The sequence below is a fragment of the Triticum aestivum genome, chromosome 3A, assembly GCF_018294505.1.
Source record: "Triticum aestivum cultivar Chinese Spring chromosome 3A, IWGSC CS RefSeq v2.1, whole genome shotgun sequence".
NCBI classification, from domain to species: domain Eukaryota; kingdom Viridiplantae; phylum Streptophyta; class Magnoliopsida; order Poales; family Poaceae; genus Triticum; species Triticum aestivum.
In genome coordinates this window covers 655,061,808-655,205,986 of record NC_057800.1, presented here as the reverse complement: position 1 = coordinate 655,205,986, position 144,179 = coordinate 655,061,808, and positions in this window count along the sequence as shown.

The window sequence follows — 144,179 nt, the reverse complement described above, 5'->3', positions numbered from 1 at the left end:
TTGATATTCCTTTTCTGCGAAACACTAAAATAGGCAAAAAACTGCAATTTGGGCTGGGCCTCTGGTTAATAGGTTTGTCCCAAAAATGATATAAAAGTGTAAAATAAAGCCCATTAACATCCAAAACAGATAATATAATAGCATGGAGCAAAAAAAAATTATAGATACGTTGGAGACGTATCAGTAATCAACACTACTAGTCACCCACAAGCACCAATCTATAGTTTCGATAACAGGATTGAATACAAGAGATGAACTAGGGTTTGAGAGGAGATGGTGTTGTTGAAGATTGCCCCCCCCCAAGATGGGAGAGTTGGTGGTGATGATGATGACGATGATTTCCCCCTCCGGGAGGGAAGTTCCCCCGGCAGAATTACTCCGCCGGAGGAAAAGAATGCTCCTGCCAAAGTTCCGCCTCGAGGTGGCAGCGCTCCATCCCGAAAGTCCTATCCTTATTTTTTTTCTAGGTCAAAATGACTTATATACCAGAAGATGGGCACCGGAGGTGGGCCTGGGTGAGCACAACCCACCAGGGTGCGTCTGGGCTACTTGGCACGCCCAAATGGGTTGTGCCCACCTGGTGGGCCCCTCTGGTACTTATTGGCTCCAATATTCCTCATATATTCCATAAAAATTCTCCGGGAAGTTTCAGCTCATTTGGAGTTGTGCAGAATAGGTGGCCTGACGTAGCTTTTTCAGGTCCAGATTTCCAGGTGCCGGAATTCTCCCTCTTTGTGTGTACCTTGCATATTATGAGAGAAAAGGCATTAGAATTACTCCAAAAAACATTATTATGGATAAAAACATCTTAAATAATAGTAAGAAAACATGATGCAAAATGGACGTATCAACTCCCCCAAGCTATTAGACCTCGCTTGTCCTCCAGCAAAAACCGAAATCGAAAAACATGTCCACATGCTTTGAGAGAGAGAGCGGTATCGATAAAAACAAAATACAGGCATAGAAGCATCATGTTGATTATTATAACAGCAACAAAATTAAACATAAGACCTTTATCATATACTTCTCATGAATAAGTAACAATTTATCACACAATCGAAGTATAAAGCAAAAACTCTATTAGAAACCAACAAACTATGTTCTCAGTCTACTTTGCAACTACATTTCATCATCTTTTCAGGAAGGGTCACGTATCGGAGCCTTTAGGCAAGTCCACTGTAACACCCACGATGCGGCTATATCTCCCACGTGTCGGAGCACGACTTAGAGGCATAACCGCATAGTAGGCATGTCGCAAGAGGGGTAATCTTTACACATCCCATGTACTGAATAAGAAAGGGATAAAGAGATGGCTTACAATCTCCACTTCACACAATACATAAATATAGCATTACATCATCCAGATACAATCAAACAAAAATAAAAGAAGATCACCCCTAATGCTACAGATCCCCGATCGCCCCGACTGGGCTCCACTACTGATCAACTAGAAATGAAACAACACAATGAACACAATCTTCATCGAGCTCCTCCTTGAGTTCGGTTGCGTCACCTGCACGGTATCATCGGCACATGCAACTGGTTTTGGAAGTAATCTGTGAGTCACGGGGACTCAGCAATCTCACACCCTCGCGATCAAGACTATTTAAGCTTATGGGTAGGGAAAAGGTATGAGGTGGAGCTGCAGCAAGCACTAGCATATATGGTGGCTAACATACGCAAATGAGAGCGAGGAGAGAAGGCAAAGCACGGTCGTAAACTAGAAGTGATCAAAAAGTGATCCTGAAACTACTTACGTTCAAGCATAACTCCAACATCGTGTTCACTTCCCAGACCCCGCCGACAAGAGACCATCATGGCTACACACTCGGTTGATGCATTTTAATTAAGTTAAGTGTCAAGTTCTCTACAACAGGACATTAACAAATTCCTATCTGCCCATAACCGTGGGCACGGCTTTCGAAAGTTAAAAATCCTGCAGGGGTGTCCCAACTTAGCCCATCACAAGATCTCATGATCAACGAAGGATATTCCTTCTCCCAGGAAGACCCAATCAGACTTGGAATCCCGGTTACAAGACATTTCGACAATGGTAAAACAAGACCAGCAAAGCCGCCCGATGTGTCGACATCCTGATAGGAGCTGCACATATCTCGTTCTCAGGGCAACACTGGATTGTCCAAACTTCCGGTAGGCCAGCCCAGAGTTGCCCCTAGTGGCCACCGGCGGCTGACAGGTTTGGACCAACACTTAGACAAGCACTGGCCTGGGGGGGGGGGTTAAAATAAAGATGACCCTTGAGTCTGCAGAACCCAAGGGAAGGTGATATGTTGTTAGTGCAAATGGTAAAACCAAGGTTGGGCCTTGCTGGAGGAGTTTATTCAAGGCGAACTGTCAAGGGGTTCCCATTATAACCCAACCGCATAAGGAACGCAAAATCAAGGAACATAACATCGGTATGATGGAAACTAGGGCGGCAAGAGTGGAACAAAACACCAGGCATAAGGCCGAGCCTTCCACCCTTTACCAAGAATATAGATGCATTAAGTAAATAAGATATATTCTGATATCCCAACAAAAATCCATGTTCCAACAAGGAACAAACTCCAATCTTCACCTGCAACTAGGAACACTATAAGAGGGGCTGAGCAAAGCGGTAACATAGCCAAACAACGGTGGGCTAGAGGCTTGGCTTAGCAATATGGGAGGCATGATATAGCAAGTGGTAGGTATCGCAACATAGGCATAGCAAAAGAGCGAGCAACTAGCAAGCAAAGATAGAAGTGATTTCGAGGGTATGGTCATCTTGCCTGCAAAGTTCTCCGAGTTGAAGCTTGATCCTCATAAGCGTACTCAACGGGTTCCTCGATCACGTACTCATCTCCCGGCTCTACCCAAAGCAAGAACACAAGCAAAGGGAGACACAATCAATCACGGTGCAATGCGCAAGCAACATGATGCCAAACATGGCATGATCTACGGGATGTGATATGCAATGCATATGCGTGCTCCGGAAGGAAAAGATTGAATCATGCCTCAACTTGGAAAACCAAGAGTGCTGCTGGAAAGATGAGTTGATTTTGGTTGAAATCAATATAAAGATCACCGGAACGGATGCACGGTTTGCAAATGGCAAGCAAAACAATGATGGCACAAAGCTGAGATTAACAGCACGAGGCCATCTAAATGCATCAAGAAAAATAAGCTACTGCACTCTAACATAGCAACAAAACACATGGCAGTGATCCACTCAAGATGCTTGACAAAAGATGAACACTAAGCTACGGCTAAATCACACAATAGCAGGTTCAAACAAGCATGGCAAAAGTGCAAAAGATATCAGGTTCACAGACTTAGTGAAAATAACATGTCAGGATTTAACATCAGGAAGCAATGTTTAGAGCAAGATAACAACATGCTACAGGAACATATCATGGCAAAGAAAGGCATGGCATGAAACTACTCAAAGCATACAACAAAAGTCCCTTACTGACCATAAGCCAAAAGGGATCAGAAAATACAATGGCAACCATGTGAACATAGAAAGTTTCGTTAACAGATTCAGACTTAGCAGAAAACTGGAACAAGGCAAAACAGAGTTATGTAGGCATGTTTGCGAGCTCGATGCACTCACCACAAGGCATTGCATGACAAAATAAGCATACACCCAGCAAGAAGACATGTTCAAGCAGCTAACCATGGCAAAAACAAACTCACAACATGCAAGGATCAACTACAACAACCTCGGCAAAATTGCTTAACACGTAAACAATCTGCCAGGAACATTTTATAGCAAAAGTCACTACAATAAATATGTCAACTTGTGACCACCACTATTGGTCACTGAATGGTCACAAATTTCCATTTATGACCTTTTTGTGACCAAAAACATAACGTCAAAAGCTGGCCGTCATAAACTAACTATAGCGACCTTACTTCTGGAATGGTCGAAGACGTTTATGACCAAAATACGTCTACTGTGGCGTTTTGGTCACTAGCAACCTCCCCAGGCCACGTAGGCATCCAGTGTGGCAATCTGACGTGGCACAAGAATCAGCTCGGTCCAATTCGGTGTTTTACATGGGCCTAGCCCAACAATTCGGCCTTTTTAATATATTTTTTCTTGTTAATTTTCGCTAGCTACATGGGCTTGGGCCATTAATTCAGCCTTTTTTTTCTAATATGCAGCCTTTTATAGTCTACTGGTTCTTTATTTTCGTCCTTTTTTTTGCCACTGGTCCCACCAATCAGATTGGTCCCACTTGTCATGCCTATCACAAAATTGATCCCACTCATCAAAAATTTCAAAATCTGTCAAACAACCATTATAACTTGTCAGGTTTCCATTTGACGGGTATTCAAATCACATACACAATCATTATTTCAAACAATCCAAATAGCAAATGAAATTCGTCCAAAACAACATGGCATTAGTCTATTACAAATGTTACGGTATACTACAGCCCGGATAAGCCTACTACTGCCTACATTTACAACACATAATATGCTAGTCTTTGTTGATATGCTTCACAGCTTCGAACTTGGATTCACACTTCACCTGTGCAAAAAACAAGAATGAACATATAAGAATAAGAATGTGTACAGAACATCAAACAGTAGCCAATGAGGGATCCAATAACTTATAAGCAAGAATTGACAGCAAATGAGATGTACATAAATAGTATGACTAACACTAACTAGTATGCGTTCATGGAGTGCCTAAAATGTTCTCACTAGCTAGGATTTTTTTAGTATACAATATACTGACATGTGCAACTCTCTAAATTGATCATAGAAATGAAAACTGTAGGTGCACTGCAGGCCAGATCATCATATTTGAGCATTAATATTTCTGTATTACTACACAACAACTACAACACTAGGAGTACATAGTAACTAGTAGCAGAACTAGAAGAAATAACCAAATTGAGTCTACACCAATATCATCAGGAACATGAGTATAACAAGCATCTTGCCTTCCTGGGATACAGTGACACAACAAAATTACGAGGATACCATAACACATACACATTGTTGATTTAACACGTTCAGAAACAATCTAGTGTGTATATTGTATTCTACAAGGCTTGATTTAACACAATGAGGAACATTATTGATTTAAAACATGTCCCAAGAATGTACTACTCATATCAGAAGAGCATAAGCACACACTACATCTACTCCCCATACAATCACTTGCCAAACTCACAAGAGCATAAGCAAAAGACCAATGCATATTACCCAAGTTTCTTCAGTACTCGAGCATCACAAGGAAAAAGAGCAGTGCATCACTAGTGACTAAGTACAAACTAGTCAGATCTAGATGATATCAAACTGAATCAAATCAGCCACATCAAAGAAAGGAGAAAGTGATACAGCTAAAGAAAAAGATGGATGGAGGCAAGATAGAGAAGCAGCAGCCAACCTCATACTGCTCCGTCCACAGGCTGGTCCCGGTGGCCTGTTGGTAGTGGTTGAAGATCCCCTTGATGCTGCAAGTAGCACATGAAGAAGAAGAACAAAATGAAGCCGCCTTATAGAGGTAATCAAGCAAGCAAACAGAAGCAACAGTGTAGTACAGAATGTATCACTATAGAAGGGGCATAATTTTTGTACTAGTTAAAATTGAACATCATTTGTACTTCTCACATAAATCTTTACTCTTGTAAATTCAAAGCTATGTTTGATCCCAGATGACATGAGCTGATGATTATAATGTATGACACCCTACTGAAGCAACAAACAACTCCTGACTTATTACTACAAAGAAAATAGTTCTTCCCAAGCCTCCATTTTAACAATGTATGAGTCCTGACATACGCGACCACATTTAGTACATAATGTGTGTGTTTTTTGGCTCGAGCATCTACCAAGTAAAATTACTACCCACAAGCAGCCTTCAAGTTCAATCTTAGACAAGCCAAAGATTACAATATAAGTGTCAGATCCAATTGTAGCGAGCCATACCGCGTAATACGCCTTCTTGATCTCACCCTGGCCGGCGTCCTTCTTCACGCCGAGCATGTCGTAGTAGTCCCTCACCACCATGGGCCTGGTCCCTGCACGCAGCCACAGACCTCAGGGCAAGCTCACCAAACCGGGAACAAATGAGAACCACAAGGATTAAGGTACACATGGCATTTTCCCAGTCTGCAGTCACTAAATAAATGAAAGGAATATGACGGAAATACAGTAAAATAGTCCAGTTAACTTGTCGATTAAGAGAGTAATGAAACCGGTCACTCTAAGCATACTAGAGCTTCAAACCTCAAGCTAAACAGAGTAATACTAGTGCATACAAAACCTCAAGCTAAACAAAATGTGCAGTACCTAGGAAGTAATCATCATATTTTCACAAAAACAACATGCAATGCAGACATATATACTCATACAAGAAGATCACTGCCTGCAGTTTTATTTAGATGACATACACTGCAAAAATCTTAAGAGAAAATAACTGCACCGAGCAATTTACTTCATGATTAAGCAAGCAAGTCAACATGGCATCAAATCGAACGCAAGCATAAAAGATCTATCAATCTGCATCACCAGTAGAGCTACACTACAGCAGGGCATTTCAGCATTATTTAACCCTTCAAATATTTTGTCAGAGTACATGCCACGAGTCTACACTCTATAGTAAACACAGCTATAGCACAAATCTGGGGTACCAACCGTTCAAAAGGACAACAAAACCGCATCTAAACAGCAGGGTTCCAGAAATCACAATACAAAATTGTGCATCTCACAGCTGACTCACACATATTTAATCTCAATAAAATTGGACTAACTACCCAATAATCAACCTCTTTAGCTCCAGTATTTTCAACCTGACCAATTTAGCTCCAATAACTAACAAGAGGTACAATCTTGGCTCAATTTAGCTCCATATTTTCTCCAGTGGGACAGGCACAATTTGCAGAGTGTGCTCAAACAAGAGGTAGTTATTCATCTCATCAGCTACAATCTTGGCCACCTGATATACCAAGAACTAACGGTTGGTACCGCAACTCTCTCGGACGAGTACTAACTAGAAAGAGCACCATGGGGACGGGGAGGGTTGGATGGAAATCTCACCAGGATGAGGTCGAAGATGAACCAGGAGGTGCCGAAGAGGAACATGGACAGGGACAGCCGGAACGGCATGAACTCTAGCCCTCTTCGACCAACCTCTGCACAAGCACAACCACATGCATGGCTCATGACTCAGTAGTCAGCGCGTACACCAAACTGTTGACTGTGGATTTTAGACATGTGTGTGTGCGTACCGTGAAGACGGCGATCTGTGAAGCTGATCGAGACGTCAACACAGGGCACGGCGATGGCGCCAAGCCGCGATGCCGCCGCCGAGGACGACGAGGGAGAGGACCAGGACCCCCACTCGCAGTCGGTGGTGGCGACCATGTCCACGACGGCCTCCGTCTCGGGCCGCGGGATGAGCATGCCGTCCCGGACAGTGACCACCAGGTCCTTCCAGTGCTTGTTCCCGAGCGGCGCGCTAGACGGGGAAGGGGCGGAGGCGTCAGCGAGGACCCAACGGAGATGGCGGTGGAGGTGCGACGCCGAGGGTGGGATGAGCACGGCGGCCCTGCGGCGGAGGGCGCCGACTGAGGCCTCCGGGACAGGCAGAGGAAGAGCGGAGGACGTCCTCCGGGAGGCGACGAGGAGCGGGTGGTGGCGCGCGGGCGCGGGTGGCAGGGTCGGATCTGAATCAGGAGGGATGGGATCAGCGGGGTGGCGGCGGTGATGTGGGAGACGAGGGGAGGTATGGGGGAGAGGGAGCGCTAGGGTTCGTGGGGTGAGAGGGTGAGGGAGTTTTCTCTTTTCTTTTTTTGAGATAAAGATGGGGAGGGGGTGAGGGAGAAAGGGCTCTCGTCGGATCCGAGAGCATCCGACGGTGTTTGAGCACGATCCGCGTGACATGTCCATGGACCAATCAGAACCCAGTAGACGTTATGACCTTCTAAATTGGTCGTAATCGACTAAAAATAAGGTGTTGAGCCATATTTTTTCAAAAAAAAGTGTCGAATCATATAAACAATTTTATGATATGAGAAATTCAAAAAGAAACATTTTCATTGTGTCACCAAATGTGACATAGTTTTTATGAAAACTAACAAACTTGGAATTGGAATAAGACAAATATCTTTTAAAAATTGTTATGAGAAATGAGTTATTAGGGGTGGAATCATTTTCTATTTTCGGAGTGCAAAAAAAGTTTACAGCACCACTCCATTTTCCAAAACTATAAGACAACATTTTATGTACAGTTGACCAAATCTTTAGATGTAAAATGCTTTCGATCCACCTCTCATCAAAAAGACAAATTGTGTTTCAAAAAAGCATGTACCTCGACATTCTTTTGTTTTTCTTCTACTTTTTCACATGAAAAATTCAAAGAAATGATCTTATATTGAGCACAATGGTGCATCTTGGAATGGCAAACAATGTTACCTAAGAATGTTATCATTTTCTTTGCACGGAAAATTTATTTTTCATTTTTCGAGTGCCCGAAAAGAGGCTTTTTTGTGAAGGACCTGCCAAATATTTGTTGCAAAATTGGACCAAATCAATTTTCTAAAATACTAGGACATATTTAATGCACAATTGACCAAATGGGTGGGTGTAAAAAGTTTTGATCCACCTCTCGTGAAAAAGACAAATTCCCGCCGATTCAGCTGTAAGCGGGTCAAATTTGAACTGTAGCGGGTCAAATTTGTAAAAAAGGACCAAATAAATTTTATAAAATACTAGGACATGTTTAATGCACAATTGACACAATGGTTGGGTGTAAAAAGCCTTGATTTACCTCTGGTGAAAAAGACAAATTTCCGCCGATTCAGCTGGAAGTGGGTCAAATTTGAACTGTAACTGCCTCGTAGTTTGCTCTTTATTTTTTCCGAAAATCATTTCTAGGTACATAAGTATCTATTTAATCATATAAACACCAAAAAAATTCCAAGATTCAACCACTAGCTAGGAACGGTCAAGCCCGCAGTTTTGACCGCATTTTGAAAAGGGCATAAAAAATTCAAAAAAAACAAAAAATTGGAAAACCTTCGCATTGCGTCATTATATGTGACCAATTTACCAGGAAAAATAATAAACTTGTAATACGGCAATTATTTTAAAAAAGTGTTCTCGGAAACAAGCTATCTAGTGTGAAGATTCATGGCTTTCAAGCCAAATGATCAATCTTATGGCCATATTCATGGCATAGTTTGTTCAAATGATCTCATATTGTGCACAATGGTGCATCTTGGAATTCTAAACAATGTTGCCTAAGGGAGTTTTCATTTTACATTTTCCATTTTCCGATTGCCCGAAATGAGTTTTTTTTGTGAAGGACTACCATATATTTGTTGCAAAATTGGACCAAATCGATTTTCTAAAATACTAGGAAATATTTAATGCACAATTGAAAAAATGGTTGGGTGTAAAAAGTTTTGATCCTCCTCTCGTGAAAAAGACAAATTTCCGTCGATTCAGTAGGAAGCGGGTCAAATTTGAACTGCAGCTGCCTCATAGTTTGCTATTTATTTTTTCCAAGAATCATTTCTAGTTACATAAGTACCTATTTAATCAAAGAAACACCAAAAAAATCCCAAGATTCAACCACTAGCTAGGAACGGTCATTCTCGCCGTTTTGACCGCATTTTGAAACGGGCATAAAAAATTCAAAAAAAATCAAAAAATTGGGAAACCTTCGCATTGTGTCATTATTTGTGGCCAAGTTCCCAGGAAAAATGACAAACTTGTAATATGGCAATTATTTTTAAAAAGTGTTCTCAGAAACGAGCTATCACGTGTGGAGATCAATGGCTTTCAAGCCAAATGATCAATCTTATGGCCACATTCATGGCATAGTTTGTTCAAATGATCTCATATTGTGCACAAGGGTGCATATTGGAATGGCAACAATGTTACCTAAGGAAGTTTTCATTTTCGTTGGACGAAAAAACCATTTTCCATTTTTCGAGTGCCCGAAAGGAGGTTTTTTTGTGAAGGAACTACCAAATAATTGTTGCAAAATTGGACCAAATAATTTTTATAAAATACTAGGCTATATTTAATGCACAATTGACAAAATGGTTGGGTGTAAATTTTTTTGACCCACCTCTCGTGAAAAAGACAAAATTCCGCCGATTCAGTTGGAAGCGGGTCAAATTTGAACTGCAGCTGCCTTATAGTTTGCTATTTATTTTTTCCAAAAATCATTTCTAATTACATAAGGACCTATTTAATCATAAATACATGGTTTGGTGGCGATACGTCGAGGTTTGGGCGGTGGCCGAGGGCCCCAACTCTAGAGCGCGTAAACTCGCATGCCCGTCACGTGGTCACCGCCTAACCGTAATGTTGCCATGTGTTCTGGGCGGCCTAGGCATGTCTAGTGGGTTGGGCACTCTCCAGGTTGGTGCTAGGAAGAAAATTACAACATAAGATTCTCACGAGGAGACCGATCGATGCTCAAACATGAATTAGCAGCCAAGTGTTTGATTAGCGGTACGGGAAATGCACATGGCCAAAGGGCGTGAGTTTTGGCTGAGGATGATCATCTACTAAGGAGAATGTCTTCACCAATTTTTAGCTCAAAAAGAGGATCCTAGGTGGTACTTGCTTTGTAAAGTACCACGCTGGACAAAAATATGAATGTTGAAGCTGGGCTCAAAATAATGAATGGAGTGAGCTGAAATTTTGTGGAGGATGGTTATTTGGGCATAGGAAAGCATTGTAGAAAATTTATACCATTTGGACCTGCCAAAGTAGTACTTCCTTCACAATTCTCTTCTATGGACAAAAACTTGGGAAAACTAGTGAGAGAGATTGGATGAATGAAATGAGCTCAAAATTGGTGCTCTGGGAGATGCATCGCCGGTGCTCCGGGACTGAACGGCGGCGGCGCTGGTCGCCGGAAGGAGGCCGGGACAGCGGAAATGGATGGATCCGGCGAGGGGGGTCCAGATCCAGCCGACGGCTTGCTGCAAGGGAGAGGGAGGGACGGTGAAGAGAGGAAGGAGAAAGGAAGAGAGAGGAAGGAGAAAACGAGGAGGAGGAGCACGGGGCAGACCTGAGGTCGCTGGTGGCGTCTCCTGTCAATGGACAGGCGCGTCGAAGGGCACTGCGATGGGCGGCGGGATGGAGGAATAAGGTGAGGCAGCGGCGGATCCGGGGCGGCGACGTGGTGGCGGGGCGCTCCGGCGACGTGGACGTCGAAGTCCGGCCAGCGGGCGCGGCGGCAGGGTGTAGTGGCACGGCGGCGGAGCGAGGCGAGCGCTCGGGGCGGCGGCGCGGGTGCTCGGGCCTGGGTGGGCCTGCCGTGGGCTCGCGGGCCCGCGCGGTTGCGGCGTCAGGGGGAACGGGCAGCAGGACAGGTGGCGCTGCTGGAATGGCTGCGGAGGCGGTTGTGGCTGACGTGGCACCACGGGATTGGCTGGAGCGACGTGGAGGGCGGACATGTCCGGCAGCGGAGGAAGAAACGTCCGGCGGCGCAAGGGGAGTGGTGCTAGGGTTTGTACTGCACAAAAAATTCGGAGCGAGACACATATATATAGGTAGAGGGAGCTAGGAGAGTCCAAATGAGGTGCGGTTTTCGGCTATGCGATCGTGATTGAACAACCGAGAGGATGTAGGGGGTTTGGATGGGTTTTGGGCCACTTTGGAGGGGTGTTGGGCTGCAACACACACGAGGCCTTTACGGTTCCTCGGTTAACCGCTGGAGTATCAAACGAAGTCCAAATGGCACGAAACTTGACAGGCGGTCTACCGGTAGTGAACCGAGGCCGCTTGGCAAATCTCGGTCCTATCCAAGAATGTTTAACACCTGCACACGAAAAGAGGCAAAAGGAGGGTGCCAGAGAACATAGGAGTACCGGAATGCAAAACGGACAACGGGGAAAATGCTCGGATGCATGAGACGAACATGTATGCAAATGCGATGCACATGATGACATGATATGAAATGCATGACACGCAAACACATGACAAGGCAACAACAGCGAATAACTCGAAGACACCTGGCGCAATGGTCTCAGGGCGTCACATCCACATACTCAACCATCATATAGTCTTCTATGATTGCTAACACTCATCACATACACATGAGCAAAACGTTTCAACTGGACACATAGGAATATATGGGCTTATAGTTTCGCCTCCCAACGTACTCACCTCAAGGATGATGTCAACAAAAATAACTCATGCTATCTATATTCAACTGGACATATGTGCCTAGATCTTTCCGCACCACATGATGCTTGCCAAAGGAGAAAAATAAAAAGGAATAGAAGGAAAACTTTGACTCTTTGTATAAAAGTAAATACATAAAGTAAAAGATAGGCCCTTCGCAGAGGGAAGCAGAGGTTGCGATGCACTTATTTGTTTGTATGCTCAACCCCCTAGTGCAAAATAACGTCACATTACATTGCCCCTTGTGATAGCGACCTTTATTATCTAGTATGTCACTTTTATTCTTCACCATCACAATTTCATGCAACGCTCAATTTTCTCCTACACTAAATGATCTCACACATTTAGAAGCAATTTTTATTGCCTTTTTGCACCGATGACAACTTACTTGAGGGATCCTGCTCAATCCCTAGGTAGGTATGGTGGACACTTGAAGGAAATATTTGGGTTTAAGGATTTTTGGATGCACAAGTAGTATCTCTACTTAGTGCAGAATTTTTGGCTAGAAAAGATAGTGGAAAGCACCACATGTTGAAGGATCTATGACAATATGACTTCTATGTGAATATAAACAAACAGAAACCATTAAGTTGTCTTCCTTGTCCAACGTCAATAATTTTGGCATATAATATTTTGATGAGGGCTCACAATCACAACAGATTTCTAGGATAGTATATTTATACGTGAATCTTCTCTTCCCCTATTAATTATTTCATGAGTTGCATCATTGACTAATGCTATGTTTGTCAATCTCTAATAAAATTTTCACCTTATACTTTTCCTTATGTAGTGTCATCATCTACCATTGGATTAGTACATGATCTTTTCATTATTTCTTTCCTTTCTTTTATTTATTTCCTTTCTTTATTTGCAACATGAAAGTAAAGAAAGAAAAAACTCAAACTAAACTTTATTATATAACTTGCACATGATTACAAGGATAGATCACTAAGCAATCTCTCAAGGTAGAAAAGATCGAACTAAATTTTATTCATCTAAGCAAAATATCAAACTAAAATAAGTAAAAGCAAAAAGATAGTGGGATGATACGATACCGGGGCACCTCACCCAAGCTTGGCGGAAGCCAAGGGGAGTGCCCATACCCGATACTCAATTCTCCTTTGGTGGTGAAGATGATGGTGGTGGTGATGAAGCGATTCTATCCTTAAGGATCAAGAGATTCTCCAATCGACGGATGATGCTCCAGAGGTGGGTGGTGTGCTCTTGATGAAAAATATTCTCACGAGTGAGATACTTATTTTGTATGCGGACTATTTCAATGATGTGAAAGGCTTCAATCTCAGCAGGAGTAAGATGAGTATGGTAAGGTTTAAGGATATCTTCCTCCTCCTCAGCTGGCAGTGCTTGTTCGAAGACCAGAGGCTGATCTACGGTAACCTCCTTGCTCTCAGCTCCTCCGGCGGCTTCCGTGGGCTCTTCTCTCTTCAGCTCGATCTTCATCAACCAAGCATCATCTTCCACGTTGTTGGAGGAAGAAGAAGACATGCTCAACAAATCTGACATAAAACAGCAAAAAAAGAGAATAGGAGATTTCTCCGCGATACGGTGATCAACATGTTCGGGAAGTATATATAGATTTTTTATCTTGGAGGAGAAGCATATGGTAGAAAAACGGAATACAGAAGGTGTCCCAGGTGGGCACAACCCATCTAGGCACGCCAGGCGCCCTGGTGTCTTGTGCTCACCAGGGTACGCTTCCTGGAAGTTTCTTTATTTCCTAAATGTTTAAATATTCCAAAACTAATAAAAAATATTTTTGCGGATTTTCCAGAGTCCGTTTACTTATCGTATCACGTACCTCCATATTTTCATGATTCTGGAGTGTTCCAGAAGGACTCTTTTATGTGTTCTTCCCGTGCCAAAGTCTGGATAATATTACTTTCAACATTAATGGGCGTACCTAGATATAATGTTGTATTCGTTGCCCATTCAGAACCTTCGGGTTAGTACCTTCGGAATTATTTATTTTGATGGCTCCAGACCGATAAACCTCCTCGATGACATATGGGCCTTCCCATTTTAAGAGGAGTTTTCCTGCAAAGAATCTGAAACGAGAGTTGTACAAAAGAACATATTCTCTGACTTTAAACTCACGCTTTTGGATTCTTTTATCATGCCATCTTTTAACTTTTTCTTTGAATAATTTTGCATTTTCATAAGCTTGGGTTCTCCATTCATCTAATGAGCTAACATCAATTAACCTCTTTTCACGGGCAATTTTGAAATCATAATTGAGTTCTTTGATTGCCCAATATGCTTTATGTTCTAACTCAAGAGGAAAATGACAAGATTTTCCATAAACCATTTTATAAGGAGACATACCCATAGGATTTTTATATGCTGTTCTATAAGCCCAAAGTGCATCATCTAATTTCTTAGACCAATTCTTCCTGGACCTATTGACAGTCTTTTGCAAAATTAATTTTATTTCTCTATTGCCAAGTTCAGCTTGACCACTAGGCTGAGGATGATAAGGTGATGCAATTCTATGGTTAACATCATACTTGGCAAGCATTTTACAGAAAGCACCATGAATAAAGTGTGAACCACCATCAGTCTTTAAATATCTAGGGACTCCAAACCTTAGGAAAATAACTTCCTTAAGCATTTTAATAGACGTGTTGTGATCAGCACTACTGGTTGGAATAGCTTCTACCCATTTAGTAACATAATCAATAGCAACCAAAATATGTGTATACCCATTAGAGGAAGGAAAAGGTCCCATGTAATCCAATCCCCAAACATCAAATGGTTCAACAGCAAGTGAATAATTTATAGGCATTTCTTGATGCTTATCAATATTACCTATTCTTTGACATTCATCACAAGATAAGACGAACTTACGGGCATCCTTGAAGAGAGTAGGCCAATAAAATCCATATTGCAATACCTTGTACGAAGTTCTATCTCCAGCATGATGCCCTCCATAAGCTTCAGAGTGACATTGATACGTCTCTGTTGTATCTATAATTTTTGATTGTTCCACGCCAATATTATACAACTTTAATATACTTTTGGCAACTTTTTATACTATTTTTGGGACTAACATATTGATCTAGTGCCCAGTGCCAGTTCTTGTTTGTTGCATGTTTTTTGTTTCACAGAAAATCCATATCAAACAGAGTCCAAACAGGATAAAAACTTACGGAGATTTTTTTGGAATATATGTGATTTTTGGGAAGAAGAATCAAAGCGAGACGATGCCCGAGGGGGCCATGAAGCAGGGGGCGCGCCCCTAACCCTCGTGTCCACCTCGTTAGGTGGTTGGTGCCCTTCTTTCGCCGCAAGAAAGCCAATATCCAGATACAAATTGTGTTAAAATTTCATCCCAATCGGAGTTACGGATCTCCGGGAATATAAGAAATGGTGAAAGGCCAGAATTTGGAACGCAGAAATAGAGAGAGACAGAGAGACAGATCCAATCTCGGAGGGGCTCTCGCCCCTCCGCCACCATGGAGGCCATGGACCAGAGGGGAAACCCTTCTCCCAACTAGGGAGAAGGTCAAGGAAGAAGAAGAAGGGGGGCTCTCTCCCCTTCTCTCCCGGTGGCGCCGGAACACCGTCGGGGCCATCATCGTGTGACGGCGATCTACACTAACACCTGCATCATCTTCACCAACATCTTCGTTACATTCCCCCATCTATCTACAGCGGTCCACTCTCCCGCAACCCGTTATACCCTCTACTTGAACATGGTGCTTTATGCTTCATATTATTATCCAATTATGTGTTGACATCCTATGATGTCTGAGTAGATTTTTGTTGTCCTACCGGCAATTGGTGAGTTGCTATGATTGGTTTAATTTGCTTGTGATTATGTTATTGTCCTTTGGTGCCCATCATATGAGCGCCTGTGGATCACACTATAGGGTTACTTATATGTTGATAGGACTATGTATTGGAGCGCAAGAGTGACAGAAGCTTCAACCTAGCATAGAAATTGATGCATACGGGATTGAAGGGGGACCAATATATCGTAATGCTATGGTTGGGTTTTACCTTAATGAACATTAGTAGTTGCGGATGCTTGCTAATAGTTCCAATCATAGGTGCATAGAATTCCAAGTCAGGGATGACATGCTAGCAGTGGCCTCTCCCACATAAAACTTGCTATCGGTCTAGTAACGTACACTACAAAAAATACACTTTGGTGATGATACGTGTTTGTCACAGTAGGTCACATTTTCTGTCATGCATGTACATCCATGACAAATTTATGACAGAATCAAGATAGTCATACCTGTGCTGCCATAGAAGTGTTCCATGACATTACCAAAATTATCATCACGGAAGTGTCCACTTCCATGATGATAAATTGCGCGTCACAGAAGTGCTTTCGTCAATGGTGACCGACACATGGCATCCATCGTAACGGAACGCCGTTAAGCTATCGGGTCAGGTTTTGGATCTGATAACCCGTTAATAGCCCAGACCAATGGGGATTTTCCATGTGTAAAATCATCATCGGCCGGAGGAAACACGTGTCAGCTCTGCGTTGGCACAAGTGTCACTCATCCAATGGGCGAGATGCACCTATGATATGTTAACACGTGGACCGGCCCATAAAGTTTAAATGGGCCGGCCCAACTAAAGGCCCATAAGATTTAGCCGACCATAATGGGCCGACCCAGCTAAAGGCCCACAAGATTTTGCGATCCATAATGGGTCGGCCCAGTTAAAGGCCCATTAGATTTTTACGGACCATAATGGGCCGGCCCAGCTAAAGGCCCACGAGATTTCACCGACATTAATGGGTCAGCCCGGCTATAGGCCCACAAGATTTTGAGGACCCTAGTAGGCCGGCCCATTAACTAGCTGCCACGTTCCGGGCCTAATAACGGCCCATATGAGATCCGACCCGTTAAAAGACTACCACGTTCTGGGCCAAATTACGGCCCAGATCAGGTCCGGCCCTTTAAGAGGCTTTGGGCTAAATTATGGCCCATATCAGATTCGGTCCGTCAACTGGACGCTATGCTTTTGGACCCACTTTCTAAAGGCCCATTTAGTAATTTAGTCTGGTATTAGTTTTGGCCTGTTAAGGGCCCGTTTAACATTTCGGTCCTATATTAATTTCAGCCTGTTAAAAGCCCGTCATATAGTTGGGCCTAACTATGGCCCAGTTTGCAACCGGCCTGCTCGCAGCCGATAATCTGATTGGGCCAAACAAGGACCGAGACAATTTTGGCCTGTTATAAGCCCATGATTTGATTGGCACATTCATGGGCCGAGGTCTATTTCGGCCTGCTGCCGGCTTGTGAGCTGTTCGGCACGTTTCAGGCCCGACCTACTTTTCAGCCTCCTAAAGGCCCATTGAGTTTTCTTGGGAAAATAGGTCCGGCGGTTTACTCAGCCTATTAAAGGCCCGAATCTACTAGTGGGCCAGTTTACATTTAGGCCCGTTAACGGACGAAGATGACGGGGCCCATGATGCGGATCATACTGATGATTTGCATGACGGTCGTTTGGCCGGTTTACTGCGAAGGCAGGATATATATACAGTAAAATAACTGCAGCATCGTGAATAATAAAAAAACCTAGACTATACAATAAAGAAATTACGACATATTACATCCACTGGGCATCAAAGTTCGCTGCTATGATAATAAAGCACAAGCAGACAGCAGATTACATACACTGGGCATCAAAGTTCGCTGCTATGATAATAAAGCACAAGCAGACAGCAGATTACATACACTGGGCATCAAAGATCACCACCAGTGCAACTAAACACGCCGACAAAATAATATACAAAACCTACAGCACTTCAATAGAGTTCAAGAAAGGTTAGCCATGCTCGGGAGCTGCAGCGCAAGCAGCTGAGCAAGCTGGTGAGACTGCACTTGTTTGACACTTATATCCTCCTCGCTTTGAAAGATAAACAAGCAGACATGTGATAGGTTTTGCACATATAAGTATCAGTGCTGACAATTCATCACATTTCTTACTGACGAATAAAGTGACACAGTTTAAAATAGCATTAACACAATATGGTATTGTTCAGGTCAAGACAAGTCAGGAAATGACATTGTGAAGGAGTTGGCAGCTTCACGACACCACTGTATTATAGATCAAGAACTCATAAGTATCAATGGTTAGTGTGCTGTCAATTTATCCCATTTTAGATTGGCAAAATAAGATCACTTGCTCTGTATAGTTTAATTTACATGGTATGAAGAAGGAACTTGGTTGTACAACTGAAAATTTAAATTGAGAAGGACAAACTTTTGTTTATGAACTGGAGTACATAATAAACTTTAAACATGCAATTTGATGCAAACACCAAAAATAAACAGTTGTTGCTATCATGCCTAACCAAATATACACAACAAAGTTTGAAGGCTTGAGAAGGACAAACTTACATTATTGGTGAAGGCAGGCTCTATAAAGCCCTTGGCCATGCTGATGGGGGGGGGGGGGCAATTCAAGAAGTTTACCACAGAATCTTCTTCATAAGCATTGCCTTTATTCTACATTTTTTTAAGAGTAAATATAGATGTGACAATATAAGAAAAAATGGAGAATATTTAAGATAAGATGAAGAGTGATGCTACATAACCAAGTAGCTATAAATGTAAGTACAACGATACAGGCAAAAGGTGCGGCCAAGAGCAATGCAGAGCTAAACTTCTTCAGTACCATCGGTGTTATCCAACCTTATGGTACGAGTAAATATAGATCTTATGTGTAGAAAATGGAGGCCAAAGGAAAATAAGCTGCAAAGTGATGGTACATGAACAACTACCTGTCAATATAAGTACACTGATAAAGGACAGCAGGTACTTACAAGAACAATGCAGAGCTAAAAAATTTCATTGGCATTGGATATATATTCTACACTAATGTAACCATTCATACAGATCAGATAATTTGGAGTGAACAATTTATAAGCAAGCTATCATGCATACTGCTTTCACATAATGAACCAGGTATGTATGCAAGTATAGTGATACAGGACAACAGGTACTAACAAGAGCAAAGCAGCGGGCAACATATTTGCGATATCCTATCATTCTTTTCAAACCGGAATTCTTTTTCGAGCAGATTTCCTGCAAAAAAGATCCGTAAGGCACATGCGGAAAAGTAGAAGTTCAAATTGTCATGCGATATCGTAGACAGTACCTCATCCTCGGAATGAGACCAGTGCATAACAAGGTTTTTCCATTCAATGTCTTCTAAATTTAGCACAGGGGACTTCACCAGAAATTCATTTATAGACTTGCCATAAAAGTGTGATTTCCTCAGGTAACACCAATACTGCTGCAATGCTTCCCTGAAAAGCACAAGCAAGCTTTGCTCGTCATGACTATCAGATTGACCCTAGCCTACTTACAACAATGTAATGTAAATCATTGATGTGTTCAATGAGTAGAAAACAGGAAAATAATCACCATGAATAATAGCACTTACACGTAACTGGGACATGAAGATGTGAAAATGGTGTTTGTCTTCACTATAATCTTCCAATGATGGGAATATATGCACGTAGTCCCTAACAACATTGAAATCATTGTCTTTTCAACTAGGAATAACTGGAATGGGGTTCCAATCTGTAGGAATTGGCCGTCTCTGTAGTTGGGATATGTATTCGGCCGGTGGACTTGCTGTACTTTTTGCTGGAGTGGAATTTTTGTATGGTACGGCTGGTGCTATGGCAACTGAAATCGGCATACCTTTTGCTGGAGTGCAGGTCCTGTGTGGTGGGGCTAGTGGTGTGGCCAGTGAAGTATGAGTACAGTCTACTGGAGTCGGTCCTACGTTTTGTGTCACTGGTTGTACAGCAAATATAAGTGGGGTGATGTCTGATTTGTTTGGCACAACCACGTTTTTCAATGACTTTGCTGGCGCTACTTCAGGTTCGTCAATCACCCTCTTCCTTTTTGATGTCTGATGCACAAGAATAGCATTTGACTAGAAAAACATGGTATGATGACAGATGGAATATGTATTGATAATGGATGGGCATGGCATCTTGACATATATGATGAGTAAACTAAGTAGATGGCGGTGCAACAAAGTAGAAGAAATGCAAGACAACATATGCAAGATACGCGTAACCAATAAAACCTTGCCAAATTAGAGCAGGCACCTTGATGGGTGAACATGACAGGCCATCTGCCTTTGACTCCTCGAGGTTAAAAATAGTCATTAGGATCATATTCTGAACAAGAATCTACAGGTGGGGAGCATATGAGTTTCATTGCATCCAGAATGGCACTCAATGCCTTGGTTCCAATTTTGTAAGTCATTGCAGTGTTCCATAATATTCTTCTGATGCGCGGATTCAGATATTCACCGTAATCACATATAATATCTGAGAACCATGAAAACATAAATAGTTGTGAGATTATCTTTGTAATGCAGAGGATATTTTAATATAGGGGCACCCCTGTAAACACTTGTGTGCTATCACTAGATTCTGATGAGAGAGCTCATGTGTGCTGTAATATGGTGGGTGCATTTATATAATCTGGCACAAGTACACAAAAAATAGGCTCCAGAAGTAAGGACAATTGGTAGATGATAGGTTCAAAATATACTGTATAGAGAGTTTATTGCCAAACCATGATAACAAGATCACACAGCAACTAGGTAGATCATAGTGTACATAAAAGGGGTACACCATAACCATGATATATAAATCGGTAAAGTGGAACTGGCTTGAAAATACGGTGTTGTATTGCCGCTAGTAATTGAAAGCCTATCAATCAAGCATCAGAGTAAAATCAGCAAAGTGGAACTTGCTGGAATACATGTGCTAGTATTGCTGGTACGGCTAGAAAGGCTTCAGATACCATCTCTCTTCAACTGAAGGTGCGGTACTGTTAATATCAGTGTAACTCTCATAAGCGACACAGCTCCCCGCATTTCCTTTCTATTCTTATAGGATTCAAGTGGGCATGCCACTACAAATCCTATTCCCATGTTTACAAAATCCTACGAATCAAAGAGGCCCGAAGAGTTCAAAGTGTCCATACCAACCGACTTTATAGACCTCTACACTGCAAAGGTCCCTGCTCATCTTCACTACAAGGAACATACTGTACTACTATCATACTCCCTCCGTTCCAAAATATAAGTCTTGGTATATATTTCCACTATGGATCACATACAGATGTATCCAGATACATTTTAGAGTGTAGATTCACTCATTTTGCTCCATCTGTAGTCCACGGTGGAATCTATACAAAGACTTGTATTTAGGAACAGAGAGAGTATTTATTAAAGAAGAACGAAAGAGGAACATGCTAAAGAAGAGCAAGCAGATTTTGGATAATAAAATGTTCGTTGCGCAGTGCCCACACATGATGAACCAGAGCGCATTAAGAAAGCAACTCCATGTTGTCTCTCTATATGTGGTGCACGTGCTTTTTCGAAAGTAAAGTAGGAACATTAGTTGACCAATTAAATGTTATCTATTTTAGTAATATCAGCATCATATCAGATTCGTACTTGAGCAACAAGTTTGGAATTATGAGTGGCACGTTGTTTAGCATGATGGATTCAGGAGCAGTGCTAAGCAGGTACGATGATGGTACTGAATATAAAGGCATGTCTGCATTTGGGTCAGTCGACCATTTCAAGCGGTTGGATGAAGATCCTATGTCTCCTAACCCTTCTTCTTCCTTGTCTCCGATTCTTCCCATACAGAACACCACACGGGCCGCCGGCCGGACCATCGGCCCCCACTGCCCGTGTTCCTCCGCCACCCCCAGCCCCCACCCCTGCCCCCACCCGCGTCGAGTTTTCTTCGTTCGGCGAGGCCCCACCACTGCCCCCCAACAACCAAAGTCCCCACCCGAGCCCTTCGTTTGCACCGGCAAACTCCGACGAGCTTTGAAAAATCGACTGACCCAATTTTGAAATTTAGTCTACTGTGATTTAACTAGTGTGGAATATAAAAGGCGAAAACCATAAGCATTGGGAGTATAGTGTTGAGCGTGCCATGGCGGATCTAAAGGTGAAAACCGGACAAAGGCAACTTCGCAACCAATGTTTGCTCTCAACTAGCAAGTAAGTGATGGACAAGAAATCAGAGTAAAGCAGTGGCGATCTATTTTCTTGCTGCGATAAATAAGTTGAGCAGATATGAAAGAGTACCGCCTCTGGTGCGGCGCCGTGTATGCATCTGCTGAGAATTTGACGGTGCTGCGGTAGCGATGGCTGTCGGTGACGTGGAAGCAGATCTAGGAGGGTAGACGGTGGCGGCGGGGCGCGGTGGACGAGACGGTCATAGGAGCGGTGCCAACAAGGTGGACGACGGCGGGGATGAAGCGAGAGGACGGGATGCAAGGATCCCGGTCCGAAGCCGTGGATGAGAGATGTCGATCTCTTGTAATGGATGGAGGCGTCGGGGTATCATCTCCGGCATGGTGGAGGAGGACGATGATGGATGGGGTGGTGGACGAAGGAGGCTGGAGTGGAGAGGGTGTTTTGGCGCCCACGGAGTATGAATGGGGAAATGGAGGTGGAGAGGAAGGGGGAACCATGTCTTCAGGGCGCGCTTGTCTCAAATGCGAGGAAATTTACAAACTTAGCCCCCGTTTCAAATTTCCTACATCACAGCAATATTAGTCGGTTAGGGATAGGACGGTAATCTCGCATACACCAAATATTTGCTGACAAGAGTTTGTTTTTGGCGCCCACTGTGTATGAATTAGGGAGGGAGTCGATTTCGGCCGAGGACACACTGTGTTTTGGCGCCCACCTTGTATGAATCTGGGTGAGAGGCGGTTATGTCACGTTTTAGTGAAATTACAAACCTACCCCTATCGAAACCTATAGAAATCAAGCAGATAGGCTTTGCGTGGCAGGGATAGGTAGTTGTAATTTCCATCTCGCGGATTTTGGTTTCAGGCAGTTACTGCGACTTTCCCCGCTTCGTTCAAATTTTGCAGAGTGCACGTTTAACGTGCCAACTCAATTCCAATCCCGTTTGTATTCTATTTTTTCGGGCAGGATCCATTTTCGATTGGAATAAAATTCTATATACATCATTTTTATATACTTTCAAAAGCATAACAAAGAATTCTGCTCCTTTATATGTATAATATGCTTTACAAATACAATGAACTCAAAATCATAAGGTTGAATTCAAAAAATTAAACCAAATTATGTTTAACTAAAATGTATGGATCAATAATATCTACATATTAAATAACATAGATGCGCGTGAATTCATATGAGTATGTATGTTTGATAGATCAATTTTGGTTCGAGTATGGATTACATGTATCATCATCTCGAATTCAAATATTTGAATCCCTTTTATGTTCACTCCTTTCATGCCCATCTCTCTCGCATGCATGCTCCTTCATGTAGCTATCACTCTCTTTTCTCCAGCTCACCCGCACGCTCACTTCATGTTTCTCCTATCTTCGCAAACATGGTCTCACGACGTCTCCTTTGAGAAGTGTCACACTCTCCCTATCATTATACATTACATGGTTTTCATTATCTCTCACGTCTCTACCGTTCTCTCGTATCACTAGGTACCTAAGCTTTCTTTTTCACCGCCACACACACAGTCTCCACTCATCTTTCACTTTCTCTTTCTCTCTATGGGATCCTCTCACACACCCTATATGTCTCTAGATATAAATCATACCACTAAAATTACTCTCTCTCTCTCTCTCCTGTAGACATAACATTTGTTGCGGTCTCCTTTTCGTCTCCATCCGAGACTGACATTATTCATTTGTTTACCGATCAGACAAACTCCCCCCCTCTCTCTCACACACAACTCCTGCTTCCACTCCCCTTCCCGACTGTCGTCTCTCTCTCTCTCACACACAAAACTCTCGCTTTCGCACCCCGACTCGTATTTCTCTCACAAACATTTATCGACTAGCCGCTAGATAGGTTTATACACCCGCACACTCGTGCTTCCACTATCGCATACATGTCTCTCTCCCGCTCCTTGTATCTATGTAGATTTTTCTTCCCTTCTTGAGACACGCCCTCTCGATCGTGCACACACACACTATCACCTCATTTTAAGCTGTACCTCTCGCACACACACTCTTTGTGTCTTTGTCACACATGCACTCCGTCCTCCTCCTCTCTCCCTCTCTCTCACACACACATGGGCTTTTTGCAACAACTAGCAAGATGCCCATGTGTTGCACAGAACATGAAGATGCATTTGTATGAGTAGTTTATCTTGTGGGAGAAAAGGATGAATAAGGGAAGGCCTTATTTGCAAGTGTGGAGAGGGGTGTGGGTATCTTTTTGCAAAATTGCCATAGTTTCCTTCCTATCCGTTAGATATAGATCGGACGGCCTATATTGCAGGATGGCGGGCACACCATCATCACCAACTCGGGTTTTTATAAGAGTAGAGGCACACCATCATCACCAACTCGGGTTTTTATAAGAGTTCTACTCTTATAAAAACCCGAGTTGGTGATGATGGTGTGCCCGCCATCCTGCAATATAGACCGTTCGACCTATATCTGACGGATAGATAGCAAAGTATGACAATTTTGCAAAAAGATACCCCACCTCTCTCCATATTTGCAGATAAGGTCTTCCCTCGTTCATCCTTATCTCTCACAACCTCATTGTTGAGAAATTAAAAAATAAGCCACTAGAACAATCTGGCATGGTGGCCGGCTGGCCGCTACCGGTGTCGTCCATCCCCATGCCTACGCTTAGTCCGACCACCAATCGCCACCACGCCCAACTCCTACTCACCTCATTTCTCCTCTTTCTCGAGATATTGTTAGTTTTTACATATGGGATTACTCCTGCATGGATCAATTACAACATATATCTTGTAAAACAAATGCATCTTGGTGTTCCGTGCAATGCACGGGCATCTTGCTAGTAGGGATAAAAAACAGAGTTGGTGATGATGGTGGGCCTGCCATCCTGTAATATAGGCCATCCGATTTATATTTGACGGATAGGAACGAAACTATGGAAAATTACCCGCATGCCTCTCCACATTTGCAGATAAGGCCTTCCCTCGTTCATCCTTTTCTCCCACAAGATCTTGATATTCCGTGCAACGCACGGGCATGTTGCTAGTAAGAGTAGAAATTAGACATACGCCACTTATCGAATCTTGAAACCAACAACATTCCTCCCTTATCTCATCAAAACTGCCAAAGGAATATATTTTGAGTGAAAGATAACAATTTTTTAGTGATATACGTATTTCGAAAATAGACTTTTTTTTCTATCAAATCGGTGAATATGTATTAATCTACTCAGATCGTGTGGCAATGCATTGGCACATTGCTAGTAGTTATTATAATTTTTTGGACACCAGAAAAATGGTGGAGTACATATACGAAGAGAAGAGGCGCACGCACGCAGTCGGTCTCTCGTTGTATCGCAGACACGAGTGCTACATAAAGGCAACATTAACAAATAAACCCAAAAACCCTAGGTGCAGTATTGTTGCATTTGCGGGTACCAGCCGGGTACGTGGCGGAGCGCACCTTTGTAGGAATAGCCAGCTCGCGTGATAATTTGATCCGTAGGAGTTGATGGCCAGGACCACAAGTGAACGACTTGGAGGCGGTGGCTCACCAGTTGCCACAGATTGAGTAGCCACGTTTAAAATAGTATCATTTGTTAGCGGGGTTAAGAGTTCCGATTTTCAATGGCGCGTTATAAGTACTAAGTAGTTTTTAGAACGATTGGTATGGAGCGAAAATGGAATTCATAGTACTACCTACTACGTACCTCCTTGGCGTATGGTTGTATTGGTTTATGTTGCGAGATGTTGAACCTGGTAGTTCTAGGGCAAATACTATGTTTAGATTTAGATGTTGGTTTTCAGTAATGAAAATCGAAAGGACCATAGGTAAATGACTTGGAGATGTTGACAATGTTGAACATGCATAGGAAGCGAGCAAGGCATGCTTTCACCATCGTGTATCCACGGGTGTAGATGGCGTCGAACTCATCATCGGTGATGGTTCTAACGTTGTACTCACAACCAATCATGGAGATTTGGGACGCCATGGATTTGGGAGGTGGGTTAGGATTAGTGGAACTATCGTGATGTGAAAGGACGGGACGACTGGGAGCGAACTGTTGTAAGGTACTGTACTATACATAGTAGAAGAAGGGGACGAGTAGGGCGTGTGAACAGCATGGGTTTGCTGGCTTCCCGGTGGATAAACGGCTGCAAGCCCCCAAAGAGTTCTCGAGAACTATGTGGGACCCACTAGATGTCATGTCTACTAGACCCATATCATAGGCCTGATGGTATAGCTTCTGCCTGTTCGCACACCATGCCGGCGTGTGGGTAACTTCACTTAATTCCGTCAACCGTCGCGCCTCCCATGACCTTCGCCTCCCTCGCGCGGTCGCGCCCTTTGAGACTTCGACCGGCTATGAATGAGCAATTTTTTGCCTACTCCGCATGCATGATACTCCCTCTGGTCTTTTTCTACTTCCGTCAACCGTTTGCAAAGTGTTTGACCAAATTTATAAGTACTAAAGGTATCAATATCTACAATATCGTTTCTTGTTTTGTGACATATCAACCAATAAGAGATGTGGGCGGTGCATGCTTTCAATGACTTGAGACTGCCAAACATGACATCCAATGGTTAGTTCATTGCATGCAATGCTATTAATTAGCAAAAAGACATTAATTTTTCTCGTTTTCCTCTCCGCCTTGGTGGCGGTGCACAACGTAAGATGACTTACACACCTAGACGGAGGGAGTAACCCAAATAAGCACCTCTTGGGTGGGTTGGATTTTTTTGGGTTAGTTTAGTTCAAACTAACCCAAACTAACTCTAACACATGGATCCAAACAGGGCCAAGGTTAGATATTAGAGTACTACTACCTCCCTTCTAGTTTAAAGGGCTCGATTCAAAATTTTGACCTACTCTTAGCAAGATAGAGGCGGTGGAATAGTTTTTGTAGTTCCTCACAAAAAAATGTGTTTCCCAGTGCTTACTCTAACCTCCCTCTCTTCTTTAATTCTTTGCCACATCAGCATGTTTGCTATTCCCGTGTGCATGATACCAGCTAAGATACCACCATTATGGCCAGCCTTAATCATCGCATGCAATAATTTAGTGCACCTTGAAATATGAACATGTGTGGGGCATGTATATTTTTAATGACTTGAGATTATACCTAGCCCGGCATGCAAGATGAGACTTATTATGCACCGTTCCCCATACCTGCAGGAAGCCCATTCGTTGGGCACCAATCCATTGTGACCAGCAATATTTCCACCCCTTCCCTCCCCCGTAATTTACTCCAACAAATATGCCCACGTAGTTGTTACTTAACTGCAGGTGCATTGGGGCACTGACATATGCACTACAAGAAATATGTCAACTTATGACCCTCACTATTGGCCGCTGAAAGGTCATAGTTTTTCATTTGCGACCTTTTTGTGAACAAAAATAGAAGGTCAAAAGCTGGCGGTCGTAAACTGAAATTAACAACCTTTAATAGAAGGTTGTTGAACCCATCACATTTTGTTTTGGTCACTGGCTGTCTACCCAGGCCACGTCGGATCCGACGTGGCAATCTGACGTGGCAAAATTGCGACCAATTGAAAAGGTCACTGACAAGATTCAGCCCGGTCCGATTCGGTGTTTTACATGGGCCGAGCCCATTAATTCAGCCTATTTGTGTTTCTTTTCATCAATTTTTTGTTGGATTCATGGGCCTGGCCCATTTTATTTTCTAGGATGTAGCCTTCTATAATTCATTTCCTTTTTTAGCATCGGCCCTTTTACAATCCAGTCTATTTTGGGCCTCCATAACATGCATTTAGAAGCTTGACATCACAAGGGCAGATGGCTATTCCAGCTTACATCTCAGCATGTACGTATGTATCCAAATCAGAGTATCTCATTTGTCGGAAAGGCATGCAAATTCCCAAACCGCTTCCTACACCCTGTATCGAATTTTTTGCCTAACAAGTTGTGTCGTGCAATTGGAATTCCAACTTGAGTACTACTACTAGTAGGAGTACCAGGGGCCAGTTCTTTTAGGCTTCTAGATTAGTAATCCCATAACTACTACCTCCGTCCTGGTTTATTGGTCCCCATTGTAATCTGTGTCAAATTTTGATCATAAATTTAACTAATGAAATGTTAGTGCATGTCACATGCACTAACATTTTATCAGTTAAATCTTTGGTCAAAATTTAGCACAAATTACAATGGTGAGGAATAAACCAGGACGGAGGTACTACTAGTAGTAGTTTAGAAGCCCAAATAAATGACATGCACTAACATTTTATCAGTTAAATCTTTGGTCAAAATTTAGCACAAATTACAATGGTGAGGAATAAACCAGGACAGAGGTACTACTAGAACTAGTAGCTTAGAAGCCCAAATAAATGAGTGAGGCGCCTTAATGTTAGTCTCCACTATGACTAGTCTTATAGGAAAAGCTGGGGAAGCCGCCAAAAGAACTGGCGCTAGGAGTAGTAGCTAGGGATACTAGGAGTAGTAGCTAGGGACTGAGTGTGCGAGAAGAACCGGAGAAAGTAAATGCAGAGAGATCAAATGCAAAAAAGATGGAGGGATGTGATGGTTGCTTGTCCGTTTATTTTACCAGGCCACTTATTACTGGGAGTGGTTGGGTTTTGTGATATGATGGCTTTACTGCCGCGCCATGAGCGGGGTGAGACTCCCGTGCAGCGCTGCCCTCTACACTAGTATGACTACATCGGTCATGGTTTATCCCCCATTGAATTTGACTGAAGATTTAACTGACAAAATGTTAGTGCATGTCAACAAAAACAATATCATTCGATTCGTATTTGAACATAGTTTTCAATGATACTCCTATAATTTTAGGTGACATGCATCATCATTTATTGTAATATATATAATGTTAGTTCAATTTTTGGTCGTACTAATCTATAGTAAGGTGCCCGTGCGTTGCACGGAGGAGTGAAATGCATTGATCGGGGAGTTGTTTATTTTGACAAATGATGTGGGGGTCATCTCATGTGTAATGGGTATCGATAGGTTTGTTCGGATATTATTTCATCACTAGACCTCACAAACATCCAGGTGAAATAGATAAAAAGTATCTTTTGCAAACAAAACTGTTCAACTGTTCAACCTGCATCCAAAACTTGTGAAGAAATAACTCTTATTGTGCTTTGCATGAAATGATCTTCAAGAATTAGTTTTTGAGTATCCATTGTTATACATGTTGGCTACAGATGACATGGCACTTTCTTATAGAGTCACGTCCAATCCATTTGAGTTAATTGCATGTACGATTCTCCCTCTATAAAAAGTTAATTGCATCCTTAATCTTGTATTCTAAGTATTCTGTGGGTTCCACTGTCAATACAGTGTACATGACTTGCAGGCTGGCTACAGATTCGTACAGAAAGTTAAAAAGAAACAAATCCATGACTTGCAGGATTGGAGTTAGCACCGATGGTGGTTCGTAGTTGTTCGACACTTGGGCATTGAAGTTTGTAACTATTTTAGATTAGAACATACTACTCCTCCGATGCTAGTAGTAGAGCAGAGTCCTACTCCAGTACTACTCTACTCAAGCAAGTTAGGGCATAGTAGCAGGTACTATAGGGAGTACTAGTACTGTGATCACTCAAGAAAGTTGTCTGACTTCGATATGACCCTACGCTGCTGGTATGTGTCTCGTAACTCAAGCGGCGTGATGTAGTCATCATCACCTGTCCACTTCCCGCAACACATATTCGCTTCTCCATCTTTGTCCGCTCTTCCATCCCCGCTAAGGCGCCTACCCCTCCTCCAATCTTCCATCCCCGCTAAGGCGCCTCCCCCCTGGTCCGAAACCCAAGCACAATGGCAGAACCGAGCAGCATCGGCCGACAGAGTGGCTAGAATTCTCTCCCCACACAGGTAATCAAGCTCATTGTTTCACGTGTGGACAATCTCAGTACCATGCTGCTCGCCACGTGCTCCTCGGGGCTGTACCATTTACTCAAAGCCCTCGGGCCGGAGCTTTTTAAGCCAGTTCAAGGTTGTAATCTGCCAAGTGCCCACAAGATCTGCGAATTATAAAGACTTCAGGCTAATTGCATTCTTCAACCGTGGTCTCGCCTATATGACAGGTCACTGCGGTAAGTGGATAAATCTGCATGTCCATCGCAGGATCATACATCCTCCATGGTTCTCTAATGCCATTGAACACAAGGGCTTCATTTACGCTGTCGACTCCTTCTATGGCTGGACGTATTGCTGGCCTACTCTAGTCATCGCTACAAACGGCTGTTACAGCAGTATGTTACTTTCCTATTATATCATGATGGCTTGCTTATATTACTGTCAATATTTTTTGAAAAAATATTCATGCTCATAACATGCTATTCTTAAGATTGACTACATCAAGAGCCCTTTTTTATTTGACTCCAACTTTTTTTGTGTTACTTTCCTATGATATCATGATGGCTTACTTATATTACAGACAACATTTACTGAAAAAATATTCATGTTCATAACATGCTGTTCTTAAGATTGACTACATCAAGAGCCCTTTTTTATTTGACTCAAACTTTTTTATGGGTTATTTGACTCCAACTTGATATGATGTTGTAGGCCGCCTTGTGTCCCTACCCTTCCTAATCCCAGAACCTTCCAAAGAAAAGCGGCATGGCAGTTGTAGGTGGTTCCTGTCTCGATCAGACGATGGCGAACGATTGATGATCGTTTGCACGTACCGGATGTGTTGTTTCGTGGAATACAATCACAGTCACTACAAGGTCTTTGAGCAGGATCCCAACTTCTCTGGGCCTTCAGGAATTTTTGACTGGAGGTTGGTAAGTAGCCTTGGTACACGCTCTCTGTTTGTCGGACTGAATTATTCGATTAACCAGGAGATAACCGACGGCAAGGATCATGATGGCAGCGCGGTTTCGTTCATCAGGCAACACTATGTGTACACAGCATACCATGCGTCTCTGCATGCACCATACCCTGATATGTGCCGCCACGCTCTGCAGCCCAAAGTAGGAGAGAGGGTCGCATGTATCATACTTCAACCTGCTGGCTGGAGTTTCCCCCGTCAGGCACCCATCTGGTTCAAGCCGTCAGCCAATCTCCACAGCTTAATAAATAGTAACGTCTAACTGAGCCAATTAGTTAGATGCGTACACTTGGTGTACCAGGATCTTTATTTAGTTTGATGCATACACTTGTTCTTTTTTGGTAGCACTTTTGTAATGATGGCTGATGTTTGGTTTGGAAGTGAGAGAGCTGCGTCCTCACTCTTCTGACCTGCTTACTGCTTCTGTTGCACCCCCAACCCTGGTTGTTGCTGTTGCTATTTTCAATGTACAATCAGTAGTATATTTCGTCTGTTGGTTGAATAAATGTGTTGTTAGAATGACAAACACAATGTTTTGGAAGTCATTGCACGGTTCGATCCTTTAGTGCCCCATACCGTTCGTAGCGCATACTATTTTTCATACGGAACACATTTTCCACTTGTTGATAACATGCAACCCACTGATGAAGGCCCAATAGAGAAGCCCATAATTAACTGGAAGGTAAGCTCTCACATGAATCTGGCCCAGGTACATGCTCATGGTCCCTAAACATAAATAAGTAAATAAATAAATAAAGCTAAATGCTCATGCACCAGTTCTTTAAATTCACGATTTAACAGGAGGATATTATTTCCTATGATAGTGTCGTTACATTCAGTAGATATTATTCTTCGGCAAAGATTGCGACCAGTCTTCTTTCTCCCAGCATTTTCTTCCTGCAACTAGCGGACCCATGCAAATCGTAGTCAACGTCGTAAATAGATCCGGTCCATTTTTATTTTTCAATAAGAATGTCCAACCCAGCCCAGCACATTGCCGACAGCACTTTATCCTCCGCCTTGGTGCGCTCGCCGCGGTGCCGCCGTCCGGCCATATCAACATAGTTTTTTTTCGAAACGGTCCCTGTCAACATAGTGAATCGGGCTATAAACTGGGTTGTGCGGTCTCTGTGGCCCGTCTAACAACATGACCAGCCCAGCAGTTTTTTCTTTGGGAAAATTGGTCGCGCAGTATTTCTTTTTGAAGAATACCCAAGCTAGGCCTATTTGTTTTCTCCGACTTACTGGGCTACAAATCTTTCAAGACGAGGAGGGATGCATTTCGGCCTGGCCAAAGAGTATGGTGAGTGTCTGTTAAATGTAATATAAAAAGGGGTTGAAAATTCCAAAAAAATTATAGCAAATGCGATATTAGTTTCTTTTTTTGTTTTTGTTCTTCACTGATATATTATACTTCCTCCGTCCCAAAATTCTTGTCTTAGATTAGTCTAGATACGGATGTATCTAATACCAAAACATGACTTGATACATCCGTATTTAGACAAATCTAAGACAAGAATTTTGGGACGGAGGGAGTATTTCATTGGATTTAACATGACATAGTACTAATTTATTTTTAAATTTGTTTTAGTATGGCTACTAAATTTTTGGATTAAGAATATTTTTTCCCCAGCAAAAAATTGTGAATTTTCAAAATTTCCCATATATTTAGTTAATTTTTTAACCCTGGTACTAACCAGAAAATGGGCAGCAATTCTAAAAATGCAAAACGGGCTGCAATAAATTCCATATGAATTAGAAAATGAGTAAAAATTATAAAAATAATAGAAAATGGTTTGTACATGCCACAGATTTCGAGGCTGACTTGTTTACGCAAGGCTTTGTCAGTCAACACACGATTCTAGCAGCAGTGACTGTTGGATTTCCATCCAACGGCCGACGTGCTTCTTCAATCTCTGATCTTCCTACTCCACCCGCCTAAACTAGCGCCGCGGGACTGCCTACTCCCTCCTCTTGTGGCCCGCTGTGATGCCGCGCAGGCTTCCCCGGCCCACCCTACTCCCTCCGCTGGGCTGGCCGCACGCAATCAATTGCCTCCTTATTACACGAAAAAATGATTACTCCCACTAGCATCTGGGGCGCACCGGTTGGGAGGCTGACCTATGGGCCAACTAAGTTGACACGTACGCAGGGCTTGTAAACTTAGTCAACAAACGATTCTAGCAGCAGTAACCGTTGGATTTGAATCGAACGGTCATGCTGCTTCTTCAATCCCTGCTCTTCTTGCACCAGCTGCACAAACCAGCACCGGTGAGACAGCCTGCTCCTGCCTCCAGTGGCCGGCTGTGCTGCCGTTGAGGCCTCACCGCCCCCTACTACTCCCACCGCTAGCCTGGCCCTGCAGCAATGACAGCCTCACACCGCAGCCGAACCAGTGACCCTCGTAGTCCTCTCCGCATGGGCATCCACTACCGCGTCTTCCCCGATCCACGTCATCCCCTTCCTAGGCCTCTCCGTCGTCCACCGCCTTGGTGCTCTCGACGTGGCATGGTCAATGTGATCAACGACCGACTTCCATCGGAAGAGTACTGTACGTGGAGAGGCTGACAGCTGGGTCCATGGCCGCCGCTGGGTCCACGGCCACAACCCAGTTTTTTTTGTGATTTGCCAAGTAAGTCGCTTTGTCAGGCCTGTTGGGCAGCAAATCTTTCAAGACGATGAGAGCTTCATTCGGTTGGCCAAGAAAATGGCCTATCAGTAATGAGAAATGGGTTGCACATTTTTAAAACACATCAAACCGGCAATTAGTTTCCAATTTCCTTTTTTCATTTCAAGATTTTAAATTGCATTGATTTTTATGCATGGACAATTTGTTGGATTTTATAATGATATTTATTTATTTTTAAAATCAGTTTGAACGTGACTCAAAAGTTTGGGATTAAAAAGATTTCGGACCGCACCGAAATATGCAAAATTTCATATAATTTTTTAACCGTGACCACAATATGGGCTGTAATGATAACAAAAAGAATATGGGCTCCAAAAAAACCTTAAGAATTAGCAAATGGGCTGTAAATTATTTGAAATAATGGCAGATGAGTTGTATGTTGTTTTCCATGGATTTGAGGCTTTCCTAAAAGAAGGTTGACGCACGAGAAGTGACTGTTGGATGTCCATCCAACGGCCGTTGTGCATCTTCAATCTCTGCTCTTCCTGCTCCAGCTGCTCAAACAAGTGCCGGCGGGACTGCCTGCTCCCTCCTCCCTGCGGCCGGCTGTGCTTCCGCGCAGGCCTCACCGCCCCACCGTACTCCCATCGCTGGCCTAGCCATCCCTCTACTCACCCACACCTGTTGTTATTCTCTGGCGATGGCAGACGAACCAGTAAACCCTCGTACAGTCGTACTCCCCTCCGTGTGGGAAACAACTGTCGAGTCTTCCTTGGCTCCGTGTTGTTCCCTTCCTCGGCCTCGCCGTCGTCCACCGCCCTGGTGCTCTCGGCGCGGCCTGGTCAACATGGTCAACGACCGACATGCATCTGAAGTGGAATGTGCGTGGAGAGGCTGACAGCTGGGTCCACGGCCGAACGCAAGGAAATGCCTCCTTATTACGCGCAAAATAATGATTCCTCCACCTGACATCTGGGACCCACCGAAAGGGCCTTTGTATTTCTTGAAAAAAACGTTACCGACGCTGACAGCTTGGACCCACCAGCCATATCTTCGCACTCAAGGAAGAGCCTCCTTATTACGCACAAAAAAATGAATACTCCCCCTGCTAGCTGGGACCCAGTATAGTGGTAGGATGACTTGTGGGCCTACTAAGTTGACGTGGATGGAGGGCTTTGTCAACTTAGTCAATATGCACGATTCTAGCTCCAGTGACCGTAGATGTCCAACCAACGGCGGTAGTGCTTCTTCAACCTCTACTCTTCTTACTCCAGCCGCCCAAACAAGCGCCGGTCGTGCCTCGTGCTCCTACCTCCCGTGGCTGGCTGTGATGCGACGGAGGCCTCACTGCCCCCTACTACTCCCACCGCTGGCCAGGCCATCCGTCTACTCACCCACACCCCATGTTATTCTGCAGCGACGACAGCCTCACACTGCAGCGAACCAGTGAACCCTCATACTCCTCTACACGTGGGCATCCACTGTCGCGTCTTCCCTGGCTCCGCATCATCCCCTTCCTAGGCCTCGCCGTCGTCCACCGCCCTGGTGCTCTAGGCTCAGCGTGGTCAACGTGGTCAAGAAACGGCTTCCATCGGACGCGGACTGTATGTGGAGAGGCTGACAGCTGGGTCCACGGCCACAGCAAGGAAGTGCCTCCTTATTACGCGCAAAATAAGTATTCCTCTACCTGAGAACGGGGACCCACCGGACAGGCCACCGTATTTCACGAAAAAAACATTTCCCCCTGACTGCTGGGACCCACCAACTACATCTTCGCATGCAAGGAAGTGCGTCCGGGCAAAAAAATGATTCGCCCCCTGACTGCTGGGACCCACCAGCTACATCTTCGCACGCAAGGAAGTGCCTGACAGTTGGGACCCACCTGGTCGAAGCATACGTAGCGTTGTCATTCTGGTCGCGAACATGTATGTACATACTGGTCGATGTAGAGGCGCGCACGTGTCATAGTAGAGGCGCGCACGTAGCATGTACAGGTACGTACAGTGGCCTGCTCGCCCATACATATGGCCAGGGCTCGTGTGCATGGCTGGGTCAGAATGGAGAAACAACGTCGTCGTGTCCATGGGGAGCCAACCGGCTGGGTCGGAACGAAATGTGTCGTCGTGTTCATCGGGAGGGCTTGGACGGAACAGCCGATGGAAAGAAGGCGTGGCGTACCACAAAACAGAGGAAACGGCCTTGTGTTCGACCGACCACGTTCGAAATGGGGGTCCTATTGATCGGGAGGGGTGTGGCGTACCGCAAAACGGAGGAAACGGACTTGTGTTGGAGCGCTATGGTCGAAACGGGGGTCCTGTTCATCGGGAGGGGTGTGGCGTACCACAAAACAGGACTCCACGGGATACTGTTCATCTCCACCGTCAGCCCCCTCCAGCCTCCACGGTCTATTGTTCATCGACCATCGACCTCCTCCAGCCTCCACCTGTGACTGTTCATCCACGGGCTCCTGTTCATCCAGCCTCCATCGCGCGCTACTCCACCGGCTACTGTTCAACCAGCCCTCTCCACGGGCTCCTGTTCAACCACCCCTCCACGGGCTACTGTCACTACAAAAAAAAGACACATCCATGACATTTTGGGCTGAACGAATTTTTTTTGTCATACATATGACACTTCTATGACGATAACTGTGACAAAACCCGGTATCATCATAGATGTGGTGGGCTCCTACTTCTACGACAAAAAATCATGACAGAAAATGGGCTTTTCGTCCTAGGCGGGCCGGAGACGCAGCTGCATGAAATTCTTTGGGCCGTCCATGACGGAAAAAACCGTGGTAGAAGCGAGGGGGAGGAAAATTTCAGGGAGTTCCCGGTTACGGTGGGTGGTCGGGGGCCGAGCGATGCGCGTTTCTCTCGTACACGTACGCGCGTGTGTGCGAGGCATTGGCTCTAACTGAACCCGAGCGAGGCGTTGGGCTCTAACTGAACCCGAGCGATTGCACTGCAGGCTACGCGTTACTGAACCCGAGCGATCGATCGATGGCTGTTAACTGAACCCGATCGAGCGATTCCTTGGCTACTGCTGCTAACTGAAGCCGATCGATGGGATGAACAGTGAGCGTTGCGGGGGGGGGGGGTTGGATGAACAGTGAGCGGTGGCGTTGCCTCTGGATGAACAGGACCCCGTGGTGTGGTGGAGGGCTGGATGAACAGTAGAAGATGGAGGGGTGCCCATTGAGGGGTGGATGAACAGGACCCCGTGGTGTGGTGGGCGGGATGAACAGTAGAGGGTGGAGGGGTGCCCGTGGAGGGGTGGTTGAACAGGACCCCGTGGTGTGGAGGGCTGGATGAACAGTAGACAGTGGAGGGGTGGTTGAACAGTAGCCGGTGGAGTAGCGCGCGGTGGAGGCTGGATGAACAGGAGCCCGTGGAGGCTGGAGGAGGTCGACGGTGGATGAACAGTAGCTCGTGGAGGCTGGAGGGGGTTGACGGTGGAGATGAACAGTATCCCGTGGAGTCCCGTTTTGCGGTACAACACACCCCTCCCGATGAATAGGACCCCCGTTTCGACTGTAGTGCTCCAACACAAGTCCGTTTCCTCCGTTTTGCGGTACGCCACACCCCTCCCGATCAACAGGACCCCCATTTCGACCGTAGGAGGTCCGTTTCCTCTGTTTTGTGGTATGCCACACCCCTCCCGATCAACAGGACCCCCGTTTCGACCGTAGGAGGTCCGTTTCCTCCGTTTTGCGGTACGCCACACCCCTCCCGATCAACAGGACCCCCGTTTCGACCGTAGGAGGTCTGTTTCCTCCGTTGTGCGGTACGCTAGGCCTCGTTTCCATCGCATCTTCCGTCCAAGCCCTCCCGATGAACATGAGCACACATTCCGTTCCGACCCATGAACACGACGACGACGCTGTGTCTCCGTTCCGACCAAGCCATGTACACGAGCCCTCGCCGTACGTATGCGCGAGTAGGCATTCGAGACCCCGCCCGTATGTACACATATGTTGTCATATTTTATTTCTTGCACCCTGGCCGCTGTACGTACGTGTACATGCTACGTGTGCGCCTCTACTACGACACGTGCGCGCCTCTACATCCAATAGTATATATGTATGTACACGTTCGTGACCAGAATGACAATGCTACGTACGCTTCGACCAGGTGGTTCCTGACTGTCAGGCACTTCCTTGCGTGCGAAGGTGTAGCTGGTGGGTCCCAGCAGTCAGGGGGGAAACATTTTTTTCGCGAAATACGGTGGCCTGTCCGGTGGGTCCCTGCTGTCAGGTGGAGGAAACATTATTTTTCGCGTAATAAGGAGGCACTTCCTTGCTGCGGCCGTGGACCTAGCTGTCAGCCTCTCCACATACAGTCCACGTCCGATGGAAGTCGTTCCTTGACCACGTTAACCACGCTGCGCCGAGAGCACCAGGGCAGTGGACGATGGCGAGGCCTAGGAAGGGGACGACGCGGAGCCGGGGAAGACGCAACAGTGGAAGCCCGCGCGGAGAGGAGTACGAGGGTTCACTAGTTCGGCTGCAGTGTGAGGCTGTCGTCGCCACAGAATAACAGGGGGTGTGGGTGAGTAGAGGGATGGCCTGGCCAGTGGTGGGAGTAGTACGGGGCGGTGAGGCCCCCGCGGCATCACAGCCGGCCACGGGAGGCAAGAGCATGCGGCACGACCGGTGCTGCTTTGGGTGGCTGGAGCAAGAAAACCAGAGGTTGAAGAAGCACTACGGCCGTTGGATGCACATCGTACGGTCACTGGAGCTAGAATCGTTCATATTGACTAAAGTTGACAAAGGCCCCCATCGCAGTCAACTTAGTAGGCCCACAAGTCAGCCTCCCACCATGGTGGGTCCCAGCTAGCAGGGGGAGTATTCATTTTTTTGTGCGTAATAAGGAGGCACTTCTGGTGGGTCCGAGCTGACAGTGGGGGGAACGTTTTTTTCGCGAAATACGCTGGCCCGTCCGATGGGTCCGAGCAGTCAGGGGGGCAACGTTTTTTTCGCGAAATAAGGTGGCCCCGTCTGGTGGGTCCCTGCTGTAAGGTGGAGGAATAAGTATTTCGCGCATAATAAGGAGGCACTTCCTTGCGGCCGCTTGGACTCAACTGTCAGCCTCTCCATGTACAGTACTCTTCCAATGGAAGTCGATCTTTACCCACGTTGACCACGCCACGCCGAGAGCACCAGGGCGGTGGTCTGGACGACGGCGAGGCCTAGGAAGGGGACGACGCGGAGCGGGGGAAGACACAGCAGTGGAAGCCCGCGCGGAGAGGAGTACGAGGGTTCACTGGTTCGGCTGCGGTGTGAGGCTGCCATCGCCACAGAATAACAGGGGGTGTGGGTGAGTGGAGGGATGACCTGGACAGCGGTGGGAGTAGTATGGGGGCGGTGAGGCCTCCGCGGCAGCACAACCGGCCACGGGAGGCAGGAGCAGGTGGCACGACTGGCGCTGCTTTGGGCGGCTGGACCAAGAAGACCAGAGGTTGAGGAAGCACTACGACCGTGGATGGACATCGTACGGTCACTGAAGCTAGAAACATTTATTATTGACTAAGTTGACAAAGCCCTTGGTACGCTCCAACTTAGTAGGCCCATAGGTCAGCCTCCGAAACGGTGCGCCCCAGATGTCAGGGGGAGGAATCATTTTTGGGCGGCCGAAGCTAAGAATATCCGAAATTGAAGAAGAAGCACGACATCCGTTGGATAGACATCCAACGGCCACTGCTGCTAGAACCGTGTGTTGACTATAATAAGTTGGCAAAGCCTTGCATACGCGTCAACTTATTTTTTTAGGGGACGCGTCACTTAGTAGGCCCACAAGTGTGTGGCAGAGAACTTATAGCCCATTTACGTTTTGTAAGAATGTACAACCCATTTTGGAATTCTAATGGAATTTACAACAGCCCATTTACAGTTTGTTAAAAGTACAACCCATTTTCTAGCTAGGACAATGATTAATAATTTCAACCAACCGTTGAAGACAGAATTCAATAAAATTTCCCACATTTTGATGGGCTCCGAAATATTTTTATCCCGAAATTTCTAGTCAGATTAAATATAAATTTGTATTACGTAAAAATCTAACGAAACATTGCGCGCGCAACAATGAAAATTTAAGATTTTCAAAATCCATAAATAATATTTTATAAACTAATTTCGTGTTTGGTGCATTTTTTATAGTTACTGCCCAGTTTTTATAATTACATCCCATTTATTATTTTTTAAAGCCCATTTTCCTGTTAAGCCTAATGCATCCCTCCTAGGAAAGATTTGCAGCCCAGCGGGTATTCCTCAAAAAGACGTATAGCTGGGTATTCCTCCTAGGAAAAAATTAGTATCTGGGCTGGATATCTGGCCTGGGGTAGACGGGCCACAGCCCGCCCAGTTAATACCCTGCTCGAGCTGCTTGGTCCCAGCTGTCGGCCGCACCTTGTGCAATTCTCTCGTTTATATTGACTACATAGGTTGACAATGGTGTGGGACCGTGATGTCAGGAAACCAGGAGAAAGCAAAAAAATATAGTTGTACATAATAAGGAGGCACTTGCGTACGTACGGCTATGGCCCTAGTGGGTCCCTAGTGTCATCCAGTCAAAATAAAGTCATCTCCTGAATCCTCATGTTCGTTGACGATGTTAACAATGCTCGGCGCCACGGCGAGCGCAACAACTCGAAGGACAACGGAGAGGGCCTCGCGGGCCCTACGGATGGTCTGATACAGCGCCCGCTACTCATTCAGGAAGCCAGGATCATCGGACACCTATGAGCACCTTCGAGAAACTGAGACGGCATGAAACGGTAAGGCCGCGCTTGGGAGCTCTGGTTTATTTCAAACCTGTATTAACATACAAGTGTAATTTACTCGTCATCGAAAACAACGCGTAAAATACAGGCGTAATGAAACCGAGGGCCCGAGGTCTGTAAGTAAAACCGGCGGGTTACGCGTGTAATTTGAGAGACCAGTGTATATTTTACGAGCACTGCTATATGGACGACATTACCAGACGATACATGCACGACGTGCGTATCATGCCATCCATGGGCAAGGCTGAAACAGCAGCTAACGGCTGGATTAGCAATCGTCCGAGTGTCGTTCAGCGTTTTTATCGTGTGTCAAGTACTTCCGATATTTTACTAGTCGAAATCGACCAACCAAGCGCCTTCGCCCGAGACCATCTGCTTTAATTTACAAGCGTCAGTTTTACAAGCGGTTTTGGTTGGAAAACGACGATCCAATCACGGCCTAATATCATGAGTTGGTCGGAAGATCATATGGTTTCACGTCTAACCAACCCGACTTGTCGCATAGGCTATGAATGAAACATCAGACGATGAACTTCTTAAGCACGGAAACAACAGAAGAGGATGATCTTCTTAACAAGCAAATCACTGGCATTAGATCGACATGCAAAACAATACGAAGCATTATTCTCAGGAGGCACGGTGAACAGCTCGTGATGCCGCATGCCACAACATTCCAAGCTCAACTTTGCAATCAAACACAAGGCCTGGCATTACATAGACAATATTCAGAACAAACTCTTAACACAGGAATATCTCAGCAGAGTAACTATCTACTTCTAAACTGAACACAGGAATAGGAAAAAACACTCGACGCTTCTGGCTAACATCAATGAGCAAATTTTGACAAGGTTTTCCAATTCCAATATATTAAACTAACGTCTTCTTGCTAACATCAATGATTAAACTTTGACAAGCTTTTCCCATTCAAAATATGTAATGCCTATGATCGTGGAGTCCTGTCGCTTCTTGCTAACATCAATGATTAAACTTTGACAAGCTTTTCCCATTCAAAATATGTAATGCCTATGATCGTGGAGTCCTGTCGCTTCTTGCTAACATCAATGATTAAACTTTGACAAGCTTTTCCCATTCAAAATATGTAATGCCTATGATCGTGGAGGCACTCCACGTGTTGTTAAATTGCCAATGGTCTCTGCAGACTAGTCATGTCACCGGTGTCTAATAATACTCTGTAAAGCTTCTCGGTCATTCCTTCTGTAATGTAGCGCAAACAGTGACTGCTTCTTTCTGCAAAGTGGAACGACCAACTGGACCCAGTAATGCAGCAGTTTGCCTTGGACACATTGGCTCCTTTTGTGCAGTTGAACTAAAATCGAAGTCGGAATAAAACCGAGCTTTAATTTTGATATCCCTGTAAGCAACAAAAGGTATAAGGAAACAATTACTAAGAAATAACGGTTGATGACTTGTACTCCAGAGAAAAACATCTACTGATCTACCTTATCTTAATGGGAAACAAAGCAGGAGAGTAGCAATTCTCAATCAGTGTGATTCATTCATATTAACTGAGACATTATCTTAACAATGCCTTGTTTCAAGATGATAAGAACAAAAAAGCCGAAAAGTATCATTCCTAAAAACAATGCGACTGGCTCATTTAACAGATACATTATCTTAACAATACCTTGGTTAAAACATGTAGAAAGAAACTACAAAGCAGGATAGTACCATTTGTAAAACACTATAATTCTGAGAGTGGCATCAATTACTGGCTTTGAAAGGGGGTGATGCTGAATTTGTTGTAACAAAGCAACAAGCATCATGTCTGGGTTGGTCCCATTTTTGTTCACTACTTAATGGGAAAAGACAGCAATACAATAGCTTCAATTCAACATTTATTTAAAACAGTACCAATACAAGTAGCACAACATCTCAAAGCACACTGCACAATCATGTGGATGAAGGCCTGTACTGACCTTTCATGAGACCAACAACGATAAAATATGAATCTGCCAACACGAATAGGAAATCCAATCTCGTTTTGTGCAGTTGCACTGAAATCAAGCAAAGTGTTTCGCGTAGCGAAGCAAAATGTCGCAATAGCAACAAGTTGAATAGATATCCCTGTTTAAACAGAGGCAAAAAAGGAATCAATTACTGGCTAATAAAGGAGGATGAAACATGCGGCCACAAAAATGGTAATCCCGCCAATCCCTAACAAGTGTTGCAGTTTTGAAATAAGATTCAGTAGTTAATTCTGAGAGTGGCATCAATTACTTGCTTATAAAGGGGGTGATGCTGAATTTGTTGTAACAAAGCAACAAGCATCATGTCTGGGTTGGTCCCATTTTTGTTCACTACTTAATGGGAAAAGACAGCAATACAATAGCTTCAATTCATCATTTATTTAAAACAGTACCAATACAAGTAGCACAACATCTCAAAGCACACTGCACAATCATGTGGATGAAGGCCTGTACTGACCTTTCATGAGACGACCAAGATAAAATACGAATCTACCAACATGAATAGGAAATCCAATCAAGTTTTGTGCAGTTGCACTGAAATCAAGCAAAGTTGCCGGTGTGACATTTAAGTTTTCTATAGCAACAAGTTGAATAGATATCCCTGTTTTAAGAGGCAAAAAAGAAAACAATTACTGGCCAATAAAGGAGGATGAAACATGCGGCCACAAAAAGAAGCATCTACCTTATCTTGATGGAAAACAAAGTATAGGACAGTAGCATTTCTAAAACGGTTGCATTGATTCATATTAACAGAGAAATTCTCTTAAAACAGATCAGTAGTTAATTCTGAGAGTGGCATCAATTACTGGCTTATAAAGGGGGTGATGCTGAATTTGTTGTAACAAAGCAACAAGCATCATGTCTGGGTTGGTCCCATTTTTGTTCACTACTTAATGGGAAAAGACAGCAATACAATAGCTTCAATTCATCATTTATTTAAAACGGTTGCATTGATTCATATTAACAGAGACATTCTCTTGAAACAACATTCGTTAAAAAATGTAATTTACTTTTAACAGTGGCATTGCTTCAATTTTCCGGCGGCATTCTTAGATTAACAACAGCAAAATAGCTGCATGGGACATGCCAGCACCATGTGCGTCCACACGTATAAATGGGTGATGCAGAGTATGTAGCCAAGCAGCATATATGCGCTGGTCCCATATTTGTTCTCTTTGAACCTTCTTCCTATGTGAGGGCAGCAAATCTAGTCGTGCACAAACTACCCGACCCCCCAGTTTCTTTCCCTTTTCAACAAAGAGATCGGTTCCTTACAGATGTGTGTACTGGGTTACCCCCTTTTTCCCTTTTCGACCTACAAAGCGGCTGGATAGCCAGTCTATACTACTTTCCGCCCCTCCTTTCCTCATTGAACCACGTCCTAGATTCTTGCTCCAGCCCACCGCACCCTTCTTTCCTCTTTGAACCAAGACCTAGATTCGACTACAGATCGAAAAAGATCCACATGCAGCTAGAGCAACGACGGTTTCAAAGAAACTTAAACCTTAGGGTCATCGGGATGTGGCAAGGCATGCGGCGGGAGGCCGGATCTGCCCACACTACGTACGGCAGCGAGGAAGAAGGGGTCGGTGGCCCTCCCGCACAGGCGCTGGGTGAAAGAGAACAGCGCAGCCGGCAGTGGATTGCCTCCCTCGCCGAAGGCGATAGAGTGAACGCTGCACCTCCTCCCCTTCCCGGTGCGACGGGATACGGACGCCACCTCTGCCAGCTGTGAGGGGGGGGGAGAGAGACAAGAGGCCAACGCAGTCTTGTTTAGATCTGGTGAAGAGAGGGTGAGAGACTGTGAATATAGCAAACCCTAGCAAATGAACGATGAGCCTCCAGCGTGTAACATATATGTAGTGCGGCGAGCGTGTGGAGAGTGCAAACCCTAGCGAACAAGCGCTGAGGCTCCCGCTTATATATCTCCATCTCCAATCATATTTGTCCAACTGGCACATTATTTACGTTGCAACAATATTAACGTACAACATCTCTTGTTTGCGCACGTCCGGACTGCTGCCACGGTCGGTCCTGACCAACCCGAACCCTCTTCATCACCCGCGTGCTTCCCGCCCGAAACGGTCAGTGCCGCATTCATGCCCGGCTAGAGCGGACGCGACCTCTCACTGGCGCCGGCCGAGAGAGCGTCGCCCGCGCCGCTTCCGGGTGCACGCGGCTGCTCCGCGTTCAAAGGTCGCAATAGCCGGCTACAACATGCATGTAAAAAGTTCTTGGGAGTCCGTGCTACAGCTAGCTGTCCTCCCCCAACTTGTCAATCTCTTCCAGTAGTGCTAGTACTCCATGGCGCGATCCATCGATAAGCAGGCGGGAAAGTTATGGTATACTACTCGGTTTGCGGTGAGTGGCATGCCGAGCGACCGTGTGAGACACGAACACGACAGACGTGATTTAAACGTTGGTTTTGCTCGATGGCGCGATCCAACGAAACGAAACGTTGGTTTCTCTCCGTTTCCATTTTTTCTCCGGAAAAACGGAAACTTTTCCACTCCATTTTCATTCCTATTCCAAGGTTGCCCCGTTACAACATTCCATCAAATACAAAGGAAAACTAACACGCATGCTGATGCATCTCAATGATTCACAGATCATAGCCAATATTTACTTCACAACTAAAGAAAAAAGTTGTGAGAGCGTGTACGAAAGAAAAACTACTGATGGGGTCACTACGACTTAAACCCTAAACCCTAAACATGATTTAATTTCCTGGCCAGGTAGAACCTGTCGAAGGAAAGACGGCTGGCACCCTCGGATCATACGATGCTTTTGTGCAGTTCCACTAAAATCGACCTGAGCATCCCTGATGGCAAAGATATTGAAGAAGTGTGATTAGAATAATAGTACTGGCACTAGTTCATGAGACATAAACTCATCACAAGTAGAAGCCGGTAGAAGTAGAGAAAGATCGACATGGAGATGGAGCTACGGCAGTGGAGCAAGCCGGCTCCAAAAGGAAGATGGACTACCTGGGACGTCGGGCTGTAGCTAGAAGGGCGGTTGGGACGCGGCATCGGCCCATACCGCGGTGACCCCCGATTGGGACGCACCGACTGTGGGTTTTCTCCCTCGCCGATGTCGACCGCGTCTACGCAGAACATTGTTCCCTTCCCCCAGCTGCGGGATCAGGCCCGTCGTTCTATGCTTGTGAAGAGAGCAACCTAAGCAAGCAGGCTTGTAGCTTAGGCTCCTGCTAGTGTATATATAGTGGTTTTCTTTTTCTCTCCATATCAACCATTTTATATTGCGTACGTGTCATTCAAGAGTGAAATGATGGTTGCTTCTTCCGACTAACTTACTGTGTGATTTGACTGCTCCTTAGTGGCCCCTACACGTACTCCCCCTACGTGTATGCAACAGTCACACGTACACATGGACGCAAAAACGCGCGCGACGCCCTAATGCATGCATGTCCGAGCACACGACGGAACACACACGGTGACGCTCAAGTGCTCAACCTACACGTGCATGCACACACATACTCAGTCAGGGTGAGCTAGTGACCGTATGAACACCGGAAAATATATATATTGAGCGCAATGAGCATATTATGAAGTCACTGACAGACAGTGTATTTATCTCGTTTGAAATTAATCCATGTTAACCGGAGAGGAGGCAGCATGGACTAGCATTACTTTGCTGTGTCCCGTCAACTTGCCGAACGAGGAGAAGGTTGCAGGACGGGAGAAGCTTGTGCGCGGTGGCTCACAGGACAAGGAGAAACTTTTGACCAATGCAAGCTCTCCCTCTCTCAGGCGATGGACGTGCAACAGGTAATTCAGTGTCAGATTGCCAGAAGCATACTACACTATAGTACTAGGAACTGGATGGAGGAGCGTCTGCACTCTTATTATAATTTTAAAATGTGATAAAGCAATCTTCAACACATTTGGTTCTCTTCGAGGGTTCTCGCATGTGATAATGGAAGTTAATTGCATGGAACACTCACCAGAATTCTCGCTTAATTCTGGCTCATATCCTGTTACAAATAGTAGCGCTCAGTAATATTTCCTATTTTTTGTTATTCAGCATGTAAACAGGTCAGCAAACCTTGCGGCGCATCTTCGTGGGAACCGTGCTTGCTGCACTTTGAATGTGGCCGAGAGCTAGCTTGATGAAACACCTCGCTTCCTACTTCTTTTTTTGGCTTCCTAGTGACCAGTGTCTTGGGTGATCGTCCTAAGAATGCTTATATATGAATAAAGCTCTCTCATTTACCCGCAAAAAAGATTAAGCCATATTAACCAGAAAGGAGGGAGTATGGACTAGCACTACTTTTTGGTGTGTCCCGTCAACTCGCAGAACAAGGAGAAGCTTGCAGCACAAGGTGAAGCTCGCTTACGCCTGTTGACTAATGCAACCTACCCTCGGTGGACATGCATCAGTCCATTCAGTGTCAGATAGGCATACACTGTAGTACCCAACATGCGGAGTACCATCATTGTTCGACTTCACGAAGGGGCGAAGAGCCAAGCGCAGTACTAGTACGCGTACTTGGTTTTGCACCTTCATACTACTCCACCCTCCGTCACAGTTTACAGGGCGCGCTTCATTATGATGCATTTCTCTCAATGCATTTCCACCACCAGAGAGACTTTAGACGCGTTTGGTTTAATGCTCAATTAATTAGGGCGTGGTAACCGCAATCAAGTCCACAATTTTCTCTCCATGTACTGTACTACTACGGAGTGCATGCATGTGTGTACCCGGGGTGGAAGCACTGCATGCATGTGTGTACGCATTATTCCCTCTAGTAATAGACGCCGTGCTATAACTACCAATGCTATTTTTCAGGCCGATCGCTAGTCGCCTTGGTCCCACAGATTTTTTTTCTTTTTTCTGAAGCGCGCTGTATAAACAGTGACGGATGGAGTAGTATGAGCGGATTCAAAGAAGAGCGTATTGATGGTTGCTTCTTCAGAGCAACTTACAGTGGGAAAGGTGGGGCTTATGATTTGACTGCTCATTACTCACTATTAATGCGGCGCAACGACCGGGCTGAGTCTCCCATGCGGTTGTGCACTACCCCCTCGGTTCTTAAATATACTCCGGAGTATTTGTCTTTCTAAAATATGTTGAAATCTCTGTTAAGACGAATAGAATATTTAGGAACGGAGGGAGTACACATACGAAGCAAAATGAGTGAATCTACACTCTAAAATATGCCCGTTTGAAATTTGTAAAAAGACAAATATTTAGGAACGAAGGAGTATAATTTCGTGCATGGCACATGGACCCGGATGATGAAGAGGCTTCTGGCAATGCTATCAAGCTTCCATCATTTGTTTACATAATTGACGTACTATACAAATAATTTTCCAGCGACATGAAATTGTACAATGGTGTGAGCTTTCAGCTTTTGTTTCGCGTGTCTTGCCATCGATGCTCTTTCGGAAACAATAAAAAACTAACTTCCTTGCTAATGCATGTCAATTATTAGCAGATCAGAGCTAATAATTACATCACAACTGAAGACAAAGTTGTGAGAAGGTGTTAAATTAAAATTGATCCATGCTTTCATTGGCAGCAACGTCCCCCCAGCTCTGTCTAAATCAACAAGGCATGTTGGGAAAAAAAGTAGCTGTCTGGAGCATGCAACATTCCGATCATTTTGTGCAGTTCCACTAAAATAGAGCTGAGCGTCCCTGTTCCAAAGATATCAAGTGTGATTACGATAATAGAGGACTGCTGATGAAACAATAAACACACAAATAGAAGCCGGTCACCTTTGCGGTCTCTCTTAAGACTAACTAGTTGGAGAAGATTAGGCTCGGAGTTGGATGAGGAGGATAGAGCAAAACCAATCTCCCTTTGTGCAGTCGCACTGAAATGTAGAGACGTTGCCCGTGTGACATTTTAGTACAACTGCACAAAACACTCTTAAGAAAAAAGTGATTTGTGCAGTTCACCAAAAGGTTGCAATAGCAACGAGGTGAAATGGATAGCCCTGTTTGCAAAAAAGAGGTAGAAAGTAAACAATTATTGGCCAATAACAATTGATGACACATGCGACGACAAAAAAGAAGTATATTCCTTTTCCTAAGGGAAGATAACAACACGGTTGTGTTTGTCTAAAACGGTGTGAGAACGAGAATGCAATATGGAAAGTACGCCAGACGAGCTACGTTTTGGGCAAAGAACTATGGAAGATCCACATGCAGTGACGTGGGAAAACAGGCAGTGGAGCAAGGCCGGAGGGGATACCTGGAGGTCATCGGGATGTAACTAGGTGAGCGGCGGCGGGCGGAATCTGCGAGCAGGTGGTGTAGGCCCTGCCGCGCCGGAGCTTGGTTAGAGAGAACGGCGTGTACCGCAGATCAGGACGTGCTACCTCGGCGACGTCGAACGGAGAAACGATGCACTTCCTTCCTTTCCCCCGGCGGATGGGATGCGGCCGAATCAGTGACCAACGGTGAGAGAGAGAGAGAGGCCACCGCACTCCCTTTCCCCCGGCGGACGGGATGCCGCCGGATCAGTGACCAACGGTGAGAGAGAGAGGCCACCGCACTCCCTTTCCCCCGGCGGACGGGATGCGGCCGGATCAGTGACCAACGGTGAGAGAGAGAGAGAGAGAGGCCACCGGAGCCTTGTGTGAGATACTCTGAAGAGCGGACTACCTTTTCCTCCATAAAAATCGTTTTATATTCTGTGTACGTGCCATTGAGCGCTATAACTTTATTTAAAAATAACGCGGCAACGCATCAAGTCGAACTTTGTTTCGTGCACGCGTGGTACACGACCTCCCTAGGTAAACAACCGCTACAGGCGTTCAAATTAGCACGTGGGCTGCCATTTCGTAAAGAAATGAGCTCCACCGTGTACCCGCGCGGGTGTGGCTGGGCACGAAGCGTGAGTACGTGCACGGTGCACCTATTCTCTTCTTGTATACGTACACCACCTACGTGGGGTTGTGTGAGAGAGATACAAACCTAGAGACATATAGTGTGTGGGTTCTTGAGAGTTTTTTTGGGGGGGGGGTTAATCAAAAAATTTAACATATGCAATGTGTGTGAAATAGAGTCCTGGATATAACATATATATAGAGGGGGCGATCCACGAGAAGAGAGTGGAGGTATCATCGGCTTGAGGTGTCTATAGAATCGAAGAGAGGGATGATGTGTGTGTGTGTGCGCGCGCGATCGATAAAGAGTGCCATCGAATTTGTGTGTGCCCACGTCAAAGATATAGAGTGGCTGGCCTACTGGAATGTGAGATGGGACATGTGCAGTTTGTCTCTGTGGCATGGATACCTACCTGCAGCGCTCGACTATCGGTGTGTGGTGGGGGAAGAGGGAGGCCCAATTAACTATAGAGGTACAATGGCTGGTATATGTGTGGAGGAGGAGAGAGGCCTACCTCATGTATTAAGGAGATCGATCTGCCTCATGTATTAAGGGAGATCGATCGGCATCCATGCATATGTGCAGGAGATGAATAAGGTTGGGAGAGAGACAGAGCTAGAGTGTTGGAGGGGGTGGTAGTGGAGTTGCTTCTAACAAATGGTGGGATAGGCTTGCTAGACAAACGGAGGGCACGCCCGCAATATCAATAAGAGAGGAGATGGCTGCTTGTTGTCTGTGCACGTGCGTGTGAGAGACGGGTCAGGAGGCATGCACGAATGATGAGGGGGACGATGTGGCTGTGGTAAGCAGACGTAACTACATAGGAAGATCAATCGCCCTTTGTAAGAGAAAGGAGAGACATAACTTGTGAGGTACGTCGATCGATGGGGGGGTAGTTAAAGTCGATCTAGGTATATGTTGGGAGATCGATCGGTATACATGCATGTGTGTGTTAGAAGCAAATGCGGCACGAGGAGAAGGATAGAGAGAGAGGGGTGCATGTAGGAGGTGGTACAAGAGGCGTACTATATCGAGGGGGAGGAGTGTGCGAGTACGAGAACGATGAAAAGAGTGGTGGGAGTGAGGCATGGACGGTGACAAGAGAAGAGGGGAAGCTTGTGTTTGTGCTAGGCACACCTGGCTAGAGAGGCATATCGATCGATGTGTGCCGTAAAGAAGGAGCTGGGGGCCTACACACACCGTGGGTGAACGACCTAAAGTGAAAACACGAATTTGCGCGATGGAGCTAGAGAATGCTGAGGGAGGGTGCATGCACAAGAGAAATTTAGTGCTAGCTACAAAGATAAGAGGGTTGTGTGGGTGTAAAAGATGAATAGAGATCATATATACTTCATTATAAAAAGCGAATTCGGATATTTGAAGAATTTATCATAGTGTTTAAAACCGACGGATGTGGTTATGAACATGGTATACTACATTTAATATATTTTATCTCTACTCTTATAAAAACAGAGTTGTTGATGATGGTGTGCCTGCCATCCTGCATTATAGGTCGTCTGATTTATATCTGGAGGATAGCAAGGAAACTTTGATGGTTGAAGTTGGCAACAATCATGATTGTAGATTCTTATTGAAATAGAGAAACTAATTCAAATTTAGTTCGAATTGCAGCGGAAGTATAGACATTTGGAATGCACTAAAATGTTGGTATGAGTAGGTTACATGCATTATACAGCAAGCGAAAAAATTTAATCGGACATAACATGGATTCATACTCCCTCCTTCCATCTACATAGGGCTTAATTAGATTTTTAAGACCGCCTTTGACTATTGACAAGATTAATAGTACATGACATGCACAGTGTGAAAATTATATCATTGAAAGAACCTTTCACAGACGAATTTAACGGTGTGCTTTGTGTAAGTTGCATGTCATATATCATTGCTCTAATATTTGGTCAAAGTTAGCATCGAAAAACGCATTAGGCCCTATATAGATGGAAGGAGGGAGTAGCTTTGAATAGCATTTGTATAGTAAAACGGGGCAAGACTCTCTCTTTGTGTGGTGTGAATAGTTTTATTTTTTTCGTTTTCTTTTTGGTTGAGGGAAGTGCGAATTGATTTGGTACGTACAAGTACAATATTACGACACGTTAGGCTTGTCCCTGAAATTCAACCCGCGTCTTGTTATATCCCAAAAATTCAGATATCGTGCTCCCAAAACTGGCGCCTTCACAACCCGCGCCTTGCTATCCCGAAATTACAACGCGCGCAAAACTCCCTCCAGCTGCCAAATCCCGACACGCGAAATCCCCCTTCTAACCCTGAGCCGAAAGCGCCGCTAGTTCAAATCGGTGGGGGGTACTTTTGTAACACACCCTACATTTTGGACAAGCGCGTTCCTAAGTCATGCTTCACCCCTCCCATCACCCCCTTTTCGCCATTCGAAATCCCAGGCCGCCATAACCTCTCCGCTCCAGCCGCGAAACCCCACCCTCCTCCGTCCGCCACGTCACCGCTGCCCAGCCGGAGCCTCTTCCCCGACGACGTCGTCCACCGCAATAGCTCGACGTCCCTCGTCCACCTCCCCGGATGAGGATCCGTCGTCCATCTCGCCGTCCCGCCGGTTCAGCTGCCCCGTCCTCCACCTCCAAGGAGCTGCTCTGATGATCGCCTCGTCTATCGCGGCTGCTCCATCCCCACAGTGCCGCCTTAACCTGCTCCACCGGAACCGCAGCATCCTCACCGACTCCTCGAACGAAGCCAAGGCCTACTCGGCGCCACCAAAGAGGTTGTACACTCATCGCATCACACCTTCTCCTTAACTCGACCTCCCAGCGCCGATGGTGCTCCATCCCGCACCCCCATGGAGAGGCTACATTGAAGCCGGCGCCGCAGGCGACATCTCCACGGCGGCTCTCCCCCAGTGCAAGGCCCCTTCGGCGGCAGCGTCCATACCAGCCGGATCTGTTGCTGCTGCTCCGGCTCTCGCTCGATCGCTCGCTCGCCCAGCTGTTGCTGCTCTCCCCCTCGCTCGTGCTGCTGCTCTTCTCCGATTAAGCCACACTTCAGTCGACTGAATCGACTTTTGGGTCAGTCGATTTTCAGGGGTTGGGGGGGCTCGCCGGAGTTAAGGAAGAACCACCCGCAGCGGGGACGGGGGCTCGCCGGAGAGGTACCCCACTATCTATCTTAGGGTTCAGGGTGGGGGCGGGGGGCCTAGAGGGCTGGCCGGGGCGGCGGTGGCGAGTTGTTTCGGGGCGGCGAGGCGGCGCTGGGGCCGGCGGTTCGGCCGGTGGTGGCTGGCGGCTCAGGGGGGTGCAGGTTGAAGATGAACTGCAGGCCCTCCCTAAACTACATGTCAAGTGCCTCTCTGCTACCATTGCGTTCAGTTTCGACAGTAGCATTCAGATTCCACAGTAAATTTCAGTTTCGACAGTTAAGTTCAGAGTCAATAGTTTTTACCTCATCTGTTGTAGTCAGGTGGTTTTTGGTGATGTTAATTTTACATCCATTTTACATCATCTATTGGAAATGCTATTAGAATCCCACTTGAGATTGACGATGTCTGTCTTGTGCTGCTTCGGCCTTGACGTCTTACGGCTCACCGGAGCTGCTCCAACGACAGAACGATCCATCACAACAGAGCAGTGCCCTGGACGCCGTCTACAGATTCCTCAGATCTTCCTCCACACCTCCGACAGCCACCTCTGCCTCAACTGCTTCAGCGACCAACCCAATGATGCTGAGGTCGACACGGCTACGGCAAAGAGGTTGTACACTTGTTGCATCACTTATTACTATACATTCACGTCGATCCATTAGGGCTATTTTGGTTCAACGGAAAAACATCGATCCACTGGTTGTTACCATCACTCTAAATTTCTGCATGCTCTCCTTACATAATCTCACCATATTTTTTTCGTATGCATGTCAGATATTGTACACAGTCATGCTGAACATGTAGAGAAAAAGAGAAGAGTTTTGCGCGGCAATACAATGTCATGCAGACATCGCTCCATGGTGGGTTCAATGGCAAACCCTCCCCACCCCTCTCCAGATTGTAATCCAGAGGAAGATATCTGTTCTGAGGCGGATTCGGACGCCGCTGACCACTCCTATTTACCCCCCAAGGTGTTTGCTCTACCTTGGCATGATGATGTTAGTCATATCATGCATATGTTGCCTTGCAGTGCCTACTTTTGACATCATATATGTCATCTGCTTAGTTTAGACATGTTCTGTAATGCCACCTGTTTAGTTTCTATATCATATATGGGAATTATGCAGTCTCATGTCTTTTAGCCAGCCATAATATATGTGAAATGTGCAATGCCATCCTGTTTAACCAGGCATCATATATTTGAATGATATCTTGCCCTTCCTTTTCTTCATTACATTTCCATTTGTCGACAATGTTTGTACATTAAACTACTCTTCCTGTGAATCAGCCATTTGGGTGGGAGATGGAAAAATCTGGAGTGAAAACAAGGCCTTCAGAGCAGACAGTGCTACCTGTCGAAGCAGATCTCTTGTTGGGTCCCGATAGCTCCTCAGAGATGGATTCAGAGACAGATGACCAGTCCTATTCCCCCACTGAGGTGTATGCTCTAACTTGGCACGGTTATACTGTTCATATCATGCATACAGTGTCTTGCATTGCATAGTTTAGACATCATATACACAATATTCAACACCATGTTCTTAGTTCAGACATCATATCGAATGCCCTCTGTTTAGCATATAAATCACATATGTGAATTAAATGATGCGATCCTGATTACTTAGATAACATGTAGGTGAATTATGTCATGCGATCCTGTTTAGTTATTCATCATATCTTTGAATTATGTTATGCTATGCTATCCAGTTTAGATAGACATCATATATGTGAAATTATGTCATGCTATCCGTTTTAGTTAAACAATATACATGTCAACTATTTCATGCCCTCTTTTTTCCACACTATCTATTGCATCTGTCTCTCATACAATGTCTGTACATTCAACTATGTTTCCTGTTTATCAGCCATTTGAATTGGAGCGGGTGATGCTAGTATCTAGCGGACTAAAAACACGGTCTTCAAATAAAACAGTGCTACCTCTTGGTGGAGATAGCACCCCGGTTGTACATGCACAAGAACCAGCCCTACCACACATAACCCAAACTCTCGCAGATTGTACCCCTACTACGATGGACAGAGAACCAGCTTCACCCAATCTAACCCCAACCCCAGCCGATAGTAACCCAGTTCCTGTTGACACAGCACCATCTCCACCACAGAGCTCCCAAACAAGAGCAGTTAGTAAGGCAGCTCCAGTGCCCAAAGGGCCAGTACTATCACGGCGAACCCCAACTCCACCAGTTAGTACGCCTATTCCTGTGGAGGAAGCACAACCAGCTAGTCATAGTTTAGCATCTATCGCATTTGATGTTGTTAAATCGTATGTGCGTATCTTCCCATCTTGGAAATATTATACTGAAGATGAAGGAAAATGCCAGTTGCAGGTGTTTGTCCAGGAGTTATGTGTAAGTAATGTTATTCATGGCAATTACTTTGCTTCGTCCCATACATCCTACCTCCATGATGGTTATAATACAACAAATTTTCCCATTTTTCTCTATAGAGAAGGACCGATTTGGAAACTCAGGATGAGGTAACCTGTGCTAATACCTCTGCTATCTTCAAGAATGCTTGGTGGCAGTATCGGAATTACCTGAAGAAAACGTACTTCACCGGCAAAGAAACTCATCAAATTCCCTTACGTTCTCCTGAGACACATTTACTGGACGATGACTGGGAACGCCTTGTTCTGTACTGGTCCCGAACCAAGAATGTGGTAAGGTCTATGAGCTCATTTTCTATTTTTAAGTATTATATTCTTGCGTTTTACTGTACTCTGTTCATGTAGAACAAGTGCCTAAACCTGAAGAACAACTGTTCTAATTTAAGATTCCATTGCTACCATAGGACATAGATATATGTTTGTTTGATGCTTTTATTATGTACTAGTACTTGGCAATAGAAGACTTGGTAGTTTAATCCTGTCCACCTTACTAATGAACTGGTTCACCGAAATGAGTTTCATATAGTAGTACATGCTAAACTTGTTATGTGTCTGCTTGTTTCTTCTTTTAGAATGCTGACAGAATATTGGGGAAGAGTGCCTTATTAAGCAACGGTAAAGGAAGTAATGCAGATAAGGTTCAGGATAGTGACACACCCTGTCTTGGTTTATTGTTGGAGTTACTGGCCACTACCGCTTGCACAAGCTATTCAAACTCACTGTCTAAATCAGTTCGGTTTCTTGAGTCTCAACTACAAGCTGAAAGACATCGATCAGCTATGCTGCGACAAGAAGCGGAAGGACTGCGGAAGTCCCTGGAGCATTCAGATGCATACTTTCTGGTGCAACATCAAGCGTTGGAGGATTTTAGCGCCAAACAGGACAAAGCTAATCAGCTTGCTAAGCTTATTGCTAGCACGGTGGATACCCAGGATAACGTTTCTTGAGCTGTTCTGAAGTTGTTTCAGTTATGCTCTTGTTTTGCTGCCGTGTTTATTTGCACTGGTGGCCAATTTTGACGGCCAGTGTATATGATATGCTGCTTTGTTCCCTATATTTGCACTGGTGGCAAACTTTGATGCCGAGTGGATGTAATATGTGTAATAGCCGTGATAGCCTAGCGTTAGTTGCTTGCTTATTTATTTCCTTGTTGTCTTGTTTATTTGTTTGATTGTAGTCATTGCAGTTCTTTTTCCGCGGTTAACTAGTGGCTGCAAGAACCTTTTTTTTTTAAATAGGCCACAATAAACCATGGGGTAATATTTACTGTAGTGACACTGGGACAGTGGGCCTTTTACGGGCTGTAGAAACAGTAGGCCTTCTACGGGGCGTATCATCAATGGGCCTTATATGGGCCGTATGATCGATTGGCCAAACATGGGCTAATAATAGGCCGCATTATGACCGTAAACGGTCTAGAGTTGGAATCGTCCGTTCATGGGCCGACCGTAACGGGCCATCATTAATAGGACCGTATTTGATGACGCTATGAAAACGGCCCAATGTATTAACGGACCACAAACGGGCCGACTGTAACCACGGGCTGAATTTGGCCCACAAGCAGAAAATGACAGTAACGGGCCGTAAGTAAACGAATGCTGGAAATGAGCCCAAGAATAAATGGGCTCTGAGAAGACCGAAAGATAACATGGGCTGGAAACGGCCCAACGGAATAACGGGCCGTTAATGGGTATAAAGTGATACATTGTTCATTATGGGCCAGTTTCATCACGGGTCGTTAATGGGTGTAAAGTGATACACTGTTCATTACGGGCCAGTTTCACCACGGGCCGTTAATAGGCCAAGAGTTACATAGGGCCTCATATGGGCCGAAAGACGTCATGGGCCATACATGGGCCAGAAGTGAAAATGGGCTGGAATCATATTGGATGGCCCAGATGACGCTACTGGGCGTAATTCAGATTAGTCATAACAGGCCTTGGGTTAGCGGGCTGTAAATGGGCTATGTGCGAACAGGCCATTAACAGGCTTTCCATGGGCCGGCCCGCCAGCTTTTGACCAAGTCAAACGAGCCTGCCTTTTCATAGGAATGGGCCTCTGTTGGGCCGTGCCATGTGTCGACGTATCATAGGCGCCTATCTGACCCACTGACGAGCTGACACGTGTTTCGTCCGGCCAATAAGAATTTTACACATGGAAATTTCCCATTGGTCGGGGCTGTTAACGGGTTATCGGATCCAAAACCCGACCCGATAGCTTAACGGCGTTCCGTTACGGTGGATGCCACGTGTCGTTCACCCTTTACGAAAGCACTTCTGTGACGCGTGATTTATCGTCATGGAAGTGGACACTTCTGCGATGATAATTTTGGTAATGTCATGGAACACTTCTACAATAGCATAGGTATGACTATCTTGATTCTGTCATAAATTTGTCATGGATGTACATGCATGACAAAAAAAGCGACCTACTGTGACATACACATATCATCACGGAAGTGTATTTTTTTGTAGTGTGTTCATCCTACCCTCCACCGTCTATTGTTCATCCTGCCCTCCACGGGGTGGTCCTGTTCATCCTGGCCTCCACGGGATCCTGTTCATCTAGCCCCAACCGACTCGATCGATTGGGGTCCTGTTCATCCAGAGGCAACACCACGGGGTCCTGTTCATCCACCCCCACCGGGAACTGTTCATCCAAACCCCCCAGCAACGCTCACTGTTCATCCAGAGGCAGCATCGATCGGCTTCAGTTAGCAGCAGTAGCGAAGGAATCGCTCGATCGGGTTCAGTTAACAGCCATCGATCGGTCGCTCGGGTTCAGTAACGCGTAGCCTGCAGCGCAATCGCTCGGGTTCAGTTAGAGCCCAACACCTCGCACCCACGCGCGTGCGTGTACAAGAGAAACGCACATCGCTCGGCCCCGACCACCCACCGTAACCGGGAACACCCTGATATTTTCCTCCCCCTCGCTTCTACCATGGTTTTTTCCGTCATGGACGACCCAAAGAATGTCATGCAGCTGCGTCTCCGGCCCGCCCAGGACGAAAAGACCATTTTTTGTCATGATTTTTTGTCATAGCAGTAGGACCCCACCACATCTATGATGATACCAGGTTTTGTCACAATTATCGTCATAGAAGTGTCATAGGTATGGCAGAAAAAAATCCATTCGGCCCAAAATGTCACGGATGTGTCTTTTTTTGTAGTGGTAGTCAATTGCTTAGGGACAATTTCGCAACTCCTACCACCATTTTTCACACTCTCTATACTAAATTTATTGCTTATTTACCTAAAACAGCCCCTAGTTTTCATTTACGTGCTCTTTCTATTCTTGCAAACCTATCCCGTTACACCTACAAAGTACTTCTACTTTCATACTTGCTCTAGCTAAAGCGAACGTTAAGCATGCATAGAGTTGTATCAGTGGTCGATAGAACTTGAGGGAATATTTGTTCTACCTTTAGCTCCTCGTTGGGTTCGACACTCTTACTTATGGAAAGAGGCAACAATTGATCCCCTATACTTGTGGGTTATCAAGACCTTTTCTGGCGCCATTGTCGGGGAGTTATAGCGTGGGGTGAATATTCTCGTGTGTGCTTGTTTGCTTTATCAGTAAGTAGTTTTTATTTTGTGCTCTTGTTTTCTATCTTTAGTTATGGGTAGGAAACACAAAATACCAAAAAAATAGTTGTACGTACTACACCAATGGTTGAAGAATGATACGTCTCCAACGTATCTATAATTTTTTATTGTTCCATGCTATTATATTATCTGTTTTGGATATTTAATGGGCTTTACTATGCACTTCTATATTATTTTTCAGACTAACCTATTAACCGAACGCCCAGTGTAAATTGTTGTTGTTTTGCCTATTTCAGTGTTTCGCAGAAAAGGAATATCAGACGGAATAAAACCTTCGCGAGGATCGTTTTTGGAACAAACGCAATCCAACAGACTTGTAGTGTATGTCAAGGAAGCAGTGAGGAGGCCACGAGGTAGGAGGGCGCGCCCCCACCCTCGTGTGCCCCTCGCAGCTCCGCCGACCTACTTCTTTGACCTATATATACTCTCATACCTTGAAAACTTCGGGGAGAGACACGAAACACCTTTTCCACCACCGCAACCTTCTGTACCCATGAGATCCCATCTTGGGGCCTTTTTCGGCGCTCCGCCGGAGGGGGATTTGATCATGGAGGGCTTCTACATCAACATCATAGCCTCTCTGATGATGTGTGGGTAGTTTACCACAGACCTTCGGGTCCATAGTTATTAGCTAGGTGGCTTCTTCTCTCTCTTTGGATCTCAATACAAAGTTCTCCTCGATCTTCTTGGAGATATATTCGATGTAACTCTTTTTGCGGTGTGTTTGCCGAGATCTGATGAATTGTGGGTTTATGAACTTGATTATCTATGAATATTATTTGATTCTTCTCTGAATTCTTATATGCAGGATTTGATATCTTTGCAAGTCTCTTCGAATTATTAGCTTAGTTTGGCCTACTAGATTGATCTTTCTTGCAATAGGAGAAGTGCTTAGCTTTGGGTTCAATCTTGCGGTGTCCTTTCCCAGTGACATCAGGGGAAGCAAGGCACGTATTGTATTGTTTCCATCGAGGATAAAAAGATGGGGTTTATATCATATTGCTTGAGTTTATCCCTCTACATCATGTCATCTTGCCTAAAGCGTTACTCCGTTCTTACGAACTTAATACTCTAGATGCATGCTGGATAACGGTCAATGTGTGGAGTAATAGTAGTAGATGCAGAATCGTTTCGGTATACTTGTCACGGATGTGATGCCTATATTCATGATCATTGCCTTAGATATCATCATAACTAGACGCTTTTCTATCAATTGGTCGGCAGTAATTTGTTGACCCACCATGCTATCTTGAGAGAAGCCACTAGTGAAACCTATGGCCCCCGGGTCTACTTTATATCATATAAGTTTCCAATCTACAATTCTAGTTTACTATTTATTTTGCAATCTTTATTTTCCAATCTATATATCAAAAATACCAAAAATATTTATCTTATTATCTTTATCAGATCTCACTTTCGTAAGTGACCGTGAAGGGATTGACAACCCCTTTATCATGTTGGTTGCGAGGTTCTTGTTTGTTTGTGCAGGTACTAGGCCACTTGCGTGTAGTCTCCTACTGGATTGATACCTTGGTTCTAAAAAACCGAGGGAAATACTTACGCTACTTTGCTGCTTCACCCTTTCCTCTTCAAGGGAAAACCAACGCATGCTCAAGAGGTAGCAAGAAGGATTTATGGCGCCGTTGCCGGGGAGATCTATGCCAAGTCAAGGCACACCAAGTACCCATGACAAACCATTATCCCTCGCATTACATTATTTTCCATTTGCCTCTCGTTTTCCTCTCCCCCACTTCACCTTTGCCGTCTCATTCGCCCTTTTTCGTTCGCCTCTTTTTGCTTGCTTCTTGTGTGCTCACTCTGTGTGTTATTTGTTGCCATCATGTATGAAACTAGGGATGTTATCGTCTAAAAGGATAATAGTAATAATGGGGGAAACTTTGATGCTTTTGATGAACCTCATAAAGAACCTACTACTTTACACACAAAAAAGTTTCGGATTGGTAGTGGTAATATTATTGGAAAAGGAGTTATTCAAGATTTCTTTACTTGTGTCGATGCCCTGCCCACTATGGGATGGCCTATTCTCCATAGAACTAGTAGTCTTGCGGATGCTATATGAGGGAGTCCTGGATTAGGGGGTGTCCGGATGGCCGGACTATACCTTCAGCCGGACACCTGGACTATGAAGATACAAGATTGAAGACTTCGTCCCGTGTTCGGAAGGGACTTTCCTTGGCGTGGAAGGCAAGCTTGACGATACGGATATGTAGATCTCCTACCATTGTAACTGACTTTGTGTAACCCTAACCCTCTTCGGTGTCTATATAAACCGAAGGGTTTTAGTCCGTAGGACAACATACAGAACAACAATCATACCATAGGCTAGCTTCTAGGGTTTAGGTTCTTCGATCTCGTCGTAGATCTACTCTTGTACTACCCATATCATCAATATTAATCAAGCAGGACATAGGGTTTTACCTCCATCAAGAGGGCCCGAACCTGGGTAAAACTTCGTGTCCCTTGCCTCCTGTTACCATCCGGCCTAGACGCACAGTTTGGGACCCCCTACCCGAGATCCGCCGGTTTTGACACCGACATTGGTGCTTTCATTGAGAGTTCCTCTGTGTCATTGCCATCAGGAAGGATGCCTCACCCCGTCTTTAAAGACGGCACCGTTGCTAAGGGAGCTTTGGCTGTCGGCCAAACCCTCCGGCTAGGTGCGGCTAGGTGGTTTTCTTATGACTGCTTGTTCGGCTTCTGCACCGACGATGACCTCTCGAGCCATCGAAAACAATTTTCATGTTAGCTCGGAACTTGCCGAGTAGTTAGATCCAATGGAGCTCTCCTCCATAAACGAGCTCTTGGATCGCATCGCCGCCCTGGGAGTTGCTACGGATTACAACCACATTGGGCCTAAACCCGATCTGAGAGAGATTAACTCTCCCCAAGTCACCCATCATGTTGCCGTGGTAGAGGGACAGTGCGACGACCTTTCATCTATCTTAAGGACTAGCTACGTCTGGATTCCCGATCCCTCCAAGCCGGATACCCGCGAAGGGGAGGATATCACTCAAGACCTGAACTTAGAGTCAGGCGACGGGCTGGATTCATTGGACAACATCTAGGAATCCAAATTTTTTAAGTTCAGAAATTCCTCGGCCTCTGAGCCTCAGATTGGGTGAGGCTGCGGATTTAATTCCACCCACCCAAACATAAGCGACCTATCCCATTTCAGGCAAGAGCCCGAAGAAATAGTACATCATTACTGGGCCAGATTCCTCCTGGTCAGGAACAGGATAAGGGACTGCCGCGAGGAAGACGCAATCTCAATCTTCTGCAATAATTGCACGGACAAGGGAATCCTCAATGCCATAAGTCGCCGTGATATTACACGCTTCGCTAACTTGGCGTCCATTGTACGAAAATACTGTGCGATGGAAAGCGCCTGGAAAACCAAAATAAAATTTTGGGACGATCTGGCCCTGAATACAAACCCATTCCGAAATAAAAGGGTGCATCATCGCCAGACACCCGGGTCAAACACCAAAAAGCAAAAACCCTCTACAGGACATGGAACCATACAGGAAGGATGGCTTAATGGACCCTGTAAAATTCACAGTATAAAGGACGCCACACCAACTCACAGCCTTAGAGCATGTTGGATACTCCGGCAGGTGGCCAAAATTAGCGAAGATCTCCTAATTCCGGAGGCCACAGAAAGCAACCCAGAGACACCAATACGGTATTAACAGTCTTCGAGACTTTCACATCAAATAATATGCGAAAAGGGACACTCCGCAGCCTTGCCGAAGTCTACCAAGTAGCAACAATAAACCCATGGAATGACACGACTATTACCTTTAACGCCAGCGATGAACCTAAATTCCGAACAGCCCGAGCACCAGCCGCATTGGTCCTCAGTCCAATAGTGGACGGCCTTCGTCTTACCAAGGTACTCATTTATGAGGAAACCCTGCAAAAAATGGAAATAGACTGGAACCGCATTGAGCGGAGCAGCACAACCTTTAGAGGAATAATCCCCAGTCCGGAAGCGCGTTGTATAGGAAAAATCACACTAGATGTGGTGTTCGGCATGCCGGATAACTACAGGTCCGAAGAGGTCACGTTCCATGTGGCTCCGTTCAGCAGCGGTTATCACGCTCTGCTAGGGCGGGAAGCATTTACAATCTTCCAAGCAATACCCCATTACGGGTACGTGAAGCTCAAGATGCTCGGGCCTAACGGGATCATCACTCTCGCTAGTGATTCGGACATAGCACTCCGCGCCGAAAACAAGATAGCCGCACTAGCCCTCGAGGCACTATCCGAAGCCCTAGCGGCTGAGGAACTGACTGCGCTGTGCTCCATGGTGAATAGGGATGATGTGGTACTCGACAAAAGATCCAAGTCCACCTCCTTTAAACCTGCCGACGAAATAGTCAAATTCCAGGTCCATCCAACGGACCCCAATAAAACAGCTTCCATCGGGGCACAGTTAAACCCTGATGTAGACACCGCACTGCGAGAGTTCCTATGAGAGAACTGGGACATTTTCGCCTGGCACCCTTCAGACATGCCAGGAATCGCACGCAGGCTGGCCGAGCACAGCTTAAATATCCTAAAAGGATTCAAACCTGTCAAACAAGCTCTTCGGCGTTTTTTCAAACCTAAGAGACAGGCCATGGGAGAGGAGCTAGCAAAGCTATTGGAGGCCGGATTCATCAAAGATATAAAACATCCGGACTGGCTAGCAAACCTGGTGATGGTACCAAAGAAGGACAAATCCTGGCGCCTGTGCGTTGATTTTAAAGACCTTAACAAGGCTTGCCCAAAGGATCCCTTCCCCCTCCCCTGCATCGATCAGATTATCGACACTACCGCAGGACACGATTCGTTGTGTTTCCTCGACGCATATTCCGGCTACCATCAAATCAAGATGGCAGAATCAGACCAAGCCGCAACGGCATTTATCACACCAGACGGCCATTATGCTTCAACACAATGTCCTTTGGGCTTAAAAACGCCAGCGCAACATATCAGCGCATGATTCAGACATGTCTGGCAAACCAGATCGGCAAAACAGTGGAGGCATATGTAGATGATGTGGTCGTCAAAACAATACATGTCGAATCTCTAGTAGACGACTTGAGGCTCACATTTGATAACCTCCGAACATACGACATCAAGCTCAACCCGGAAAAATGCATTTTCGGCGTTCCAGCCGGAAAGCTCTTGGGCTTCATTGTATCCGGTAGAGGAATCGAAGCAAATCCAGCCAAGATCCGAGATCTGTCACAATTGGATATTCCAAAGGACCTCAAACAAATACAAAAGTTAACCGGATGTGTGGCGGCTCTAAGCCGCTTTATCTCCCGCTTGGGAGAAAAGGCCCTACCCCTCTACCGCCTCCTTCGGCGCACCGAACACTTTGAATGGACGGATGCAGCCACGGCCGGACTCGACGAAATAAAAGCCATATTGGCAACAAACCCAGTCCTGGCCGCGCCAAACATTGGCGAACCAATGCTATTGTACATTGCAGCAACACATCAGATTGTAAGCGCAGTGCTCATCGTCGAACGAGAAACAGACGGACACAAATTCCCCCTTCAAAAGCCGGTCTATTATGTGTCCACCGTCCTCACTCCGTGCAAATCATGGTACCCACATTATCAAAAGATTGCATACGCGGTATTCATGGCATCCCGGAAGCTACGACACTACTTTCAAGAGTGTTCAATAACAGTAGCCTCGAAAGTACCACTTAACGATATTATAAACAACCGTGATGCAACGGGCCAAATTGCAAAATGGGCCATTGAGCTCCTCCCGTTCGACATAACTTACAAGCCACGGTGAGCCATCAAGTCTCAAGTTTTGGCCGACTTCGTCGCAGAATGGACGGAGGCCGAACTCCCTAAAGAGTACGGCACATATTCAAATTGGATCATGCATTTCGACGGCTCCAAGATGTTGGCCAGACTAGGGGCTGGCGTCGTTTTGACGTCCCCCACAGGAGACACAATTCAATACGTACTCCAGATTATGTACACAGACTCCAACAATGTAGCCAAATATGAGGCCCTTTTACATGGTCTCCGGATGGCAGTATCCATGGGCATTCAACGCCTAGAGGTGCCGGGGACTCAAACCTCGCAATATCCCAAATAAATGGAGACTTTGATGCCAAGGATCCAAAAATGGCAGCTTACCGCAACGTCATCCTAAAAATGTCAGCTCGATTCGAAGGGCTTGAATTTCACCATATAGCCCGGGAAAAATAATCAGGCGGCAGATGTCCTGGCACACATCGGCGCAAAACGCGATGTAGTCCCCCCCAACATCTTCTTGGAAAGGCTTTTCAAGCCATCCGTAGTATGGGAAGGGGAGCCGAACAATAACAGCCCGGACCCAACCGCACTGCCCGGTACCGAACATTCTGACACAATCAGAGGCTCTGCCAATGAAATAACACCTTCAGCCCATGTAACAATGGCCGTCATCGCCCCGTGGACAGAACCATTCCTCGCCTACCTTACTAGGCAGGAACTCCCCGAGGACCAAAATGAGGCACGCTGCATAGTACGGCGATCCTAAGCCTACAAAGTCCACGAGGGAGATCTTTATAAGAAAGCACTACCGGAGTCCTTCAAAGGTGCATCTCCGAAGAGGAAGGGCGGAACCTCCTGGCTGAAATTCATGCCGGACTCGGCGGTCATCACGCTGCAGCTCGGTCCCTTGTAAGCAAGGCCTTCCGTACAGGCTTTTACTGGTCGACGGCCCGGGCAGACGCTCAGGACTTAGTCCAACGATGCGTCGGTTGCCAGCTCTTTGCAAACCAAAGCCATATGCCACCCACCGCCCTCCGAACTATCCCCATCACTTGGCCCTTCGAGGTCTGGGGGCTTGACATGGTTGGACCCCTTAAAGGCGGAACCCACAAGCAAAAATACTTACTGGTCATGGTGGATAAATTCACCAAATGGATAGAAGCCAAGCCTGTTAAGACGGTCTAATCCGGACCGGTGATAGACTTTATATCCAGGGTTGTACACCGTTACGGCGTCCCCCACAACATCATCACTGATAACGGCACGAACTTTACGGCCGACGAGGTAAAACTCTGGTGCAAAAACATGGGAATCAAGCTCGATTATGCTTCCGTCTATCACCCACAAACTAACGGCCAGGTCGAACGTGCAAATGGTCTTATCATGAGCGGCATCAAACCCAAATTAGTGCGGTCCCTCAAGGAATCTAACACGCACTGGGTAGAGGAGCTCGACTCCGTACTCTGGGGGCTGCGTACCATGCCGAATCGCACCACCGGATACACACCATTCTTTATGGTGTACGGCGCAGAGGCAGTTTTGCCTTGCGACATAATTCATGACTCACCTCGAGTGCACATGTACGAAGAAAGGGAAGCCGAGCTCGATCGGCAGGACAGTTTGGACGCATTGGAGGAGGAGCGTGACGTGGCAAAAGCCCGTTCCGCATTCTATCAACAGCAGGCTCGAAGATACCAAAGCAGAGAAGTACGAGCCAAAAATTACAATGTTGGCAAAATAGTTCTACGCCTGCCGGACAAGAAAAAGGACAAACTCAAGCCCAAGTGGGAAGGTCCCTTCATAATTGACCAAGTCCTGACTGGTGGAGCGTACCGCCTGCGAGATGCATCGGATAATCGACTCGAGCCGAACCCATGGAACGCAGCCCGTCTCCGAAGATTCTATGCCTAGCGCCAGACTCTGTGTTCGTCTCCTTCCTCTGTCCATTTTTTATATATTGTCTGTCTTACATTTCTCTCCTTCTCCCGTTCCTTTCTCTTATAGCCCTTAAAGGCTCATCACATGACGTGCTATTTGCACTCATTAAACCTGGGGGCTTCTTTTAACAGAAGCTTATTTATACAGGCTTCATGCCCAACACATGTGTTACGCTTTCGCATGTACCTTTTATTTCACCATTATATGCATCGATATGACTTAAATTTTGGCCAAGCTGGGTTGCCTGGCTCCTGTGCTTACCCCTACGTTCCGGATTATTCGGCTAGGCGGTAAAGGGAGCACCTCTGCGATTGTTACTGCCGGATCAGCTGGATGTGTACCTCAGACTGGGAGAAGCCGAAAGCTAGCGTTCTTAAGGGAATATTCGGTCGATGACCTAAAAGATGATCTTTTCACTTATTTATTTATGCGCCCCCAGATTATTTTTCCCGCGTCTTTTTTCGTAGAATGGGCATGCACTTTAGGGCATGCCTCCCAGGGAAAGGAACCCCTAATGGAACTATTCTCCCTAGAAGATGTTTCTTACTAACCATATAATATAACATAACTAGTCGGGCACTTGTTTGTTCACGCACTAATGACCCCTACGCCTGGTCTCCGTGCATTCCCTGGTTCTTATATAACCGCATGGGAATTCGGACACACTCCGGACCGTCAGGTCCCGAGGCTGAAGAGAAAAGGTCGGCCATGACAAAGGATCTGCAATCCGGCTAGAAGGCATTATAAATGTGAATTAAATTACATAGTCGTTCTGACTGATTGTATTCCTCTTCAATACCATCTAGCAGGCTGTCTAATTTACAGTCCTGCTGGGAATACTTTGCGGCCAATTCTACTTGGCCGTATACTAGGCTTACAGGGATCTCCTTCCCATCGGGCCCCACAGGACCGACCTCGGCCATGTGGTTGGGGTCAGCCTTTGTGTACCGCGTCTTCACCATGGCCCAGGCCTCCCTAGCGCCTTGACGGCAGGCCGATATCTTCCACAATCGGAAGCGCCGCCGTGCTCCCTTTAGCTTCTCCGCAAGATCTCCAAGACCTTCGGGCATGGAGATGGATGGCCACAAGTCCTGGGCGACGCCTTGCATCGCCTGCCAAACTCGCTCGTGCAGTTGCGAGAGCTCGAGAAGAAGGTCACCCGTAGAACCGGGCATCTCCTCTGCAGGACGACCTGTTAGCACACCTACAGACATTACTCTGTTAGTCGACTTCCCCGCCGAACTTTTTTTCAAAGGTTCGTTCAAGCACTTACTATATATGTCGCGCCGAAGCCGCTGATTCTCCTTAATGGAGTCTGACAGCTGGGCACGAACATCTTTCAGGTCGACGCCTTGCTTGGTGTTGGCATCTTGGAGATCGTTCTTCTCCCGCCTCACCTTTGTTAGCACCTTCTCACCAGCCTTTAGCTGGCGTAGGAGGTGTTGCCTTTTCGGATTCAATCCGGCGCCATCTACAATTTCATTTGTCAGATTCGCATCCATGTCGTGCTTCACAAAATACTTATCTTTCGAAGTGTATATACCAGAGGGGGTCTCCTTGGGCTCCCTTGCCGCGGCTAGTGCGGCCTCAAGTTGGGCTTTGCACTCTTCCAGCTCCTAGGACAGTAGGGAATTCTTTTCTTTAAGAACCTGCATAATAAATGATCCTTAAATCAGTTATTCTAACTGTTTCAAGTCTGGGGGGCTACTGGTATATATATATATATATATATATATATACAATTACCAAAATTTTCTTACCCGTATGTCTTTTACATATTGCTCCGTGGCTCTGGCTAGACCATTTTGAGCAGCACGGAGGTACGCATCTCCCGAATTGAAGGCATCTAATGCCTCTTGGGGGAAACAAGCGTCGCGAAGAATTGTCCGGCGACGCATATGGTTCATGGCACTCTCCACCTCAGAATGGGTGGCAGACAACCTGTCCACATCCTCCGTCGGAGGAGCGTCCGGTACGCGCCTTGTGTTCGCCTCCGCCTCCGGACCAGGCTTTGGAGCCTGGCTGGTGGAAGCACGATTGGCAGCCTCTCCGAATATAGTCCGGCGAGGTCTCTTTGTCCTGAAGAGAGCACGAGTGTTAACATGCCTCGAAGGTATAAGACCTGGGATAAGGGGGCGCACCATACCTTTGCACTGACGTCTCGGTCCGGACTGCACCTCTTTTCTGCCCACGGGGCCCTGCGGCCCCTCGTTGGCTTGTCGCCGCAGGTTCGGCCTCCCGTCTCAAAAACCTCCCCTACAAAGCTCGGTTGTAATCAGGAAACTGAAAACACGAGAGGGCGGACCCCTATTTGGGGTACTGGGACTTCGATCTCAGTTACCTGGGAGGCCGAGATTATTCCTGGGTAATCGGGCGTAATGGCCACCAAGGCGTCGTCCTTGCTCAATTGATGGAACACTCCATCAATCAGCTCCACAAATAAGTCCGGATCCTCTTGAGAGGCCGGGTCGAGGGACCGTCCTGGGTCCTCGGGTTGTGGAGGAGGGTTGTTTATTTCTTTAACAGCCTGGCGCAGTTCCTGCGTTGAAGTTGTTGGACTGAATATTTAACAATGGGAATATAAAACGGATGGGCAAGTAGATGTGACCACTTACCCAGCTTGGGGGATTGTACATAGAGAATCCACCCTGTGGGCCGACGCAGAGAAATTCCTCCTCTTCTCCCTTGTACAAAGCGGACAAGGTCTTTGTTAGAGCCGCAGCCGAATCCGGTCCCTTACGGCCGTAGCGGGTGGCGTTGTCCTCCCCGTTGAAATCCCACATGGGGTGGCCTCTGTACTGTAGCGGTTGCACCCCTCGCATGATGCATGCGGCCATGACCCCGATCATGGTTAGTCCGGAATGAGCTAACAATCTTATCCGGCTCATCAGGTAACGGACGTCCTTGTCACTTTCCCTCTGAGGGCTCCGTGGATGCCAACTTAGGCGCTTCTTTAGTGGAGCACTATCGAACTCAGGGAGGCCGATCTGGACAGGATCCGGCAGCGGGACGTCCTCTATGTAAAACCATTCCGAAGGCTAGTCCTCGGACACCTTCTTTGCGGTTCCGAATAGATATCCGGTCCCGGGGATGCGCCACACTTCGGCTCCGCCCACTTGATATATTTGCCCCTTCTGAGAACAGGGCACAAGGCAGAATAGCTCTTTCCACACCCCGAAATGAGCCTCAACACCCAAAAACAGCTCGCAGAGGGCTATGAAGCCCGCGATATGCAATACGGAGGCAGGCGTAAGATTGTGTAGCTCGAGGCCATAGAACTCCAGGAGCCCCTGGAGAAACGGATTGATTGGAAATCCGAGCCCTCTTATTAAATAAGGGACAAGGCATACCTGCTCTCCTTTGGAGGGATTAGGGGCACTCTCTGCTTGCTCTCCGCCATTATAGATGGCAAGGCCGGCTCGAACCGGGACCATATAGGCTAGGGGGAGAAATCCCTTGGTCTGGAGCGTCACTAGCTCACTATGCGGGATGGAGCATCTCTCCCAATATCCAGGCTGAGGGCTGGAAGGGCGAAAGGAGGAGTTGTGACGGCTGGCCATGGTGGAATGGACCTTTGTCGGATGCGCTCTGATGAACACTCGCGAAGGGGAGAAGGTGTGGTTTGGATCTAAATCCTCGTCCCCTTTAAATGGGCGACTCATTTACGCGGCTAGGGGTGTGGATGTAAAAATACTCAGACTTTTCATATTCGTTTGACACGTGGGAGATGGCCATTATTGGGTGTAGAAGCCAAGGAGCGCAACATTTACAAGAAACCGCACTTTATTCAACAGGTACACGGAATTTGGAGAACCCGCCTTGCAATGCCGAAGACAATCTGCACGCCGGACTCATCGTCATTGAAGCCTGGTTCGGGGGCTACTGAGGGAGTCCTGGATTAGGGGGTGTCCGGATGGCCAGACTATACCTTCAGCCGGACTCCTGGACTATGAAGATACAAGATTGAAGACTTCGTCCCGTGTCCGGAAGGGACTTTCCTTGGCGTGGAAGGCAAGTTTGGCGATACGGATATGTAGATCTCCTACCATTGTAACCGACTTTGTGTAACCCTAACCCTCTTCGGTGTCTATATAAACCGGAGGGTTTTAGTCCGTAGGATAACATACAGAACAACAACCATACCATAGGCTAGCTTCTAGGGTTTAGCCTCTCCGATCTCGTGGTAGATCTACTCTTGTACTACCCATATCATCAATATTAATCAAGCAGTTCGTAGGGTTTTACCTCCATCAAGAGGGCCCGAACCTGGGTAAAACTTCGTGTCCCTTGCCTCCTGTTACCATCCGGCCTAGACGCACAGTTCGGGACCCCCTACCCGAGATCCGCTGGTTTTGACATCGACACTATATCTTTGCTCGTAGTTGAACTTGAAAGACAATTTATGCATATGCATCCTTGCATACAAAGGATTTTTCTAGAATATTCCATTATTGAGCATTCTTTTGTTAAACATGCAGCTACTATCTTTTTGGCACATGAGTTCAGATTTATTATGAAAGAGGCTAAGGAAATTTTTGCTCATTATAGGGTGGATGCTGGCCGTCCACCCATGGAGGCTATCCTTTTTAATCAGGAAGATATAATGCGTTTACAATCTTTAGATCATATTGCTTATAGTGAAAATCTTAGAAAGAAGGTCCCTACCGATGTTCTAGTTAATAGAATTTCCGAGCTTAATGATAATTTGCTATTCAGAACAATGGGCTAGGTTTCTCTCTTGAACATAGGCTCATGACTTTTTGCCAAAAGAATGCTTGTAATGATGAATTGGTTGTGAAGTATGAGGGGCCAAAGGAGGAACCAATACCTCCCGAGCTTCATCTTGGGGACTTTTGTCCCATTAAATATAGCCCTTTTGATTACTTTTTCCTGCCGCAAAGAAAGCTTGTTGCTGAACGTAGGTAGTATGAGATGATTTTTCGCGATTTGCCTTATCATTACGGTAATACCTAGATCTATTCTTGTTTTATGCCTAGCTAGGGGCGTTACACGATAGCGCTTGTTGGGAGGCAACCCAATTTTATTTTTGTTTCTTGCTTTTTGTTCCTGTTTAGTAATAAATAAATCATCTATCCTCTATTATGATTATGTTTTTTATGTTTTAATTAGTGTTGTGCCAAGTAAAGCCTTTAGGATCTTCTTGGATGATTGTTGTTTGATCTTGCTGGAAAAAAACAGAAAGTATGCGCTCACGAGAATAATTTTCATTTTTAACTAGAGAGCGATAAAATACCAATTCCAGCTGCAGTAGATCAATATACAAATTACCCAGGTCTTCCTAATTTGGTATAATTTTTGTATTACAGAAGTATTCGAAACCTACAGATATCTACAGACTGTTCTGTTTTTTACAGATTCTGTTTTTCGTGTGTTGTTTGCTTATTTTGATGAATCTATGGCTAGTATCGGGGGGTATTAACCATAGAGAAGTTGGAATACAGTAGGTTTAATACAAATATAAATAAATAATGAGTTCATTATAGTACTTTAAAGTGGTGATTTGTTTTCTAATACTAACGGAGCTCATGAGATTTTTTGTTGAGTTTTGTGTTGTGAAGTTTTCAAGTTTTTGGGTAAAGATTTGATGGATTTTGGAACAAGGAGTGGCAAGAGCCTAAGCTTGGGGATGCCCAAGGCACCCCAAGGTAAAATCCAAGGACAACCAAAAGCCTAAGCTTGGGGATGCCCCGAAAGGCATCCCCTCTTTCGTATTCATCTATCGGTAACTTTACTTGAGGCTATATTTTTATTCACCACTTGATATGTGTTTTGCTTGGAGTGTCTTGTATGATTTGAGTCTTTGCTTTTTAGTTTACCCCAATTATCCTTGCTGTACACACCTTTTGGATAGACACACATGAATCGGAATTTATTAGAATACTCTTTGTGCTTCACTTATATCTTTTGAGCTAGATAATTTTGCTCTAGTGCTTCACTTATATCTTTTAGAGCACAGTGGTGGTTTTATGTTATAGAAATTATTGATCTCTCATGATTCACTTATATTATTTTGAGAGTCCTTTAGAACAGCATGGTAATTTGCTTTGGCTATAAAATTAGTCCTAATATGATAGGCATCCAAGATGGGTATAATAAAAACTTTCATATAGAGTGCATTGAATACTATGAGAAGTTTGATACTTGATGATTGTTTTGAGATATGAAGATGGTAATATTAGAGCCATGCTACTTGAGTAGTTGTGAATTTGAGAAGTGCTTGTGTTAGAGTTTACAAGTCCCATAGCATGCACATATGGTGAACGTTGTGTGACATTTGAAGCATGATGTGTTTCTTTGATTGTCCTCCTTATGAGTGGCGGTCGGGGACGAGCGATGGTCTCTTCCTACCAATCTATCCCCCTAGGAGAATGTGCATAATGCTTGGTTTTTAATGACTTGTAGATTTTTGTAATAAGTATGTGAGTTCTTTATGACTAATGTTGAGTCCATGGATAATACGCACTCTCACCTTCCCATCATTGCTAGCCTCTTCGGTACCGTGCATTGCCCTTTCTCACCTTGAGAGTTGGTGCAAACTTCGCCGGTACATCCAACCCCTGTTGTCGGTGTCAAAACCGGCGGATCTTGGGTAGGGGGCCCCGAACTATGCGTCTAGGCCGGATGGTAACAGGAGGCAGGGGACACGATGTTTTACCCAGATTCGGGCCCTCTTGATGGAGGTAAAACCCTACGTCCTGCTTGATTAATATTGATGATATGGGTAGTACAAGAGTAGATCTACCGCGAGATCAGAGAGGCTAAACCCTAGAAGCTAGTCTATGGTATGATTGTTGTTGTCCTACGGACTAAAAACCCTTCGGTTTATATAGACACCGGAGAGGGTTAGGGTTACACAAGGTCGGTTGCAAAGGAGGAGATATCCATATGTGTATTGCCTAGCTTGCCTTCCACGCCAAGTAGAGTCCCATCCGGACACGAGACGGAGTCTTCAATCTTGTATCTTCATAGTCCAACAGTCCGGCCAAAGGATATAGTCCGGCTGTTCGGAGACCCCCTAATCCAGGTCTCCCTCAGTAACCCCTGAACCAGGCTTCAATGACAATGAGTCCGGCGCGCAGTATTGTCTTCGACATTGCAAGGTGGGTTCCTTCTCCGAATACATCAGAAGAATTTGAGTACGAGGATAGTGTCCGACCCTGCAAAATAAGTTCCACATTCCACCATAGAGAGAATAATATTTTCGCAGATCTAATTTGCTGGCTTGTTTTGGTAGCATGACATTATGTCATGGCACGGTGATTATTCGAACCGTTTCTTTTAACCAGCCCCACACATAACGCGAGGCATTTTTTTCGACACGTCTTGTCAGAGTAGAGATCTTGTCCCCTTATTACGGGATTCTCATCAATACAGGCGTGGGTAACCCAACCGCGCCATCAATTGCGGCGCTTGGGGGATAAGCAAGTTTTACCAGGCAAGTGGGGACGCTTAGTTTCGTCCGCCCATATAAAGGGATAAGGACTCACCTTTCTATCCACGCCTTCTTCCTCCTTTGCTCATCCATTTCCGCACACTCGAGCTCTAGCGCCCAAGTCCACACTTCCACATCAACCTTCTCCAATCATGTCCGGAGCGGGAGGTAAGTGGATGGTCTCCTCCATCATGGAGGGAGACATCAAGAAACCGAGGAGAGCCGGATACCTGCCCGACGACATCGCGCACCGGCTCCCAGATGAGGGGCAGCTCATCCCCACCCCCAGGCCCCATGAGAGGGTAGTATTCCTCACCCATTTCCTTCACGGACTGGGATTCCCTCTCCATCCATTCGTCCGGGGGCTCATGTTCTATAATGGCCTGGATTTCCACGATCTGGCCCCGAACTACGTCCTCAACATCTCGGCGTTTATCGTCGTGTGTGAGACCTTCCTCCGCATCAAGCCCCACTTCAGCTTATGGCTGAAGACCTTCAATGTCAAGCCGAAGGTGGTGGGCGGCCGCCGGGTGGAGTGCGGAGGCGCCATGGTGGGCAAGATGCCCAACATAACATGGCTCGAGGGCTCCTTTGTGGAAACCATAAAGGGGTGGCAATCGGGGTGGTTCTATATCACCGAGCCGCGCTACCCTGCATGGGCAGCGGCCCCCGAGTTCCGATCTGGTATCCCCATGCGGCTCACCTCCTGGAAAGAGAAGAGCCTGTCCTGGGGTAATTCGAAAGAGCTGACTGGACTCCAAACATGTATTCAAAACATGGTGGACAAGAAGCTCAAGCTTGTCAACATAGTCCAAGTTATGCTCATCCGCCGGATACTCCCATGCCAACAACGGGAGTTCAACTTGTGGGAGTTCAATCCGGCGCAGCACTAAACTCTGAACAGGCTCTTCGACATGACTCATGAAGACGCCTAGAGGGTGCTGTTCAAAAGTGCCGAGGTCCCCCCCTATTACTGAGGATCATGGATTCAGCGCGAAGCACCAAGCTAGTGCGGTAAGCTGCTTTACCTTTCACAGGATACTTATTTTCTATAGATTGACTCTGTGCGGGATCTAAACTCCCGTACCTTTGACAGGACTGGCAGAAGATGGCCGGACAGATCGACTATCCGGCTCCTTTGCCTGAAGGCCCCGTAGACGCTCTTCTGGCGAAGATGCTGACTCTGGCCCCTTATAAGGTGCCGGAGAAGACCAAGAAGGCCAAGGGAACCCGAAAGAGTTCCCGACGGCAGGCGTCGTCGGACTCACCGTCTGATGACTCTGCGGAGCACTCTTTCCCCGAAGAAGAGGAAGAAGAAGAAGATGCTCCCCCACCGACTGGGGGAGAGAAGAAAAGGAAGGCCGCCCCAACTGGGGAGGCCAGAGGGTCCAAGAAGAGAAGGACTCTCCTTCCGGACAGTTCCACCGCCGCCGATGAAGGCGAAGACGAGTGGTTGCCCAGGGTCAAGCCCCCGGGGAGATCATAAGTATTCGGATACCAGAGTAACTCATAGGATTCATTTGTCGCACTGCTTTCCCTAATCGCCGAACATAATTATGCAGGCCGCCCCGAGCCAATATCGAGGTATCATCGGATGGCTCCCTGGGCTCGTCGGACATGGATAGTGATCCAGTCCCGACCGCCACCTCCCCTCATCCTGCCGACGACGCCGAGGTGTTGTCTCAAGAGGCACCGGATCGAGGGGAGACAGTCCCGGAGGTGCCTCAAGGCGACCTTCCGGACTCCGAGAGCCGAGGGGACGGCGCCCCCGAGAGCTCTGAGTTCGGCCCTCAGCTGAACACCGCGCCGGACCCTCCAGTGGTTCCGAGCTCGGGTAGGCGGCCTCCTTCTAAGAGGGGCAAGATGCCTGTGCCGGTGACCTCTGTCCATCCAGAGGCGCCGGACAATCTACTGGAAGCGCTTCGCAGCGCTTCCATCGACGAGGAGCACCGCACTATCATGAGTGCGGTGATCCAGAAGGTTCAGTCCGCCAAGAGCGGATTGGCTGAAGCCTGTGCCAGCCTTCTAACCGGCTTCGAGGTAAGTTGAGGGAGTCCTGGATTAGGGGGTGTCCGGATGGCCGGACTATACCTTCAGCCGGACTCCTGGACTATGAAGATACAAGATTGAAGACTTCGTCCCGTGTCCGGAAGGGGCTTTCCTTGGCGTGGAAGGCAAGCTTGGCGATACGGATATGTAGATCTCCTACCATTGTAACCGACTTTGTGTAACCCTAACCCTCTCCAGTGTCTATATAAACCGGAGGGTTTTAGTCCGTAGGACAACATACAGAACAACAATCATACCATAGGCTAGCTTCTAGGGTTTAGCCTCTCCGATCTCGTGGTACATCTACTCTTGTACTACCCATATCATCAATATTAATCAAGCAGGACATAGGGTTTTACCTCCATCAAGAGGGCCCGAACCTGGGTAAAACTTCGTGTCCCTTGCCTCCTGTTACCATCCGGCCTAGACGCACAGTTCGGGACCCCCTACCCGAGATCCGCCGGTTTTGACACCGACATTGGTGCTTTCATTGAGAGTTCCTCTGTGTCGTCACCGTTAGACTTGATGGCTCCTACGATCATCAACAGCGATGCAGTCCAGGGTGAGACTTTCCTTCCCGGACGGATCTTCGTCTTCAACGGCTTCGCACTGCGGGCCAATTCACTTGGCCATCTGGAGCAGATCGAAAGCTATGCCCCTGGCCGTCAGGTCAGATTTGGAAGTTTAAACTACACGACTGACATCCGCGGGGAGTTGATCTTCGACGGATTTGAGCCACTGCTGAGCGCGCCGCACTGTCACGATGAGCATAATCTAGCTCTGCCACCGAACAGTGCCCTGGAGGCCGCATCTGCATCAGCTTCGACCCTTAATTCGGAGCCAACTGCGCCGATCGAGGATGGGTGGTTGGACGCCGCCTCTGGGGCTGCGATCCCAACGGCGATCGAGCCGGACACCAGCCCCGCACTCCGCGAGAATCGTAACTCCAAGGAGCCGGACTCCTCTCCGGACTCCAAATCCGATTGGGGGCCGATCATGGAGTTTACTGCCGCGGACATCTTTCAGCACTCGCCTTTTGGCGATATTCTGAAGACACTAAAGTCTCTCTCTTTATCAGGAGAGCCCTGGCCAGACTACGATCGGCAAGGTTGGGATACGGACGATGAAGAAATTCAAAGCTCACCCACCACCCACTTTGTAGCCACTGTCGACGATTTAACCGACATGCTCGACTTCGACTCCGAAGACATCGACGGTATGGACGCCGATGAAATACACAATGAAGAACCACCGCCTATTGGGCCCTGGAAAGCCACCCCGTAATATGACATATACATGGTGGACGCACCAAAAGATGACGACGAGGAGCGGAAGGACGCACCGAAGGCTTGTTCCCTCGAGAAGCGGCGACGCAAGCGCCGCCCCAAATTCCGCCTCGACAGAAATAACGATCACACAGACCCAGCGCTGGAGCATGGCGAACCGTTGCCGGACAACAGCAATCTGGATAATCAAACCGAACAAACAAATTCTATCAAAGATAATGGTCCGGACGACATAACGCCGGACAGGCACCCGGAGCAGCAGAATGCCCGTAAAAGGCTTGTTGCCACCGCGAGGAGTCTTAAAAAGCAGAAGCAAAGGCTCAAGGCTGCGCAAGACACACTCCAAATCAGATGGAGTAAAATACTCAACACAGCAGCAAGGTACGGCGACAATCGCCCCTCCAAGAGCTACCCAAAGCGGAAGCTGCTACCTGAATTCGATGAGGAGGCCTCAGACGCCCCACAACCAAACATCAAAGCAGCCACCTGGACAGATAGACAACCCTTCTGCCAACACAGAGCGGTATACAACGCCACTCATAATACAACACGCGACCCATGCGAGGGCTCGCACCCAAAGGACGGCGCAACAAGATCCATCTATGGACCACGCAAGCACGCCCCAGCATACAATGCAACACAACAAACATCCGAACAACGCGGTACACCCAGCTACAGGGATGCCGCACACCCCCTATGTTTCACCGATGAGGTGGTGGACCATGAATTTCCAGAGGGATTCAAACCCGTAAACATAGAGACATACGATGGAACAACAGACCCTGGGGTCTGGATTGAGGACTACATCCTTCATATCCATATGGCTCGAGGAGATGATCTCCACACCATCAAGTACTTACCCCTCAAGCTCAAAGGGCCAGCTCGTCACTTGCTTAAAAGCCTCCCCGAAAGCTCCATTGGAAGTTTGGAAGAGCTTGAAGATGCCTTTCGGGAAAATTCTCAAGGGACTTATGTCCGACCTCCGGATGCGGACGATTTGAGTCATATAACTCAACAGCCCGGAGAGTCAGCTTGAAAGCTTTGGAACAGGTTTCTTACTAAAAAGAACCAGATTGTCGACTGTCCGGATGCTGAAGCCTTGGCAGCTTTTAAGCATAGCGTCCGTGACGAATGGCTCGCCAGATACCTCGGCCAAAATAAGCCGAGAATGATGGCCGCATTAACAAGCCTCATGACCCGCTTTTGCATGGGTGAGGACAGCTGGTTAGCCAGATGCAGCACCAGCGACCCCAGTACATCCGAAATAGAGATGGAAACGGGAAATCACGATGCAACAGCAATATCAAACGTTGGAATAAAGAAGACAACACGAAGGGCACGGCAGTAAACGCCGGATTCAAAAGCTCTCGGCCAGGTCAGCAAAAGCCGCCCTCTAAAGGCACCAGGGATGAACTGTCTAGCCTCAACAAAATTCTGGACCAAGTATGTCAGATCCATAGTACCCCTGGTAAACCTGCTAATCATACCCACAGAGAATGTTGGGTCTTCAAGCTGTCCGGCAAGCTCAACACCGTACGCAAGGGGGAGGATACACCAAGTGCAGACGAGGACGAGCCTCCCAAGCAAGACACTGGGGAACAAAAGAAATTTCCACGAGAAGTCAAAACAGTAAACGTGTTACACGTGATCAAGGGAAAAAACAACACGGCACTCCCAGGAAAATATACCCAAGTGCCTGTCACCGCGAAGTCCTGCCACTGGTCGTCTCAACCGATCACTTTCGACCATCGCGATTACTCAGCAAGTATCCGACGCGCAGGAGGGGCTGCCCTGGTATTAGATCGAGTAATTGGCGGATATCACTTCACACGAGTCTTGATGGACGGTGGCAGCAATCTAAACCTAATATGTCAGGATACAATCCGCGGGATGGGGTTAGACCCAACAAAAATTCGCCATAGCAATACTACCTTTAAAGGAGTAACGCCAGGCCCAAGGGCTCGTTGTACGGGCTCCCTCCTACTACAAGTTATATTCGGCTCCCCCGATAACTTCCGTCGCGAGCATTTAACCTTCCACATCGCTCCGTTCCAAAGTGGCTATCAAGCACTGCTCGGACGTGAAGCTTTCGCTCGCTTTAATGCAATACCACACTATGCCTCCCTCACACTCAACATGCCCGGTCCATGTGGCATCATTTCAGTGAATGGAAATATCAAGTGATCTCTGCGCGCCGAAGAGAGTGCGGCTGCCCTGGCAGCCGCACACTAAAGGCACCCGGACCAGCGAAAGCATCCAATAGGTCGTCAAGACCTCAGACACAACTAATCAAGTCTGGCACCGCTATTTATACCGAATAAGTGGTCACACCCCTATTTGTCAATACAAGGGGCTCAACGCGCGCAGACAAGTGGCAATTTTTTCTCATCTTGAATTATACATGGTTTCTTTAAAAACTATCTTTTTGCACGACAACTTTTTCACCTAAATTCCTGTCTTTTACAGACGATCATCGTGCTACATCCGTCCAGAATACGACACAATGGAGACACAGGCGCAGACATGCAGCAGGGACCTGCTCCAAGGATTCTTTTTAGATTAAGACCCTGCGTAAACCTTTTTTACTGTCTCTTGTTGATACATATCCACCGTTGAGAAGGATGCTGGCGTATTGGCATGTGGCCACGCCAGAACAATGCACGTACCTGGACACAAGGGGCTTCTTACAAAGGCCATTATTCAGGCCCGATTTATACCACAAAGACCGAATACCTTAGGGAGTGTTAGGCGTCGCGAGTTTGGCCTTATATGCATCAGCTCCGAATCATTATCTTTGGTCAAATGTTGGGTTTGCCCGGCTCCTGTGTTTTGGTGCCTTACGTTCCGCTTTACCAGCTAAGGTAGCACCAGGAGAACTACTGCGATTGTGCCCTGGTTCATCCGGACGAGCACCTTAGTAGAGAAAGCCGAAAACTGACTGTCATGATATAGCGTGAGACTGGTCAACCACTCGATGACATGTTGGAATGTTAGAATTCCCCTGCCTTAACGAAGGGCCATTTTCCGGCCAGGCATGTACGCACCCCGGGATCGGGAGAGTGCGGAGCCACCAGGGGCTATCTAGTAGCCCCACTATCAAACTCCTATGGCTAAGTGAAAGTGCTAAAGCATTATAGTCTGGTTGCCTCGCTCGCTCCGCTATCACCTCCTTAATAGGACCAAGACGTTGGGTTAAGTGTGAACGCGTGTATTTTGCGAGCACCTCCACATTATATGCGTGGGGGTTGAAGCTGACGGCTGCAATCTTTCAGGTTATACACATGTATACATAAACGGCCGCCCAGGAGTCATCATATTACTTTCAGGCAAAAGTATAAAAATAGCCTTATAAAAAATTTATAAAAGCATTTCGCTTACAATGAGATTACATATCACTCAAACATAATATTTTTTGATCACTAGGTCTCTATCAAACGAGCACCCTCAAGAACTTCTTCAAAGTAGTGCTCAGCAGCCATTCGGCCTATGGCCGAATCCCGCGCTGCAACAGTGGTAGCATCCATCTCCGCCCAGTATGCTTTAACACTGGCAAAGGCCATCCGTGAGCCCTCTATGCACGCCGACCTCTTCATCGCATCAATGCGCGGCACCACGTCAAGGAGCTGCTACACCAAGCTGAAATAGCTGTTCAGTTTTGGCCTTTCCGGCCATAGCTGATCCACAACAGACCTCATGGCGAGTCCGGACAACCTATTTAGTTCAGACCATTCGGCTAATTGGCCAGTCAATGAAAGCGGACGCTCAGGAGAATGGAATTGTGTCCAAAACAGCTGGTCCACTTCACGGTCCGTCTGACCCTGGAAGTACTTGGCCGCATCGGCAGCGCTCGCTGCCAAATCCATATACACATCCTCCGAACTCCACAGCCGATCCAGAGAGGCATACCATGGATCTCTGAACTTCCTCTGCAACATAAAGGATTTCCCAGTTGCAATACCCCCGGCTTCCCGCAGCTCCTCCTTCTTCGCCCTCATAGCAGAGCGGATGTCTTTTCTCGTCGCAGCAGCCTTCTCAAGGTCTGATGCCTTCACTAGGTTTTCCTTTTCAAGAACCCGTCAACGGTCGGCGGCGGCTTTTAATTCTATGGCCATCTTGGCCATCTTATCCCGGCTCTCGCCATGCGCGGCCTTCTCGGTTTTCAACTCTTCGGCCGCCTTCAAAGCACCCGCATTACTAAACCTCGCTTGTTCCTTGGCTCGGGCAAGTTCTGCCCGCAAGGCTTCAACAGTGGTAGCTCCATATGTAGTCACAACATATTAAAGATACTGGCATCATGCTGCTCTTACTATGTGGCGTTTACCAGATAATGGCACTTACCCTGTGCCTCGTCAAGCCTTTTGTTAACAAGCTCGATGTCGGCATTTGCCGCATCCAACTGCCGTTTTAAATGGGCAAACTCGCTAGTCCGGCTAGCCACCGGAGCTTCCATCACCTACACATAGAGGCAGTATGGCTATTACCTGGGAATATGATCCTCTGTTCGTCGTCCTTTCCGACGACAACCAGAGTCTCAGGGGCTACTATCTACACAGGGCACACCTAGCATGTGCAGGACTATCATACATTATTTTACGTACCTCAAAGCCTGTCAGTAGACTCATAAAAGCTTCATGGAATCCGCTTTCGGCGGACGAGATTCTCTCCATCACCGTATTCATCAGCACACAGTGTTCATCTGAGATGGCCGCTCGCCCCACCAACTCCCTCAGAATATCCGATCGCACACCAGACGATGCCGGACTCTTTTTTCCGCTCTCTTCGGGAGCCGGACACTGGGAGCTTCGGGGGTCAATGGGATTATCTTCTGGCCTCACCGGACCCGGGAGGCCCTCCGTGACGACACTTCGGGGTCGCCCACTTCCGGAGCGAAGGAGTCCGGAGGGGGCGTTTCGCTCTCCATCATCTCTGGAAGAAGATCCCCCGAAGACGAGCTCATTTGAGAAGGGTAAAGGCCCGAACTGCAAAGATATATGCGGTGGTTATTTTCCCAAAAGAAAAAGATGGCATACCTGTACTATTAAAGTATTTCGGGTCACTTACGACTCGCTGGAGAGTTGATCCCCCCGTGGACTTTGTGCGGCAAAAGCACCCCCCAAGGTAGGACCCTCAGTAGGAGACTTCTTCTCCCGTTTGGAAGCTTCAGCGTCCAAATCCCCGGGCATAGTCCTTTTCCTCCTCCGGTCGTCTTCCTTCATGGAGACGCTCGCTCCCTCGGTTAGAATGGGCAGCGTTGGGGGCCCGCGTCCGCCCGTATTATCCTTCCCAGTATCTTCCTTCAAGGGCTCCGGGCAAGGTGCGACCTGGAGCATCTTTTCCAATACCGGATTGTCCAAACCCTCAGGAAGGGGGGCCGAACACCGAATCAATTTCGCCTTTGTTAGCCAGTCCTGGTCAAAAAGCAAACTCTCAGAAATAACTTCGTAACAAATGAGAGATAGTATGTTCGGCCAGAAGATTCCTTACCTGTTCGGCGGCGCGGTTACTGCTCAGGCCCACGTCCTCCGTGATTTCTGGACACTCTACCTAAGGTCCGAAGAATGACTTGTACATCTCCTCGTGCATCAGGTCGAGGAAATTTTGGATGACACGCGGTCCCTTGGGATTGAACTCCCACAAGCGAAGGGGCCAGCGTTTGCAAGGCTGGACATGACGAACTAGCATAACTTGTATTACCGCAACCAAACTAAAATCTCCATTGAAGAGATCTCGAATGCGACTTTGCATTATAGGCACGTCCTTGGCTGGACCCCAGCTCAGACCTCTCTTGATCCATGACATCAGTTGTGGTGGAGGGCCCAAGCGGAAAATAGGGGCGGCCGCCCACTTGGCACTTCTTAGAGCCATGATGTAGAACCACTCCTGTTGCCACAATTCAGACACCTCTGGAATGGGACCTTTGGGCCATGGAGCTCCCGTCATCTTGCATATTGAGGCACCTCCACACGCTGCATGTTGCCCCTCGATCATCTTCGCTTTTACTTCAAATGTCTTGAGCCACAAGCCAAATTGAGGGGTAACCCGGAGGAAGGCCTCACACACGAAAATAAATGTCGTGATATGAAGAAAGGAGTCCGGAGCTATATCATGGAAGTCTAGCCCGTAATAAAACATCAAGCCCCTGGCGAAAGGATCCAGAGCAAGGCCTAGACCTCGGAGGAAGTGGGAGACGAACACGACGCTCTCGTTGGGTTTGGGGGAGGGGACGGCCTGCCCTCGGGCATGCAGCCGATGCACAACCTCGGCGGTCAGATATCTGGCCTCCCTCAACTTTTTGATGTCTTCTTCCGTGACGGAGGAAGGCACCCATCGGCCTTGAAGGCTAGATCCGGACATGATTAAAGGTTCGGAGCACCTGACCTGAACTTTGGGTGTTTGAGCTTGAGGTGGGGGAAGGATTCGATTGAGCATGGGAGGGAAAAAAGTAAAAGCCTTGTCCCTTTATAAAGAGGGTGAATATCAAGCGTCCTCTCCGTGGCCGTTTGGACTTGCCTATAGTCTAGGAGTCCTAGAAGCGGTTGGGTTACCCAAGCCCGTATTGATGAGAATCCCGGAATAAGGGGACACGATCTCTGCTTTAACAAGACGTGCCAAGGAAACTGCCTCGCGTGACACGCTGAGGTGGGATAATGAAACGATTCGAATAAAGGCTTGGCTGTGGTGCGTCACACTACGGAATACGTCAGCAGATTAGATTTGTGTAAATATTATTCTCTCTATGGCAATATGTGGAAACTTATTTTGTAGAGCCGGACACTATCTTTGTGTTCAAAATCTTCTATGAAGTACTTGGAGGAGAACCCGCCTTGCAATGCCAAAGACAATCTGCGCGCCGGACTCGTCATCATTGAAGCCTGGTTCAGGGGCTACTGAGGGAGTCCTGGATTAGGGGGTGTCCGGATGGCCGGACTAACCTTCAGCCGGACTCCTGGACTATGAAGATACAAGATTGAAGACTTCGTCCCGTGTCCGGAAGGGGCTTTCCTTGGCGTGGAAGGCAAGCTTGGCAATACGGATATGTAGATCTCCTACCATTGTAACTGACTTTGTGTAACCCTAACCCTCTCCGATGTCTATATAAACCAGAGGGTTTTAGTCCGTAGGACAACATATAGAACAACAATCATACCATAGGCTAGCTTCTAGGGTTTAGCCTCTCTGATCTCGTGGTTGATCTACTCTTGTACTATCCATATCATCAATATTAATCAAGCAGGACGTAGGGTTTTACCTCCATCAAGAGGGCCCGAACCTGGGTAAAACTTCGTGTCCCTTGCCTCCTGTTACCATCCGGCCTAGACGCACAGTTCGGGACCCCCTACCCGAGATCCACCAGTTTTGACACCACATAAGTGTTTTAAAATGTAGTAGAAATATTACCGCATATACAGTAGCCCTTGATGCTTTGTTCGGTGTTCACAAAGAAAAGCCGAACAGAGGATCAAATAATATCGCAGGAGTCTAATATAAGTATGTCAATATGCATATGCAGGCTTCGCTCCTGGCGTCCACCGCACTGACTGCGGAGGTCGCCGTACTGAAGCGGGACCTCGAGGGGTCCAGGAAAGAGCTCAGCCTTGCTAAGAGGCAGCCCGAGGAGAACAAGGGTAAGTAGTACCCCGTCTATAGATATGTATATATGAAAAAGGACGCGATTGCAAAATGATAGGATCATCATATGTTTGCCAGGGGCCACGACCGAGGTGGCGACCCTGAAGCAAGCGCTATCCAAGGCCGAAGATAAAGCGGCCAAGGAGCACACCGAGCGAGAGAAGCACGAGGCTCGGGTGGGTGAGGTGTAGCAAGAGCTCCAAGCTCTCGTGACGAAGCACGAGGCATTGGAGCTTGACTCAAAGACGCGAGAGTCTGAGCTTGTAGCGGCCCTTGAGAGCGTAAAGAGTGCCAAGGCCGAGGCCCAGAAGGCCCTCCAAGAGATCAACGCAATGAAGAAGATAGCAGAGGGTAAGGCTTTCTATATCCAAAGCAAGCATGTAAAAGTAAATTACCGATTACTTACCCGGATCCGGAGCTCGTCAGGAGCATTCGTAGATTTGCCCCGCAGTGTGTCCGATGCCACACAATTTTACCAGGCCGAGGATGGAAGCTCGACGGAGAAGTTGTTCTGGTCTCAGTATGCTGAGGACGAACATCCGGTGCCAATGAGCGACCAGCTGAAGCAGATGGTCGAGCTACATAAGGCGGCCGATCAGGCCATGAAGAGCTTTATAGTCCGGCTGTGGCCTGGCGACGCCCTTCCGAATAGCTTCTTCGGCCTGGTGAGGCGGCTTGTGGATGCCTGCCCGTGGCTGGAGGTCGTCAAGCGATCTGTCTACATTGAAGGTGCACGCCGGGCTCTCGGCCGTGTGAAATTGCAGTGGGTCAAGCTAGACGCCGTGAAGCTGATCAAGGAGGGGCCGCCAGAGGGCAAGGAGCACCGCCACCCCGAGATGTACTATGAGGGTGTTCTGTCGGGTGCCCGTCTCATCGCGGACGAGTGTTCAAAATATGTAATATTTGAGTAAACTTGCTCGTTTTATCCTGTATTTATGAAAACTTGTTTCATATGCGCTATTCCACGCTTGTTTGAATTTAAAATATTACCTTCTGTTTGACTGTTTATCCAATCTGAGATATGGCTAGTCCTCGGCTTCTGCCCCCATGCCACGAGTGCTGGGGTGTTCGGGATAAACCTGAGCACTCTTGTTCCCATATTTGGGTCCTTCGAGGGAGGTGCTCAGCACAACGAACAAGGCAACCGGACTAATAATGCTTTATCACTCTCACTTAGCCATAGAATTCTATAATTTTAAATTTCGGCGAAGCCCCTGGTATTCGGAAGGCCTAATTCGGGGCGTGATACACGCCTGTAAGCCGGCCAGGGCCGGCCCCTCGCCCTAAGCGGCATAAGTCTTTAGGGACTCGAAAAACCTCACCGAACAGCGACCAGTCTCTCGCCTTATCATGACAGTCATTTTTAGCTTTCTCTACTGAGGTGCTAAGCTCGGCAGAACCGGGGCAAAATCGCAGTAGTTCTCCTAGCGCTACCTTAGCCGATAGAGCAGAACGTAAGGTACCAAAACATAGGAGCCGGGCAAACCCAACATTTGACCAAAGACATGATTTGGAGCTGATGCATATAATGCTATAAGTTCGGGGTGCCGCACTTGTGAAAGTGTTCGGACTTTTCACACCGCATTGTGGGGTACGCAAGCCCCTGGTGTATTGGCCGTACCAGAGTGTACGGTTGCAAGGCGTCATTAATGAACACACACACACACACACATATATATATAGTGATGTTATTCATGACCCAGGGTGTACAATAAGTTATTTTTCACCCGAGGTAATCTTATGATCACTTCATAATTAAATTACGTTTTGAATTCAAATAGTTACATTCCTATTGATTCACTACGTAAAATTTGACATAAAAAAATTAAAAATATAGGTCATAAGACAAGAAAATTTGCAGTTTATGTGTATTTTAGACTATGTTTTTACGTTTGTAATTTTACATAACATAAAATATTTTTTACGACGAATATATATTTTCTTACGGTCCCTTTTTGCGTCGAAAATAAGACAAAACTTACGAAACGTAAAATTACGGTGCATTGATGGTAAAATAGAGGGGGGTGAAGAATAACTATTCCTCATCCAGGGTGACGAATAGCGTGACCCTATATATATAGTGCAATAATAGTCATAATGTCATGCATTGTTTATTAAAAAATTACGTTAAAGCAGAGTGATACAGATAGTGCGATAAGCAAAGAGTAGGACTATGTCCCTTCCAAGGGCAAGCTGAGGAATGATATTGAATTGAATATTTCACTCGTTATTGTAATCAACCTGGGAATTCTGTGGTATAACATAGCTGTCTGCCTCCTTGGTTGCTGCATCATGTGTTCGACAATAGTGCTGCCGGACAGTGTTTCCAGAGATTAAGGTCCTGAAAGAAAAAGAAAAATAACCAAACGGGAAGCCCCTAGTGCGGTTTAGGCCGCGTTTTGGGGCGTGCCGTAGTTGTGCCCCCCTCCCCACCTATGCCCATGGTATTTTTAATGCGTAATTATGTACGTGCGGCACGAATATCGCCATTGGGCTGGGATTGGAGTGGCCGCCATATTGCTACGCGAGCTCAGATCGCGCCAGGCGGTCTATTTGCCGATTGCCCCGAGCGCACTTGAAGGTGTCCGGGCTTTGAAGCGCCAAACTGGTTGATTGCCTTGAGAGGCTGCTTTGCGCTTTTGCTGCGAGGGCCGCGGTGTGCTCTTCTGTTCAGAGAGAGCGCTCTGTGTTTCCATTGACTGTAATAACTCCGCGAGGTCCTGGCATCTTGAGCTTGAGATATGCATAATGCGGTACCGCATTGAATCTAGCAAATGTGGTTCGCCCGAGCATCGCGTGATAACCACTGCGGAAAGGGACTATATCGAAGATTAACTCTTCGCTTCGGAAGTTATCCGGGGATCCAAAGACCACTTCCAGTGTAATTGAGCCTGTGCAATGTGCCTCTACACCTGGAATGATGCCCTTAAAGGTCGTTTTTGTGGGTTTGATCCTTGAGGGGTCTATACCCATTTTTGCGCACTGTGTCCTGATAAAGCAGGTTCAGGCTGCTGCCGCCATCCATAAGGAAACGAGTGAGGTGAAATCCATCGATGATTGGGTCTAGGACCAGTGCGGTGAATCCGCCATGACAGATACTAGTGGGATGGTCCCTGCGATCGAAGGTGATCGGACAGGAGGACCAAGGGTTGAATTTTGGGGCAACTGGCTCCAGCACATATACGTCCCTGAGCGCACGCTTTCGCTCCCTCTTGGGGATGTGGGTTGCGTATACCATATTCACCGTCCGCACTTGTGGGGGAAACCTCTTCTGTCTTCCAGTGTGCGGCTGCCGGGGCTCCTCCTCGTCATCGCTATGCGGCCCCTTGTCCTTGTTTTCGGCAATTAACTTGCCGGCCTGCTTGAACACCCAACAATCCCTGTTGGTGTGATTGGTTGGCTTGTCTGGGGTGCCGTGTATTTGACACGAGCGATCGAGTATACGGTCCAAGCTGGACGGGACCGGCGTAGTTTGTTTGAATGGCTTTTTCCGCTGACCGGGTTTAGAGCCTTTGAATCCAGCATTGACTGCCGTATCCTCAGTATTTTCGCTGTTAATGCAGCACTTATACTTGTTGCGACGTGACCTGCTATTGTCGTCCTTGGTATTTTAGGTACCATGGTTCTTTGATATGTTATTACTGCGAGCCAGCCAGCTGTCTTCTCCCGCACAAAAGCGGGTCATGAGCGTCGTCAGAGCTGCCATAGATTTTGGCTTTTCCTGACCAAGGTGCCGGGCTAGCCACTCGTCTCGGATGTTGTGCTTGAAAGCCGCTAAGGCCTCCGCATCCGAACAGTCGACGATTTGATTTTTCTTTGTAAGAAACCGAGTCCAGAATTGTCTGGCCGACTCTTCTGGTTGTTGAATTATGTGGCTCAAGTCATCGGCGTCTGGTGGTCGCACATAGGTGCCCTGAAAGTTGTCGAGGAATGCGGCTTCCAGATCTTCCCAACAGCTAATGGAGTCCGCTGGCAAGCTGTTAAGCCAATGTCGCGCTGGTCCTTTGAGCTTTAGTGGGAGGTATTTGATGGCGTGTAAGTCATCACCGCGGGCCATGTGGATGTGGAGGAGGAAGTCCTCAATCCATACTGCGAGATCTGTTGTGCCGTCGTATGATTCAATGTTTACAGGTTTGAAACCTTCTGGGAATTGATATTCCATTACTTCGTCTATGAAGCATAAGGGGTGTGCGGCGCCTCTGTATTAGGCTAAATCTCGACGCAGCTCGAATGGGTCTTGCCCGCTGTGTTCGGCCCAGCCGGATTTGCTTTTACTATATCCGGGGTGACGTTTGTCATCTCGCAGAGTGGTGCACCCTCGTGATCAGTAGATCAATCTTGAATGCTTTGCCTTGTCCTCCAATATGTCTCGCAGGTCTGGCATATCTCCCCATGCCTTTTTATTTGAATGGCATTGGGGTGGAGGCTGAGCTTTTGGCTGGAATGCCTCTCTATCGCGGCCACGAGGTGGCCGATCAGCCGTATCATACACTTCTTACTCCAGTCGGGGTAGTAACCTGCGCCTTGGGTAACTCTTGGAGGGGCGCTCGAGTTTATATTCCTCGGCCGTGAGGACTTCAGTCCATTTGTCAGCCAGCAGATCTTGATCATCTTGAAGCTGCTGCTGCTTTTTCTTCAGGCTATTTGCCGTGGCCATGAGTCGGCGCTTGAAGCGCTCTTGTTCGACGGGATCCTCTGGGATGGCGAATTCATCATCGCTGAGGCTTGCCTCGTCTTCGGAGGGGGGGATGTAATTGTCATCCTCCTCCTCTCCATCTGCCGCTCTCTTAGGAGAGCTGGCTCCTTCATCCTCCTGCTCTAAATCTTGCTGGAGGGGATTGTTGTTGTCTTCGGCACTATCCGGAGTATTATTATCTCCTGTGCCGGTATCACCACTTTTGCTTTGGCGGGACTTAGAGCGGCGCCGCTGACGTCGGCGCTTGGGTTGCTTCTTGGAGGGGTCATCCTCCGCTATCTCGTCACCATTGCCTTCATTGGGTGTATCCACCATGTATATGTCATATGACGAGGTGGCTTTCCAGTGCCCTATAGGTGCTGGTTCATATTCGTCTCCTACATCGTCGTCCATACCGTCGATGTCTTCGTACTCAAAGTCAAGCATGTCGGTTAAATCATCGACAGTGGCTACGAAGTGGGTGGTGGGTGGGCGTCGAATTTCTTCGTCGTCCGCATCCCAATCCTGTTGGCCATAATCCGGCCAGGGCTCTCCTGACAAAGAGAGAGACCTTAGTGAATTCAGAATGTCGTCGAAGGGCGAGTGCTGAAAGATATCCGCAGCGGTGAATTCCATGATCGGCGCCCAATCAGATTCGATTGGCAGGGGCGTGGATGGTTCGGAGTCCGAAAAAGAGTCCGGCACCTTGGAGTCATGGGCTTCGCAGAGGTTTGGGCTGGTGTTCGGCTCGATCGCCGTTGAGACCGCCGCCCCTGAGGTGGTGTCTAACCACCCATCCTCAACTGGCACAGTTGGCTCCGAGCTAATGGTCGGAGCTAATGCAAGCGTAGCCTCTGGGGTACTGTTCGGCGGTAGAGCTAGGTCATACCCATCGCGACAGTGCGGCGCGCCCGGCTGTGGCTCGAATCCGTCGAAGATCAAGTCTCCGCGGATATCGGCTATGTAGTTCAAACTTCCAAATCTCACCCGATGGCCAGGGGCGTAGCTTTCAATCTGCTCCAGATGGCCAAGCGAATTAGCCCGCAGTGCAAAGCCGCCGAATACGAAGATCTGTCTAGGGAGAAAAGTCTCACCCTGGACCGCATCGCTATCGATGATAGTAGGAGCCATCAAGCCTAACGGCGACGACACAGAGGAACTCTCAATGAAAGCACCAATGTCGGTGTCAAAACCGGCGGATCTCGGGTAGGGGGTCCCGAACTGTGCGTCTAGGCCGGATGGTAACAGGAGGCAGGGGACACGATGTTTTACCCAGGTTCGGGCCCTCTTGATGGAGGTAAAATCCTATGTCCTGCTTGATTAATATTGATGATATGGGTAGTACAAGAGTAGATCTACCACAAGATCAGAGAGGCTAAACCCTAGAAGCTAGCCTATGGTATGATTGTTGTTGTACTACGGACTAAAAACCCTTCGGTTTATATAGACACTGGAGAGGGTTAGGGTTACACAAGGTCGGTTACAAAGGAGGAGATATCCATATACGTATTGCCTAGCTTTCCTTCCACGCCAATTAGAGTCCCATCCGGACACAAGACGAAGTCTTCAATCTTGTATCTTCATAGTCCAACAGTTCGGCCAAAGGATATAGTCCGGCTGTCCGGAGACCCCCTAATCCAGGACTCCCTCACCCGTTATACGATACGCTCTATCACACATAAACCTCCTTATATCTTCCTCAAAACAGCCACCATACCTACCTATTATGGAATTTCCATAGCCATTCCGAGATATATTGCCATGCAACTTTCCACCGTTACGTTTATTATGACACGCTTCATCATTGTCATATTGCCATGCATGATCATGTAGTTGGCATCGTATTTGTGGCAAAGCCACCATGCATAGTTTCTTAGATGTCACTCTTGATTCAATGCCCATCCCAGTACACCGCCGGAGGCATTCATATAGGATAATACTTTGTTCTAGTATCGAGTTGTAATATTTGAGTTCTAAATAAATAGAAGTGTGATGATCATTATTAATAGAGCATTGTCCCGAAAAAGAGAAAAAAAAAGAAGAAAGGCCAAATAAAAAATATAATAAAAGGGACAATGCTACTATCCTTTTTCCACACTTGTGCTTCAAAGTAGCACCATGATCTTCATTATAGAGAGTCTCTTATATTGTCACTTTCATATACTAGTGGGAAGTTTTCATTATAGAACTTGGCTTGCATATTCCAACAATGGGCTTCCTCAAATTCCCTAGGTCTTTGTGAGCAAGCAAGTTGGATGCACACCCACTTAGTTTCTTTTGTTGAGCTTTCATAAATTTATAGCTCTAGTGCATCCGTTGCATGGCAATCCCTACTCCTCGCATTGACATCAATTGATGGGAAACTCCATAGCCCGTTGATTAGCTGCGTCAATGTGAGACTTCTTACTTTTTGTCTTCTCCACACAACCCCCATCATTATATTCTATTCCACCCATAGTGCTATGTCCATGGCTCATGCTCATGTATTGCGTGAAACTTGAAAAAAGTTTGAGATTACTAAAGTATGAAACAAATGTTTGGCTTGTCATCAGGGTTGTGCATGATGAGAGCATTTTTGTGTGATGAAAATGAAGCATAGACAAACTATATGATTTTGTAGGGATAAGCTTTCTTTGGCCATGTTATTTTGAGAAGATATAATTGCTTAGTTAGTATGCTTGAAGTATTATTATTTTTATGTCAATATTGAACTTTTGTCTTGAATCTTTCGGATCTTAACATTCATGTCACAATAAATCCAATTACATTGAAAATTATGTTAGGTAGCATTCCACATCAAAAATTCTGTTTTTATCATTTACCTACTTGAGGACAAGCAGGGATTAAGCTTGGGGAAGATTGATACGTCTCCAACGTATCTATAATTTTTGATTGTTCCATGCTATTATATTATCTGTTTTGGATGTTTAATGGGTTTTACTATGCACTTTCATATTATTTTTGGGACTAACCTATTAACCGAAGGCCAGTGCAAATTGTTGTTGTTTTTGCCTATTTCAGTGTTTCGCAGAAAAGGAATATCAAACGGAAGCCAAACAGAATAAAACCTTCGCGAGGGTCATTTTTGGAACAAACGCAATCCAGGAGACTTGGAGTGGATGTCAATGAAGCAGCGAGGAAGCCACAAGGCAGGAGGGCGCGCCCCAGGGGGGTGGGCGTGCCCCCACCCTCGTGGGCCCCTCGCAGCTCCACCGACCTACTTCTTTCACCTATATATACTCTCATACCCTGAAACCTTCGGGGAGAGCCATGAAACACCGTTTCCACCACCGCAACCTTCTGTACCCGTGAGATCCCATCTTGGGGCCTTTTCCGGTGCTCCGCCGGAGGGGGATTCGATCATGGAGGGCTTCTACATCAACACCATAGCCTCTCCGATGATGTGTGAGTAGTTTACCACAGACCTTCGGGTCCATAGTTATTAGCTAGATGGCTTCTTCTCTCTCTTTGGATCTTAATACAAAGTTCTCCTCGATCTTCTTGGAGATCTATTCGATGTAACTCTTTGCGGTGTGTTTGTCGAGATCCGATGAATTGTGGGTTTATGAACTTGATTATCTATGAATATTATTTGATTCTTCTCTGAATTCTTATATGCATGATTTGATATCTTTGCAAGTCTCTTCGAATTATCGGTTTAGTTTGGCCTACTAGATTGATCTTTCTTGCAATGGGAGAAGTGCTTAGCTTTGGGTTCAATCTTGCGGTGTCCTTTCCCAGTGACAGCAGGGGCAGCAAGGCACGTATTGTGTTGTTTCCATCAAGGATAAAAAGATGGGGTTTATATCATATTTCTTGAGTTTATCCCTCTACATCATGTCATCTTGCCTAAAGCGTTACTCCGTTCTTATGAACTCAATACTCTAGATGCATGCTGGATAGCGGTCAATGTGTGGAGTAATAGTAGTAGATGCAGAATCGTTTCGGTCTACTTGTCACGGACATGATGCCTATATTCATGATAATTGCCTTAGATATCATCATAACTATGTGCTTTTCTATCAATTGCTTGGCAGTAATTTGTTCACCCACAGTAATACATGCTATCTTGAGATAATCCACTAGTGAAACCTATGGCCCCCCGTGTCTACTTTATATCATATAAGTTTCCAATCTACAATTCTAGTTTACTATTTATTTTTCAATTTTATTTTCCAATCTATATAACAAAAATACCAAAAATATTTATCTTACTATCTTTATCAGATCTCACTTTCGTAAGTGACCTTGAAGGGATTGACAACCCCTTTATCGTGTTGGTTGCGAGGTTCTTTTGTTTGTGCAGGTACTAAGCGACTTGCGTGTAGTCTCCTACTGGATTGATACCTTGGTTCTCAAAAACCGAGGGAAATACTTACGCTACTTTGCTGCATCACCCTTTCCTCTTCAAGGGAAAACTAACGCATGTTCAAGAGGTAGCAAAGAACCACTCAAAATCTATCACACTCCTGAAGCTTTTTTCTTGGATCATCTTCGATCCCTTTGTGTTCGTGCTGAAACCCCAAGTAGCTTAGTTGAGGGCAAATCTTTAGATGAGCATGCTTGTTATGTGCGACACAACTTATCTCAAAAAGGGAAACTTTTACTGGATCAAATTCATCGTTTGCAATGCTATGCTTGGAATTTATGTGAAATGTATGATTTTACTTGTTGTTCTAAAGACCTAAGAAACACCTTCCCTACCAACATGATTTTAGTGATAATGGAATCGTATCTTCATATGCCAAGGGTGTTTATAATTACTATGATGTTCAACAAATTGAAGAATTTGTTGCCTTTAAGGGTGCTTGTGAAATTGCTTCTTTGATTGGAAAGTATGATGCTACTCTTTACAAATCTGAAATTTTGCCATACTTAAATATTGTTATGATAATTATGCTTCTAATTCCTATGTTAAACCATATATTGAGGACTCCTTCGCTGTCCAAGAAGAGACTAATATTTTGCAGGAGTCTATGGAAGAAGGAATTGATGAAACTGTGGGCTCATTGGATGAAAAAGATGATGAGGAGAGCAAAGAACAAAAGGAGGAAGAGAGGATTAGCTACCCGTGCCCACCTTCTAATGAGAGTAACTCTTCAACTCATACATTGTTTAATTTCCCTTCGAATTTACCGAAGGATGAATGCTATGATGATTGTTATGATCCTGTTGATTATTTTGAAATATCCCTTTTTGATGATGCTTGTTATGCTTGTGGCCAAGATGCCAATATGAATTATGCTTATGGATATGAACTTGCTATAGTTCCTTATGTTAAACATGAAATTGTTGCTATTGCACTCACGCATGATAGTCCTATTATCTTTTTGAATTCTCCCGACTACACTATATCGAAGAAGTTTGCCCTTATTAAGGATTATACTGATGGGTTGCATTTTACCGTTGCACATGATAATTTTGATGACTATAATATGCATGTGTTTTCTGCTCCTACTTGCAATTATTATGAGAGAGGAACTACATATCCGCCTCTCCATGTTTCCAATATGATAAAATTGCAAGAAACTGTTTATATTATGCATTGGTCTTTACTATGTGTGCATGAATTGTTCTTTTATGACATGCCGATGCATAGGAAGAGAGTTAGACTTCATAATTACATGATGTATGTTACTTTGTGCTCACTACTAAATCAAAAATCATTGTTAATTAAAATTGTTTTTGATATACCTTGGGATCCGGGTGGATCCATTACTTGAGCACTATATGCCTAGCTTAATGGCTTTAAAGAAAGCGCTGCGAGGGAGACAATGCAGATGTTTTAGAGAGTCATTTATTTCTGTTGTGTGCCTTTATAAAGTACAAATACATTGTATTATAAAAATAATGTGCCAAGATTTGCCTTTAGGATGTTTACATTGCTTGTTGGTTCGTGCGGTGCAAAACAGAAACTTTGGCTGTAGTGCGTGATTTTACATTTTTTACTGGAACATCAAATGGTTCTGAAACTTTTTGCACTGTCTTTATATACAAATTGTTTATTTTTCCTAATTGTTTCAGAATTTTGGGAGTACCATAAGTATAGTGAATGTTCAGATTACTACATATTGTCCTGTTTAAGACAGATTCTATTTTTGATGCATAGTTTGCTTGTTTTGACGAAACTATCGATTTCTATCAGTGGAGTAAGCCATGGAAAAGTTATATTACATTATCTACAACTCAAAACAAAATATGAATTGGTTTGCAACAGTACTTAGAGTAGTGATTTGCTTTATTATACTAACGGATCTTACCGAGCTTTCTGTTGATTTTGTGTGGATGAAGTGTTCGAAGATCGAGGAGGTCTCGATGTGAGGAGAAGGAGGAGAGTCAAGAGCTCAAGCTTGGGGATTCCCAAGGCACCCCAAGTAAATATTCAAGGAGACTCAAGCGTCTAAGCTTGGGGATGCCCCGGAAGGCATCCCATCTTTCTTCAACAAGTATCGGTATGTTTTCGGTTTCGTTTCGTTCATGTGATATGTGCAAATTTTGGAGCGTCTTTTGCATTTAGTTTTCACTTTTCTTTGATGCACCATGCTGGTATGAGATAGTCCATGGTTGATTTATAGAATTCTCATTGCACTTCACTTATATCTTTTGAGTATGGCTTTATAGAACGCTTCATGTGCTTCACTTATATCATTTGAAGTTTGGATTGCATGTTTCTCTTCACATAAAAAACCGTCATTTATAGAATGATCTTTTGATTCACTTATATTTGTTAGAGCGTGGGCATATCTTTTGTAGAAAGAATTCAAATATCTTGCTTCACTTATATCTATTTAGAGAGATGACAGGAATTGGTCATTCACATGGTTAGTCATAAAATCCTACATAAAACTTGTAGATCACTGAATATGATATGTTTGATTCCTTGCAGTAGTTTTGCGATATAACGATGGTGATATTAGAGTCATGCTAGTGGGTAGTTGTGGATTGTAGAAATACTTGTGTTGAAGTTTGTGATTCCCGTAGCATGCACGTATGTTGAACCGTTATGTAACGAAGTTGGAGCATGAGGTATTTATTGATTGTCTTCCTTATGAGTGGCGGTCGGGGATGAGCGATGGTCTTTTCCTACCAATCTATCCCCCTAGGAGCATGCGCATAGTACTTTGTTTCGATGACTAATAGATTTTTGCAATAAGTATGTGAGTTCTTTATGACTAATGTTGAGTCCATGGATAATATGCACTCTCACCCTTCCATCATTGCTAGCCTCTTCGGTACCGTGTATTGCCCTTTCTCACCTTGAGAGTCGGTGCAAACTTCGCCTGTGCATCCAAACCCCGTGATATGATACGCTCTAGCACACAAAGCCTCCTTATATCTTCCTCAAAACAGCCACCATACCTACCTATTATGGCATTTCCATAGCCATTCCGAGATATATTGCCATGCAACTTCCATCATCATCATATACATGACTTGAGCATTTATTGTCATATTACTTGGCATGATCGTAAGATAGCTAGCATGATGTTTTCATGGCTTGTCCGTTTTTTATGTCATTGCTACGCTAGATCATTGCACATCCCTGTCGGAGTAAGTGACCACGGGTAGCCTAGCCGGCTCCCCCTGGCCTTTCTAAAAAAATTACGAGCGGATCCGACTCTCAAGAATCCAAGACATGGGGCCGCCTTCCCCTGGCCGGCTGTCTCCCAGGCCGGCTATTGGAAGGCGGCCCGACTTCAGCCCTCATGAAGAAAGCCGCGGGAGGGCCGACTCCGAGGAGCCGGCTGCGAGAAGGCCGACTCCAAGGAGCCGGCTCCCATAAAGCGGTCAAGACCGTACCCCCGAAGTCTGCATCCACATAATGGTGATGTGACGGGGCGTGGCTACAGTGAAGCCTGCCACCCCTGAATCCCGGAGCGCGCCTGGCACAGTGCGCCGTACGGGTGGCCATGACCCGTCCGGCGTGGCACTGTTGCCACACTGACCCTGATGTCATCCACGACGGGCTACCAGTACGGCCCACGGGCGGTGGGCCCCTTCAGGCAGAGAGACACCTGAAGGCGGCCTGGCCTCCCCCAGTCGGCCCGAGACGGAACCGGCTCTCTCCAGCTGGCTTGCCGCCCCCTCGAAGGAGACGCCCCATTAAGGAGACAAGACGCGGTGAGGCTACAGTGGTCACCCGCCGGACGGCAGCACTGTAGCCATGCTTACCTCGGCGAAGCCCTCGTCACCAAGATTGAGCAACAGTAACCAGCCACCGACAAGGCCCTGGACAGTGGGGCCTGCCTGTCGACCAGGGAGCCAGCAGCCGGCGGGACCCACCACCCGGCGGGCCCCAGCAGCCGGCGCAGAAGCCGGAGAGCGAAGACACAGACGGCTGGGCCCCACGCCCAGCTAGATTACCATTGTACCCCGGGGGGTAGGCCTATATAAACCCCCCGGGACACCCATGCAAAGGGTTGGACCCCCAGCTAGTTTTAGACACCACACAAGGATAAGAAGCAAGCTAGCCGTGCCCTTCTTCCTCCTCCCACCGAACAGCTCAAGGAGCATTGTGTAGCTACTTGTCCATCTAGTGATCATGCGGAGACCCCGCAGAGCAGCAGTAGGGGTGTTATCTCCACGGAGAGCCCCGAAGCTGGGTAAGATTCGCCGGCGTGCATGTCTTCGCCTCATCCCGTTTCCAGGCACCGGCGACGTCTTACTGGCTCCCATAATGATAAGCAACCCGTTGGCATATGTCGCACCTACCACCCGACATTTGGCGCCCACCATGGGGCCAGGTGCACCGTCGTCCGGAGACCTGTTCTTGACGGGAACCCTCTTCCTCCCCAGCGAGCGTAGCCAGCCCGGCACGCCCGATGGCGCTTGCCACGACGCGCTGCAAGGCGTCACCAGCATCTGCATGGCGAGCAGCCTCACCAATCTCCTCGACGAAACCCTCATCTCCGACGAGCTCACCTCCGATGCGGGCACGGACCACCTCGCCAACCTCCTCAGCCAGCTCCATGTCTCCAGCGAGCCCGCTGTGGATCTGGAGTCGGTTGGCTCCAACGACCCGATGCCTGTCGACTCCGACACAGCCTCCTTCGACACCTTCCCCACCAACGTCGCGATCTACAACGACCCGCTTCCTCGGACCGACGGCCGCAATACTATCACCACCGAAGTGATGGTCGTCGGCCACGGCGGCCCGGCCGACGAGAGCGCCCACGACGCCCCGCACGCGGCGGCCCACGACTTGTCCACCCCCCTCCCGGCTGATGCCGATGACAAAGCACTGGAGGCGTGCCGCCTCGCCCTCCTCGCAGAGGGCCGGAGGCTGGCTTCCATGAGACGCCTCACTGAGGCCTACCAGCTCGAAGCTGACCGCGCCGCTTTCGGCATGCCGGCCCCGGGCGGGCCAAGCCGGGCCGGCATTGTCACGCAACGCGGCGCCGTCATCGCCGACATGCTGGGAGTCGACCGCCCGGTCTATGCCACTCCGCTCGAGAACTTGCGTGCCACCCAGGCGGCCGTGGACGAGTTGGATGGCTTGGAGGCCGAAGAACTCCCCACATGACCCGGCGCATCCAGCAACTAATTGACGCGGCCGCACGGCGGCATGAAGCCGACGCCCGCACGGGAAGCCCTCCCCCGCGCCGAGATCACGGCGTGACATCCCGGACACCGACTACATGCAACGCCCGTGCGCAGCGCGAGAAAGAGCCGGCGGCCAGCCGAAGCCGGACCTGAATCTCCATGGAGCGAGACGCGGACGGCCATCCCCGAGCCATGGAATGGCGGGGCAACCCGCCTCCGCCTCCACCCCGTGGAGAGAGATATCCCACCCCGCCGCCAGTGGCGCACCCGACTCTCAGCGGCCGACTAGGTCGCCGCGAAGGAGTCGGCGAGAACGACGCCTGCCATCGGATCGACCGCCTGGCGCGATCCCTGGCATTGGAAGAAGAAGACGATGTCGGCCCGCCTTGTTTCGGCCCCCGCATCCGCGATGAGCCTTTCCCCAAAGGGTTCTCGCTCCCAAGAGACACGCCCAAGTACAACGGCTCCGTGAAGTCGGAAGATTGGTTGATCGACTACTCCACGGCGGTCAGCATAGCCAACGGCAACCGGCGCGTTGCCGTGAAGTACGTGCCCCTCATGCTGCAAGGCATGGCATGGACCTGGCTCAATAGCCTCAAGCCTATCAGCATCAACAACTGGCTAGATTTCACCGAAGCTTTCATCCGCAACTTCACCAGCACCTACAAGCGGGCCCTCAAGCCCAGGCAGCTCTCCCTGTGTGTACAGGGCCCAGCCGAGTCCACTCGCGACTGCCTCACGCGTTGGGCCAAGCTCCACAATTCTTGCGAGGGGGTGCACGAGGTGCAAGCCATCGAATACTTCACTGCCGGGTGCCGAGAAGGTACTTCACAAGGCACAAGCTCCTCTGCGACGAGCCGACTACCCTCGACAAGCTTCTGGACATAACAGACAAATACGCCACCGCCGACTCTTCGATGAAGACTGAGCTCCGGGTAGACGCGTCCGGGAAAGTACTCAACCCGGCGCCCAAGACGCCGGCAGGCAATTCCAGCCGACGCCCACACCCGAACGACCACAAGCGCAAGGGCCCTGCGCCGCCTCCCGCCAGTCGGCAGGTGGCCACGGTCAAAGACGTGCTGCCTGAAGGGCGACCCGCGCCCAAGAAGCCCAAGGGCGGACGGCCGGCTTGGCAGCCAGCTTTCTCCTACGAGCAAACTCTCGACGCCCCATGCAAATTCCATAGCGGCGCGAAGCCGTCCAACCACACAACCCAGAAGTGCCATTGGCTCACCCGAATCTCTAAAGGCGAGGGGCTCGCGCCGCCTCCGCCTGCCGGCCCGCCGCCTCCGGCCGCTCGGCCCGCAGTCGGAGCCGTGCACGACGAATTCCCCGACGGGCAAGCAACCTACATCGTCTTTACAAGCCAGCTCGAAGACCGGCGCGGCAAACGCCGAGAGCACCAGGAAGTCAGCGTGGTCACCGCCAACCCCGCCGGACACATGCATTGGTCAAAAAAACCCATCAGCTAGAGCCGGGCTGGCCATCCAGAGGTGATGCCATCTCCCGGCTCTTATGCATTGGTCCTGGAAGCCACCCTCGCGACGGACAGACGTGCTGCCCTCTTCTCACGCGTGCTGATAGACAGCGGGAGCGGCATCAACATCCTGTACCATGACACCCTGGAGAAGCTAAATGTCAAGACGAAGCAGCTCATGCCTACTAGGACAGTGTTTCATGGCATCGTACCCGGCTTGTCCTGCGCCCCCATTAGCAAGATCAAGATTGATGTACTCTTTGGGGACAAGGAGCATTTCCGCCATGAAGCAATCTGGTTTGAAGTGGTGGACCTGGAGAGCCCCTACCACGCGTTGCTTGGCCGACCCACCTTGGCCAGGTTCATGGCAGTTCCCTACTATGCATACCTCAAGATGAAGATACCAAGTTCCAAGGGCGTCATCACCATAGCCGGCGATTACAAGAAGTCTCCCGAGTGCGCTGCCGCCAGCAGCCGGCTGGCCGAGTCCCTTGTGATTGCCGAAGAGAAGAAGATGTTGGACCGGGTCGTGGCCATGGACAGCAAGCAGCCGAACCAGTCCTCCGACCCCAAGGAGTATGATGCCCAAGGATCTTTCCAGCCGGCCAAAGAAACCAAGAAGATACCCCTTGACCCTGAGCACCCCGAGAGGTTTGCCGCCATCGGGGCAAGCCTGAACAGCAAATAGGAAGGCGAGCTCGCCGATTTCCTCCGTGAGAATCGGGACATCTTTGCATGGTCCCCCAAGGACATGCTGGGTGTTCCGAAGGAATTCGCCGAGCACAAACTACACGTCCGAAAAGACGCGAAACCAGTCAAGCAGCCCCTCCGCCAACTATCAGAGGAAAAGAGAAGGATTGTAGGGGAGGAGATAGCCCGGCTTCTGGCAGCCGGCTTCATTATGGAAGTCTTCTTTCCAGAATGGCTTGCCAACCCGGTCCTCGTGTTAAAGAAGAACAACAAGTGGCGCATGTGTATAGACTACACAAGCCTCAACGAGGCCTGCCCTAAAGATCCCTTTGCCCTGCCGAGGATTGACCAAGTGATAGACTCCATGGCCGGATGAGAGCTGTTGAGTTTCTTGGATGCTTACTCAGGATATCACCAGATAAAGCTAGATCCGGACGACTGCCTGGAGACCGCCTTCATCACGCCATTTGGAGCCTTCTGCTACCTGACTATGACATTCGGCTTAAGAAATGCCGGTGCCACTTTTCAGCGTTGCATGCAGAAGTGCCTCCTCAAGAAACTCGGCAGAAACACTCACGTCTACGTGGACGACATTGTGGTGAAGACGGAGAAGCGCGGCACCTTGCTGGAAGACCTCAAAGAAATGTTTGAGAACCTACGCCGGTTCCAAATCAAGCTCAACCCCGAGAAATGCGTGTTCGGAGTGCCAGCCGGCCAGCTCCTAGGCTTCCTGGTCTCCAAATGCGGCATCGAATGCAACCCGGTGAAGATCAAGGCCATCGAGAGAATGGCGATCCCCACCAAGCTTCGAGACATCCAAAAGTTCACCGGATGCTTGGCCTCCTTGAACCGCTTCATCAGCCGGCTCGGAGAGAAAGCTCTCCCCCTCTACCGCCTCATGAAGAAGAGCACTCACTTCGAGTGGAACGACCAGGCCGACCAAGCTTTTCACGAGCTGAAGAAGATGCTGGCCACGCCGCCCGTCCTAGCGGCGCCGACTAAGAAAGAGCCAAGCCTAAGGATAAAAAGCATACGCGAATGGAAACCAAACATGCACATAATAATATTTACATAAAAGACCTCCAAGAGGCTAGCATTCAACATAGTTTGGATACACCCCCAGTGGGTGGAACTGCGAAGGCTTAATAAAGATTGTTCAAAAGGCAACAAGCAGGAAAAATAAGGACAGCAGGTCAAGCTGGCGGAGCGACCGACGAGCCGGGCTGGTCGGCGGAGACGGTTGTGCCGGCTGAAGGAGTGGCCGGCTGGCGAACCTCGGCTTGATCACCGCCTCCCACAGAGGGCGCGCTTCCACGCGCCTCATTGCTGGAGGCACGGTTAGCCTGAGGTCGGCCGGTTGTTCCACTAGCCGGCTCGACGTCTTCACCGTCCTCTTCTTCGTCATCCTCGCCCTCGTCGCTGGAGGCGATCTCCTCTGCCGAGTCCTCGCCCACCGCCGGGTTCAGCCCGAACCACTCCTCCGGCTGGGCAATGCTGTCATCATTGATTTCAGGTGCAAAAATGCTGATGTCGGTGCACTCGGCGATCGTCGAAGCACGCTGGGCGATAGCCGGCCGCACCTCCTCCAGCTCCGTGTCGGCCTCCAGCCGCCAAGTGCGCAGCTGGTCCAGGTTCAGCCCTGGGTACCAAGCTCGAACGAACTCCAATGCTCGCCCGGCTCCAAGACGGGCCGCCGACGCCTTACAAGCTTCAAAGCGACCGACTGCGACCTCCAGCCAGTCGGCAGTCCGGCTTGGGGTGCGGGGGATCGTCTCGCCGGGCCAGAGGGCGGCCAACACCTGCGCCCCGGCACGTTGGAGCCGGCGAAGCATCCGGTGAGCCGGCTGCAGCCACGCTTGGACAGCCAAGAGCTGCTCCTCAAGCGTCTGATTCGCGTCCGGCGCGATGTTGACCCCCGCCTGACGGCGTGCCTCGCGATGGGCCTCGATGGTTTGGGCGGCGAAGGCGGAGTAGCCGGGAAAGTAATCTGCACAAGAAAATAGGCAGCAACACAAGTCAGGCCAAAAACCAGGCGGCAAGGGGCAGGAGAGGAGCGAGGAAGGCGGATTACCATCGATCAAGTCCTCGATGCGGCCGAAGCCTTCATCCAGCGCTCGCCGGGTCTCAGCCCAGCTCGCCGCCTCGGTCTCAAACTCTGCCTTCAGGGCGGCCTCGCTATCCTGCGCTTTCTGCAGGGCCGCCTTGTGGCTCTCCTCTTGGTCAGCCAGCTTCTTGGCCAGGCGGTCACGCTCCTGGACCAACGCAGCGTACTCAGCATCCTTGGTACGAAGGGCGGCCTGCGCTTCACCGAGCTCCCTCCTCAAGTCGGCGTTGGCCCCTGAAAGCACGAAAGACGAAAGAAAAAAAAACCAATAAGGAAAAAGTCGTCAAGGAAGATCCGACCCGACTGCTTAGCAGTCGGCCCGAATCTCGGGGACTACACCTAGTGGGTGCGCTGACGCACCCCCATAGGAGACAGACAAGATCAAGCACTTACTTCGGCTGTTGGCCAGGTCGTCGGTCTTCCGACCCAACTCCTGAGCCTGGGAGTTGAAGGCGGCAGCACGAGAGTTATGATATTCCTAGAAGTTCAGAAAGGAAGCAAAAATAAGGTAGTCGTCAAGAAAGATCCGACCCGACTGCTCAGCAATCAGCCCGAATCTCGGGGACTACACCCTGTGGGTGCGCTGACGCGCCCCCACGGAAGAAATCAAGAGACCCAAGCGGCCAAGAATGAAAGACTCACCCGGATGGCGGCTCGCGTCGACAGGAACTCCTGGGTGTACTTCTGCAGCAGGGCAGCCTGAGCTTGAAGCCGGCTCCGGACCTCTTGAGCCGCCACATTCAGCTCGCCAGTCCCCCCGCTGGGAGTCCACTCGGACGTGGCGGTGCTGGCCGCCTCCAGAGCCTCCGCCGACTGGCCGGCGCCCGCAACTCGGCGCGACTCCAGCGGAGCAGCGCCTCCCCCTGCGCGCCGACGCGTCACCGGCTGCACCTCGAAGCCGGCTCCGTCCTCCGGCTCACCCCCGGCCGGCTCCTCTGGCGCCGCTGACGATTGGCCGCCTTGGCCCGCTCCGGTTGGCGCTGCCGGCGGCGCTCTCCCCGCGAAGACCACGAGGTCCTCCCTCCTCTCCATCAGCGGCGGGTCTTGGACGATTTCATCCGCCAGGGGCAATGGGGTGTCAGGGGCCACGGCTCGGAGGGGAATGGCGAGCAGCGGAGGCTGATTACGCGAACCCTCCGCCTCCGTTTCCGCGGTCGCCGCCTCCGCCTGGGCCTTGGCTGCCGCGTCGGCCTGCTCCCTCGCCGCCTGGACGGCCGCTTTTTCCGCCGCCTCATGCTCCTCCCGCGCCTCACGGGCGTTCTGCTTCGTGGCCTCCTTGAGGTCGGCGCGGGGGTCCATGCGGCGGGAGCCCGAAGACCCTCCAGTCGGCCCAACTACGGAGCCGCCCGGACCCCGCTCAAGGGAAAGCGGCGCCCTGTCCAGCGAGCGGGAAAAGGTTAGGAAGAATGTTTGAACAGGAGAGAACGATGAAAAGCATGCGACCAGGCAATCGACGACTTACGCTGAGACCGCCTAAGGCTACTTCACCGCCTTGCGGAAGCGGGCCGCTTTCGCAGCCGCCTCATCTCGTTTGGTCGCCGCGGTGGAGGCTTTGGACTTCTTCGGCCGACTGCCGAAGAGGGTTGATGCGGCCCGGCGCTTCTGTGCGCCGCCGCTGGCAGCCGGCGTAGTGGACGAGCCCGTTCCCTGATGGTCGGCCGCTGGCTGGCGACGCGGGGCGACTTCGGCTTCGGCATCATCCGGCCAGTCCTCGAAGCAGGCGGTAAGCCCTGTGCCTCCGGGCTCGGCGTCGTCCCCCATGACGGCGTCTTCCATGGCGGCCACCCCCAAATCCGGGTCATCGACGTCCATGTACGACACCTCCGCATGAGGCATCTCCCTGGTGCTCAGCCGGCTTGGGTCGAAGAGGCCGCTCATCTGACACATCATGTGGGGCCGGCTTTGGAGAGGAAGTATCCGGCGCTCCACGAAGGCGGCCACCAAGTCGGCCCCGCGCAGGCCTTCCGACTGGATCATCACCTGAATCCGGGAGACGGCAGCGTTCCCGGCCTGAGACAGTGACCTAGACCGGAAACTCCATGAGGGCTGCCTCCCAGCCGGCGGGCCGGCTACGTAAGCCGGCAGGTTGACGTGGTCTCCTTGCTGGGCGACGTTCTTCAAGTAGAAGTATGATTTCTGCCAGATCTTCACCGACTGTATCAGGGGGATGGACGGGAATGGGTTGTTCTCGCCCGACCTCCTCATGGCGATGTAGGCCCCGCAGGGGGCGGGCACGCCTACGACGACTGTGCCGAGTTTGCTCTGGAAGAATTCCCCCCAGAGCTCCAGCGTGGGGAGCAGCCCCAAGAAACCTTCACAGAGAGAGACGAAGGCCGACAGCAGCATCACCGCGTTGGGCGTGAGGTGATGCGGCTAAAGATTGTAGAACTTGAGGAAGGAGCATAGGAATCCGCTCGCCGGAAGGACGAAGCCGCGCAGGAAGTGCGAGCGGAAGATGACCCGCTCGCCCTTCTCCGGTGCCGGCGAGATCTCCGTCTCTGGCGCCAGGCGGACCCGCACGAGGTTGGCGTCGGGCAGGCGCCGAGTCTGGCGGAGGAACTCAACATGGTCCTCATGGATGTTGGAGCCATCCCACGAGCTCGACAGCGCCATGGGAGCAAGACGATGTGGCGGCGCGGCGGCGCCGAGACGGGAGGCTGCGGCGGCAACGAGAGGAAGAAAGGAGGACGAGAAGGGGCGGAGTGAGGGAGAGCGCGCGAGCCTCTGCTGCTCCCTGTCCTCCTACTACTTATAGATCGCGCGGCGGAGCCGAGGAGGCGCAGCGTGGGGGAACGAGGGGATCGACTGCGCCCACTCCCCCACATCCCGCGATTACTGTGCCTTGATGGCAGAATAAAACCGCCGCGGGAAGGCGAGCGGTCCATGTGGGCCGCGGAAGATCCGCGCTCGGACCGAGGCCTGCGAGTGGCAGGCCCGGGCCTGCGGCGGCATCCCGTCGCGCGCGTGCGTTGGCAGGATTTCCTCGCCACGTGGCCCGCGTTCCCGCCTACGAGAAACGGAGCTCTCCGAAGTCGGCGCGCACAAGCAAAGCCGGCCCCTCAGGATAGGAAGCTGACCAAGCTTCTCGTCCCTTTATCAACCTCGAAGCTCGCTCAGCTTCGGGGACTACTATCGGAGTAAGTGACCACGGGTAGCCTAGCCGGCTCCCCCTAGCCTTTCTGAAAAAATTACGAGCCGATCCGGCTCTCAAGAATCCAAGACATGGGGCCGCCTTCCCCTGGCCGGCTGTCTCCCAGGCCGGCTATTGGAAGGCGGCCCGACTTCAGCCCTCATGAAGAAAGCCGCGGGAGGGCCGGCTCCGAGGAGCCGGCTGCGAGAAGGCCGACTCCAAGGAGCCGTCTCCCATAAAGCGGTCAAGACCTTACCCCCGAAGTCTGCATCCACATAATGGCGATGTGACGGGGCGTGGCTACAGTGAAGCCTGCCACCCCCGAATCCCGGAGCGTGCCTGGCACAGTGCGCCGTACGGGTGGCCATGACCCGTCCGGCGCGGCACTGTTGCCACACTGACCCTGATGTCATCCACGACGGGCTACCAGTACGGCCCACGGGCGGTGGGCCCCTTCGGGCAGAGAGACACCTGAAGGCGGCCTGGCCTCCCCTAGTCGGCCCGAGACGGAGCCGGCTCTCTCCAGCCGGCTTGCCGCCCCCTCGAAGGAGACGCCCCATTAAGGAGACAAGACGCGGTGAGGCTACAGTGGTCACCCGCCGGACGGCAGCACTGTAGCCATGCTTACCTCGGCGAAGCCCTCGTCACCAAGATTGAGCAACAGTAACCAGCCACCGACAAGGCCCTGGACAGTGGGGCCTGCCTGTCGACCAGGGAGCCGGCAGCCGGCGGGACCCACCAGCCGGCGGGCCCCAGCAGCCGGCATAGAAGCCGGAGAGCGAAGACACAGACGGCTGGGCCCCACGCCCAGCCAGATTACCATTGTACCCCCGGGGGGTAGGCCTATATAAACCCCCCGGGACACCCATGCAAAGGGTTGGACCCCCAGCTAGTTTTAGACACCACACAAGGAGAAGAAGCAAGCTAGCCGTGCCCTTCTTCCTCCTCCCACCGAACAGCTCAAGGAGCATTGGGTAGCTACTTGTCCATCTAGTGATCATGCGGAGACCCCGCAGAGCAGCAGTAGGGGTGTTATCTCCACGGAGAGCCCCGAAGCTGGATAAGATTCGCCGGCGTGCATGTCTTCGCCTCATCCCGTTTCCAGGCACCAGCGACGTCTTACTGGCTCCCACAATGATAAGCCACCCGTTGGCATATGTCGCACCTACCACCCGACAATCCCGGTACACCGCCGGAGGCATTCATATAGAGTCATATCTTTGTTCTAGTATCGAGTTGTAATATTGAGTTGTAAGTAAAATAAAGTGTGATGATCATCATTATTAGAACATTGTCCCATGTGAGGTTATCAAAATAAAAGTGGCCAAAGAAGCCCCCCCCCCCAAAAAAGAGAGAGGCCAAAGAAGCCTAAAAAAGAGAGAGAAAAGAAAAAAATAAAAAAGGAGAGAAAAGAGAGAAGGGACAATGTTACTATCCTTTTACCACACTTGTGCTTCAGAGTAGCACCATGTTCTTCATACAGAGAGTCTCTTGAGATATCACTTTCACATACTAGTGGGAATTTTCATTATAGAACTTGGCTTGTATATTCAACGATGGGCTTCCTCAAATGCCCTAGGTCTTCATGAGCAAGCAAGTTGGATGCACGCCCACTTAGCTCTAGTGCATCCGTTGCATGTCAATCCCTACTCCTCGCATTGACAGCAATTGATGGGCATCTCCATAGCATGTTGATTAGCCATGTCGATGTGAGACTTTCTCCCTTTTTGTCTTCTCCACACAACCTCCATCATCATATTCTATTCCACCTATAGTGCTATATCCATGGCTCACACTCATGTATTGCGTGAAAGTTGAAAAGGTTTGAGAACATCAAAAGTATGAAATAATTGCTTGGCTTATCAACGGGGTTGTGCATGATTTGAATGCTTTGTGTGGTGAAGATGGAGCATAGCTAGACCATATGATTTTGTAGGGATAACTTTCTTTGGCCATGTTATTTTGAAAAGACATGATTGCTTTATTAGTATGCTTGAAGTATTATTATCTTAATGTCAAATGATAGACCATTGCTTTGAATCACTCATGTCTTAATATTCATGCCATGATTAGATTATATGATTAAGATTATGCTAGGTAGCATTCCACATCAAAAATTATCTTTTTTATCATTTACCTACTCAAGGACGAGCAGGAATTAAGCTTGGGGATGCTGATACGTCTCCGTCGTATCATTAATTTTTGATTGTTTCATGCCAATATTATACAACTTTCATATACTTTTGGCAACTTTTTATACTATTTTTGGGACTAACATATTGATCCAGTAACCAGTTCCTGTTTGTTGCATGTTTTTTATTTCACAGAAAATCCATATCAAACAGAGCCCAAACGGGATAAAAACTTATCAGGATTTTTTTTGGAATATATGTGATTTTTGGGAAGAAGAATCAACGCGAGACAATGCCCGACGGGACCATGAGGCAGGAGGCGCGCCCCAGGAGGCTGGGCGCGCCCCTGACCCTCGTGGCTACCCCTTAAGGCGGTTGGTGCCCTTCTTTCGCCGCGGGAAAGCCAATATCCGGATACAAATCGTGTTAAAATTTCAGCCCAAACAGAGTTACGGATCTCTGGGAATATAAGAAATGGTGAAAGGCCAGAATCTGGAACGCAGAAACAAAGAGAGACCGAGAGATAGATCCAATCTCGGAGGGTCTCTCGCCCCTCCGCCGCCATGGAGGCCATGGACCAGAGGGGAAACCCTTCTCCCATCTAGGGAGAAGGTCAAGGAAGAAGAAGAAGAAGGGCTCTCTCCCCCTCTCTCCTGGTGGCGCCGGAACGCCGTCGGGGCCATCATCGTGTGATGGCGATCTACACCAACACCTCCGTCATCTTCACCAACATCTTCATCACCTTCCCCCATCTATCTACAGCGATACACTCTCCGCAACCCGCTATACCCTCTACTTGAACATGGTGCTTTATGCTTCATATTATTATCCAATGATGTGTTGTCATCCTATGATGTCTGAGTAGATTTTCGTTGTCCTATCGGCAATTGGTGAATTGCTATGATTGGTTTAATTTGCATGTGGTTATGTTGTTGTCCTTTGGTTCCCATCACATGAGCGCGCGCGTGGATCACACCATAGGGTTAGTTTTATGTTGATAGGACTATGTATTGGAGGGCAAGAGTGACAGAAGCTTCAACCTAGCATAGAAATTGATGCATACGAGATTGAAGGGGGGCCAATATATCTTAATGCTATGGTTGGGTTTTACCTTAATGAATGTTAGTAGTTGCGGATGCTTGCTAATAGTTCCAATCATAAGTGCATAGAATTCCAAGTCAGGGATGACATGCTAGCAGTGGCCTCTCCCACCTAAAACTTGCTATCGGTCTAGTAACGTAGTCAATTGCTTAGGGACAATTTCGCGCTCCTACCACCATTTTTCCACACTCGCTATACTAACTCTATTGCTTCTTTACCTAAAAAAGGCCCTAGTTTTTATTTACGTGCTCTTTATATTCTTGCAAACCTATCCTGTTACACCTACAAAGTACTTCTAGTTTCATACTTGTTCTAGGTAAAGCGAACGTTAAGCGTGCGTAAAGTTGTATCGGTGGTCGATAGAACTTGGGGGAATATTTGTTCTACCTTTAGCTCCTCGTTGGGTTCAACACTCTTACTTATCGAAAGAGGCTACAATTGATCCCCTATACTTGTGGGTTATCAAGAGACATTTACGTAGGATTTGTCCCTGTTCATGCTCAGGTACACAACGTATGATTGGAACTATTAGATGTGGGTCATCCCAAAAGTAATGTCTTAAATCATAGAATAATTTTTCTTTTGTTGGTATGTAAAGCTAGGTGGTAAATATTTAGCAACAATGTAATTAGCATAATCAGCATACCAAGGAGTACTGTGAGCAACATTTATTGCAGCTAACTGCTCATCTGGAAAGTTATCATCAATAGGTAGTGGGTCAACAAGCACATTTTCATGCCTAGATAAATTATCAGCTACTGGGTTCTTAGCTCCTTTTATATCAATGATATGTAAATCAAATTCTTGTAATAAGAGAACCCATCGAATAAGTCTAGGTTTAGCATCTTTCTTTTCCATAAGATATTTAATAGCAGCATGGTCTGTGTGAACAGTTACTTTGGAATCAACAATATAAGGTCTAAATTTATCACAAGCAAATACCACTGCTAAGAATTCTTTTTCAGTAGTAGCATAATTTCTTTGAGCATTGTCTAGAGTTTTTACTAGCATAATGAATTACATTAAGTTTCTTATCAACTCTTTGTCCTAGAACAGCACCAACAGTATAATCACTAGCATCACACATAATTTCAAAAGTTAAGTTCCAATTAGGTGGTTGAACAATAGGTGCAGAAATTAAGGCTTTCTTGAGTGTTTCAAAGCCTTCTAGACGATCATCATCAAAAACAAAAGGAACATCCTTTTGCAAGAGACTAGTAAGAGGCCTAGAAATTTTAGAAAAGTCTTTGATAAATCTCCTATAGAAACTAGCATGACCTAAGAAACTACGAATACCTTTTATATCTTTAGGACATGGCATTTTCTCAATTGCATCAACCTTAGCTTTGTCCACTTCAATACCTCTTTCAGAAATTTTATGACACAAGACAATGCCTTCATTAACCATAAAGTGGCACTTCTCCCAATTCAAGACAAGATTTGTTTGTTCACATCTCTGCAAAACTCGATCAAGATTTCTTAAACAATCATCAAAATACTTCCCATAAATAGAAAACTCATCCATGAAAACCTCAACAATATTTTCACAAAATTCAGAGAATATAGCGGTCATACATCTTTGAAAGGTAGCAGGTGCATTACATAAACCAAAAAGCATACATCTATAAGCATAAGTTCCAAAGGGACAAGTAAAAGTGGTCTTTGTTTTATCAGGTTGAGAAACAGGTATTTGTGAAAAACCAAAATATCCATCAAGGAAGCAAAAGTGTGTGCGCTTAGATAATATTTCAAGCGTTTGATCAATAAAAGGCAGACGGTAATGATCTTTGATAGTTGCTTTGTTTAATTTTCTAAAATCAATTACCATTCTATAGACTGTAACAATTCTTTGTGGCATAAGTTCATTCTTACCATTAGGAACAACAATAATACTTTCTTTCTTAGGGACACAATGAACAGGACTTACCCATCTATTATCAGCTATAGGATAGATTATACCCGCTTCCAGAAGTTTTAATATTTCCGTTCTTACCACTTCTTTCATCTTCGAGTTTAACCGACATTGGTGATCAACAATGGGTTTAGCATCAGGTTCCATATTAATTTTGTGCTGACATAGAGTGGGACTAATGCCCTTTAAATCATCAAGAGTATATCCAATAGCAGATCGGTGCTTTCTTAGAACTTTTAATAATCTTTCTTCTTCATGTTCTGAAAGGTTAGCACTGATAATAACAGGATATATCTTCTTTTCATCAAGATAAGCATATTTCAAAGTGTCTGGCAATTATTTTAATTCAAACATAGGATCACCTTTAGGTGGGGGACCTCCTAGAGTTTCAATAGGCAAATTGTGCTTCAGCAGAGGACGTTATTTAAAGAAAATTTTATCTATTTCATTTCTTTCATGCATATGAAAATCATTTTCATGGTCTAACAAATATTGTTCTAAAGGATCAATAGGAGGTACGGCAATAGAAGCAATACCAATTAATTCATCCTTACTAGGCAATTCTTTTTCATGAAGCTTTCTACTAAACTTGGAAAAATTAAATTCATGAGACTCATCACCAGAACTAACACCGACAGTTTGCTTCTCACAATCTATTCTAGCATTAACGGTGTTCAAGAAAGGTCTACCAAAGATAATGGGACAAAAGTCATCTTGTGGGGAACAAAGAACAAGAAAATCAGCAGGGTATTTAATTTTCCCATACAAGACGTCAACATCTCTAACAATCCCAATCGATGATATTGTGTCTCTATTAGCAAGTTTAATAGTAACATCTATGTCTTCTATCTCTGCGGGTGCTATGTCATTCATAATTTCTTGATATAAGGTGTAGGGAATAGCACTGACACTAGCTCATATGTCACATAAACCATGATAATAGTGATCTCCTATTTTAACTGAGATGACAGGCATGCCAACAACAGGTATATGTTTATCTTTTTTATCAGGTTTGGCAATTCTAGCAGCTTATTCACAGAAGTAAGTAACATGCCCATCCATATCTTCTTCGAATAGATCTTTAACCATAGTAATACTAGTCTCTACTTTAATTTGTTCATCAGGTTTAGGTGTTCTAATATAGCTTTTGCTAACCACAGTTGAAACTTTAACATGTTCCTTTATCCTAATAGGGAAAGGTGGTTTCTCTATATAAGCAGAAGGAACAACTGGATCAACATTATAAAGTATAGTTTCTTATTTAACCGGCACCGGTTCTTTAATTTCTTCTTTAATAGGTGGGTGATATTTAAACTACTTCTCTTTAGGGAGTTCAACATGAGTAGCAAATGATTCACAAAAGGAGGCTACTATCTCAGAGTCAAGTCCATATTTAGTGCTAAACTTTTGAAAAGTATTGGTATCCATAAAAGATTTAACACAATCATACTTAGGTTTAATACCCGACTCTTTACCTTTGTCGAGTTCCCAATCTTCAGAGTTGCGTTTAATTCTTTCCAAAAGATCCCATCGAAATTCAATAGTCTTCTTCATGAAAGAACCAGCACAAGAAGTATCAAGTATGATTTGATCATTACGAGAAACCCGATCATAAAAGTTCTGGATAATAATTTCTCTTGATAGCTCATGATTGGGGTATGAATATAACATTGACTTAAGCCTTCCCCAAGCTAGAGCGATACTTTCTCCTTCATGAGGCCAAAAATCTATTATATACATAATACAGAAGTAAAACGAGCCACCATGTTCGTCCACATATGCTGAAATTATTTCATCCGTTTGATTAGAACAAAAACGGCTTAGATTTAAAAAAATTACATAACATGGGAACGAGTAGGTAGCAGCATATTCCAACATATTGGACTGTCACACGTATATGCACGTATACATGTGTGACCATATTAGGAGCCCAACATTGATGGATAGAAAAAGAAAATCGGACAGTCCGGCTAGCACACGTCCGTAGGTGGCACAAATAGATACTCAACCGGCAACTCAAAACAAAATTAGCCTCTTCTCAGAAAAAGTAAAAAAACTAGCTAATCCGTTTCAATATGCAGTAGGTACAGACGTAAGGGAAGTCCAAAAAAACAATGCACCTTAACACAATGTGACCAACAAGGATACACACGTTTGTTTATACCCGCTTAATATATCCATGCTTTAGCCGTTGCAATTTTGTAGGATATGCGCCTGAGTTTTTTCTTCACGTATATTTTCTTTTTCTTCTAAATATTATCCTCCGATAAGTTTTTGATTAATAAATTAAATATTTACAGCAGGAAAAATAACAAGACGCAAATTCTTTTTTAAAAAGATACTTTGTCACAACTTTGAATCATTTTTTTCCGGGTGAAATTTTGAATCAAATTCAAGTGTATTTATTATCTCCAAATGACAAATCAATGCATCTGTCAAATAGAGCTATATGTATATGTCCGTAGATAAGTGTATATAAATATATATTATGTATTTTTATTTTCCAAAAAGAAGTCGAAAAAGCAAAAATCCTAATTGTTTAAATTAATATATATGTTGAAATAAATTCAACTATAGTTATAATCTCCTAATGGCAAATTAAAACATATGTCAAATACAGCTATATATGTGTGTCAGGATACATCCATTATATAATCTACTTTTTGTGAACGTATATGTGTATGTTCGCTCTGAGGGTTTGATTGAGTATCGAGGAACAAAAGAATTTAGTCTAAAATACCAAAAAGAAGTAAATAAATTTTTTTCATTCTTCAAGAACTTCATATTTCCTAAAAATACTTAACAATAGTATTACTGGAGTGGATACACAACTCACAAAAAATACAAGAAGTCAACTAGGCGAATTGGTTTGAGTGAAGAGAAAAAAAGCCATACGGAACTCAAAATATGCACGTGCGTTGATTGATGTGTTTTTGTGTATTATTTGCATCCAGACGTCCATATGTTCCATGTGCCTAGGCGACCGGCGGATCGGTAGTGCCCCAATGGCATCCATGACCTGTCAACGAGGTGATCTAAATGACTTTACCGGTAGCCTGGTTACCGCTACAGTACGATGGTGCCATGGTCAATATGATCCTTTTTTACTGTATACTCTAGATCAACAAGGAGGACCTCGCTATTCCCACGGTGCTCGCCGAAGCATGCGCTGCCTAGCAGGAGCCCGATGCGCTAGACCTGCTGGGACCCATCACAAATGCACGAGGAATAGTACCTATTATTCAGCGGTTACTCTGTAGCGACGCATGGGTGTTGTGCCAGAGTATGATGACAATCACATCACGTTCGATTGATCATGTTCATGATGATTACATGGACAATATGAGCAACATCGGCGATGGTGACAAAAGAGGAGAAATGCCAACATAATCGAATGGGTTACTAGGGGCGCATGAGGATTTACTTCTCCCCTTGCAATGCACGGGCACATTTCCTAGCATACACAGTGTATAATCAAAATAAAATATTTGATTTGGGTCATTTAAACATAGAGAAAAACATATAATACATGTGGTTCATGTGTTCTAAATTTATTTCTAAATATAGAAGCAATATTTGGATTGGGCAAGTAGCATATCGTTATAAATAATAATAATTTCAGTAATATACTAGAGGCCATCTCAAATTGTAAAATAATTCGGAAAATAACATGAGAGAAATATGAAGTTTTTATCCATAAACATAAATTCAACGTGTGAATTTGTTTTTTAAAATAGACATCCGAGGACATGTAGAATTTAAAATTAAAAGGACTACTCTATTTGATTTCCATTTGGTAGCACTCAATATGCATCGAGGGAGAACCAGTTCTAAAAAAAGGCACTTAAAAGTATAAACATGAGTACATTCGGTAGTATGGAAAGTGGTTGATGAACTAATAGGCACCCACGATTTAAAATCACTCTTGGAGACCACAATAGGTGGTACAACTTTGAACAATCAAATTTATGTGTATGTATGAAAATACCATAGAAGACATACATCGCAACAAGTAATAATAAGAAAGTATAGCCTAATGTGGTTGATTTAATTTTGTGTAGGAAATTATCAAAAAGTGTGAAAATATAAACACCAAGGGTGAGCAGTGTGCGAGAGAAGGATGTATATTAGCAAGAAATGCTATGATTTTCATGGCAGGCTGCAAGACATCAGATTTTCAATGTCACACGATGGAGTCAATACCAAAAAAGGTCACAACAAAACCAAACAAGTTCAACATGGTGTAGTTGTGATATGCCACTATCTGTAATATTTATAATTTCAAATCTCTATCTAATAGTACACCAACATTTAAATGGAAATATAGTACACATGTGAATACAAAAGGAAGACAATACATAACAAATCTAGCCGCGCAAATGTGCGGGTCACAATACTAGTTATATATATATATATATATAATTCCGATCACGATGAACTAGATGCATAGGATAAAAAATTTGGTGGAACTCCAATTTCAAACGATTCCAATTCCAAGATCCAATATCATCGCTAGCCTATACCATGCCAATGCTTTTCCCTTCAAAGATAAAGGTAAAACATTTTTCATAACTTCATCCCTGGGTAAACCTACAAGCTTAAACGATCCACAAATTCGTTCAACATATATCAAATGCATATCAGGATGTTCGGTACCATCTCCCCTTTGGGCCAAGGGGGCAAACGCAGGCGCGGAGTACCGAGGCATCAAGCAAAGGTTTCCATATTGGTGCAAGGAGACCAACACCAGAAGGACGACAGGATGGAGGTCACCATGGAGCCCAAGACGGCGTCATCACCAGAACCTTTAGCAAGCAAAGACCACCTTTTGTCAGGATAACTTGTACTAGTTGTCCCCTTTCGAATTGGCCATTGTTGGCTCCCTTCCCGCTCAATATTTGGGGAGAGGACCAGGGCCTATATAAGTAGAACTAGCCACCACAGTGGAGAGAGAGGATCAACCTCATCACAAGTCGAGAGCGGATCCAAGATCATCTAACCCACACAAGTTCACCAAGCACAAGAACACCTCAACCTCAGGAGGTTGTTCTTCCCCTTATACTGTTCATCATCATCCCAAGAGGCAATCCACCACCACCACACTTGAGTAGAGTATTACACCACAACGGTGGCCCAAACCAGTATAAATCTTGTGTTTTTCTGTGTTGTGAGTTCGTTGAGTTCGTTCGCAAGATCTTAGAAAGATAGGGCGTGGATCGATAAGGAGAAAACCTTCGCGCGCACCCCAATGTTCGAACCTCAAGGGTTTGCCGGAACCCGTGATCCGACATTTGGCGCGCCAGGTAGGGGTGCGCCGAAGCTTCCTTCCGTCGCTCTGTTGCTTCGTCGTCTCCATGGCAGACGCGCGCCGCGCTCGTGCTGAGCGCCGAGCTGCCCTCACCACCCATGTTGCTCACACGGCTCCCGTCGGCGGGCCACCTTGTCATTCCCCATCGCTTGCCGCCAACGCCGCCACCGGCCTGGCGGGGAACGAGCAGCAAGCATCCTCGTTGCATCCCCCGGTGTGGCGGGACGGCCGCACCGCCACTCCATCGCTAACCCCGGCCGGTTCTTCTTCCCATGCACATCGTCCTCCCATGGACGCATGGGCCGCGCTCCTCATGACGCATGAGCTCCTGCGCTACCGTCCGGTCAACGACCTCTATGAGGACTGGCTCGACCGCATCGCCGAGCTTGTCCACGCCACAGGGGGTTCCCCAGCACCTTCCCTCTCTCCGCCTCGCCCTCCGCCAGCTACGGGCGATGTAGCTCACGGAGCGCCTCCACCACCTCAGCCCCAAGACGGCGCCCTGGCGCCAAGACGCACGGCTCCGCGACGCGACCCGCCACATCCCACGCCCGCGTGTGAAGAAAGAAGCTGTCAAGAGGTCCCTGGACCACAAGAAAATGTTCCGCCGCTCCTGGCACCACCGCGCCGGGACCGGCTACTGCGGCAAGATCGCGCGCCACCCATAGCAGCAGGGTGCGGACCCCATCAAGACCAAGCCTCACCCCCAAGGCGGGTCCCGGTGACCATAGCTGGCTGCCGCGCCTTCACCCCCGAGCTGCGTAGCGTCGCCTGGTCGGGCAAGTTCAAGCCGGATCTGCCTCCTCGCTACGATGGCACCCCCGACCCCGAGGAGTTCTTGCAGCTCTACGAGCTAAGCATCGAAGCGGCCAACTGCGACAAGGAAGTCATGGCGAACTGGTTTCCCATGGCTCTCAAGGAGGGCGCCCGCTCCTGGCTCCTGAACCTGCCTCCAGGCTCAATTTCCTCTTGGGACGAAATGTGCACCCCCTTCATCACAAACTTCCAAGGTACTCGCGACCGCCCCCCCCCCGGTCGCGGGCGACCTGCGCCGCAAAAAGCAACAACCAGGAGAGACCCTGCAAAAGTACATTCAGCGCTTCAACAGCGCACGGATCAAGATCCCCAAGGTGACCGATGAGGCCATCATCTCGGTGTTCTCTGATGGCGTCCCCGACGTCAAGATGAAGGAGGAGCTCGCCATCCATGAAGAGTTGTGCACGACCCTGGAGCTGTTCAACATCGCAACCAAGTGCGCTAGAGCTAAGGAGGGGCGCCTCTCCCTCCTCGAGCTCCTTGCTGCAGACCCAGAGGGGAAGAAAGCCAAGGCCAAGGACGTGAAGTGCAAAGGAGCAGCCGTGCTCGTAGTAGAACCAGACACCAAGCGTGGCAGAGACCAGCCAGAGTCATCCAAGGGCAGCCGTCCGTTCTGTGCCTTCCACAACCTGGACACCCACAGCACCGGTGACTGTCAAGAGCTCAGAGCCATTCACGAAGGGCGCTTCAGTCGATGCCCCGAGCGCGGCGACCGGGGCTACGGCCGAGGAGGAGGACGTGGTGGCGGACTCTAGGACGACCGTGGCCCGCGGCAGGAGTGGCGCGACCGGCCTCGTGAGGACCGCTGGCAGGATCAGCCTTGCGAGGGCTCTTGGAGGGACCAGCCTCGTGAGGATCGTCCTTAAGGCAACGCCGGACTCCCTCCGCTGCCACCACGGCCAAGAAGGAATGATGAAGACCATCAGGACGAGGGGGTTGGGGTCTTCCAGGAACTGCGTGCTATCGCCTGCATCTTGGGCGGAGCCCAGGCCCCAGCCTCGCAGCGTATCTTCAAATAGTTTGCTCGTGAAGTGAATGCAGTCCTCCCCAAGCTCGAAGCCACGCGCCCGCTCAAATGGTCCCAGTGCCCCATTACGTTCCATTCGGCATACCAGCTCAAGTGCGCAGCTACTGCTGGCGCCCTCCCGATGCTTTTCTCCCCAGTCATCAGCAACGTGCAAGTTACCAAGATCCTCATCAACGGCGGCGCAGGGCTCAACGTCCTGTCCGTCGACACATTCGACAACCTCCAAGTGCCGTATGACTAGCTTTAGCCCACCAAGCCTTTCTCAGGAGTGACCGATGGTTCCACCACACCGATAGGGCAGGTCCGCCTCCCTATCACCTTCAGGGAACGCAAGAACTACCGCGCCGAGCAAATCGACTTCGACGTCGCGCACATCCGCTTGCCGTACAATGCCATCCTCGGGTACCCGGCCTTGGCCAAGTTCATGGCGGTGACCCATCACGGCTACAATGTCATCAAGATGTCGGGAAGCGGCGGGATCATCACGGTCCCATGTGAAGAAAGAGATGCGGTGTGCTCCCTCGAGCGTGCCTTCCAAGCTACAGCAATCGACGACCCCGACAGCAAGGGCGAGGGCCCTCCTAAGGCCATCCCCAAGAAGAAGAAGAAGAAGAAGAAGAAGAAGAAGAAGAAGAAGAAGAAGAAGAAGAAGAAGAAGAAGAAGAAGAAGAAGAAGAAGAAGAAGAAGAAGAAGAAGCGACGCGCAGGACCTCAGGAGGGTGGCATCAGACCCAGAGCCTCATGAGGATCAGCGCCCGCTCTAGGGGTGCCTCCCTCCATCACATAGGAAGGCGCGCCCGGCGCCCTTCTCGGGCAGGGCACGGGGGCTTTCTTCTGGAAGGCCTCAGACCTTGCCCACATCACAAGGGAGGCGCTCGGGCACCACTTGGAGGTGTGCTTCGCGGCACGTTTCCCTCAGGAGGGCACATGGCAAGGATTGTCCACCATTCAGGAGTTCATCACCAAGACCACCCAGGAGTTGCAAGACGCAAGGGCCATGCGCAGCGACCGCCGCTCGCGAGACGCAGCTTCCCATCCAGGCGAGCATGTTGGGCTGCGTGTTTGCATAGACGTTCTAGGGTTCAACAGGGCCGCTTCTCAGGAGCTTTTTTGGCCTTCGCGTGTGGGACGCTGCAAGGGCCCACCGCACAGCTACGTTCTCATGCCCTTTGGCCTGCCAAGTGTATCATCCGCCTACCAGCGCAACTTGCAGCGCATCCTAGCGGCTCAGGAGACCAAGCACCACGACGTCCTGATGGAGATGGAGACGGTCCTCAAGGAACCACCTGAGCACCTCTCGAGGCTCAGAGCTCCGGAGGCTCATGAGGAGCAACCCCTTCGTCGTGCACCTTCAACTGCCCCAACTCTCCTTCGTCAACATAACCAGGTGACATCTTTCCAAGTTCATTCAGCTGGGAGCGCCCCTCGGGCTGCATCATTCCCAGGCCACGTTGGTCCGTCCCTGTGGCATGCATCCCTTTTTATGTATTTAGCTTACCTTGTTGGGGGCGCCCCTCGGGCTGCATCATCCGCAAGCCGCTCGGGCCTGACCCAGCGGCACGTATCTTTCATGCACTTACTTAAGCCTGCTACTCTCATGTTCGATCTACCTATGATTACTACCTGCTCAATCGTCGCCTCCCACGGGGCCCCCTCAAGCCGGCATGGCGGTGGTGCACAGGTCCATCCCTACCACGTCGATAAACCTGAGCGGTCGAGCTCTGGCTCGCGGCACGCCCCGCGCACATCACCTCACCAGGCCCTCAGTGCCTTCACCCCTTCGCGGAGCAACCAGCGGCAGGCTGGCAACCATAACGGTAGATCATGCTCTTCCTCGTGCTGGCTCGCAGGAATCGTACGAGGATAGCAACAGGTGGCACCGCGAGCTCCCACCTCTTCCAAGTAATCTGCTTGCACGTTAAAGGGGGGGCTCCTGAGCATCGTGACTCAGGAGCTCTTACTGGCTCTCCAGCCCTCACTCCTTGTCCTTGACCACGGCACGCGACCTGGCATACCAGCGGCGGCTGAGCTTGCTCAACGGCCGGGACCTGAGGACGTAGAGCACAAAGGAGAGCATAGGAAGGGGGAGGACTCATATGGGCCTGACCCTGCTACGCTCTGGATGTTCGCGCACAGGCCTGGCGCGTCATGAAGAATCAACCCCGGACCGCCAAGATAAGTCATGAGCTCAGATCAACTAGTCGTTGGAGCCCAGAGGACACGCTCGCTGCAGCCCTATTGTGGCAACGTTGCCTCCCTTTCCTGTCTTACCACGGCTGCTTGAGCACTAAAGGGGACCCTCTGAGCATCGCGCCTCAAGGGCTCTTACTGGACCTCGGGCCGCTCACCTCTTGGCCTTGACCACGGCACGCGACCTAGCATACTAGCGACGGCTGAAGCTTGCCTGGGGACCGGGACCTGTCAGCGTAGAGCAACAAGTTGTCGCAAGATTGGAAAGGGAAGACCGAGCCTAAGCAGCAGGACTTGCGCTCACAAGGCTTCCATGATTAGAATAATATCAGTGAAAGATATTGCAAACTCTTTACACGCCCCCACGAGGTACTTCTTGATTCCTCGCAGGGAACAAAAGATGAGAACCTAGGAGAATCCTATCTACACACCCCCGCGGCTGACACCATCATCAATAGTGGGCCGCGGGAGGCCGGTGCCAACCCCATCCAGATCAGCGGCGGCTGCGGCCGGATGTTGCGGCCCTGCTCCGAGCGCGGCGAGAGCTCGGGGGCACATAGCTGTCGTCGCTCGTCTCTGGAGTCTCGTAGAGCTCGGGAGAACCGCTGGACTCCCAAGAGTTGCTATTGCTGGAGCAACCGCGAGCGGGGCGCGCCTCATCCTGGCGCTCCCCTTCGGGACAGCACTCCAAGCGGTGACCCTCCGCGTCAAAGACCTTGAAAAATAGCATGGAGGCGACGTCGCACTTGAAGTGCATCGCGAGGGCGCCCTCCGCACGGCAAACCCGCATGACCTCGCCCCAGCCGTGGGTCATGAAGATCTTGCCGGTGGAGAGTGCTTCAACCTCTGCTCCAGTCGCCGGAGCGTCACAGTCAGCATGCTGCAACCAGAGCTCGAGAGGCCCCCTCGGTGGCATCACGTCGGAGAAGAAGCGCGGGAAGCGGATCCAGGAGCTTGGGGGGCATCGCCACCCACAGCACGAGCTCACGAGAGGAGTCCGCGACATGGCCTCCAGGAGCGATGGCACTCGTCCCCGCGGCGCGTCGACCTTGGCCGCGGTGCGCGCGCCGATGCCCGTCGCTTCTTCCTCCCGAGCCCCCGGCTTGGGCATACAAGGGAAGTGGATACCCAGGAGGAGGCCGCTCGCACCAAGTACTCGTCACCACCTGCATCTCCGTGGCGTTGTGGCAGTGGACCGACCTCTTCTTCAGCGGGAGCAACGCCGGCACGTCGAGGGAACCTTTCCCTTCTCCTCAGCCAAAAACCTACGGATCGGCGCCATTGAAGCTGCTGTTAACAGTGGAGCGGAGAAAGAAGAAGCGAGCAGAATGAGAAGAGATGAGCGATGGGGGCTCTGCCCCCCTTCCCATTTATAGCAGGAGAAGGCCAACCAGCACCCCGACGATCACAGGTAATGATGGATTTCCTTGCAAGTCACAAGGACTTGTTAAGTAGGGCAGTTGCCGAGGCAGCGTGGGGAAGCGGAGACGCCCACGTCCAATCAATCGCCATGCATCAACCGAGGCCGCAGGCTTTTGGGGCCCGCGGCGCTCCGCGCTTGATCCTTTGGCTTCGCCTCGAAGCCAAGCCCGAGCGCACCTTGGGCCCGAGGGCTACTGTCGACGTTCTGGGAACGGGGGTCCCAAACTTGCCTGCTTGCGGCCCACGGCGTGGCTGGGCTGGTAGGTCTATACGGCCCATCTTCGTCGACAAGGCATTCAAGACCCTCGTGAGGGGCTAAGCCTCACGAGGTGGACGATGCAAGACCTCCTCAGGAGTGGCCTCGCCAGGCAGGCTCACGAGGGGCACAAAGATCAAGGCAGGGTAAACCTCGCGAGGTCCTCGTGTCATGAGCCATGATGATCGAGACCAGGCGGGCGCCAGCATGTGCAGTGTCCTTGTTTCCCCTTTGGTGCTAAGGGGGCAAACGCAGGCGCGGAGTACCGAGGCATCAAGCAAAGGTTTCCATATTGGTGCAACAAGACCAACACCGGAAGGACGGCAGGATGGAGGTCACCATGGAGCCCAAGACGGCGTCATCACCAGAACCTTTAGCAGGCAAAGACCACCTTTTATCAGGATAACTTGTACTAGTTGTCCCCTTTCGAATTGGCCATTGTTGGCTCCCTTCCCGCTCAATATTTGGGGAGAGGGCTTGGGCCTATATAAGTAGAACTAGCCACCACAGTGTAGAGAGAGGATCAACCTCATCACAAGTCGAGAGTGGATCCAAGATCATCTCACCCACACAAGTTCACCAAGCACAAGAACACCTCAACCTCAGGGGGCTGTTCTTCCCCTTGTACTGTTCATCATCAGCCCAAGAGGCAATCCAGCACCACCACACTAGAGTATGGTATTACACCAGAATGGTGGCCCGAACCAGTATAAATCTTGTGTCTTTCTGTGTTGTGAGTTCATTGAGTTCGTTCGCAAGATCTTAGAAAGCTAGGGCGTGGATCGATTGGGAGAAAACCTTCGCGCACACCCCATTGTTCAAACCTCAAGGGTTTGCCGGAACCCGTGATCCGACAAAAGTGTTCTTGAGGGTACACGGGAATTTCATCTAGTCACTTTCATCATGTTGGCTTAATTCGTGTTCGGTACTTTGCTAATTTGATATGTGGGTGGACCGGTGCTTAGGTGCTATTCTTACTTGAACAAACCTCCTACTTATGATTAACCCTCCCGCAAGCATCCGCAACTACGAGAAAAGTATTAAGAATAAATTCTAACCATAGCATTAAACTTTTGGATCCAATCAGTCCCTTATGGAATAGAGCATAAACTGGGGTTTATGTTTCTGTCACTCTCGCAACCCACCATCTAATTGCTACTCCACAATGCATTCCCTTAGGCCCAAATATGGTGAAGTGTCATGTAGTCGACGTTCACATGACACCACTAAGGGAATCACAACATACATACTATCAAAATATCGAACACATATCAAGTTCACATGATTACTTGCAACATGATTTCTCCCGTGACCTCAAGAACAAAGGTAACTACTCACAAACGATAATCATGATCAAGATCATAGAGGTATTAAATAACATATTGGATATGAACATATAATCTTCCACCAAATAAACCATATAGTAATCAACTACAAGATGTAATCAACACTACTAGTCACCCACAAGCACCAATCTATAGTTTCGGTAACAAGATTGAACACAAGAGATGCACTAGGATTTGAGAGCGGATGGTGATGTTGAAGATGTTGATGGAGATTGCCCTCCCCAATATGGGAGAGTTCTTGGTGATGATGATGATGATGATTTCCCCCTTCGGGAGGGAAGTTCCCCTGGCAGAATTGCTCCGCCGGAGGGCAAAAGTGCTCCTACCCAAGTTCAGCCTCGAGGCGGCGGCACTCCATCCCTAAAGTCCTCTCCTTATTTTCTCTAGGTAAAAATGACTTATATACCATAAGATGGGCACCGAAGGTGGACCTGGGTGAGCACAACCCACCAGGGCGCGCCTGGGCTCCCAGGCGCACCCAGGTGGGTTGTGCCCACCTGGTGGGCCCCTCTGGTACTTATTGGCTCCAATATTTCTCATATATTCCATAAAAATTCTCCATGAAGTTTCAGCTCATTTGGAGTTGTGCAGAATAGGTGGCCCGACGTAGCTTTTCCATGTCCAGATTTCTAGCTGCCTGAATTCTCCCTATTTGTGTATACCTTGCATATTATGAGAGAAAAGGCATTAGAATTACTCCAAAAAGCATTATTATGGATAAAAACATCTTAAATAACAGTAAGAAAACATGATGCAAAATGGACGTATCAGTGGCCTCCTCCAAGGCACCGTTGGTAGCCAGCGCCTCAAAGGGTTTGTCCGCCCTCGCCGAACCGCCGAGCCAGGGGTCCCGTTCTTGCAGTAAACCTCAGCCCTTTCCCCACGAGATTCCTCAAACTCCATCTCGTCAACCGCGGGGCTGGGGCCAAAGCATGGTGTTCTTAATAGCTTACGTGAAGTCTTCTTGTGGGGTCCGAGCAGCGGCCGGACCCGTCCCTTGGCAACGCCGGCCTCGAGTTCCTCTACCTGGCATGCCAGATGTCGTGTGCCACTATGTGGATACCGGGAAGAAGCTCTCCTTCTCTCCTTGTTTGTTCGGCAGCAGGGCTCTAGAGGTCAGCGGCATTGCTCGCGATCCTATTGATGAAGAGGGGCTCGCCTGGGGATCTCGACAACGGTTTTTTACCTAGGTTCAGATTATCCGGAGATGAAAAATTCTATGTCCTGCTTGTCTGATCTGGTATTGACGAAGGTGGATGGGTATTACAATCGTGGATCTGTGGCTCAGTCGGGAGATAGTCGCTTGATACATCTCCAACGTATCTACTTTTTCTAACGCTTTTCCTCTTGTTTTGGACTCTAATTTGCATGATTTGAATGAAACTAACCCCGGACTGACGCTGTTTTCAGTAGAACTACCATGGTGTTGTTTTTGTGCAGAAATAAAAGTTCTCGGAATGGAACGAAACTTTGCGAGGATTTTTTATATCAATAAAGAGAATTTCTGGAGCCAAGATCCACCAGAGGGGGGACCTGGGTGGGCACAACCCACCAGGGCTCACCCACCTCCTGGCACGCCCAGGTGGGTTGTCCCCACCTGGTGGCCCCGCAAACCCTGAAACCGACGCTATAAAATCCCATATTTTAAAAAATCAGGGAGAAAGATATATCGCGATCCACGAGACGGGCCGCCGTCACCACCAGTTCTTCATCGGGAGGCCAGATCTGGGGTCCGTTTGAGGCTCCAGAGTGGGGGATATTTGTTCTTCGTCATCCCCAACCCTTCTCCATCACGAATTCCATGATGCTCCCCACCGGGAGTGAGTAATTCCTTCATAGGCTCGCTGGTCGGTGAGGAGTTGGATGAGATTCATCATGTAATCTAGTTAGTTTTGTTAGGGATTGATCCCTAGTATCCACTATGTCCTGATATTGATGTTGCCATGACTTTGCCATGCTTAATGCTTGTCACTTCGAGCTCGGGTGCCATGATTTCAGATCTTAACCGTTTATGTTATCACCATTATATCCATGTTCTAGATCCGATCTTGCAAGTTATAGTCACCTACTACGTGTTATGAGCCGGCAACCCCGGAGTGACAATAATCGGGGCCACTCCCGATGACGACCGTAGTTTGAGGAGTTCATGTATTCACTGTGTGTTAATGCTTTGTTCCGGTTCTCTATAAAAAAGGAGGCCTTAATATCCCTTAGTTTCTAATTGGACCCTTCTACCACGGGAGGGTAGGACAAAAGATGTCATGCAAGTTCTTTCTATAAGCACGTATGACTATTTACGCAATACATGCCTACATTATATTTATGAACTAGAGCTAGTGTCGTATCGCCCTAGGTTATGACTGTCACATGATGAGTATCATCCAACAAATTATTGATCCAATGCCTATGAAATTATCTTATATTATTCTTGCTATGTTACTACTGCTATCGTTACTGTTGCACTTGCTACAAAAATACTTCTATCACTGTTACTGTTACCATTGCTGCTACTATTATTATCAAAACTATCAAACTACTTTTCTACTGATCACTTTGCTACAGATAACTACTCTCCAGGTGTGGTTGAATTGACAACTCAGCTGCTAATACCTTCAAATATTCTTTGGCTCCCCTTGTATCAAATCTATAAATTTGGGTTGAATACTCTACCCTCAAAAACTGTTGCGATCCCCTATACTTGTGGGTTATCAAGACCTTTTTCTGGCGTCGTTACCGGGGAGCATAGCTATATTTTTTGAGTCACTTGGGATTATTATCAATTTATCAATATGAAGAATCTGAAGGATGCTAAGACTAAGATATTTCCCTCAAATACGAGGGGAGGTAAGGAACTGCCATCCAGTTCGGCTTTAGATTCACCTTCTGTTATAAGTAAACTTGCAACACCACCAGATGCTATTGTTGGGGAACGCAGTATTTCAAAAAATTTACCTACGATCACGCAAGAACTATCTAGGAGATGCATAGCAACGAGAAGGGAGAGTGTGTCTATGTACCCTCATAGACCGAAAGCGGAAGAGTTTAGTAACGCGGTTGATGTAGTCGAACATCTTCGCGATCCAACCGATCGAAGTACCAAACGCACGGCACCTCCACAATCAGCACACGTTCAGCTCGATGACGTCCCTCAAACTCCTTATCCAGTTGAGGCCGAGGGAGAGTTCCATCAGCATGACGGCATGGTTACGGTGATGATGAAGTTATCGACGCAGGGCTTCGCCTAAGCACTCAACAATATGACCGAGGTGTGTAACTGTGGAGGGGGGCACCGCACACGGCTAAAAGATCAACTTGTGTGTCTTTGGGGTGCCCCATGGACACGTATATAAAGGATGGGATGGAAGAGGTGGTCGTCCCTAAGGGGGCGCGCTAGGTGTGGGGAATCCTACTAGGACTCCCCAATCCAAGTAGGATTCCCCTCCTCTTTCCTATTCCTAGTAGGAGAAGGAGGGAAGGAGGAGGAGGAGAGAAGGAAAGCCCCCCCCCCAAAACCCTAGTCCAATTCGGTTTGGGCTAGGGGGGTGCGTGCCACTCCCTGGCCGGCCTCCTCTCTTCCACCACTAGGCCCATGAGGCCCAATAACTTCCTGGGGGGTTCCGGTAACCCCCGGTACTTCGAAACTCATCCAAAACAACCCGAACCATTCCGGTGTCCGAATGTAACCTTCCAATATATGAATCTTTATGTCTCGACCATTTCGAGACTCCTCGTCATGTTCGTGATATCATCCGGGACTCCGAACAACCTTCGGTCATCAAACCACATAAACTCATAAATACAAATCGTCATCGAACGTTAAGCGTGCGGACCCTACGGGTTCGAGAACTATGTAGACATGACGAGACACATCTCCGGTCAATAACCAATAGCGGAACCTGGATGCTCATATTGGCTCATACATATTCTACGAAGATCTTTATCGGTCAAACTGCATAACAACATACATTGTTCCATTTGTCATCGGCATGTTACTTGCCTGAGATTCGATCGGCGGTATCATCATACCTAGTTCAATCTCGTCACCGGCAAGTCTCTTTACTCGTTCCGTAATGCATCATCCCGTGGCTAACTCATTAGACACATTGCTTGCAAGGCTCATAGTGATGTGCATTACAAAGAGGGCCCAGATATACCTCTCCGATACACGGAGTGACAAATCCTAATCTTGATCTATGACAACTCAACAAACACCATCAGAGACACCTGTAGAGCATCTTTATAATCACCCAGTTACGTTGTGACATTTCGTAGCACATAAGGTGTTCCTCCGGTATTCGGGAGTTGCATAATCTCATAGTCTGAGAAACATGTATAAGTCATGACAAAAGCAATAGCAAAAAAACTAAACAATCATTATGCTAAGCTAATGGATGGGTCCTGTCCATCACATCATGATCCAATGATGTGATCCCGCTCATCAAATGACAACACATGTCTATGGCTAGGAAACTTAACCATCTTTGATTAACGAGCTAGTCAAGTAGAGGCATACTAGGGACACTCTCTTTGTCTATGTATTCACACATGTACTACGTTTCCGGTTAATACAATTCTAGCATGAATAATAAACATTTATCATGATATAAGGAAATATAAATAACAACTTTATTATTGCCTCTAGGGCATATTTCCTTCAGTCTCCCACTTGCACTAGAGTCAATAATCTAGATTACATAGTGATGATTCTAACACCTATGGAGTCTTGGTGTTGATCTTGTTTTGCTCGTGAGAGAGGCTTAGTCAACGGGTGTGCAATATTCAGATCCATATGTATCTTGCAAATCTCTATGTCTTCCTCCTTGACATGATCGCGGATGGAATTGAAGCGTCTCTTGATGTGCTTAGTTCTCTTGTGAAATCTGGATTCCTTTGCCAAGGCAATTGCACCAATATTGTCACAAAAGATTTTCATTGGACCCGATGCACTAAGTATTACACATAGATCGAATATAAACTCCTTCATCCAGGCTCCTTCATTTGCTAATTCCGAAGCAGCTACGTATTCTGCTTCACATGTAGATCCTGCCACGACGCTCTGCTTAGAACTAAACTAACTGACAGCTCCACCATTCAATAAAAATACATATCCGGTTTGTGACTTAGAGTCATCCGGATCAGTGTCAAAGCTTGCATCAACATAACCATTTACGACGAGCTCTTTGTCACCTCCATAAACGAGGAAACATATCCTTAGTCATTTTCAGGTATTTCAGGATGTTCTTGACCGTTGTCCAGTGATCCACTCATGGATTACTTTGGTACCTCCCCGCTAAACTAATAGCAAGGCACACATCAGGTCTGGTACACAACATTGCATACATGATAGAACCTGTGGCTGAGGCATAGCGAATGACTTTCATTTTCTCTCTATCTTCTGCAGTGGTCGGGCAGTGAGTCTAACTCAATTTCACACCTTGTAACACAGGCAAGAACCCTTTCTTTGACAGATCCATTTTGAACTTCTTCAAAACTTTATCAAGGTATGTGCTTCGTGAAAGTCCAATTAAGCGTCTCAATCTATCTCTATAGATCTTGATGCCCAATATATAAGCAGCTTCACCGAGGTCTTTCATTGAAAAATTCTTATTCAAGTATACTTTTATGCTATTTAGAAATTCAGTATCATTTCCGATCAACAATATGTCATCCACATATCATAACGGAAATACTATGGAGCTCCCACTCACTTTCTTGTAAATACAGGCTTCTCCAAAAGTCTGTATAAAACCATATGCTTTGATCGCACTATCAAAGCGTATATTCCAACTCCGAGAGGTTTGCACCCGTCCGTAAATGGATCGATGGAGCTTGCACACTTTGTTAGCACCTTTTGGATCGACAAAACCTTCTGGTTGCATCATATACAACTCTTCTTTGAGATATCCATTACGGAATGCAGTTTTCACATCCATTTGCCAAATTTCATAATCATAAAATTTGGCAATTGCTGACATGATTTGGACAAACTTAAGCATTGCTACAGGTGAGAAGGTCTCATCGTAGTCAACTCCTTAAACTTGTCGAAAACCTTTTGTAACAACTCAAGCTTTGTAGACAGTAATATTACCGTCAACATCAGTCTTCTTCTTGAAGATCCATTTATTCTCTATGGCTTGCCGATCATCGGGCAAGTCAACCAAAGTCCACACTTTGTTCTCATACATGGATCCCATCTCAGATTTCATGGCCTCTAGCCATTTTGCGGAATCTGGGCTCATCATTGATTCCTCATAGTTCGTAGGTTCGTCATGATCAAGTAACATGACCTCTAGAACAGGATTACCGTACCACTCTAGTGTGGATCTTGCTTTGGTTGACCTACGAGGTTTGGTAGTAACTTGATCAGAAGTTTCATGATCATCATCATTAGCTTCCTCACTAATTGGTGTGGGAATCACTGAAACTGATTTCTGTGATGAACTACTTTCCAATAAGGGAGAAGGTACAGTTACCTCATCAAGTTCTACTTTCCTCCCACTCACTTCTTTCAAGAGAAACTCCTTCTCTAGAAAGGATCCATTCTTAGCAACGAATATTTTGCCTTCGGATCTATGATAGATGGTGTTCCCAACAGTCTCCTTTGGGTATCCTATGAAGACACATTTCTCCGATTTGGGTTCGAGCTTATCAGGTTGAAGCTTTTTCACATAAGCATCGCAGCCCCAAACTTTAAGAAACGACAACTTGGGTTTCTTGCCAAACCATAGTTCATATGGTGTCGTCTCAACGGATATCTATGGTGCCCTATTTAACGTGAATGCATCCGTCTCTAAAGCATAACCCCAAAACGATAGCGGTAAATCAGTAAGAGACATCATAGATCACACCATATCTAATAAAGTATGATTACGACATTCAGACACACCATTACGATGTGTTGTTCCAGGTGGCGTAAGCTATGAAACTATTCCACATTGTTTCAAATGAAGACCAAACTCGTAACTCAAATATTCACCTCCACGATCAGATCGTACAAACTTTATTTTCTTGTTACGATGATTTTCCACTTCACTCTGAAATTCTTTGAACTTTTCTAATGTTTCAGACTTATGTTTCATCAAGTAGATATACCCATATCTGCTCAAATCATCTGTGAAGGTCAGAAAAAAACAATACCTACCGCGAGCCTCAATACTCATCAGACCGCATACATCAGTATGTATTATTTCCAACAAGTTTGTTGCTCGCTCCATTGTTTCGGAGAACGGAGTCTTAGTCATCTTGCCCATGAGGCATGGTTCATAAGCATCAAGTGATTCCTAATCAAGTGATTCCAATAGCCCATCAGCATGGAGTTTCTTCATGCGCTTTACACCAATATGACCTAAACGGCAGTGCCACAAATAAGTTGCACTATCATTATTAAACTTATATCTTTTGGCTTCAACACTATGAATATGTGTATCACTGCTATCGAGATTCAACAAAAATAGACCACTCATTAAGGGTGCATGACCATAAAAGATATTACTCATATAAATAGAACAACCATTATTCTCTGATTTAAATGAATAACCGTCTCACATCAAACAAGATCTAGATATAATGTTCATGCTTAACGCTGGCACCAAATAACAATTATTCAGGTCTAAAACTAATCCCGAAGGTAGAAGTAGAGGTAGCGTGCCGACCGCGATCACATCGACTTTGGAACCATTTCCCACACGCATTGTCACCTCGTCCTTAGCCAATCTTCGCTTAATCCGTAACCCCTGTTTTGAGTTGCAAATATGAGCAACAGAACTAGTATCAAATACCCAGGCGCTACTACGAGCATTAGTAAGGTACACATCAATAACATGTATATCAAATATACCTTTCCCTTTGCCATCCTTCTTATCCGCCATATACTTGGGGCAGTTTCGCTTCCAGTGACCAGTCCCTTTGCAGTAGAAGCACTCAGTCTCAGGCTTAGGTCCAGACTTGGGCTTCTTCACTTGAGCAGGAACTTGCTTGCCTTTCTTCTTGAAGTTCCCCTTGTTCCCTTTGCCCTTCTTCTTGAACCTAGTGGTCTTGTTAACCATCAACACTTGATGCTCCTTCTTGATTTCTACCTCCGTAGCCTTTAGCATTGCGAAGAGCTCGGGAATTGTCTTATCCATCCCTTGCATATTATAGTTCATCACGAAGCTCTTGTAGCTTGGTGGCAGTGATTGAAGAACTCTATCAATGACACTATCATCAGGAAGATTAACTCCTAGTTGAGTCAAGTGGTTGTGGTACCCAGACATTCTGAGTATATGTTCGCTGGCAGAACTATTCTCCTCCATTTTGCAGCTGTAGAACTTATTGGAGACTTCATATCTCTCAAACCGGGCATTTGCTTGAAATATTAACTTCAACTCCTAGAACATCACATATGCTCCATGACATTCAAAACATCATTGAAGTCCCGGTTCTAAGCCGTAAAGCATGGCACACTGAACTATCGAGTAATCATCAGTTTTGCTCTGTCAGACGTTCTTAACGTCATCAGTAGCATCTACAGCAGGCCTAGCACCTAGCAGTGCTTCCAGGACATAATTCTTTTATGCAGCAATGAGGATAATCCTCAAGTTACGGACCCAGTCCGTTTAGTTGCTACCATCATCTTTCAACTTAGCTTTCTCTAGGAACACATTAAAACTCAAAGGAACAGTAGCATGGGCCAGATATCTACAACAACATAGACATGCAAAATACTATCAGGTACTAAGTTCATGATAAATTAAAGTTCAATTAATCAAATTACTTAAGAACTCCCACTTAGATAGACATCTCTCTAGTCATCTAAATGATCACGTGATCCATTTCAACTAAACCATGTCCGATCATCACGTGAGATGGAGAAGTTTTCATTGGTGAACATCACTATGTTGATCATATCTACTATATGATAAACGCTCGACCTTTGGGTATCAGTGTTCCGAGGCCATATCTGCATATGCTAGGCTCGTCAAGTTTAACCCAAGTATTATGCGTGTGCAAAATTGGCTTGCTCCCGTTGTATGTGAACGTAGAGCTTATCACACCCGATCATCATTTGGTGTCTCAGCACGACGAACTGTAGCAACGGTGCATACTCAGGGAGAACACTTATACCTTGAAATTTAGTGAGAGATCATCTTGTAATGCTACTGTCATACTAAGCAAAAGAAGATGCATAAAGGATAAACATCACATGCAATCAAAATAAGTGATATGATATGGCCATCATCATATTGTGCCTTTGATCTCCATCTCCAAAGCACCGTCATGATCACCATCGTCACCGGCTTGACACCTTGATCTCCATCGTAGCATCGTTGTCATCCCGCCAATTGTTTCTTCTACAACTATCGCTACCGCTTAGTGATAAAGTAAAGCAATTACATGGTGAATGCATTTCATACAATAAAGCAACAACCATATGGCTCCTCCCAGTTGCTGATAACTTTTACAAAACATGATCATCTCATACAACAATTTATATATCGTCACGTCTTGACCATATCACATCATATCATGCCCTACAAAAACAAGTTAGACGTCCTCTACTTTGTTGTTGCAAGTTTTACGTGGCTGCTACGGGCTTCTAGCAAGAACCGTTCTTACCTACGCATCAAAACCATAATGATTTTTCGTCAAGTGTGCTGTTTTAACCTTCAACAAGGACCGGGCGTAGTCAAACTCAATTCAACTAAAGCTGGAGAAACAAACACCCATTAGCCAGTTGTGTGCGAAGCACGTTTGTAGAACCAGTCTCATGAACGCGGTCATGTAATGTCGGTCTGGGACACTTCATCCAACAATACCGCTGAATCAAAGTAAGACATTGCTGGTAAGCAGTATGACTATTATTGCCCACAACTCTTTGTGTTCTACTCGTGCATATAACATCTCTGCATAAACCTGGCTCGGATGCCACTGTTGGGGAATGCAGTATTTCAAAAAATTTACCTACGATCACGCAAGATCTTTCTAGGAGATGCATAGCAATGAGAGGGGAGAGTGTGTCTACGTATCCTTGTAGACTGAAAGCGGAAGCGTTTAGTAATGCGGTTGATGTAGTCGAACGTCTTCACGATCCAACCGATCCAAGTAACAAACACACGACACCTCCGCGATCAGCACACGTTCAGCTCGATGACGTCCCTCAAAATCTTGATCCAGTTGAGGCCGAGGGGGAGTTCCGTCAGCACGACGGCGTGGTGACGGTGATGATGAAGTTATCGACACAGGGCTTCGCCTAAGCATTACAACGATATGACCGAGGTGTGTAACTGTGGAGGGGGGCACCACACATGGCTAAAAGATCAACTTGTGTGTCTTTGGGGTGCCCCCTAGCCACGTATATAAAGGAGGGGAGGGAAGAGGTGGTAGGTGAAGGAAATATGCCCTAGAGGCAATTATAAAGTTATTATTTATTTCCTTATATCATGATAAATGTTTATTATTCATGCTAGAATTGTATTAATCGGAAACATAATACATGTGTGAATACATAGACAAACAAAGTGTCACTAGTATGCCTCTACTTGACTAGCTCGTTAATCAAAGATGGTTATGTTTCCTAACCATGAACAAAGAGTTGTTATTTGATTAACGGGATCACATCATTAAGTGAATGATCTGATTGACATGACCCATTCCATTAGCTTAGCACCCGATCGTTTAGTATGTTGCTATTGCTTTCTTCATAACTTATACATGTTCCTATGACTATGAGATTATGCAACTCCCGTTTACCAGAGGAACACTTTGTGTGCTACCAAACGTCACAACATAACTGGGTGATTATAAAGGAGCTCTACAGGTGTCTCCAAAGGTATATGTTGGGTTGGCGTATTTCGAGATTAGGATTTGTCACTCCGATTGTCGGAGAGCAATCTCTGGGCCCTCTCGGTAATGCACATCACTTAAGCCTTGCAAGCATTGCAACTAATGAGTTAGTTGCGGGATGATGCATTACAGAACGAGTAAAGAGACTTGCCGGTAACGAGATTGAACTAGGTATTGGAATACCGACGATCAAATCTCGGGCAAGTAACATACCGATAACAAAGGGAACAACGTATGTTGTTATGCGGTCTGACCGATAAAGATCTTCGTAGAATATGTAGGAACCAATATGAGCATCCAGGTTCCGCTATTGGTTATTGACCAGAGACATGTCTCGGTCATGTCTACATTGTTCTCGAACCCGTAGGGTCCGCACGCTTAAGGTTACGATGACAGTTATATTATGAGTTTATACATTTTGATGTACCGAAGTTTGTTCGGAGTCCCGGATGAGATCACGGACATGATGAGGAGTCTCGAAATGGTCGAGACATAAATATTGATATATTGGAAGCCTATGTTTGGATATCGGAAGTGTTCCGGGTGAAATCGGGATTTTACCGGAGTACGGGGAGGTTACCGGAACCCCCCAGGGAGCTATATGGGCCATAGTGGGCCTGAGTGGAAAAGAGAAGGGGCAGCCCTAGATGGGCCGTGCGCCCCTCCCCTCCCTTGGTCCGAATAGGACAAGGAGAGGGGGCCGGCCTCTCTCTCTCTTTCCCCCCCTCCGTGAATCCTATTCCAACTAGGATTGGGGGGGAATCCTACTCCCAGAGGGAGTAGGACTCTCCTGGCGCGCCTCTCCTAGGCCGGCCGCACCCCCCCCTTTAGTCCTTTATATACGGAGGCAGGGGCACCCCAGAAACACACAAGTTGATCCACGTGATCTTATTCTTAGCCTTGTGCGGCGCCCCCTTCCACCATAGTCCTCGATAATATTGTAGCGGAGTTTAGGCGAAGCCCTGCTGCAGTAGTACATCAAGATCGTCACCACGCCGTCGTGCTGACGGAACTCTTCCCTGACACTTTGCTGGATCGGAGTCTAGGGATCGTCATCGAGCTGAACATGTGCTAGAACCGGAGGTGCCGTAGTTTCGGTGCTTGATCGGTCGGGCCGTGGAGACGTACGACTACATCAACCAAACGCTTCCGTTGTCGATCTACAACGTACGTAGATCATACTCTCCCCTCTCGTTGCTATGCATCACCATGATCTTGCGTGAGCGTAGGAATTTTTTTGAAATTACTACGAAACCCAACAGTAGGCCCTAAGGGGGCACGCCAGGTGTGGGGAATCCTACTAGGACTCCCCAGTCCAAGTAGGATTCCCCTCCTCTTTCCTATTCCTAGTAGGAGAAGGAGGGAAGGAGGAGGAGGAGAGAAGGAAAGGGGGGTCGCCCCCCCCCCCCAAACCCTAGTCCAATTCAGTTTGGGCTAGGGGGCGCGCGCCACTCCCTGGTCGGCCTCCTATCTTCCACCACTAGGCCCATGAGGCCCAATAACTTCCCGGGGGGTTCCGGTAACCCCTGGTACTCTGAAACTCATCTGAAATGACCTGAACGATTCCGGTGTCCTAATGTAACCTTCCAATATATGAATCTTTATGCGTTAACCATTTCAAGACTCCTCGTCATGTCCGTGATCTCATCCGGGACTCCGACCAACCTTCGGTCATCAAATCACATAAACTCATAATACAAATCGTCATCGAATGTTAAGCGTGCGGACCCTACAGGTTCGAGAACTATGTAGACATGACCGACACACATCTCCGGTCAATAACCAATAGCAGAAACTGGATGCTCATATTGGCTCTTACATTTTCTATGAAGATCTTTATCGGCCAAACCGCATAACAACATACGTTGTTCCCTTTGTCATCGGTATGTTACTTTCCTGAGATTCGATCTTCGGTATCATCATACCTAGTTCAATCTCGTCACCGGAAAGTCTCTTTACTCGTTTCGTAATGCATCATCCCGTGGCTAACTCATTAGACACATTGCTTGCAAGGCTCATAGTGATGTGCATTACCGAGAGGGACCAGAGATACCTCTCCGATACATGGAGTGACAAATCCTAATCTTGATCTATGCCAACTCAACAAACACCATCGGAGACACCTATAGAGCATATTTATAATCACCTAATTATGTTGTGATGTTTGATAGCACACAAGGTGTTCCTCCGGTATTCGGGAGTTGCATAATCTCATAGTCTGAGGAACATGTATAAGTCATGAAGAAAGCAATAGCAGAAAAACTAAACGATCATTATGTTAAGCTTACGGATGGATCTTGTCCATCACATCATTCTCCAATGATGTGATCCCATTCATCAAATGACAACACATGTCTATGGCTAGGAAACTTAACCATGTTTTGTTAACGGGCTAGTCAAGTAGAGGCATACTAGGGACACTCTCTTTGTCTATGTATTCACACATGTACTAAGTTTCTGGTTCATACAATTTTAGCATGAATAATAAACATTTATCATGATATAAGGAAATATAAATAATAACTTTATTATTGCCTCTAGGGAATATTTCCTTCAGCTATTATTTCTGATATGTTGCAAGTTATTGATGATGCTACTTCTACTATGGATAATGCTTATGATGATGTTAGTACCTTTCTTGATAATGATGATGTGCCACTTGGTGAATTTCTTGATAAAAAATTTGCTAGAGTTATACAACATGGTGTTGTTGAATATGATGATGAGCTTGAAACTGGATCTCCTGAAACACCTACTAGAACTAGCCTTCCTAGATATGAATTGCCTAAGGTACCGGAAGGTTATGTTATGAGTGAAGAAACCACTAGAGATATTCTTGCTTGCAATGATAGAGATGATCTAGAGAAATTATTATGCAAGTATAAAGAAAAATCTTAGAATAGAATGAAATGTGATCCTAAGTTTTCTACTTCACCTATTTTTATTGATGATAAGGATTATGAATTCTCTGTCGACCGAGAGTTAATTACTTTGGTTGAATCTGATCCTTTCCATGGTTATGAAACTGAAACTGTTGTGGCACATCTTACTAAGTTGAATGACGTAGCCACCCTTTTTACTCATGATGAGAAAGCTCGTTATTACTTTATTCTAAAATTATTTCCGTTCTCAATAAAGGGTGATGCTCAAGCTTGGTACAATACTCTTGCTCTTGGTTGTGTGCATAGTCCCCAGGATATGATTTATACTTCTCTGAAAAATATTTTCCTGCTCATAAGAAACAAGTTGCCTTACAGGAAATATTTAAATTTGTGCAAATTAAAGAAGAGAGTCTCCCACAAGCTTGGGGGAGACTTTTCCAATTACTTAATGATTTGCCTGATCATCCTCTTAAGAAAAATGAAATACATGATATCTTCTATAATGGACTAACTGATGCTTCCAGGGACTTCCTAGATAGTTGTGATGGTTGTGTTTTCAGGGAACAAACTGTTGGCCAAGCTGAAGAATTATTGAATAATATATTGAAAAATTATGATGATTGGACTCTTCATGAACCACCTTCTAAACCCACTCCGAAGAAGAGGGGTATATTATATCTCAGTCCGGAAGATATGCAAGAGGCAAACAAATCTAAGAAGGAAAAAGGTATTAAAGCTGAGGATGTTAAAAATTTACCTCCTATTGACGAAATACATGTGCTTAATACACCACCTCTCCCTACGGTGGTAGAGGTAAATTCTCTCATGAAGTATAATGATAATGACAATCCTCACAATATGCATCCTAGTCAATGCCTTTATGTAACGCCCTCGATGCGGCTATATCTCCCACGTGTCGAAGCACGACTTAGAGGCATAACCGCATTGAAAGCAATGTCGCAAGTGAGGTAATCTTCACACAACCCATGTAATACATGAGGGAAAGAGATACATAGTTGGCTTACAATCGCCACTTCACACAATTACATGAATAAAGCATTACATCATCCAGATACAATCAAGGTCCGACTACGGAACCAAAATAAAAGAAGAACCCCAAATGCGACAAAGGTCCCCGATCGACCCCAACTGGGCTCCACTACTGATCAACTAGAACGAAACAACACAAAGGGCAAGATCTTCATCGAGCTCCTCCTTGAGCTTGGTTGCGTCATCTGCACGGTAACATAGGCACCTGCAAACTGGTTTTGGAAGTATCTGTGAGCCACGGGGACTCAGCAATCTCGCACCCGTGAGATCAAGACTATTTAAGCTTATAGGAAGGATGGAGTAATGAGGTGGAGCTGCAGCAAGCGACTAGCATATATGGTGGCTACAATCGCAAAAGAGAGTGAGAAGAGAGGGCAAAGCACGGTCGATAAAAGTATGATCAAGAAGTGATCCTATAGCAACCTACGTCAAGCATAACTCCAACACCGTGTTCACTTCCCGGACTCCGCCGAGAAGAGACCATCACGGTTACACACGCGGTTGATGTATTTTAAATAAGGTCAACTTCGGGTTTTCTACAAATGGACGTTAACAAATTCCCATCTGCCCATAACCGCGGGCACGGCTTTCGAAAGTTCAAATCCCTGCAGGGGTGTCCCAACTTAGCCCATGACAAGCTCTCGCGGTCAACGAAGGAATAGACCTCCACCCGGGACACTCCGATCAGACTCGGTATCCCGGTACAACAAGACATTTCGACAGGGTAAAACTAAACCAGCAACACCGCCCGAATGTGCCGACAAATCCCGATAGGAGCTGCACATATCTCTTTCTCAGGGCACACTCAGATGAGCAATCCGTACAACTAAAACCAAACCTCGAGTTTCCCCGAGGGGGCGCTGCACAGGGCTCTAGTTCGGACCAACACTCAGAGGAGCACTGGTCCGGGGGGGGGTTAGAATAAAGATGACCCTTGAGTCTGCAGAACCCAAGGGAAGGTGGTAGGTTGTTAGTGCAAAAGGTAAAACCAATGTTAGGCATTGCTGGAAGAGCTTTACTTAAGGCGAACTGTCAAGGGGTTCCCATTATAGCCCAACCGTGTAAGGAACGCAAAATCCGGGAACATAACACCGATATGACGGAAACTAGGGCGGCAAGAGTGGAGCAAAACACCAGGCATAAGGCCGAGCCTTCCACCCTTTACCAAGTATATAGATGCATTAATTAAATAAGATATATTGTGATATCCCAACAAGTAAACATGTTCCAACAAGGAACAACATCTCCATGTTCCAACAAGGAACAAACTTCAATCTTCACCTGCAACTAACAATGCTATAAGAGGGGCTGAGCAAAGCGGTAACATAGCCAATCAACGGTTTGCTAGGACATGGTGGGTTAGAGGTTTGACATGGCAATTGGGAGGCTGACAAGCAAAAGGTAGGCATCGTAGCATTGGCATAGCAAAGAGCGAGCAAACTAGCATAGCAAAGATAGTAGTGATTTCGAGGGTATGATCATCTTGCCTGAAATCCCGCAAGGAAGAAGAACGAGTCCATGAAGAAGACAAACGGACGTAGACGAACGGATCCTCACAACCTCGACGTTATCGGAACCAACCCGAAGAAGCAAACACCGGAAAAGAAGCACACAACATAGTAAACAACCACCACAACAACATGGCACGATGCACAATCGAGTATGATGCATGTCCGGTTTAATGAAACATGGCATGGCAAAGTGCAACAAACAACACTACAAATTAAGTGGAGCTCAATACGCAACGAGTTGCTTATTGATGAAACACCACGACACGTTATTTAGTTTGATCTCGTTTATGTACTCAACAATATTAAATGTTGGTTAACATGGCAAGAGGGTGAAGCAAAGTACAACTACCTATCTAGTCAAGTTTAAATGAGGCCGGAAGCAACGAACAACAATTTCCGGAAACTCCCCATATGCATATTTTTAGATTAGGTCCTGTTCTGTCCTAAACACAATTTTAGGGTTGTTAAACATGCAAAGTAAGGCCACCATGTTAAACTAGGCAAAATTCTACCCCATTTACATATAAAGTTTATTTAAATCGGAACTACGGTTATTTAGTTATGAATTAAATCATTTTAGCATGGCATAGGAGCAAATTTAATCAAACATCATTTTAAACATTTTGAACATGGATGAAAGTTGGATATTATTAATCTACACAAAATTCTGAGCAAGTTTCATATATAAATCATTTTAATCCGATGCACGGTTCATGAGTTATTAAATGCATGAACATGAGGGTCTAAACTGTAAAACTGGCAGTCTCTGGATAATTGGACAAATTCCCAGGACGGAAAAAAAACAAGGTGGGGCGGGTGGCGGCTCACCCAGTGGGCTTCGGCCCGGCTGGAGGAGGAGGCAGGCCAAGGCGAGGCCGGCTGGAGCTGGGCCTTGGGGCGCTTGCGCTGGACCGCGGGGAGCTGGGCCGGCGATGCTGGCCGCGGATCTGGGCCGAATGCGGGGGCGGCACGCTGGGCCTGGGAGGCCACGGCGGGGCCCAAGAGCGGGGACGCGGTCAACGCAGACGGATCGGGGCTCCTCCCGATCCTCTCCGGCGGCGGCGCGCTGGGAACTCTGGCGACGGGGACGGCAGGAACTGAGGCGGCGGCGCCGGATCTTGAGGCGGGCGGCACCGGGGCTCCTCCCTAGGGTCGAATGGAGGCCGCTGCGCTCCGGGACGCGGCGGGAAGCGATGGGCGACGGGGGCGGCATCTAGCGAGCTCAACGGGGGTCGGGGCCGGGCAGGGCACGAGGCGGCGAGAGGCGTCGGCGGGCAGCCGGCGTCGAGACGGCGTGCGGCGGCGCAAGGGAGGACCGGGCGGCGCGGATCTGGTCTCCCCGTGGCTCGGGCGGCGGCGCTGAATGGGCCGCGGGGGCCGGTCGCGGGCTCTCCGGGCCCGGTGGCGAAGTGGGGCAGCGCGGTGCCATGTGGCGCGCGGTGAGTGGAGGGGAAGCGGCGGCGGGGAGACGTGGCGGCTTCTGATTGGCTGGAGTGAGGTGGCGCGCGGGGGCTGACATGTCCGGTGCAGCGCGGACGCGTCCGGTGGCGCGGGGAGGAGTGGATCTAGGGTTTAGACTGCGAAATGATCCGAAATTTCGGGGAGGGGTGCTCTTTTATAGGTAGAGGGAGCTAGGAAGCTCCAAATGAGGTGCGGTTTTTGGCCACGCGATCGTGATCGAACGACCGAGATGATGGAGCAGAGTTAGGTGGGTTTTGGGCCAAAAGGAAGGGGTGTTGGGCTGCAACACACACGAGGCCTTTTCGGTCCCTCGGTTAACCGTTGGAGTATCAAACAAAGTCCAACTGGTACGAAACTTGACAGGCGGTCTACCGGTAGTAAACCAAGGCCGCTTGACAAGTCTCGGTCCAATCCGGAAATGTTTAATGCCCACACACAAAAGAAAGGTAGAAATGACCACCGAAGGAGAACGAAGCGCCGGAATGCAAAACGGACAACGGGGAAAATGCTCGAATGTATGAGATGAACACGTATGCAAATGCAATGCACATGATGACATGATATGAGATGCATGAAAACAAAAACAACACACGGAGACAAAACCCGAACCCGAGGAAATAAATATAACTTAACGCCGGAAACGGCAAGAGTTGGAGTACAAATTGGGAAAGTTACATCTGGGGCGTTACAACACTCCACCACTACGAAAAGATCTCGTCCCGAGATCTAGAATGGCACCGGAGGGACAACGGAAGAGATGAGAGAAGAGGTAAAAGAAATTGCTTCTTTGACAAACGAGTGAAACCAAGAACCTCGCAAGGTTAAACAAATTCAAGAAAAGAATACAACGAAGGTGAACTAGGTCGAAAACACTCCGATAGAAAAGAGGGACAAAGAGCATTGCGAAAAACCTTGAGGTTGAAAGGCAAGATATATATTGAAACCACTCCGGTTAAGACAAGATAGAGAAGGAATAGGACTTATATAATTTGGACAGCACTCCGCTTGAGAAGGGATGCAAAAATTGATAAGATGAGAGAGCTCGAAAGAAAAACACGAGACTCCGGTTGAATGGATAAGCAAAGAAAAGAATACTATCATGACAAAACAAGAGGATGGGTAGAAGAGAGCAACATCACAATGCCTCCGAAACAAAAGAATAGAAGATAGATAATTGAGATAGGGGAATGGGGAAGAAAAAACCAACTTCTGTCACAAAAGAGCTTGACAAGGCATCTTTAGGAGAAGGGTTGAACGGGGTTGTTGGAAAACCACCAACGAAAAGCACAAGCTTGTAGTGGGCTTATGGAAAACATCTCAAAATTATGAGGTGACAACCGGCCACTAACGGAAACAATTGCTTGCTTGAGATCAACGAAGAGATGAAAACTTCTTCCACCAAGATGATAAAGAGATAACTTGGATCATTGGCAAGCACCACAAATAGCAACATTCCCAATGGAAGGCTTTAGGTGGAATATAACCCAAGATAATTCCAATGAAGAAAATGATGGATTTAAAATATCTCATTCTTAACAACATGTGAATCATGGAACATGAACTGAAATTATCAAGAATGACATAATACCACCTCCAAAATATGGTAGAAAGAATTGCACTCCGGATTACCATATGAAGAAAGCTTGAGCTCCTTAGGAAAGAATCTCGATGAAAACTTTGAGAAGGGAATTAAATCCTTGATGAACCATCATGTAGAACCTCCATGAAGAACTCCGGTAAACAAAAGAATGCTCAAACGGAAGGCAAGAGAAGATGGAAACACAAGGTGAAGACTTGCAATGATTTAAATGAATCTCCATGATAATTAGAGCTTGGAACTCCGGGAAAAAGAGAAGATGAAACAAATGAAACCGAGAATTTTAAGGGCCTCCGGAATAAAGAATTAATCACTTGGATGAACAAGAATAAGAATTATGTTATGCTTATCCTTCACCAATTAAATTGACGACAATCAACGGATTTGGCATACTACTTATTCTCGTAGAAAGGATTAAAAGAGATATATCAAAACTTGAGAAGGTCTTCAACGAACCACCGGTAGATTGAAATAACAAATACATAGATATGATACACGAAGGAAGAAAACTCTTGAACGAACCACAGGAAGAATTGAAAAGAACGAATAAAAGATAACGAATCACCGGAAGAATTTGCAAATGAACGAGGATGCTTGAGAGGATTTAGATACATGAGAACGACGAGATCACGAGCCAATTAAAGATCACTTGAACGGAGCACCAGTATGATTTAGAGTATGCGAGCTGAAAGCTGGACTGAATCAATCTTAGACGATGGGCTCCGGATAATCTGACAGAAAATACTCTGAATTACTCCGGATGAGTGAAAAGAATTCTGACAATCAAAAACAACTATGAGAGGATGGCATAACGCTAGAACCACGAATCTTGAAGAGAAAGGAGCAAGATTGAGAGAAAAAAATCTTCTTCGGTCTTCAAATGCTGGGAATGACGATGAGAAACACCACCAAATTGTTGAGATCTCCGGGATTAAAATTGGAAAGGTTGAACCAACGATGAAAGAATTTGAAAGATCAAGGAGAAAGACATTTGACTGATGATAACTCATTCTTACGTCAAACTTGGAAAAGAATTTGAGAGTAACGCCGGGAAAATAAGAAGAGTCAGGTAAGATCCTGGAAAAAGACCTGTGGGTTAGGGCCCACTCAAAAGAACACCGTTGAAAAGATTTAAAAGAGATGTTGCACCGGTTGAATTAAATGACTTGAATGAGATACCAATCTCGAAAGAGCTTGAACGAATGCAGAGTGGAA